This window comes from Gymnogyps californianus, chromosome 13, assembly GCF_018139145.2.
Source record: "Gymnogyps californianus isolate 813 chromosome 13, ASM1813914v2, whole genome shotgun sequence".
Taxonomy (NCBI): domain Eukaryota; kingdom Metazoa; phylum Chordata; class Aves; order Accipitriformes; family Cathartidae; genus Gymnogyps; species Gymnogyps californianus.
The window spans coordinates 11,905,438-12,028,761 of record NC_059483.1 but is presented as its reverse complement, the minus strand read 5'-3'; the positions used below and the strand labels follow the sequence as shown (position 1 = coordinate 12,028,761).

The 123,324-nt window shown below is 40.9% G+C and overlaps 5 protein-coding genes across 6 annotated transcripts; 3 read left to right on the top strand and 2 right to left on the bottom strand.

The window, feature by feature from the left end:
• Nucleotides 1-2,788: 2,788 nt before the first annotated feature.
• On the top strand, nt 2,789-58,196 carry LOC127021509 (netrin-4-like). The gene is made up of 10 exons (XM_050904614.1): nt 2,789-3,043; nt 9,839-10,380; nt 24,308-24,571; nt 40,755-40,881; nt 41,425-41,613; nt 49,389-49,602; nt 50,383-50,519; nt 51,522-51,590; nt 52,741-52,911; nt 55,944-58,196. Exons 1-10 carry the CDS (start codon nt 2,977-2,979, stop codon nt 56,078-56,080), a joined length of 1,917 nt encoding a protein of 638 aa, XP_050760571.1. The 5' UTR covers nt 2,789-2,976; the 3' UTR covers nt 56,081-58,196.
• Nucleotides 58,197-68,237: 10,041 nt separating this feature from the next.
• Nucleotides 68,238-78,698, bottom strand: CHCHD4 (coiled-coil-helix-coiled-coil-helix domain containing 4). The gene is made up of 3 exons (XM_050904663.1): nt 78,477-78,698; nt 76,256-76,354; nt 68,238-69,394 (listed from the first exon to the last, which is right to left on the bottom strand). The coding sequence occupies exons 1-3, from the start codon at nt 78,496-78,498 to the stop codon at nt 69,099-69,101; spliced, it is 417 nt and encodes a 138-aa protein (XP_050760620.1). The 5' UTR covers nt 78,499-78,698; the 3' UTR covers nt 68,238-69,098.
• A 217-nt stretch (nt 78,699-78,915) lies between these two features.
• Nucleotides 78,916-93,813, top strand: TMEM43 (transmembrane protein 43). The gene is made up of 12 exons (XM_050905019.1): nt 78,916-78,992; nt 79,758-79,907; nt 80,976-81,110; nt 81,835-81,929; nt 83,844-83,893; nt 86,191-86,260; nt 88,020-88,090; nt 88,255-88,376; nt 88,997-89,071; nt 89,153-89,254; nt 90,781-90,898; nt 91,879-93,813. The coding sequence occupies exons 1-12, from the start codon at nt 78,981-78,983 to the stop codon at nt 92,079-92,081; spliced, it is 1,203 nt and encodes a 400-aa protein (XP_050760976.1). The 5' UTR covers nt 78,916-78,980; the 3' UTR covers nt 92,082-93,813.
• Nucleotides 93,814-94,905: 1,092 nt separating this feature from the next.
• Nucleotides 94,906-108,910, bottom strand: XPC (XPC complex subunit, DNA damage recognition and repair factor). 2 transcript variants are annotated; one of them, XM_050905017.1, is made up of 16 exons: nt 108,793-108,910; nt 107,853-108,051; nt 106,806-106,936; nt 105,840-105,963; nt 104,801-104,885; nt 104,127-104,284; nt 103,795-103,915; nt 102,307-102,396; nt 100,924-101,859; nt 100,295-100,455; nt 99,954-100,035; nt 99,358-99,492; nt 98,683-98,852; nt 98,377-98,470; nt 97,735-97,824; nt 94,906-97,080 (listed from the first exon to the last, which is right to left on the bottom strand). In XM_050905017.1, exons 1-16 carry the CDS (start codon nt 108,908-108,910, stop codon nt 96,868-96,870), a joined length of 2,907 nt encoding a protein of 968 aa, XP_050760974.1. In that variant the 3' UTR covers nt 94,906-96,867. The 2 variants fall into 2 exon arrangements, with proteins under 2 accessions (XP_050760974.1, XP_050760975.1); XM_050905018.1 differs by lacking the exon at nt 108,793-108,910 and having other exon boundaries at nt 107,853-108,052.
• A 141-nt stretch (nt 108,911-109,051) lies between these two features.
• Nucleotides 109,052-112,217, top strand: LSM3 (LSM3 homolog, U6 small nuclear RNA and mRNA degradation associated). The gene is made up of 4 exons (XM_050904769.1): nt 109,052-109,074; nt 110,069-110,179; nt 111,382-111,477; nt 111,802-112,217. The coding sequence occupies exons 1-4, from the start codon at nt 109,054-109,056 to the stop codon at nt 111,880-111,882; spliced, it is 309 nt and encodes a 102-aa protein (XP_050760726.1). The 5' UTR covers nt 109,052-109,053; the 3' UTR covers nt 111,883-112,217.
• Nucleotides 112,218-123,324: the final 11,107 nt, after the last annotated feature.

The following is a 123,324-nucleotide window of genomic DNA, read 5'->3' as shown; positions in this document are numbered from 1 at the left end:
GTAGTGGTTTTCTCAAGACAGGCAATAATTGGGAGGAAGAATTAAGGCTTTCAGTTCTAAGCCACTTTTATACCCTACAGTCAACAACAACTAGAAGGTCTTATGGTACTGCCATCCAGACATCACAAGTAAATGAATATACTTAACTTTGACTTTCTACTTACAGCGCAACATGAACTTTGGTCTCCATTTTGAGTTGTTGTTTAAATTATACAGGAGCTTCTTGACCTTTATTACATCCATGGAACTACAACTTGTGGCCAGGGAATTTTCTCAAGTGCCACGGTTTAAGCCTAGTGAAATTAACTGGGAGAAAATTTCAGTTAGGAATGAGCCTAAAACCTAGGAATAAAAAAATACTGCATTTTCCCACAAAGGCAGCAATCAACAAGCGATGACAACAAAGCACAATTATTAAATGACAGCATCTCATTAATGTCACATTGGCTTTAGCTCTAGGACATACTGCACATCCCCAGCTCCCACTGAAGATGCTTGAGTTGAAAGAACTCAGAACATCCCAGGGGAGCTGAGCACACAGCATACTCAAACCCTCTGAAGGATACTAACTGTCATTTATGGCAGGAGAATTTTGTTTTATAATTATACAGTATTTTAGCTGTTTTCAAACAAAAGGCAAAGACAAAAAGGAGAGGAAAAACCTTCCTTCCTATTTTAAAAATTTCTATTGGGTTTTCTTATTAAAACATACAAAAAAGGAAGGTAAGGGTAAAGTCAGAAAATTCTACCCCAAAACCTAGCTAAATAACCCTGCCTTACATAAATACCCCAAAGGAAATAAATCTTTCCTTATTCTTCTTTGTACGACCCACATTCTCCAAATCCCTCTAAGGTCTGATCCTGTGCACACATGGGCACAAGAATAACCTTGTCTACATTTGGACTCCCATCAGACCTGCTTCCCTCTGTGACATCAAGCGGAAGTTAATGGCGTTATACTGCTGTGAAAGCTGAAGAAGGAGAGAATGAACCTGGGGGGAACTCACTCCCTGAATTAGAATTATTTCTAGGGCTGAGCACTTTCGCCCCCTGATCGCTACATGCTGGAGCCTCTCTGTGTCCCTGGGAGCTTTGTGTTGGAGTTACCTGAGCAAATCCGACTTCAGGGTCATGCCCAGTGTTGGCTGGGGCAGGCAGGTGTGTCAGTGGTGCCAGAGCAGACACCCCAGCCTCCCCGGGAAGTCACAAGTCCCCTCGCTGCCTGGCTTGTCCCAGCTCACGTCTGTGATTATGGAAAGAAACCCGATGCATGTGCCCGTTTGTACACCGTGTGAGCCATACCTAAAAAAGCCAAAGCCACCCCGCTCTCCCCAGGCCCTGGGGCTGCCTTGTGGGTGCCTGGGCGGGGGCTGTGTCCCCGGGGCGCCAGGCAGTGCCCCGCTGCAGGGCAGCTGTCATGTGCCGGGCGGCCTGGCAGAGGGTGCTGCAGGGACAGCAGGCACCACCCGGGCGGGCTGCGCAGGCTGCCCCCCCCCCCCCCGCGCACACACACACACACACACACACACACACGCACACACACACACACACACACACACACACAAACACACACGCACACGCACGCACTGGCTCCGGGAGGAGAAGATGCGGCTGGAAAACACCACCTGCATCTGAGCGCAACAAGGACCAGCCCAGCCGACGAGGAGGTGCGGAACCGACCCATCCTCCTCCTCCTCCACCCTACAAAAAAAAAAAAAAAAAAAAAAAAAAAAAAAAAAAAGCACACATATAAAGAACAGGAAGAAGATCACATGTTATAATAATCCCCTTTGCAGCCAGACAGGACCAGAGAGGAGAACTGCCCAGTTAGGACTGAGAGATGTGCTAGAGGCTGAAAGGGAGGCAGAGACAAAACTTGAAGATAACTAACCAGCCCTCGGGAGGGAAGGAACCCTCCAGCCCTAAGCCTTGCTGTAGCAGGAGGGAGGAAGGATCCTCCAGCTCCCCCCCGCCCCCGCTTTCTCCCTCTCGCCTGGGCGCTGGGCACTGCACCTCCACCCCAGGAGAGCACCCCCCGCCCGAGCCTGCCCTCCTGCCCCTCCCCGCGGACCGCAGCCCCTAAATCGCGGCCAGAAGCCGCGGTCCAGCAGCAGAGACGGCAAGGGATTTCCCAGGCACCGGCACCGGCGAGCTGGCGTTGGGTTTGTTTTTTACTTTTATCCCCTGGCGCTGGCTGTGTGAAGCAAATCCCTTGGAGGTGGGGGAGAAGTGGCTTTCGTGACAGCGGAGGGAGGAGAGAAATATAAGAAAATAAACCAAACTAAAATAAAAAGAGAAAAAAAGCCAAGAAAGCACTTGCTTCTCATCATCTCTCAGGGAGAAAAGCTAACTCTGGTCTTCTTATGACCCTCTGCTGCAGGGAGCAAAGGGAAAGAAGGTACTGGGGCAGACCTCCTAACAAAGCAGGGTTCACGCTGCTCGGACCCCATCGCTACCCCGGTTAGCAGCAGGCTGCGGGAGGTGCGGGGGGTAGGGAAGGTTGCCAGGGGGAACCCAGGCAAAGCCAAAACGAAGCTCCACCAAAAGCAAGGAGCAGAAATGAAAGTTTCGAAATAGCATCCAAACAGCTGCAAAGGACCGGACCGAACAGAGCTCTCCGCGTCGCATCAGCCCTCGATGGTGCATTCGAGGGGCTGCATCAGGGATGTGAACATCCCCGGCCCGCTGCATGGAGAGGGGTAAAGACTGAGAAAATCCTTGTTATTTATTTATTTATTGGAAGCAATGTATGGGTGACACCCAGAAAGCATCTGAGCCCTGAAAAAAAAAAAAAACCAAACACCTCTGGACCCAAACGAGAACAAGAAGAATGAGACAGCAGCCTTGACCTCTACACTGAGAGGAAGGTGAGCAGAAAGAAAGAAAGAAAATACAGAAAAGCCATGCAAGAACCAAACCTGTAGATTACTGCAGCTCTTTTTTGCTTCACGAAGGACAGATATTTTACTGACAGCCATGCAGCATAAAGGCATCATGCTGATTGTGTTCTTGGAATATTTTATTTCTGGCCATGGGGAAGCAGGTAAGCAAAATAAATCAATATTGCCATTCTGAAACAATTTATCCTAAGTTTAGCAAGGGGAAAGGGAACAGAAATCAGATCTGTTTGTTAAAAAAATTTATGTCAACATCTTTATTTCAGACTGGATTTTTACAAGGAATCTGAGTTAGTCAATATGTACAAATGCTTCTTATTTCCTGCAATAGACAGCTTTATAGCTCAGTCTCCTCCCAAAGACTTATAATAGGATGGACAGTTTCATATAACCTTAAAAGAAAAAAGTGTATTGTTTTTGTGAACCAAAAAAAAGTAAGAGAGAAAGAAAGAGGTAGATGGATCGAGATATGCTGGATATTTGTTTTAAGGATGAAACACTGCCTTCCTAGGCAGGACAAGAGTGAAATGACAACATCCTTAGACAGCATCACTGTAAGAATCTGAATTATTCTCTCTTAACTTAATTTTGCATGATTAAAAGTCAGACACACTGTTTAGGAATTACTATTTATCCAAGACAGCCCATTCATTCAGTGTATTCCCTGACTTAATAGTTAACATGCAGTGGACAAGATTAAATTAGCATCAGAGAAAAAATGGATTAGGACAGAAAGAGAAGTTGATTAGTTGTGTGTGTATATGTGAGTGTACAAATAAGCATATATAGGAATGATACAGCTGTAATGGTATTTACACAGGGTCCTAAAAATACCTGGATTATGACGGAGACAAATTCCTTAAAGGAAAGGAACCAAAGCATTAGATTTTTTTCTTCCTGCTGTGGTTTAATACATCTTTAAGTTTAAAAGGGATGAATTACAAAGATCAGGTCAGAAAAATAAAAATAATTATTGATAAAACAACAATACATCCTTGGTGAATTTTCCTTTGAGATACCGGCTTGGGATCTCTCTTTCTGTACAGGAAAGCATATCAGTGGTTTAAATTTCACCTGTGTGCTCAGAGTATTAGGACAGGAACAACACTCTTCATGCAGTGATTTGAAAGCGACTGAAGTGTTCAGCTACCCTGCAAGCTCCAGTAAAGTCAAAAGCAGATCAGGTGGCTTCAGCTCAGATTATTATTATTATTATTATTATTATATTATTATTAAAGCCAGAACCTTTTTGATAACATAGACATCAGGTTTCCATAACTGCAAGAGACATTTTCTTAAAAACTGAAAACAGCTCATAAATTTACAATCCTGTCATATTATCCAGTGACTCATTTGGGAAAAAGGCTGTCTATCACAATATGACAGGGAATGAGTGGAGGGAGGACATGTACCTTAGTCCTCTTAGTGTCTTATCTTGGGCATTCACTCGTTTCCCAGGCTAGGACTCTCCCTATAGGATACATATGTTGACACACAGCACAGAAAGGTTACAGAGATGTCTTGTAAAGTTGCTGATACTGTTGCGGAAAGCAGCCTGTTACAAACTAGCCTAAATTTGCTCTGCATCCAATTCACAACATGAAAATGAATCTTCAAGGAAATGCAGCCCACAGCTGACTGCTTGGAAAGTGGATTTGAGGGGAGGGAGTGTGTTCTGTATGGAGCTAAACACACTCAGAATAATGGTGTAGGACACAGTGAATAACAGCAAAATAATTGGATATTGAAGGTGATGACGCTAAGGATTCAATGTCACTTTAAATAAATATACGCTGCTTGGTCAAAAGGTTGCACAAACCATCAGCCTGTGAAAGCACAAGGGATACCTGTTCATTTTAAATTTTTTTTTTTTTTTTTTTTTTAAGAAGCAATATAAAAATCTTGAATTAACCTTGAATCTTTACAGGTCCTGTTACAGGCAGGGTCAGTACTGCTCAGACTAAGGTTAGCTGGGACAGTGCTTAGCCCATCTGTGTAAAATGATTTGGAAGTCTCAGCCTTTTCCTGAGCAGAGCGGTGTACAAGGAAGTGTGTTTTTGACATACTTTATTAGCCTATACAGTAAGCTCCCTTTTCAGCCCTATAGTTGATCCCTCCTGGTCAGAAGTGAAACAAATTGATGGTGCAGTTGTGTGGGGAGTACATGAAGTACAATATTTGCAGGGAGTACAACATTTGCCTTCTGCCATCTCTGTGCAGAGAAGACAGTCTGGGTTGTCAAGATTGGCTCCTTAGATCTTTAAATATAATGCCAAGGGAAAAAAAAAAAACTTAGTGGTTACGCTGGAGGAGTCACCTAGGTTTTGTATTGTGAGATGTGACACTAGGGTGATCCTTCCTCTAGTCTTACGCAGGTGGAGGGCATTATTCCCCTCAAATAAACTCTGCAGTGGTCTGCAAACTCTTGCATATTGGGACAGTTAATGGGACTGACAACAGCTTGGGCTCTTGCTTCAGACCCAGCCAGCCCCAGACCTCCCCAGGCGAGCAGCGCCCCGGGGAGCAGCGCCTGGGCCAGCTCTCCTCCCGATGGCAGCCCTCCAAAAGAGGGCGTGATGTGGTCAAAAATGGCCATTTCTAGCACCAAGCTTAAAATCAATTGCAGGACCTGATTATCAGCAGGGTTTGGTTTCCTCTGGTCTGGGGTTATTCACCTCATCTGCAAATGAACCTGTAGGTTTTGGAGCGCACCGTTGCTCCAGGAGGTATGCGCGCAGGCAGACTGCAACTGGCCACAATGGAAGAGAGCCCAGACCTGGGATCTTATTCTTCTGTCCATGCTTCAGGTCATGGAGGCAGCTTGGTTTCGCAGCATATTCAGAGCTTCACCTCTGTGGTATTTATGAAGGCTGGCTCATTAGCTCCAGTTATGAGGGCTATTTTAGTGCAGAAATACATCAGGCTACTCAGAAATGGATGAAGACTTGCCGAACTTATTGCATGTTGGCCCTAGACAAACCAAAGGGTTGTATAGCACTTCTGTTGTAACCAGCATTAAGGGGTAAGGGGTAAAGTTCTAGGTCTGATTAATAAAAACTTGAGCAACTCATGTCCCCAGGGTGGTTAGCTTTAAAAGAACATTTAAAAGTTTTTGGTTATTAAGAAAAAAGTTAAACAGATACAGTACAAGTGAAATCCAGGTTGGACATATATGCTGAAACTGCTCCACCAAAAACATAGCAGAAGATGCCCAAAGGTTTTAGTGTTTACGTGTTGCTCAGAACTGTGAAAATTGCTCTCCTGTCTCACTGTAGGAGACTTGAACACACAAAATCATAAATTTGCATATGGAAAAGAAATAAAAATTCCAATTCAAATCACTCAGAAAATATTAGGCATCTTTCCAGTCACATCAGCAGGCTTCGACTGAGTTGTCATACAACCTTTCTTCTGTCGGGTACCCAACGGACAGTGGAAAAAAAAAACTAAAAAAAATTGAACCTGTTTTTAGTTAATGTCTACAATGTTCTGTTGCATTACAAGGCTCTGAAGTAAGAGATCTCTGTTTGAAATGGTGGCCCAGGAATATCAATAGTATGACCTCCCTTGAACTGTATGATTCCCTAATCATCGGATAACACCATTGTTATAACACAGGCCGGGCATGTGCCATTGACTTGTCACTTTGTGGCACAGCTCTGAGGGACCAGAAAACAAAAAAATAAATTAATCATACCATTTATGGAGTCAAGCCATCCTCCATGGAGTAAAAGCTAATCAACTTCATAATAACATGCAGTGCCCATGCGCAATCAAACTGTTTAGTTCTTTATGAATTATTCAATGAGTCCTCCTGGCAGTTGGGGTAAGTTGTTTGTTCGCCTGGCTGCTGTTTCTGTTCTGCCGCGGTCCCCCCTCGCTGTCCAGATTCAGCATTTCATGTTGTTTCCACAGAATCAGTGAGTGATGGACAGGCTGTGCTATCCTTGTGGCCAAGCAATGTTCTGCCAATTGATTTCTTTAAACACAAAGCTTTTAATCGACTGCAGATTTCGTTTTCCAATCTCTCTCCGTCTCTCAAACTCCCTTCTGCTAATTTGCACTTTGTTCTTCTCCCATTTTCCTAATGACACAGCATTTCAGACAGGAACTGTTTATTGATGTTGCTGCATTAGCAGGCAGAGCAGATAAACCTTCTTGTGACTGTTGTTCAGGAGAACAACCATGTTTTTCTTCCTTTTCCAGGTTCAGATAAAAACAGCTGAAAAACTCAATACAAGACTAATAGCCCATTTATGGGAAATATAAAAAGCAGCCATTCCCTTTAAAAAATGTTTCCTTTTTTACTTTCTCACAATCTTGTCTGCAAAGCTTCCCCTATATAGCTCCTTAAATTTAGAACTCCAGCATCCCATTTCCTCTATGAAAGCTTCAGTGGCGCGATCCATCAATAGAGATGGGCTTTCTTTTAATTACATGGTATATTTATCCATAATCCAATAGCATTTGTTACATGGACCCATTCTTAATCAAAACTAAGTAACCTGACTCTTAGTCAGAGCTAATGCTTGTTCAAAGCTCAGTTGTAAGACCAGTCCCACTTAAATTCTCTGGAGGCAAAGATGACACCTTTCTGCAGCACTGAGCAAAATCAGTTAATATCCAATCTACTTTAAACAAAGAAATTGCTGTGCTTTCCTTATTTCCAGTAATTTTTACAAAACAGCTTGGATATCAACATGAACCTAAATGCCACTTGCAAAGACATTCTTGAGGCATGCAGTTCTAGCTCATTACATTTTTGCTGACCTGCAAGGATAGATTTATCTTTATTTAAAGAATTCTGCATGAGTCAGTGAAATTCACCCTCCAGAGCAGACAAAAATTTGGAATTTCAGATGCTCTGCAAAAAGGAGGAAGCTCTAAACAACTTTTGTGGAAACCTGAGTCCTTTCTCAGGACAAAAAGACTCAGAGAAATTGCAAGGAACCTCCCAGATAAAATCTCTGAAGCTCCTGGTGTTTCCCTGTAACTGTACTAGGCTCAGATGGAATAAGAAGTTCATAATCAGAAAGAAAATACATTGAAATGGTCATCAAGCAGTCAGGATGGTGTGAGCACTTGGTGGAGGATCCCCAGTAGTGCTAGGAATCACCTGCTCAGTTGAAGTTGAGGAGCAAAGAACAGAACTGATAGAGCCAAACATCCCCATCTTATTTCCTTTCCTCTCCAGCTGACTTCTGCAACTCCTCCTCTTTCATGAAAATTCATCTCTGTGCTGGCACAGGGAGTGGGGGTGGGACTGAGGAGCGGCAGTTTTCATTCCTTTGATCCAAGGACTATTAGGTGCACATGTAATTCAGGCACTGCTGCCCTCTAGGCTCTGCCAGTCTCCTAGGGCTTCACTGGGATACTAAAAAAAATCTTGGCCAGCCCATTCCAGCCACTGGTGGAAGACAACCTCCACCAGGAGGAAACCTACTGTGTCTCCAGACACCCCCTCTTTCCTTGAGGCTGCTGCTTACAATGTCTGTAAGGCAAACACACATTAAGTCCAAGTTCCTTTCAAGGTGGCTTCCACCTGTTTCTAAGAGTAGTCAAGAGCATTTTTGGATGATCTGCCTCCTTGCTATCTGAAGTTTAAGACTACCTTATGCTGTATGTAAACTGAAATGGCACTTATCATTGGTCAATGGGATTCAGTGGACATACAACAACTTCGTTTTGTGTCCTAATCCTAGGAAGCAAAATGCATGAGGTGTTTTCCAAAACAATGTCCATCTCTGACCTTTCTCTTCTGGCCGGTGCAGAAATGTCACTAAGGAGCTAAGGACAGAAGCAACTCAGAGGCAAAACCGTGCATGCTGGACACATTTTTTCACCTTAAACATTCCTTTTGGAAAGAGGGACATCAGTTTCATCCAACTACATTTACGATTTGAATATTTTTATAAGGCCGAATTAGAGAGTCTTTTCTTTGACCTAACTTGATTTTAAAACTAATTTTGCCTGAGGAAAGGCTGAATATAAACTGAGTAGGGATTTTAAAATTTGACCTAGAATGTTGAACTAATAGCTGACCTTTGAACTGCTCCTAGATTACCCAGGGTTTACGGTCATCCTATGTTTCATTGGAAGGGTCATTTCCTGTAGGACTTACATCCAGTCATCTGACTTGTGACCTCTTGGATTAGATTTATGACCTTGCAAGGTCAGTCTTTAACTCCTAGACTGTTAAGTTGCAAAGAGGACATTGTATGTCATTAGAAAAGCAGTTTTCTCCAGTATGGTAATAAGGTTTTGGAATGACCTTTAATTCCAGTGTCACAAGACACTACTGATTTCCAAACAATATTAAGACTTTGTAGTTATCCCTACCTTTTCTTAATTTAGAAATAAGTAGATATATACATTGAAGATACCAAAAATTTGCCACTATTTGCAAACTTGGCAAACAGAATATAGTCACCTACCTCCATGTCAAGTTATTTAAACAAAAGGAGACTTGATTTTCAGCTCTGCTAAGTATTAACAACTCCGGCTGATCTCAATAGGAGCAGCAGAAACTCAACACCCCTCAAAATTATGCCAGTAACACATAACTACAGAAATACATGCTTTCTTTATGTGCTTGTATGTGTAATTAGTGTCTGTAATTTGTTGGGCAGGAATCACCTCTTTTCTTAATGTATCTACAGTGTACAGTACAGTTTGACTTTGCTTTCTGATAACAAAGAAAATAAATGCATTGAATAGATTCAGTCCTCAGATACAGAGCTTTACTAGAGTAACAGTAAGAAAACACAAGCTTTCTGTGGTTAAACATAAAATTCAATAGACCCACGCAACGGCATTTTCAACAGAAATCAAAGTGCCATAAGCATGAGTTTTCTAAAGACCTCAGTTTCTGAGTTAGGCACCAAAACCAAGAACTAGATTTAGTGAGAAACTTAGTTGTGTTTCTTTTGCCTGTCTTTCAGATCCCATGAGGCTACGAGCCTTCCGCTGTAATGGCCGTTCTTGCAACCCTCCAGTGGGAAACCTTGCAACAGGGAGGACACCAGTCACTCTCACCACGTGTGGCCAGAACAGTACAGAACTGTACTGCTTCTACCCAGACCAGAATCTCCTCCATCAGGTCTCCCATGGCTGTGGGCAGCCTCGCTGCACCAAATGCAATGCCAACCAGCCTGGTAACTCCCATCTCCCTGCTGACATGACAGACGATTTCTTTGCAAACCCCATCTCCTGGTGGCAGTCTGCCCAAGGGGTACACAGGGAAGAAATCAGACTGGACTTTGAAACAGAATTCTACCTGACCCATGTCATTGCTGTGTTCAAGTCACCTCGCCCAGCTGCGATGGTGTTGGAAAGATCCCAGGACTACGGGCAGACTTGGAGGCCCTACAAGTATTTCTCTGTCAACTGTACAGCGACTTTTGGGCTCCAGGATGATCTCATTGAGGAGGGCTCCATGTGCACTTCCAGGTATTCAGATGCAGTCCCCTGCACCAGAGGAGAGGTAAGCAATAACTGGGGTTTGGACTAAGTTTAATGTCAAACAGCTGAAGACTGGCTGAAAATCAGAGAGTATGTGCTCAAAGAGATACTGTGCATGTAAATTAAGAAAGGTAGCCCATCCCCAAAGGCTTTGTGCTAAGAAAATAAAGGAGAAGAAGAACAGAAATTATATATCAATGAAAATGAATGGAAATGCTTTAACAAATTTCTTTTATGAGAGTTGCACAGGATAGGATTAACATTGCCTAATTTTACATTGCAGATACCAATAACTGAACTAGAATTCCAACAAAATTGATGTAGGGAAATACACATTTGTACAGCCTGATTTATCCAAACTGTTTTCCTACTTTAGGATGACATGAACTGCATGGTCTTTCTTTTTCTTCTCCATATAAAAAGTCCTAGATGACTGGATGACTTTTAAATACATCCTTCCCCTAAGTTTAATGTAACTTTTCTTGCTGGGGGTGACAGCGCTGATTGTATCAAGCCATAGGCTCCAGAATTGAAACCATTTAGAAACAGGAAGTGGAAGTGAGCGGCCAGGTTTCACTATTCAACAGTGGGAAAAGGCCCTCCCTTGGTATGAATGTTCTGATGTGCTATTAAACGTATGCAGAAGGCTTTCTTTTAAAATAAATGTACAAATGCTCTGATAAATTCCTCTGTCAAGAACATTAACGACTGCTTAGTAATCAGATACTTAGTTTAGTTATAACCCTTTTCATTCATCAATCTTGAAACAGTTTAGATGGGAAAGACGGTAAATATCATTGGTATCATTTTATAGAGGAGACATAAAGGCACAAAGGGAGATTGTAAGACATTCTATAGTCACAACAGAGGCTGGAGTCCTTTCACTTCTCTCTTCCTTAGAGAAGTCACAATCCTCTTGGTTCCCTGTCTGGAAGTGATCATGCAGGTTTGGCACTAATACTTTGCTGCAAATTAAGCTCACGTGTGAGGTGAATGGTCCAGATAGGCTTCAAAAAACACAGTGGTTTCAGCAGTGCACTTCAAAATGCACTTGAGAAGAAAGTAGTGTACTATACCTGAGACAGGGAAAGAGCAGTAAAGAGAGACTGAGTTCATCTTTGTGCAACAGGCTGGGAAACATCTCTGCATATTAGAAATCTGGAGCAGATCATCTGACTACTAAACTGTCTTGTCCCTGGAGCAGTAATTCGGCTGGTCAGTTACCATGATACATTTAAGTCAAATACATCCAAATGTCTTCTGTAGAGAGATTACAATTTGCCACGTCAATACAGAATCTAGGCAACTAATATAATTTTCCACTCTTGTGTGCCTTCCAATCACAAATCTGGAAGTACTTTGCAAGATCTATTTAATGATCTTCAGCACACATACAAGGGTCCTGTTGCTGTTTCACAGATGGGAAAAGAGCAGCACAGAAAGGTGAAGTGTTTTGTGGTAAAACAGGACAATTCTGGTTGAGTAAGGAACAGAATACAGGATCCGAGGCAAATGCCTTGGCCTTAAATGCAAAACAACTCTTCCTTCTCTAGTACAGTATCCCCTGTTGCTCTGCACCGTGTTGGCTTTTGTGCTTACTTAACCTTGGGGAATGTCATTAAGACCATGTATTGCTGCTACAACAAATCTGAGAAGTGGAAGGCAGAAAATCAAATAATAAAACATTCATCCAACACAAGCTTTTGTGATTATGTCGTGGTTTAACCCCAGCCGGCAGCTAAGCACCACGCAGCCGCCCGCCCACTGCCCCCCCACCCCTGGGATGGGGGAGAGAATCAGGAAAAAAAACTCGTGAGTTGAGACAAAGACAGTTCAATAGGACAGAAAGGAATGAAAAACAATGATAATGATAATAATAATAATATGACAATAGCAACACTAAAAGAACCAAACCATACAAAGCAAGTGGTGCACAACGCAACTGCTCACCACTCGTTGACCGATGCCCAGTTAGTTCCCGAGCCGCGATCCGCGCCGCCCGGCCAACTCCCCCCTGTTTATATACTGGGCATGACGTTCCATGGTATGGAATACCCCTTTGGCTAGTTCAAGTCAGCTGCCCCGGCTCTGCTGCCTCCCAGCTTCTTGCACACCTGCTTACTGGCAGAGCACGGGAAACTGGAAAGTCCTTGGCTGAAGATAAGTGCTACTTAGCAACAACTAAAACATCAGAGTGTTATCAACATCATTCTCACACTAAATCCAAAACACAGCACTGTAACAGCTACTAAGAAGAAAATTAACTCTGTCCCAGCTGAAACCAGGACAGATTACAAGTGTCAAAATGATTCAACTTGGGCAGCAACTACACTGAAATGAATATGTGTATACTTAATCAATTTACGCTGTGGTAGTAGATGTTAGAAAACAATAGTAATAGTGAGAAGAGTCATATATTTACAGGTCCTTGCAGATATGCTTGCAGATCCCAAATACCTTCATGAACTGTTACATGAATTGAATACATACAGAGTTCCTCCATGGGCCACAGAGTTGAAGTTTTAAAGCAGCACACAGGAATCTGTATGGCAACTTAACAGAGAACAAGACAAATACTGTTTCACAGCACATTAACCCAAAAGGATTCTGAAATTCTAGACAGACTTTACAGAGACCTCTTAATCAATCCATGAAATGCCACTATGGCAAGGATGCAAAAGCATCAGGATTTTCAGGTCAGCAATATGACACAGCAAATTCTTTTGCGAATGAAAATAAAGGAAGGCAGAGTGTAGTTATTTAAAGTGATACCTGATCAGATTTGCTTGAGTGACACTGCTTCTCTTACTACAAGGAGACACTGCTACTCTTACTCACAGGAGCTTTGCCCACGCATTTCAGAACTGCTATTTTACACCTTATTTTAAAGATGTCACAAATGTCGCCAGCACATCTCCTCAAGCACTGACTCACAACTAACTTGGAAGGAAGCTGACTGAATCCCCAGCACTACTTTCTGCAGTGTTCTCTGTTCCTTTTTCACCTCCACTCTGACCTATCCAATTACTGATTCTGGCTAAGCCTTGGATTGCTGAGGATCTCACATCACAAGCTGACAACATTTCTGAAATGATCAAAACCGTTCCAACTTAAATGATAATTAATGCTCTGAGATAAATGCCAGTTTTCTCTGCTGAGGGGATTGAAGTCATTTCCACTGCATGACACTCAGGTTTTTCTTGGACGTTGTCCTATTCACTTGGAGAAGAGACACAAAATCCTTTTTAACAGGGCACAAAAGGAATCAAAAAAAGAGATGGCTTACTAAGAACACTTAGGTTTAAAACCCATGTGGGACACATCATGAAACAAGATTTCAGGTCAACTGGCTTCCAGAACAGAGAATGTAGGTGTGAAAGGAGAAGGTGGTAGAGCTGCAGTAACTTCCATGCATCTATAAACTAAGATGCATCTCCCTGAGTCAGCACACGCTGGTGGTCCTCCAAGACCACTGAAAGAGGCTTTTCCTGGGAGCATGACAGGAAACTTGGCAGAACAGAAACTTTTAGGGGACTATAATGGAGGCAAAAGACATTTGGGTGAGTGATGTGGCAATGTCACAACAGAACATAAGGTATCACTAAATTAAGGTGTGTCCCTTGCCTCTTGTAGATTATCCCTTATCTTTCGCCTCTGACAGGGTCACACATCTCCATTCCATCTCAGATAAGGTACAGCTGAGACAGAAGGTGTCATGCATTGGGGAACAAGTCCTGTAGAAATGCAAGGAGACAACTTCCTAATGTCTCTTTTGCAGTTTTCTTTTACTCCAGCATTTACTAAATCCCTTACTCCTGTTCAGATCCAGAGTACTTCTGCAGCTAGAATCTATCTATCTGAGATTCTAGGTCCCCCCATCTTAATTCTTCTGGTAATAAACTTGCTCTATTGATGATTTCTGGTCTAGGAGGCAGAGCAATTTATTCACTACCAATTGCCTACACATCATTTGCTTCTTATGAAGCACCACAAAATCAACACCTAACTTTCTATGCTTATAAACACTTCTCAGTGAAAATCCTCCTCTAGCATGTCTTAAGTCCTGACTGGCCTGTTAAGTACCCTATGTTTTGGCTGTTGACTTCTATCACTATAAGAAATTATATATTAAATCATAGAATCATAGAATCATAGAGTGGTTTCGGTTGGAAGGGACCTCAAAGATCATCTAGTTCCAACTCCCCCGCCACAGGCAGGGACACCTTCCACTAGACCAGGTTGCTCAAAGCCCCATCCAACCTGGCCTTGAACACTTCCAGGGATGGGGCATCCACAACCTCTCTGGGCAACCTGTTCCAGTGCCTCACCACCCTCACAGTAAACAACTTCTTCCTTACAGCTAATCTAAATCTACCCTCTTTCAGTTTAAAACCATTACCCTTTGTCCTATCATGACATGCCCTTATAAAAAGTCCCTCTCCGGCTTTCCTGTAGGCCCCTTTAGGTGCTGGAAGGCTGCTATAAGGTGTCCCCGGAGCCTTCTCTTCTCCAGGCTGAACAACCCCAACTCTCTCAGCCTGTCTTCATAGGAGAGGTGCTCCAGCCCTCTGATCATCTTCGTGGCCCTCCTCTGGACTCGCTCCAACAGGTCCATGTCCTTCTTATGTTGGGGCTCCAGAGCTGAAGGCAGTACTCCAGGCGGGGTCTCACAAGAGTGGAGCAGAGGGGGAGAATCACCTCCCTTGACCTGCTGGTCACACTTCTTTTGATGGAGCCCAGGATACGGTTGGCTTTCTGGGCTGCAAGCACACATTGCCGGGTCATGTTGAGCTTCTCATCAACCAATACCCCCAAGTCCTTCTCCACAGGGCTGCTCTCAATCCACTCATCACCCAGCCTGTATTTGTGCTTGGGATTGCCCCAACCCATGGGAAACAAGTGCTTTAATCTTTATCCTATTCTTAAGGGAGAACATTCTTAACTATTCTTATTCTTAAGGGAGAATAGTTACTGCTATGCTCATCAGCTTCAGTACGCCAGCCTCCAACATAACATCATGTACTAAAACCAACCCCACCTTTTTAAGGTCTGTTCATCTACTGTAAGTGCATCTACAGGCAATGCTTGCATGGAGTCTTATGCATCAACTGAGACCTTTTTTACCTACTTGTCCATCCATCTGTTTTTCTAATTTAAAAACACTGTACTATATAGTCATGGAGCCTAAAATGAGCCTTCAGGTCAGCTAATGTAAATCAAAACTCTGGCCCAAACAAAAGGAGAAATTACCACAACGTTGCATCAGACATTAGTGTGACTTACAGTTCAAACATCATCTGGGGGAAACAGGGAGCGAAATGTTTCAACCTGCATCCTGACAGCACGTGCACTCAAGGATCTGAGAGATTAAGAGCACGTTTTTAATAAACTGAAATATCATGAAATGAAAACAAATGTTCTCCTCCATCAAAGATGATGTTTGCATGAAAGGAAGACATTAGCATGCAAAGCGGGGTAGAACACTGACCTGCTTATAACGACCAGAGCCAAAAGGAGACCCTTCCCCTCTTGGGTCTAGCTAGTGGAAGGGAGTTTTGAATCAAAGGCTGGTTCATTTATGCAAGTGTCTGTGTGACAGATGACACCAATGAAGTGTGATATAATAAACCCATTACTGGAATTCACTGGGGGCTGGAAGAATTGTGTATGCCTGAATTAAGTAACTGGTTTCTATGGCAACTTGTTAAGTGTGCCTTGCGCAGAAGACCTGTTCATTCTCCTTTTTGTATCCTGTGGTGACCTCTTTAGAGACAGAAGTCTCCAGCAGTGCCTTTTGTCAAAGATGAGTGGACTCGCTTTGTACCTAAAAGACTTTTAATCGCTCTTCTGAACACACTCTGTGAATGCCAGTTCAAGACATGTTGTGATGGGATGCGGTTCTGTCTGCTTCAAAAGCCACCAGGTTGTTCAGGCAGAAGCCACAGTCAACCCTATGGAAGGCCTTTTACTCTGCACTGGCACTGAAGACCTCTGCTGCCTTTCTCCATCTACAGGGACTTCCTGAGCAACAGTTACGGCAGAGAGGGACAACTTGCACACAGACACCAAACCAGGCCAGGGACAGGACTCTGTGTGGAATGTGTGTGATCCTGTTCCAAGGACCTACATTTTTTGCTGTCTTTTCTCAGGCTTTTCTTTTACTGTATTCATGCCAAACCTTTTGATAAACAAAAGAGGATCCCCTGCACACACACACATACCTCATTAAGTGGCAACATCAATAATTCAAGAGGTGACCACTGAAGCTTCAGTGGCTTCTTAAAGGTCTGATCTCATATGGCAGTGGGGTCACTGAAAAGAAATATGCTCAGCACATCACAAGGTTGAATTCATAGTAGTTAAGATGCAAGGCCAGGGTCTTGCACTGCAGTGAATTGTCCAATGGTCATCAGGACTGGCCTCTCTAAAGTTGCATGATGCTTGGATTATTCCGACTTCCAGCTGGAAAGGATTCCAGGAGGAATTAGTCACTAGTGAAGGTAAGTGCCTGAATGTTATGACTAGGGCCGTCTGTTCAGCATTTCGTTTAACTTGAACTGTAAAGGAGATAGAATGCAGAGGCAAGTTGAGAGGAAGCAGTTAACACCAGCAGTGTAAACAAGCAGATAGCACTGCCAGGCCCCGCTTCCCTGGAGAAAGAATTAAGGGGCTCAAGGATTTGTCTCTGAAGGGAATTTGAACTGACGAGACCAGTCCAGCATTCTCATCCCTGGCAAGTGAACTTTAGGAGGGCACCAAGTGTCCTACTCTGACCTGGTTTGTAATGAGCCATTTCAGAGACATTAGAACCTTATAAACCAGCCAGAAAGACACAGTAGGGTTTTTTTGAGCATTGCTTCTGCATTTCCTGAACATACAAGACAACAGATATCGAATGAATTCTTCTTCTCATCCTGTTTTATAAAACCTTAGTGGAGTTGCAGCCATGAGTTTTTTTTCAAGTCTCAACTGTGAAAAAATTCTTGTCTAAAATGCTATGAATCTTAAGACACTCATTGTTGTTATTTTCAAACTCCAGGCAAAAGAACACTTAACTGTTTGCTCTACAGTTGTCCACACATCGCTGTCATGGTGAGACTATACACTTAGCTAAGTCTGTTCATGTGTAAGATTTCAGCCAAGACCTAGAGATACAAGTGGCTCCACTTACAAGAAATGGATGCTCTACCATGAGAATACAGCTTGGTTGACATTGGTTGACACTGACGGTGATGGGTTGTTTTACCTTTCCTTGACAATTCAGCAGATAGAGTGAAATGAGTCTCCTCATTCTCAATCCAGTTCCCAGCTGGGCTGTCTGCATCACAGAACTCCTTGGGCTACCCTTTCCCATTTCAGAGCAAGTATCATTCCTCATAATGAAAAAGGACACTGCACTTTGTGGGAGCATGGAAATGTTCTCACATCCCCACGTAAGGTGGTGCTATGTAGAATGGAAGGAATTTTGTCCATTCCCTGTATACAGACTGCAAGCTGAAGGGTTTTGTGCCCAAAAGTCTAGATTTTGTACTCCAACTATATTACCTGGCTTGATAGAAGATACTGCTTCTCCCTACAAACCTTGCCTTTCTACACAGATGTAGAGATTTACATCTGCAGATAACCTGAACCTACAGAATACATTTTGTTTGAGGAAGAGAAAAAGTCTGCATGGCTCTTCAGATTTTTATGCCTCTGACTTCGACTGTGCAGTCTTTCCCCATCATCATATTGGCAGCAATGCTTAAATATTAATATTAATGCCACACTGACTGGATTACTGGAATAACCTCAAAGCAAATGCAAATTGAAGGGACATTGACCCTTTCTGTTTTGGAAAACACAGAATGAATTCAAGATGCCACTGTCTTGGTAGGAGATGAGTTTACCCAGATCAGAGAAATTTAAAAAATCAAATGCACAATTATTTCTTTAACAAACTATCATATTCTATACTGGCTTCTAAGTTTTATTCTCCGGAAGGACAGAAAAGCAGTGGATCTTGACTAAAAAACACTATTCCATGAATCATCAGAATGGGCCTTCTAATAGCTAAGAGAATAGCTAGACTTCCTTTGTGCTCCGAACAGTATTTGCAAACAGGAAAAAGACTACTTTTTAGTAAAGACTATGGTACCACAAGATGGAAGAATTAATTTTAGTCAAGGGGCTCCATCAAATAAATCAGAGGATATTTGCCACTGGGTAGGAAAAATTCTGAGACAATTGTTTACTATTCCTTTAAGAACAAAATCAACTCACATGAAAATCTCTTAATGAAGAGGATTTAGGACTGATGAGAGTTTTTATTGCAGCTTCCTTCTGATGGGCCTAGTATAAGCACACAGACATTTCTGATCTCATTAACCTGATTGTGTGCAACATGATCAACATAGCTTAAGGATGATTTGTAATATCAAATTCTTGTTCTACACAAGGATCTTCTTTTGTAGGAGGCCATGCATTGGCACTGCCCTCCATTTATGACTCATGTTCCTTGACCTTAGGCTATGAGCTTACAAGGGGAACCTTTGTTGTGTCCATATCTTTTCTGACTAATACTGGCTGGAAGATCAGGTTAAGAAAACAGAATTATCTGCATCAAGAATGGAGAAGCAAAACATATGGCAAGAAATCAAAAATCTGAGACATTGTCTCTGGAATGAAGATGATCTCTCGATTGGCGATAAAACATCACCCCCTGTGAAGCTGTGCCAACTTGTGTATAGCAAAACCAGTCCTCTAACAGTGGCTACCTTTTTTAGCTTTGCACACTTAGAGCATTCTCCAAACTTCCTTGCTCTTAGAGAGGACAGGAGAGGACAGGGTAGTGACGATCTTTTTGAGGCGCAGCTGATTGACTTTTGAAAATGAGAATGACAAATATGTGCTTGATAGCAGATATGCAGATAAGCATGAATGTCCTACTCAGCATTCAGCTCCAGTGTCAGCTCCTGATTATAAGGGAAACTCAGGATCTAGGATGTGTTTCCACAAAGAGTTGAGACTACAGAGGTTCTGAATACCCTCAACTTCCACCCAATTCAATGGAAGCAGAAAGATTTCTAGGGTGTCCCTTAGCAGACTTAATCACCATCAGATTTTCTTCTGCAGCTGTGCATATGCTACTTTTATGAAAGCTGCACACTGATGTTTAGAGAAACAACTGGGAGATTTCAGAGCAGTCTGTTACAGCAAAAAAAGAACAGAGCTTCCACAGAGCTTGATACCAGATAGAGATTTAATTAGATGAGAAATAGCTTTACAGTGAACATCATGGGAAGCTCTTTTCAGAGCTTGCATCTTAATTATAAGAACACACTTCTTTTTCATTACACTCTCTTCATGTCTTTTACATGAATATAATGGAAAACTGCAAATTTGCACGGTATCTCTGGGAAATGAAAAATGAATCATATTTCTGCCTTTCTGCAAAAGGCAGAAGTCAAACGTCTACCTGTATAGAAGAAATCTGCTTCATAGGCTTCAGAAACACAAACCTTGTGAACTGAAAAAAAAGGAACAAATAACACAGTGAAAAGATGGAGTGTCTCTTCCTTCCCACAGCTCAGGACTATAGGAGTTCACTAATATTTAGATCCATTTCTAATCTAACCTTTAAAACATTTATGCAGAAATGGTTGAGACAGCCAAACTCTTATCTTTTACTTATTATTAAAATTGCATGTATTGAACATCCATCTCTAGGGATTCTTAGAGAATTTTACAGATATAAATTTATTAATCTTCCTCCCATTCCAGGAAGTACTTGAATACCTGTATCCTATTTTTTTTTAAAAAGTAAGCAGGACATACAACAGACTTCTACTGAATTCACTGGCAATCCAGAACAGCATAAGGCTTAAGTTACTTGCTGAACGTTATACTGAACAATTGCACCAGGGCTTTGAACAAATAGTCGCATTGCCAACTCTGTATTTTGGTCACAGTGACATCTCTTCCTTTTTTACAAAAATAAAATTCTTCCCTGTACCGCATAAAATTATCAAGCCATATATACAACCACCACCAATCTGTCTCCTAATTTAGGATTCATTTTTCCTTAGGGAACCATAAACCCAAATACATTCATTTAAAATATAATAATGTATTTTTAGTACAGAAAAATGTTTAGTGGTTTGGTTTGGGTTTTTTTTAAGGTAAATTATGCATTTATGGAAAAATAATTCAGGGCATGTAAGGTGAGATACCAGATCTGTTTTAAAAATTAATCGCACTACAATTATTTGAATCAATACACATAGTAGACTAATAAGTATAATTTAGGGATTGTAACATACTGGTCTTGACAGTAGGGCAACACATATGTTAAGGAAGATCTAATGACTGGCACTTTAATGTGAGAAGAAACATCCAATCAAAGATTAAAATGAGCCAAGAGATGGTGATTACATTATACTCTTCCTTGTGCTCAAGGGTTTTAACCACGAATATTTCAAGGAGAATGTGTCCTCCAGAAAGGAAGAGAGAGGAAAATTCCATTTTCCAGTTTTATGCATATATGAAATAATGGTGCTAAACTGATTTAAAAATGAAATAAAACTCTGCTACCTCTATGCAAAATGCAACTCACCTAAACCTACTTATATTGGCCCAACATATCTGATTTGACTCTGCTGATATAAAATGTCTTCGTGTAAGTAAGACCTCAATATCTTTGATTTTTACAAAGTTAAGGAAGGGTAATTCCTTCGTGGTTGTTGAATCTAAGAAGAACATATAAATGCCACTCCCAAAAGACTTCACTAGTGCTATGTCACCCAAATCAGATCTTTAACACTTAACAAGTCTTGCCTTGGGAGAGATAAGGACAAACAAATTCAGTCTCACGACTGAGCTTATTCCAGACAGAAATGTGTCATGAATTAATCATACAAGCAAACTCTCGTACCTCAACTGGAATGGAATACCGTTTTTTCTTAAAAGGATGCCACAGTCCCTGTGGGACATCCAAGCTATTAACATCTCTACTCACAAATAATGTTCAGAGTTCTAAGGGGATATGGAAAATGCCAAAGCAACTCTCCTCAAGAGATGCAAGGCCAGAAATGAAAATATTTGCAAAACAATAAACCCACAGGGAACCCAACCTTTTTCCAAGCTGTCAAGCAAAGAAACAAAAACCAATACAGCTTTGTGAAAGTAAATGGCCCTATGCTGAGAGAAGAGCACCCAACAGCTGTTCTTTTGCCTAAAGAACTGAGTGCTATCTGGATGCCAATTAAGACATGGGGAGGATGGATAATTGACTGGAGATCCCAAAACATGAATCCATCTCTTTAAACTTATCATACTGTATACAAAATAGGCTTCTAGTAGTGCAATACAATACACAAGATTTCCTTCACAGTTAACATAGCACAATGCAAGACTATTGTCATCAGGCAGAAGTATAATGCCAGAGACATAGAGTAAAAAGAAACACTTTGGCCATTATCTAGTCATTTCTTTCAGAGAGGCCCAGTAAAAATTCTTGTTCTTCACCTCATTCACACTTCCTCTCTGTCTCCTGTGAGGAGATCCATAGCTGTTCACAACTGGGATCTCTGGGGCACAGAGACATAAAGCCTCTTGCCCAGCCTTGTATAAGGAGGTCACTGGCAGGACCAGCGCAGATCTTGCAGAAGCTAATGACATATTGATTACCTTTTTTCAGATGTCTTGTGCTGGAGCAAAGTACCTCTAGCATTTATGTTCTCCAGCCAGTGATCTGTTAGGTATGCTCTGGAGAGCTATCCTGAAAGGAGACACCATTTTTACTAAGCATATATATTAGAGAAGCCATAGAGAAGAAAGCTAAGTGTGAGAATAGAGCTTATAAAAACCAGTAACTGAACAGACTGCTTTACCCTTGGTTCCTCTGTTTTACGCCAATTTAAAACAGTTTCACAAGGAGTTTTAACCATTAATATCCCAGTAGTTAGTTTTTAACCCTGCTTTGAGATCTCTGAGCTCAGCAGGTTCTGCAGAACAATTCCATCCAGCTCACTGCCTTGGTCTTAGATTAATTGACCATGTGGGAGGAAGATGTGTGTGTCTGTACACGACCAGATGCCCAGGACTCTGAGAAACCACTCCACCTCTGTGTGGTCCACAGGGGACTGGGAAGAAGGAGAGAGGGTTCATAAAACTGGTTTCCACTAAAAAGATCAGACTATCCTGGATTAGGGAACCGGACAGAGGAGATTTGGTCTTTGTCCTGTGAATCCATCAGTAACAGGAATGCTGGGCACCTGGACAAAACAGAATGGGCCATTTGCTTATGGTTCCATTGACCGGGGGAATGTAGACACTGGGGTGGAAAGGTCTGGGCTATTTTGTCATGGCTTCATTGATCAGGGGAATGTAGGCACCTGCATTGCACAGCCTGGGCAATCTGCCCATAGCTCTATCAAACAAGGAAATACGGGCACCTCTGATCTCACCAAACAGGGCTGTTTGCAGCTTTGTAAGTAGCTGACAGTATAAGAGAAGGGAATTAAAAAAAAAACAAGAACAGAGCTAAGCAAACAGAAAATGCTGTGGACAGGTGGGAAATGTACCAGTGCCTTTGCTGTAGTACTGCCAGGTGTAGCTCTGTGCAAAGCCTGGCAGCTGATTCTGTTAGTTTAAGGGGGTTTATCTCCCCATGGGGCATCAACATGCAACAGAATTATCTTCCAGGCCTGTACCGCAAGCTCTTTTCTGGCTCCTGCAAGCAAAAAGGAGCAAAAGTATTTTACATGCTACAAGTATTTAAATTGGTCGGTTCACTAGAAAGAAAGAAAAAGAAAAACACAGAGAGAGAGAGAAAGAGGGAATCTCTATGGAAACAAAGCTTTCACTCTGCTAACGGAGTTAGTCAGACAGACACTGTCACCACTTACAAAGCAGGGCCAAAGAACCCCGAGGGCAAGTCCCTCTGCTATGATGGAAAAACTCAACCAGAGGATAAAATAGCTCTCAAATTGGAGTTAGCATGTCCATAGAGGACATCTAAGCCTGGGAACAACTGCAACCAGCTCTCTAGTTCACTGGCATGGACTGTAGTGCAGCCCTCCGTTGTCAACCTCTCCCCAAAAGCAACAGAAACAAACACACCCTGAGAGATACAGAAGGGTAGAGCGGTGCATGAGCTAAAATACATGTCCCTTTAGTCACTGTTAAACATCAAATTAGAACTGTGATACTCAAAACCAAACTGTTGCTGCTCTGGAGAACTATCAAACAGCATAAAAGCTGTGACAAAAGAGTAACAACACGCAGACAGCCAGTAGGCACAAAGCGCCTTTGGTCCTGTGAGCTCACTGCAGTGTAGCTACTTCTCTTCTCCTAATGAATAAACTGGTTGGCTTTGTTTGAAGACAGGGTTCTCTCAATGCTTACCCTAAGCCACGCTGTGTTTTCTAGCACATAGTTCAAGTGACCAAGCCAAAAGTCTGATGACAGTTTCCACTTCTTTCACAGATCCCCTTAGTGCCTTAGTTTACCGGACTCTAGAACTCATGCTAAAGCCATGTTCCTAAAATGCTTTGAGAAATTTGGATGGCATTAATACTGCATTTATGCCAATAAACCTTGGATTTTTCTGAGTGACACTGTTGTCACTTGGCTCAGAAGCACAAGGAAGTAACCAGCACTTGACAAGTTACCACATATTGGCTGAACTGCAAGAAGTGACTGGGCTCAGTAACCCCAGGGACAGATGTTTAAACTAAGGCATTTCCTATCTCACATCTAAGACAGGATGAAAGCAGGTACACAGTCACTTGCTGTGGCTTGGCCAGCTGGTGGTAACTCAGCTGTGATGTTCTGGGATCAGGCACAGCTTGCTTATGCAGAGTCTTCTAAATAGGAACTGTTACTTTTTCCTGAGCATCGCCTTGGGATGTTTGCTGTGTATGCAGAGCCCTATATCTATTCTTGGATGTGTATCTTCTGTCTTTCAGGTGATTTATCGTGCCTTAAGTCCAGCTAACAAGATCGAAGACCCCTATAGTCCTGAGGCTCAAGATCTCCTGAAACTCACCAACCTCCGCTTCCTTCTGTTAAAAAGACAGGAATGTCCATGCCATGGTTCGGGATTGGTAGAGAAACCTCAGAGATTTGCCCACTATGCTATTTATGACCTGATCATCCGAGGAAGCTGCTTTTGCAATGGACATGCAGAGGAATGCGAGCTTGCCAACAAGACAGGAGTCATGGAGAACGTGGTGAGTTCTAGACATTCACTAACTTACTAGACTTGTTACCTACCCGTGCTCTCTCAGCCTAACTGTACATTTTGTATATGATCCTGTCCAAGCCTCCTTAAGCCTATCTAAAAAAGGGCAGCACTGTCAATCCACATTAGTGAAACCTAAATCGCTCTGGGAGAAGATTTCCTATAACCCTTGCTGCAGTTCCATGTGTATTAATTGTATTGCTAGAGATGGGTCCTTCTAAAAACTCTGGACCTCAAAATACCTATACATTGTGAAGGGGCTTTGTAATTGGAACAGAGATCCAACCGCAAATATAGTGAATGAAATCACCTACCTATATGCCTACACAGAACTGAACTAATCTCTTCGATGCAAAGACTGCCCTGACCAGAATTCCAGCATCAGATCTCGAATCTCAGATTTTCTGAGTTTGTGAGACATGAGCAGTTCTGTCGTACTTAGGGTTTCAGTCTTTACTTTTAGGTTTTCAGCCTTCTGTGTTTTTGTTACTTTCACTACATAGACAGCAGTGTTCAGGATGTGAAAATAATTTCCACTCCCCCCCTCTTTTACCTATTCAGCTTAAAATAAGTTAGAATTTTTTTTTTTTAAAGCCAACCTTGTAGGATTTTTTATTTTTTTTTTTTTTTTAATTGTTTAGAATTTTTTTTTTTTTTAAAGCCAAACCTTGTAGGAAAATTATTCTATAGTACTATGACTAGCCCCTCCCTGTTCAGTCTTTTATCTGAGATTGACCCTGGATGTGCAGAAGATGTGAGTTTTTTTTTTTTTTTTTTTTTTTTTTTTTTTTTTTTATTGATTGACCTGATGTGCAGAAGATGTGAGTTATGTTTGTATGCATACTCAGAAGTTGCGATTCAGGGGGAATGACTGCTGTCTCCTTTTTGATTTAGCTGCAAGTATTACATAGAAGAACTGTAATAACAGTCACAAGGAAATGATGCTAACCAAATATCCAGATACATCTAAACACATACATCACAGACAGAATTCAGGCCACTTTAAACTAGTCAATGGCTCCACTGGCTCCAGAAGGCTGTCTGTCTCTGTAATGGGTTTTGAAAACCAAAATAACCCTTAGAACTTTAGTCCCTGGTGCACTTTGACATAATAGACTCAAGAAATACATCCTCAGCTAATTTCTGTCCCTTTAGATATATGGTACACTTGACATTCTGGTTTATTTTCTTCTGGAATGTGTATTCATTGTCTTCCTTTCAACTTTTCTAGGTTCAGAGGTAGATATTGTAAGATAATTAGGACTCTATGAGTTTCACAATATTTGCAAAATCATTTCTGAATCAGTTCCATCTGTGGTATAAATCTAAGATTCAGCTACAGTATTCTAGCACTAGGTGATGTTATCAGAGTCAGTTAACTATAAATATAGACTCTCTTAATACATAACTGTGTGGAGAAAATCTGTTTAAAGAGTGCATCCTCCCTATTGCAAACTGTTAAATATACACATAGTGAAACCAAATAGATGAATAACATGCTAAACGAATACAGCTGGTAGAAGAATAAACACTCTGCCCATCAGAAAAGGAAAACACAATATTGTGTAGATTACTGGCATAACCATTGTAAACTATGACAGGATTTTTTTTCCCCACTAGTCACAAAGGAATAGAATCTTTTTGTGCCATCAATGACTTCATGGGGCAGAAGGTGAAATAGTTTCGATGAAAAGCACTTCATGAGTGACTCATGTCCCAGGAGACAAGAGGGTGGGTGCATCACATCATTCGCACAGGCACAGATATTAGCAAGTCTTTGCCTAAGCAGGAGTTCAAATGCAGCAGTGAGAAAAGTGAGAAAAGCCTTCCAGAGCTTTAACTACCTCTAGAATTCAAGATGAGGGCTGGAAAAGACCATAAGTGAGCTGGTCCGAGTCCTTGCATAAAGGTATGATCAAGCATACCTAAGCCATTCACTAGTGAATGCTTGTTGAACTAGTTTTTGAAAATCTCTGAGGAAGGAGATTCAATAGCAACCCTCAGTAGTTGTTCCCATTTTGACATTTTGAAAGGCCTTCTTTAGTGCCTGCTTAAATAATCTCTGCTGCAAATTAAGGTGATTCTTTCTTGTCCCCTCTCCCCCAATGATCATGGAGAGCAGTTGATCCTCATTCTGCAGATATGATTGGAAGGTTCTTACTGTATCCTTCCTTAGTTTTTGGTTTTTTTGTACTAACCAGAGAAGTGAGAAACCTTAGGTGGTCAAAATTTAAAATTCTACTCCCAGGTCATACAAGTCTGGAGTAAAGATGATCATGCTATTTTGCTCCTCTTTTCTGTACTTTAGTTATTACACCCTAGCTCTTTCTCAAATATGCAATGAAAATCCACTCCTGGAAAAGCCAGGTTCCTGGATCCTTTTACATTTTATCTAATACTTACCAATGATGGTATTATAGTGGTGAAGGGAGAGTTCACATAGGCACAGATCTCAGGATTTGGTTTACATAGCATGAGGGAGTTTATACAAGTGTATAACTTTGCATCTTACAATATGGTAATCTCCTTGCCTACATGCAGAAGGAAGGAATAGGCCTTTGTCGTTGAGTGGTGAACACCAATGATACATTTCATATCAGCCAAACTACATTGCAACAAAAATCTTTGTCGTCTTGCAGTTTCTTGGCAGAAACATGGAAGGTGCTCTACCTTCAGCCACATGGTGACTAAAACAGGACGGGGAAAAGAGGCATTAGAAACAAACACTGCATGTCCAGAAATAATCTGATTCATTCCACTGGCCGCATCTAATATTTAATGAACACATGGGCAGAGCAAGTCTCAAGACACACAGTTTTTAATGTGGCTAGTGTGGGTGATATTACAGCATGAAGGCAGAGCAGCTTCATGTTTCCTGGGCTGCTGTCAAGTAATTAAATAAAATGCTGGAAAAATACAGACCTCCACAGAAAGGCTTAAGTAATAGGAGTTTCAGTCTCTTAAGAGTTCAGAGTCCTCCTACAATGTATTTATTTTCTGTAGTTAACAAAAACAAAAGCAAGTCCATGTAGAAAACAACTGTAATTGTTTGCCATGGGATAGGCCCAAAAACTGAGATCATTCTGCACTTAGGTCTTGGAAGAGACATAATTGTGCTAACTTGTAAGTCTGCTCTTATTACTCTTGAAAGAAATCTGTTCCATTTGTAATACTTCTAACACTGCTAGACCGATACTATATGGAGGCTAAATAATGGAGAAAACTAAAGGAAATTTCTTGACACTTTTGAACCAACACTTTTCAACACCATTTTGGAGGGACTAGATGATCTATGACTACTAGATGAGCTGTCAATGATCAATTTATCTGTGGATCGGTCAGTTCAGTCATGACAAATCATTCAGCTTCTGGCTTCTCCATTGAGGCTGCCGATAAGAAATGCAGCTCTATGAGAAGTAATGTCACAGACGCCACAGTGACACAGAAATGAATGGATACAAGAAAACAGCAAATTATAGAACTGACCTCCAAATGGTACATCTTTCCTCATAGCTTGAAATCCTAGATAGCTTCATGAATATTCTCTCTGGTCATAAGTAATTTGTGAAAATACTGAGTACAGCAAGGTTCAAAGTAGACTTCCATAGGATCCAATGAAAATGTCCTTTGACTTCTTATTTTGGCAGCAAACCAGTAATAATTACTCTTTCAATGTGGCTTTTTTTTTGAACAAGCCATGCACCCACCTCAACACCATTTATGTAGATCACATTTCCCTTATTAACTAGAATATCATGTCAGACAGGAGAAAAACTTTGAGAAATTAAGATGGGAGCTGTAAAAAATAGGCAAGAAACTTCTGGACAAACATATCTTGAATTTGGAGTTTGTTGCTATTGACAGTGATGTTTTCTTGTTTTCTATTTCCTTTCCTCAGACCAAAAAAAAGAGACACAGAGATGTCATACCCAACTTAAATAGCTTTTTATGATAGCTAAGGACAAAATTCTCCTTTCTGAATTTCACAGCCTGTATTATTCAAACTCTTACAAGTAGCTCCTTTGTCAGTAAGGGAAATTATTGAGATTGCATTTTGCTGCAGAAACTACAGAGGAGCATTTTCTTTTCAATGGAGGGCATTAATATGCCATTATAAGGGAAACAACTGCCAGGACCTGGCCACCTGAATACATCTAGTCGTCTTCTACCATTGGATGCAATGGAACGTAATCCTCTCCCAGGTATTGCTGTTGCAGGATGTACAAAGTTATGTGTTGCTCTACAGTAAATTATTTCTTTATCAAGCTCCAACAGTTAGTAAGAGCTGTTAGGTTTAGGATCTGCTTTGATGACACATTTTAGCTGAGTCCAGGGGTGCTTCCAGAACAAAGTTTACAAAGCAGAAAGTGCACATGGACAGAACACAGAATCTAGACCAAAGTCCTTTCTGTTTGCCAAACATTTCACAATTCTCTTTCTAGTCCATGAGAAGTAAGTATGGACAGAGGAAAGCAAATGTGGATTAAAATGTTTTTGTATAAGCATTAGGGTTTTTTTACTTGTTAATTATTGGTATCTACACTGCCAGGAAATTCTTACAAGTTGCCTCGGATGTTTCTTTTATCCTGTTTACAGAGACAAACTAGACTCCCTGTGGGTCTGATCCTCCACAATGAAGCAAATGGAAAGTTTTCCACTTACTTCAAAGAGAGCAGGATCTGGTCCTAAGTAAGATTCTTTGTTTGGCATAATGGAGGTTACATAAGGTAAAACTTGTTTTTCTACAGCAGGTTTCCAGGTGACTTGGCTGTCGTATCCCTTGCAAATATTACCTCCTCTTCAAATATCTTGTGCAGTTCTACTGATAATCCCCAACTAAGTTTTCACATTATCTGATCCAAGCTGTGCCAATCTGCATGATGTCCAGCACTCAGAGATGCAGGAGGTGCTCTCTGTTGTAGTTGGCAACTCAAAGAGTAGGTTTTGTTTAAGAAAAAGTTACCCTGTGTACATCAACTATGTGAGTAGCGTCAGGAATGTTAAAAAAAAAAAAAAAAGATTACAAGAGCTCCTAGATCACGTTAGAATAAATTCTAGAAACAGTTCCCTGTGCTGATCTTTTTCCAAAAATTAAAACTGAATATGGACTTCAAGCTCTGCCCATAATGATCTGAAAACATAGAAGATTACATAAATTATGGAGCAAAAAGTAGTCATGAATTACATGAACTACATGAAAGGAAGTGGTGTTGCTGACACCTTTGCTACCCACAGTGGACCAAAGCATTTCACAGGAATCCTTGTGGGAACATGCAGGTGGATGAGAAAGTTTCAGATATTTGTGTTCAGAGGTGACAAAGAAGCTGACAGGAGAGCATCATGGAAAGGTTTGCTTTAATTTTAGTGGATAGTCTTAGTAAGTTCCTAGTTTCCTACGCAAGATGTGCTTCAAAACTGTGACTCTAAATGACAGTTAAGTTCTCAAACAATAACTTAGATAAAAGTTGGAAAAGGATATTCAGACTGGTCTTGCAGGTCACATCCAGAAGATCCTATTTTATCCCATTCTCACAAAAGTCACCAGAAACCTTAACTGAAGAATACCTAAATAAATCTAAAAAAGAGCTTTCCTATACATCCCATGCTTCTCTTGCTGTTTCAGAGTGACTGTGAGGAAGACTGGCACATTAAAGTAATGCCTCCATTACTGCCAGGAGTTGGTTCTTGGCCAGCACAAAAATCAACACCCTTGTCCTTCTGAGTTATTAAAAATCTGAATTCAAGCGAAAATATGGTACATATTCCTCCTTTATTTTAGATATATTGCATCCTCCAAATTCAAGTACCCCTCTGGGTTGGTGTCTGGGGTGTTTCCTTTCAAACAATGTGTTCATTCTAGTTTACATTTCTTACAGTTTCAACTCATATGCTACATCAGGTATCTCCTAGAATTGCACAAAACCTGCAGTGGTAGTCCTGATGAAAAGATCTTAAAGGTTTCAGACTCCTGTTCAGTACAGATTTAGGCTCTGTAATCTGGGTTCCTCTCCATAGTTTTTGTGAAGATTTCTGGTTTTGCTGGCTCTTTGACGCTAGACTTAAACTTTAACAAGATCGTCCTCCCCTCCCAACAGACTCAGCACTACTTTGCATTACAGCCATTTCAGCTGGAATAGCAGGGACACACGTAAGCAGTAGTTCGTCCAGTTCTGAATTGACATTCAGGTAAGGTTCAGGTAATGTTAGGTTTAAAATGGTTCCAGGGACCTTTCCTAGGTGGTTTAGTAGAAGGTTCTGCCCACTCCGTGCCTTTTCACTTAGCACTGCCCACTGAAGTGCAGGCAAGAGCAGGAGAATTTTTGTGTGCAGCCTCATCCACCTGCACTGGCCAACATGCTCCCTTTTAGAGGGAACATACCCTGCCTTCTGTTGAGCTCTGAAATTAAATTAGTCTGTGAGTGCTATTTCATCTTATGAAAGATGGCTAATTTGGCTACTTTGGTGCGCCCTGACAATATACGATGGTATACTGCATCTTTAATTTGCTTGTTGCACATCGGGTGTGTGGGCTGTGCTTCTACCCTCTTCTACCCTAATCAGTGTGTTTAACTTGATATCCATGCAGGTTCTCCATGAGCTCTGCTGAGAACCTGTGGTTTGCAGCCAGAGCATCTGGCATTCATACCATCAACATGATGTTTTGAGTATCTATGGTTTAGAGAATAACCACAATTTTGACGGTATGATCCATATAGTGGTTCAGTCAGCAGGAATTCTGCAATTATAAAGTCAACAAGTTTTTCCTACATTTTATTATTGTTGTGTAAATGTCTTTTACTACTACTGAAGTCCAAATCAGAAAAACATGCGTATTCAGGAATGGTGTTTAAACACATGCCTAAATGCTTTCCTGAATCAGGGCTCAGTGTAGAGACACCCATGCAGACACTCATCTGACTGGTAGGAAACGGTCTCTTATTTTGTGGGATAGGGTAGCAAACAATTTCGTATCATCTGACATCATTAGCCTTCAAACACAGCTTTTCTGAAAAGCAATGGCTATGGGTGAGCTATTTAAACGTATTTAAATTTTATTGCTTAATTGCTGTTATTAATAGTGTTTTTTGTTGTTTTAATCACTTAAGTGATGTTCTCTGCTACTTTCATCTCCATGAAAGAACCATAATAATCCTGCTAGTAGAAACATTTGATTCGAAACACTTGTAAATACATTTTAGGGCTGGTAAAATATGCCTTATAGTTCTTATAAGGATTGCTTTTCACATTAAAGCTACAAGGCTGTCTGTGTGTGTGTGTGTGTTTGAGAGAGAAATAATTGCTTTATCTCACAGCTATCAGCCACCACTTGCTACCAATACCTCTCTGATGTCCCACAGTACAGCATATTTCTGAGGTTCTTTCATTTAAGCTCCACACAATACAAACTGTTCTGTCTCTCTAAGTTGAATTTGACACAGCCACCAACACTAGGAAGTTGCTGTGATGTGACAATCATAGGAGCTGCTGTGTTTAGCCTCATACATTAAGTTCCTGTGTTTTTAAGCTCCCTTGGGACTGAATAGACTGCTAAGTTGTTTCTGTCCTCAGCTCACCTACATGTTACTAGAACAAAAGTTTTCAGTCTTTTACCAAGGCTTTTCAAGGCCTTTCAGCCAGTTCACTCATCCCCAATAAATCTCCCAGTAATTTGAGCAAATCTTTCTGGAGTTGTACCTTGTGGGTGCACGGAGTTTACATTTTAACACTTTGGCAGCAGGTGCACACAAAATACAAAGAAATTTTGCACAGGATTATAAACAAATTCCATATTACTCAGTGCAAAAGTTATAAAATCCTACCTATATTTCCTTGCCTTGGTTCACTCACTGTGCTGGAAGGGTCCTGGGGATTAGCTTTGCACCCTTTAGGCGTTTAGAATCCTTTCCTTGCTGTGCACAAGTTTTCTGCTAAATCATGGACTTTCTTGCCCTTTTTCTCCCCAGATTCCTTATAAATTTGGCTGGTCCTGTGACTTTTTCAGCCCTGCCCTTCCCCCACTCTCCATCTGCAGAGAGGCTGCAGAAAACTATTTTTCTCTTGGCTTCATCTATTCCATTACTCAACATAATTTCACTTGAATGGGAGCTATGTATGCTGCCAAGTTCACTCAATACAAAGGTAAAAATTCAGAGAAGAGCTCATAGGCCCACTTTGGGAGTGGATTTTCAATCACACATCCCTAGAGCCACTGTGGATTAACCAGCAGAAACCCAGCTAAGTCGAGACAGTTGCTGGAGTTAGCCAGACTTACTACAAAGTAAATGACAGAATTATTTTGCCTGTTGAATGAACACATCATGTCCAAACTTCTCTGAACTGTCCACAGTGTGCTAACCCACTATGCCTGACCTGTAAATCCACAAATCCTTGTCCATATATCAGAATCTAGAGCTTCTCCCATTTCCTCCTCCCCTGAAAACTAATTCTGGGTCTGTCTACAGCAAAGGTTGGCAGTCAGGCCAGACTATTCCGTGGCATCAGGAACAAAGCCTTGAACAAGACCAAACTCACTTGTGCCATTCACTTTCAGGACATTTGAACGTTGGTATTTACTCGTTATGCTGTGATTCAGGCATTCACCTACTGAGCCTCGTCCCCCTTTCCACTTCCTCCGTTCTTAAGACACTCACCAAGAGCTGGTGACCTGCTGTAACTCAGGGCTGCATTTCAGCATGACAGCTGTTACTTGTATGCAGTTTGTTACAGATTGATAATGGAGTTGTTGGCACTGTAGGTAAAAATAAGAGGACAGCTTAGCCCAAAAATGAATAAAATCAAGCTAACATTCAGAAAGAAAACAATAAGAAAGCAGAGTGAAATGTGGGCTAAGGCACAGCCAGGTGTGCATGTAAAGACTGATGGAGGTAAATTCAGGCAGAGGATGGAGTTGTGTCTTGAAACTGTCACAGGCTGAGTTATATTCCCTCACATGATGCGTGAATTTTGTACCTCTTCTGGTATATTTATCCTGTTCCTTTGTTACTGTTCAAAAAGGTCTTAGTGATGCCAGTTTGAATATTCAACTAAACAGTGTCACTGATTTTTCTTCACCATTACCTATTCAGTGAATTTGGAACGAGTGGCAGCTCATTCACTCACTGCTGTGGAGACCAAAACCTGTATGGGCTCAGGTGGCCTTGCCACAAGTGTCCCAGCTCTACTTATCCCTGCCAAGTTCCCTCAGACTTAATTTACCAAAGTGACCAAGTATGAGCCAGAAATTCAGTTCCCTCAGAAAACACCCATATGTGTACTAGTTTTTAGACACATACATTTATTAGACCTTTTCTCAGAAACCAGCAAGTGACATAGGAAAATAATGGCTTTTTTCATTCCTGATTAGAGCAGGAATTTGAACTGTCAATCTACCCATAGCAGGCACTGTAATCTGGGACTTACTCCCAAGCCACCTATTCTTTTAGGTCTTTGTGAATTTGAAACAGTTTAATTTTTTAAAATCTTTTTTTCTTTTTTCAAAAAGAAATTTTTAATTTGGCCTCTTAAAAGTCATATGTGCTCTCCTCAGGACCTGATATTGAAGGATTTATTATAAATCTGCATGGATACCTCTCTTCATTTGGAGAGAAAACAGAGCCCCTTTGAACTATAAGAGAAACAAAGCAGAATAGCAGACACTGTTTTGTATTTAACCACGCAAAATGACCCAGAAAGAGTCATTTTACTAAAAGCAGGTAAGGGACTAGCCTCTGATGTCATTGCAAACTGCTGTATCCAAAATTTCTCTGGCGACACTACAAAGTGAATACAGAGCCCAAAGACAAACATTTTCTCCGAATCAGCAACAGTTGCTGTGTTCTGGAAGGCTTCCAAATTTAACCTTCATTCATTAGGAAAAAAGCCCCTAAATAGACTGAGACTAGCCCAGGAGAAAGAGCAACAACCACAACATTTATTGAAAGGATGTAAGGTAAAAGAAACTAAATGGGCAGAGAGAAAGCAAGAGGCTTCAGGTATTATACAAAGCTGAACAGAGTTTAAAAAATCAAATAATTGTGGGATAAACAGATGGAAAATTTCCACTCGCTCTCTCAGCTGTGGATCGGAATTCAGGTGAAGCAACTTTGTGTAGTCAAAGGTGAATAAGTATCATGTAATTTCTTGGAACCGTTGTATGAAAGCAGGATATGGTTCTACACTATTTGCTACAAATCAGCCAGAAGTTACTGAGCTCCATGGAAGAACTACTGGATGAAATTCATGGCTTAGTATAGCAGGTCAAGCTAAATGATTGGAACTGATCATCCTGGCATTAAAATCCATGAAGCTGTAACCTTCTCTATGTCCTGACTCAAAGCTGCTCAGGTGGTAGATGTACAAATCAAAGCCTTTGGCAGCAATACCAGACTTGTAATAGCACGACTCTACTGTGAGGCAGAGGAGGGAATTAATCCAGATTAAAAATACTAGTGCCAAAGAAAAAGAAGTGGGTTTAACTTTTTTTTTAACATGGTTTAGTTTCACAGCCCAATTTACACATGACTCAGGGCATGATGCAGAAGGTGATAGCATAGGAAGGAGTAGTAAGGAAAGCAGAAATGTCTCAAATCGAGATTGCCCCCAAAGACTTTACATCATGAAACCACAGCCTGAGAACATAGCTGCTATACCAAAACACAAAAGCAGAGCTTGCTTTCAAGGGGCCATTAAAGCCAATATGATGGTGATTGAGAGTATAGCATAACATCTTTGTTCCTTTCCTGGACTAATAATATCCTCTAACTGCAAGTATGTCAGCCTATAAACTTCTACCCTTTGCAAAAGCTGATTAGAAAACTGGAAGCTTGATGCAGCCAGAATATCAGTATTTAAAGCAACAGTTTTCATCTTTCAAAGCTCATAGCATGCATTAGTGACATGAGTAACCCTGAGTGAACGCACTTGGAAAGCAGGACTGCAAGAATACAAACTATTACAGGTTATGCACATAGTACTTCAGACTGGTTTTATGAAATGGGGAGGTTTATATGATCACACAGTCTGCCTGCCTGCCAGTGCATCTATTTCTCTGATCCATTCCCCACAATAACTTTGGAAGGCACCATCCAGTTTCAAAAAAATCTGTCAGAGCAACTGAACTCTCAACACAATGATGCTCCAATGAATGGGAAAGATCCTTGGAGACAACTAGAGTTATCACAGTAATGAGGAGAAGCAGATGAAGGGAGGTGTCATAAAAATAAGTTCTGTAATATTTCTGAAGTACTCAGTGATTGCAGCAATGAGCACTGTGGAGAAGCCCATACAGGCCTAAATACTTTTCTGTCTATCTAACGATCAGTATATGTCGAGTGATGCAGCGTCACATATTGAACATTGAGGATAAAGTGAAATATGAGAGATGTGAGACAGAAATCTCCTGGATCCCAATCTTTCTCCTGCTGTACCAATACATTTATATGTATTCATATAAATTTGTGTCATAAACTAACCGGTCTTTAGCTGAAAACTGGCGAGGTTTCCTAATTGATGGCATGAATCTCACGTAAGCCTCTGTTCCTCACACCTTGCTTTCAAGCTCCCTCCACCTGGATTGCCAGCTCCAAATCTACAAAGCTGAAGTATTTTTTTCCTCAGATGCCTCCTAGTAGTCAGATATCCTAAAGCTTCCAATGACATTAATCCAGTGGCAATCAAAGTACTATTATCAGGGCCCTGAAGGCACTAAAAGGACTTTAAGAGCCCTGACCAGCCCCACCTGGGACTCCTACCCACGCTCTCTGTCCATTGGCCTGGGGGCTCCATTTAAGCTCAGCTCTGGGCTATCAGTTCCTGCTTGAGCTATGCTCAAAGATGGATGTGTCTGTCTGCATCTCTACCTCTAGGCCTGCCTTCTGGATGGACCTTAGGCCTATGCTGTAGGTATCTTCCCTCCTGCTGGACCCCCTCATGTGTGTTGTAGCTTGTCTCTCATTCTGCCTCCTGGGTGGACTTTGAACCCATGTTGTGAGCTTGTTTCTGGGCCTGTCTCCTGCTGCTCCTGAATTGCTCCTGGCCCATCCTGTTGCTGTGTCTGGGGCTGTCAATGGACTGTGGTACCAGCTCCCTGCTCTGCCCACTGTGCTCAGGATGGTGCCCCCTCGGTAAGGGCACAGCCTGTGCTGTAGTAACCCTCAGCTTATAGCTCCTCAACCCTTAAAGAGCAACTGGTCCTTGCTGCTCCCTGACAAGCATCTCCTTAATCATCATTATCTCCTTGCAACTCTGACCTTGCTTTCTAGGGCATAGAAAAATATCAGTGTAGTTTCCCTGAATCTGTACTTCTCTATTTTCTCTACCTTGGTATGATCACCTTTGTGTTCCAGTGAGATCCAGTGCATCCTGAGGTCTTGCATTTGGTAGAAAGCACAGTCTTCTAGTTTTTTGGACCCACTTTTGTGAGAGAGATGTGGACTTAATTCAGCAGTGAATAACAAGTCAGGGACATGCCTGCTCTCTTTGTGTTGGTGTTGAGTGCGACTCTCACATTCTCCCTTCCCTAAGCAGATATTTCATTTCCTATTTTATCTGACAGCATCCTGTATTTCATTCTTGTTCCTTCCTGAACTTTGGTCTCTGGCTGCCTCTCCTATCTCTTTCTCTAACAGAACAAATTGTTTGTCTCATTACTTGCAGCCACCTCACCTACCCTTATTTCGCCTCATGCTTAAGTGTAATGGGTCTCTTCCACAGCTCAGTTTCTCCTGTATTAACCAGTCTTTCTGCAATGGCCACTTATATCCATGAATCATCTTTCTTGTGTGTGTTCTACTTGAGCTGTTTGTCTCTGCTCTCTTCTCCTATCCAACTCCTTTCTGTACTTCATTGTCACATCATGTTGCACTTTCCTCCTTAGCTATTTTCACCTATGAATACAGTCTATGAGATTACTCTTCATGGAAAAAATCTTTCATGAGATGATACCCATCCACAGATAACACAGGGCAGACTTGTTTTCTCTTCCATTATCCTTTACCCCAATACCCATCAATTCTCTTTTCCTTGTTCTTAAACTTATACAAAAAGGGTTAGTCCTCAGACCTTACACTCTAAAAAAAGTTCCATGCCAGCTCCACTGTTTACTTCTGCCTGTTCAGTGGCTCTCCTGGCTGCTTGGCTTTTCAACTCCTTTGTCTAAGCCAGTCATCCTTCCACATATATTTGGTAAACTGTTCAATAGCAGGGATCACAGGCAGGAAGCTTCCTCTATGCCTCTGTCCTGCTCACAACATGCCATTCCTAGATAGCCTCCACAAACTACAGTTTGCAACAAACCAGTGGGCAATGAGCAAACTAACACATCTACTTACCTCCAAAGAACAACCAGACTCTTCCCCTTTTCACTGAATTTTCCTGTTTACTTTCTGAATAATTGTTCATCAGTGTTCACACCATCTGTGCTGTGCACTGTAAGCACAGGGTCCTGTGGAATAATGAATATTTGATCATGTCATTCAAGGCTAAAACAAGATTGCATGGCTTAATTCTACCATTTCCCAACTGTACAATCTTAGTGTTTCTTTAATGTAATTTTTTTTACATAGTGAATGCACAGTTTGTGTATATATCTCAAAAACCCAATGGGCCAACTTACAAATTTTGCATTGAAATACACTAGCATTTTCCTAAGAAGCGACTGGATCCAAGATTTTGGTTCTGATCCATTTTGGAATGAGCTGTAAAGTTCAGATACAGTCTGAAGTTTGGGGACATTAAAATCCATGGGTCTGGGTCAGGCTCATTTTATCTTGTCTCACTCCTGGTCCTTTTCTCTGTTCTATGGCTTCTGAAAAGCAGTCCCTGTGTCCACAGTAGGGGACTTAGAAGCCTGAAGAGCTAAACCCAAACAGGGAGAAGCCCAACACTGTTGCTTATTAGTATTTTTGTCTTTTTCTCTGTAATTTGTCATCCTATTTAGTGCTGTGAACATGGATGACTTTCTTGTACAAAGGTCTGGAGAGGCATCACATAATATGCTACGTACTGTATCCTCCTGAGGTTTACTGGTGCTGAGGTCTGACAGAAATGCATACCCTGAAGTCTGTGCTCAGTCTTCCGTGAGGAGGCAGCCAACTGCTCTGTGCAGCAGCAAATCTGCCAGCTGGCCATGGAGGGGCGATGGCATCAGCTGCAGCCTATCCTCTTTGCTAGCTACATGACATATCTGGTCTGGGAGGATTAGAAACCAGGGGAGCGGAGAGCAAATTGCTGCAGGGAGATGAATTTGGGGGCAGGGGAGCGCATTCACGCAACTGCTCTTTTGAACATTTCTCTCTTGATCCCAAGCTACCTGCTATGCAAGATGGGGGAAGGGGGGACTGCAAAGGGAGAGTCTGACTTTCAGGAAAGACTATGGAGAAACGTAACTCACATTAGTGGTGAGATTAAAGGATTAGATTCAATTCACACCCCAGTCAAAATGAAATTTCAGCTTCTGCTTTTTGTGTAACATGCAGTGGGCCAGAGCTGTGACAGTGGTTACAGAGTTTAGCATTCTCAATAGCACACAGAGGGAGAGGGGTTTAGTCCCTGATTTCTGTGCATTTTCTGCTCTAGTACAAGTGTCTCCTTGCATGTGAAATACCACTAATTAGCACCTTCTCTTGTGATGAACGTAGAACATGACCTATAGTACCACCTTTCCCTTTCTCCCACTCCCTATGCTGGATATTTCCTCAAATAATTTCTCCAGGAAATCCTTTCTCTGAGGCATTGCAAACAGATATTGGAATCTTATTTCTTAATTTAAAAAAAAAAAACCAAACCAACCCAAAACCCACAACATAACAACCCTCCTGTAAAGCACTTCTTGGATGTGGCTCGATGTTACGAAATCTTGTGCACCAAATCACAGTCTGTAGTGGAACTGGCTATAATATTCCTGGTGTGTGAAATGACTTGAGAACAGAACCAGTTTCAATAGTAACTCCCTGTTTGAAGGCTGGACTAGCTCAGTTTCCCAGGTCAGGTTTTTGGTGTGAATACCTGATTCCAAAACTGACATATATTAGAATATTTCCATGATTAAAAACCATTATTGTGTTCCAATGAAGGCAGGTAAGTACAGAGGAAGCAAGTTCTTTTTTCAAGTAATTTTTCAAGCAAATAGTCACAAAGAGAACTCTACTATTCAGCCAGTTTTAGTCAAGACTTTTTGCATGTCTGTCTTTGTTTCCCCCCAAATATTTTGTAAACTGTTGTTTCTTAGCTTAGGTGGGTTTATATGCTTAGTGCTTGTAGATCAGCCCCATTCTTCAGCCATGCCAGCTTTTGCTCATTTTTGTTAAACATCTTCCAATTTCTCATTTATCTGGTAATAAGATGTTCAAAACTGAACACAGCATTGCAGGTACAATTTCCTATCCACTTGGAGTTACAGTGCTTAGTTACACTGGGCGTTTTCTGCTAACCTATTATATATATTTATATGTAAGTTGGTAGGTTGGTGCCTACTGTACCTAAGTCTCTTCAAACATCAGTGCTTTCCTCTCACAGAATGTGTGGTTTGGATTGTTTTTCTATGGGTATACTGGTTGGTATTTTTCCAGGTTTAATATTTTTGCCACATTTTTAACTGTGTTAGGAGGTCCAGGATTACTTGCTCATTCTTCTAACAATTTATAATTTAGTAATTCATGGTGATTTCATTGTCCTATATTTAGTCTCTCTTCCAGACCACTGTTAATGTCAAATAAGACAGAGTCCAGCATCCTCTGTTAGACTGTGCTCTCCTGTGACTCAACTCTGCTAGCCAAGAGTGTATTTGACACTGCCTGGAGGTGACTGCCTGCTCAGGCTCTTTGCATGCTCTTACTCTGAACTTGTAAATCAAAATAAGCTGTGTTAGCTTACCCAATTTAAATAGTCTAGAGGCTGTTCATCAATGCAGTAGTAAAATAGCCAACTGGAGAGTTAAAAAGAAATTGTTGCCACATGCATTTAAACTGGAAGATAGAGGAAAAATCTACATCATTAGTGACTGTGTGAAGAGACAAAGCTACACATTTAAGCTCCAGGCTCTGTGGGTTTCCTAAGACAGCCAGGCAGCTGTGTGGGAGTTGTGCAGGAGAAGTCCCACCTCCTTGTGAGGCTGTTGGGCACTCCACCATGCTCTTGCTTGTACCTGTTTGAATGTATTCTCTTTCCCCTGACAGGTCCATGGGAAGTGTGTGTGTAGACACAACACAGCAGGGGACCACTGTGAGAAATGTGCACCGCTATACAATGATCAGCCTTGGAAGCCAGGAGATGGAAAATCAGGGGCGCCAAATGAATGCAGAAGTAAGTGGGAGCGAGTTTACTGATCCAGGCTTTCAGGATGAGCACTCACCATGCCAGCAGGCAAAGTTCCCTAACCAAGACTTCTGTCAACTTACAGTAATGCTGCCATTACAGAAACTGGGGATAAGCTGCTGGTTGCTGATGGAAAACTTTAGTATCCGTGTTGTTTTACTGCAGCTGACCCATTTCAGCTATTGGGGAGTGGAATTTACAAGGCAGAAATCTGTTCTTCATGCAGCTATGTCGCCTCACGTGTTTTAGCGTTCCAGGGTTTTGTGCAGGGCTTACCATACCATCAGATTGGTTTGTCCTACTGTAAGAATACCATGCAGCTCACAACCACCCAAGTTTCTCAGACCCTGCTGGGACTCTCACTATGTGTTGCAATTTCTAGTTTTTATGAAAATCAAGGATTGCAGGCAGATGAAATGTGTTACATTCAGATATTTCCTCCATGATTTACAGTGGGAAAATGATACCACTTGAATAGCATTGCTGTGTCTATTATATAAGCCTGAAATATATTCTCCTGTTTCCCATCAGAGTGTCGCTGTCACAACCATGCTGACAGCTGCCACTTTGATCTGAGTGTTTGGCTGGCATCAGGAAAGCAAAGTGGTGGAGTCTGCGACAACTGCAAGCATAACACAGAGGGACGTCGGTGTCAAAGGTGCAAACTGGGGTATTACCGAGATAGAGGGAAACCCGTGTCTTCTACAGAGGTCTGCAAACGTAAGTGACTATTGTTATGTGTGGTGAAGACAAATGAATAGTGGAAGAATCATTAAAAGAATGATTAAAAGAAATCAATCAATAACTCCTATAGAATCAATAACTCCTATAGAAGCAACTCATGAGTATTACTACCCTTTCTTTGTATTCTTTTCCCAAACTACAGTTTTCTGATCAAAGGTCATCTTCTGGTTTTCTATGTCTATGTCTCCCCCTGGTATCACATGGGGTTTTTTTGGTGATAACTGCCACAGTGCTCCAAATGCATTGCATTCTGGGGAAAGGTACCTTCTTCTTGTGCTTGCATTTAAAATAATAAGTTCCTTTTTTCTTGAGGCACATTTTATGTAGCTGTTTTCTTCTGCATCTCAAGACTGCGTGTGCCTATGTGTAAGCTATTGTTAAATTCCATTTGATTGTGCAACATCTGTGCACATAAATATATATAATAATGGCTGCAGGAGGTGTAGGAAGCATGAGACCATGCATATCCACTTGGCAACAAACAGATCAGAGCTCACTCAGACTTATCTCTGGATTCTACAGCTGTATTATGGGGTGCTCTGCCCAAATTAATTGCCTCATTAACACTTCAGCAGGATGTGTTAGGAAGTAACTCGGGCATAGAGGCACTAATGGTTGTACACAGAGGGTGTACAACCTCTGGATCAAGGTAGTTTGTACCCAGCCAGTCTGGAACATAGCCCAAATCTCCCTTACTTAGTCTAAACATCTCCTGAGTATCCTGCCAGGCTTCACACATCTGATTCCATCTGGCACCTATTTGGGAAGTTGCTATTTCCAACAATATACATAATTTCATTTCTCCCTTTGGATAGTTTTCCTTCCCCACAGCTCAGACATCAGTTGCCAGCACAGAGAACTTCATCCTCTGTCATCTATACTCATGCCCACTGGCATCAGGTACTTTTGAAGCTTTCCTGACCCTTTGATGTTCTTCCTCAAGATTCCTCTTAAACACTCAGGTTACAAACACTCCTCTCCCTAGGACTGTATGGCCTGTGACATTGCTTAAACTTTCTGTGCACAACACATCCTATGTTTCTGCTCTTTTGTATTCCTTCCACTGGATCTTAGTGCCAGCACAGACTGCTTCTACACGACCACTTCTTTTTGATTTCACAATGTTCATCACAGAACGCTGATCAGCAGACAGGGCTGGGGGTGAGTTTATCTAACTAACCCTGTATCCCATAGTGTTCTATGGTGACCCCTTTCTAGTCCTGTTTCTACTCTAAGCAGATTTGCTACAGGGAAATATTGTAATGAGAAAAAATTGTTGTACCAGAAGATTAGTTTTCAATCTCATAGTACCTGAAAGAATCTGTGTATGAACTCTCGTATTTAACAGCAGGGTGATGGTGTAGTAACCAGGGTCATGTGTAAAATTAGATAACCGCTAAAGTCAAGGAGCACTGGAGAGCAGTGAAGAGGAAAAAACATTGTTTGAAAATACAGCCTATCTGTGTGGAAACCCTAGAACAGTCTGCCTGGATGAAATCAGACCTTGACTCTACCTCTGCCTCTTTTGTCTGGTCTGGTTACAGGCCTCTCTGCCTCCTGCCAATACTCTGTATAGCAAAAGAAAAACTGTTCAGAAATTTACCTTGTTGAAAGAGCTTTATTCCTATCGTGCCAGTCAAGCACAATAATGTTCTTTTCACCTGGGAACATGCTGCTGCCAGCAGAAGGCCCCCAAATGCAATTGTTTCCACTCTGACTTGCATGCTCAAGCCTAGATAGCTGCCATTCTGCTTTAGCCACCTGAAAGTTGTATGTCTTTTCTAGGCTCCCTGTACAGTCAGTGGAGAAACAGTGGGACCTCTAGGGAATGATTTACTGCAGTCTAATGTAGATGCCTGAGATAGATGAGCTGAATTGCTCTCTAGAGGATATCTATTTCTCTTCCTTGACTTGAGGTATTCTGGATCACTAGCCTGCACTAGAGTTTGTTGGTTGAGATGAATCTAACGGGTTTGATTCAGCATTATTGCAAATAGGTAAGCATGACCCTATCTGCACAATTCAAGTCAATGGGACTTTTCACAGGTGTGTAAAGGCACGCATGAATGCTTGCCATATCAAGATATAAGCAAAGGGTATTGCAGCTTACTCTAGAGAGCCCCAGCTTTTACGGCAGACTGATGTGTGCATGATCCTTGTACCTGTGTGGAAATAAAGGACACTGCAGATATAACTACAGAGTTAAGAGAAACCTGGGAGGGACGCGGTTAGTCTGTGCCTTTTCTCTTTTATTTAAGGTGAGGAGGAGAATTCCCACAATGGCATTTGACAAATTACCTTAATTAAGGTAGTGTTTTGTATGATGAAAGAACCAATCCCCAAACACTTCCCCAGGTAGTTTGAAGGCAGTGTATAACTGTGCACTTCCTGTTGTGCTGTACCTCTGCAGAGAATTTTCAGGGAACGTTTCACTACTTTGGTTATTATCAGTGACAGCAAAAACAGAAACACCAGTGCGGACAGGCAGAGTTGTTTTGTTTAGAACAGACTCAGTTTGATAGAGGGAAGGTTTCACCTCTAGGACTATCATCAGCTCCTTATGCCTAGAGCTGATATTAAACTGAAAGGCCTCATGCAGGATGTAAGATAGAGACCCTCTTCTCCATCCTTTAGGTTGTAAAACTTGCATTGCTATCAAACTTAATCTGGTGTTGTCTGAGTAAATTGTTCAGGTTGTGTGACCCTAAAAAACCCTCTGGTTACTCAGTATAAAACCGTTACTGTTTTGAGCATTGCTAATATGTAAGAAATTAGACAATTAGACCACCAGGTACATTTCTTTCATACCTCAGCCTGCTGATCATAAATTGAAGAGCTGCCACTTCTGGATTAGCATGGTTGTGAGGATTTAAATGTACCAATTCCAAGGCATCATCTCACTTTGAGAAAACTATGCAAACAGTGCCAGACTAACACCACTAAATGAAAAACCCACCCACTGGGCAAGTGCTGAAAAGCAGTAATAAACTGCAAACAGCAGACTGAATGGATGATTTTGGTGTAAGCAACCTGGTCCTCAGCTTCCCGTTTTGAACTCAGAGGGGAAAAAAAACTCAATGGGAGATCAAAACTTGACCCTTGTGTACAGTAGATACTGAGCTGGGAAAGGAAATCTGATGAAAAAGCTGAATGAAATGCTGTGCTAATCCCTTTGAGAAAGCACGCTTGAAGAGTGCTCTGCCATCCAGAGCAAAGTCTAGGTTCAGCTGTGACATCCCCCTCAGGCTCCCAGAAAGTTAACAGGACACTGCCCAGGCCCAGAAAGTCTTTAAGCATTAGTCATAATAATGAACAGCATTCTCTCTTAATCACTGCTAGGAAAAAAAGTTGTATAACAATTGGATGTCCTGGCACTATCCAAACCACCCTTTGCTGACCCTCCAATGTGAGACTGCAAAGACATTCCCTTGGGGAGAAAAAAAAAAAAAAAATCTGTTGAAATTTAACATGTAAATGTGAATGTGCTATTCCTTTTTGTCTGCTGAGGTAGCCTGCCTCTGATCCCTTTGCTTCTCCTGTTCCTAGCAGCTGGGGATGAATGAGAAGCAGGTTGTGTGCAGAGCCTTGTTTTGACAGTGCTTAGATCTATATTAAAAAAGGAAGGCATGAAAAGAGCCCCAGAGCAAGGCACACACCTGCCTGTTATTGGGGGTGACAACACAGGATTAAGTAGTTTGGATATAGACTTGTATGGGAGCTTTGACTCAGAAGCCTAATCGTTTCCTAACCAACGGTTAGAAAAGCTGCTGTATCCTTGGCTCTTTCCTGTGGCTTATTTAGAGGCTTAAGGGATCCTTCTGAAATGGCACCATCTTTTGTAGTCACCCTTTGCTTAGCTTAAAAAATAATGCAGGCATGTAGACCCATTAAAAAGGGTCTCCAGGAAAACAAGCTTTTTTAGTCTAAGCACAAGAGTTGAAAATTAAAATGTGCCCAGATGTACATGCACACAGACACACTCTGAAAAGCTCTGCTTCTCATCCTTTTACTTCTGAGCAGAGGGAGTGAACTTTTAATTGTAATGTCACAAAGGCCTGATCACATCTTGGTTCAAAGTCTGTCTTAATCAGCCCTGACCACACACACAGCTGTCTATCTTACTTCCTTCATTTAAGAAACATCATTGGCTGAGTCAATCCTCACATCTGACATGCTTTAAAAATTGCTCTGATTTGGTCATATGCTCCAAAGATGCACACATATATATTTCAGATTCAAAAGGCTTTGTTTGATTTTTCATTTTTCCTGTTTTTCATCAAATAGCCAGAGTCTGCTCATAGCTATATCTTATGCAGTATTATTAGACAGAAGTTTAAGGCAAGATACCTCAAAGTCCACTGAATTACTTGCAGCACTTGCTATTTTCCTATAACTTGGAACCATATTGTTGCAACCAATATTATATTTTACATCTGTGTCTAATTACATGGGAAAGACAGCTGTGCTGAGGGCAGACAGATTTATTGAGGACTTGAGTGGAGACTGCTGTATGAATTATTCATTTTTCATTATTCCTTGTCTCCTCCTTTTTACAGTAGTTTCTGACAAAACAAACTTAGTATAGGAGTGAGACTAAAAGGCAAGAGGATGCTTTGTGATACTTTGTGACTGATAGCCAATTCTAAAGCACAATGATGAAATTTTTCATTACACTGCTGGCAAGGGGAGAACCCAAATAAACCAGCCATCTCTGAGCCAGAACTGTCTGCACACCGTCCCTAACATAATTGATGATGCCTTTGACAAACAAGGCCATTGTCATGTTGGCTGGTGTTTTGTTAGACAGGGAGGCGGATGGAGAGAAAACTAGGGTTTGCCAAGAGAAAAGAAGCAAAAATCAGCAGGGAGAGATGCTGTGTTGTCAAATATTGGGAAATGTAAAAGGGTGAGGTTTTGGAAACTTGCTTTTATGTTTCTTTAATTGTGAGGTTTATCTGCAAATCTGTCATACTATTAAACAGATAAAACCCAGTCATCAACAGCTGCCCCTTCAGCATGTGACATGTGGGCTCTTATTTTGGGAGTTACCTTAGATGCACAACGGGGATTTTGGCTGTAATACTCTGGAAGCCAGACAATGTACACACCCAAGCTGAAACGCTAAATAAACACAGACTGAGTAAAGCGTTTGCAAGCCACTTGTATAACTCATCTGAAAGTGTTGTACATTGATTCAGCTTGCTTTCTGTTCCACCAGAAGCCGTCTCAGTTTCTAATTGGGGAATATGCCCCACAGTTCATTTGGGAACATTAGTTTTCCTGAACTGTAGCCCCCAAATGGGGGGGAAGCACTTTTTTCCTACATCCTCATCAGCTTCTGCCAATGCTGTCAGTCACTGTCCTGTAATACTTTCCCTTAGGGACAGTATGGGAGAAGGTCTCATCTTCTTGAATCGGAATCTAGTCTCAGTTGGTGATAGGTAGTCTAATAATGCTGATTTGTCCATCTGTTATGTGACCCTAAGTGATGCAACCTGAAAATTGGAAATAAGATGGGAATAAAGACGGACCCAGAAGTTGCAGAAATATAAGAAATTTAAGGTCAAAACTCCACAGGTAGATCCTACATACAGAGATACTACAGTGAAATCAGAAACCTGGATTCAAGCCAACCCAGATGTTGTCAGCCTCTTACTTCTTGTGGCTCAGACCTGTCTGCAGTAAAGGAAAGGTGTTTCCTCTCCTTACCCCCAAATCTGACATCCATTTTTTTCAGTGATGGACGGAACTAAGTGTCTCCTCTTTTAGGGTGATGTAGTCAGCCCTGCAAAAATCTGGGCAAAAATAATTCAAGTTGAGCAACAAATCAGAACTTGCCTTTGAAACTGTCAGTGCTAATGAGCACTTCATTGTTACACCTGCTCTCCAGAACTGACAGCAAAATCCCTGGGTTTGCTCCCAAAGTCAAGACTGCTTTGTGGCAAACAGGCGAGCCTGCTGCCATCCGCCAACCAGCTCATTGTGTTGAGTACATTGCCCATGACAGCACGCTTATTTTCTGTCCTTAGGCTATTGTGCTAGTGTCCCTTGAAAACAAACGGATGGAGATCTGTCTACAGCAGAGTGTAATAATATTATTAAAAATATTGGCATAAAGAACACAGGGCATGGTGAAAAAAATAACTATGTAGTAAGCAGATCATAAGAGAAATGCCCTTTAAACAAAATTGCTCACCCTTTTTCTCATACTATTTCCAAAAGATATTTTCTTTTCTTGAGCATCAAATATGAGATTGCAGATGACAGTGAATCTGTTCCTGCTACATTTAACACTCTTCACAGTCATATACTTTCCCCTTCCCCTTGGAAAATGATGTGTGGAACCAGAGTGTTCATTTGGTCTCTTATCTGTGAGCTCATGAAGAAAAGTAGTTTGATTAGAAGCAGTGATGGGCAAACTTCAAAAGCTTTGGAGATCATGTTTGGTTCAGATAAGCATCCAAAAGGTTGGCCTCTGATCCAAGCTATCTAAACGCCTTGGGTGTCCAACATTTAACTGAAAATCTCTGTTAAAGTGGGTCTTAGCCACAAGATTTTTATTTCTGCCCTCTTCCAGATGGATGAAGTAGTGATGCATTTCCTTTTCAGTCTCTGCTACAAGCAAAAGCCAGGGCACACTGCTTTGTTAATACAAAAAAGAGCTGAAATATGAAGGCCTGGAGTTCAGCTCAGTTCTCATTTTAATCAAACTTGTTTGAATATCAGAAATGAGTGGGTATGTTTATTGCTTGTATTTTACCTCTGCAGAGTTGTTGGCACAAGGCTTGACCATCTCAGCTAGCCTCTGCCCTGATAGAGAGGAGTCAACTGTGTTGGCTTTGCACCACTATCTGTATATTACTTTCCACCTTACTCCCTGATGCTGTCACATTGGGAATGTACTGGTGGCATGGGATTATGACAATTTATTGTCTGTGAAGGCAGAGTTGCCCACAGGAGCTGTAACTATCTCTTTTACTGCCAAGTTGCCTTGAGTTGCCAGGCCGGTGTCAAACTGGCAATAGCATTAGAAAGATCTGGGTTTTTTTCCCTCCTATTTGCTCATCTCCAGCTACATGTAAAATAACGTCTAGTGAGTTTAGAGATCTTCTCTCATTCTGTTTGCCTGCCTTATAACAAATCTGCTCATGTATTTGTACAAAAAATTTCATCAGCTTCCTTACAGTACTGCATGGTGAGATGTGTCCCTTAGAACTTGCACTGAAGGAAATCTGTGGACTCTTTGGAGGCAGAAATTGAAAAAACGTTTCAGGTCATCTGAACCACCTGCATAAGCCGCATCTAGCCCCAGAGGAAACAGTAGTTTTGTGATCTCTGTGTTCATAGGAAAGACAACGTAGGCAATAGCTATCATTTTGTACCTCATCCATGCTAGTGAATCTTTTTGCAAAACACTTTAAAAGTGAATCACCTGCAAGCCCCTTTAAAAATAAACACACGGTGGAGACTTCCTGCCACTGCTTCAAAACCCTGTATGGTCAAGATTTGTGTAGAAGGGAAGAACTGATTTTCACACATAAATGGGTCCGAGTTGTACTTGTTTTGCTGTGCTTAATGAGTTAAAAAGAAACAAAAATAATATTGCAAATGTAGGCTGACAATGCAATGGTTACCAGTTCTGACCTGAGCGTAAGGAAGAGGGCATGAGTTTATCAGCCTTGCAAAAATGTCACTTAACCAGATGACCCCTGGGCACATAATCTCAGTCACCTCTTACCATATCTCCATAGCTTGCGCCTGCCAGCCAATGGGTTCAGCCAACGCAACTTTCAGCAGAAGCTGGCGATGCCACCCCAAGACGGGATTCTGCTACTGCAAGCCAGGTGTGGCGGGCCCCAACTGCGATAGATGTCTCATGGGCTACTGGGGCTTTGGAGAAAATGGCTGTCGCCCTTGTGACTGTGCCAGAGACTGCGACCAGCATACTGGAAACTGTTTCAATGGGTAAAGAAGCCCTCCTTTGGGTTTACTTTGAGATGGGATTCTGTGAAATGAAACAAAGATTAACTGAAATGCTGCAGCAATGACAGTAATTGGAGGATGCTGGAGGGTGCACGATCATTTGAAAAGGTGGCTGTAAATCATAAAAGGTTTCTGAGATTCCATTTGGTGGCTGGCACACTTTTAAGTCCATTGTATTATCCAAGGCAATCTTGAAATGATGACTTCTTGCAGTAATAATAGGCAACTCCACAACCCCATGGAAATATGTAAGCATCTTTAAATACACCTGTTTGCCTTGGAAATAGATGGAAGAGCCTGGAGAGCTTGCCTCTCATCTGTGCCCAGGGTAAAATGAATTACAAGGTCTCCCTCTTGTTTCTAGAGGGCAGGCATCTGTACCCGAAACATGCATTAATCAGTACAGAAATCCTATGATTTGCTGAGTGACTGCAGTTTTATGGGTCCTGCAGGTGTCCTCAGTTCCTAGTGACATCAACAAGTGGTCACTAACTTTGAGTTACTTAATTCAGTAAAAACAAACAAAAGCAAAAAAGGCCCAGTACATAGTTACTTTAAAAAATGCTAAGTCAGCAGTGGTAAGGCCTAAATAAAAGCCTAGATCTTGTGATCTCTCTATATAGCATGAAGTCTTGCTCTTATTTGCACTCCCAACCTGAAGAAAGCAAGCTCATCTGTCTGGATACGGCCACATCCTACAAACACCTGCTTCCCACCCATCTTGTGTCCTAACAAAGTCTGCTGTTTTATGTGTCCCCCCAGCTACGACAATGAGCCATTCTTTGACATCCCCATTGGGGGACGAATCCCTGACCTTGTGCAAACGCCAACAAACGAGAGCGAAGAGGAGTGGAAATGGAATGACCATGAGCAGGGATTTTCTGCATTGAGGCACCCAGGTACAGCCCAGAGTCTGGGAACATTTAGTAACTTCACTCAGTGCCAGTTCTTTCTTCTCTCCACCCTGACTTAAATTCCCCCACTCATCTCTAGCTTGTCTGTCCCCCATCTGCTGGCAACATCTGCTAATCTGAACTATATAGGTTATCATCACACTTACATTGTTATTTTCCAAACCAACTCTACTATTCAACTTTGGTTTTGGAAATTGGTAAGTCATGAATAAGATTGTGTGGAAAAAATACTCTCCTTTTGTTGTCATAATTATAGTCATAATGCTTATGATTTTACACAGCTCCTTCTCAAGCTTTCAGTTGCTGTTCAGAACTTCAAATGCTATTTGAAGATCATGTCAGCCATCACTGAAATGCACCACCTCTGGGGTGGAATGCAAGTGATTTTAAGAGTGAGATATTCCTCATGGCACGACAGCTCAGGAGAGAAAGTACTCTGTATCCAGCTAGTTACAAAGTAGGCAGGTTTATAGAATGAGGTGGAACCTTTAATACTTAAATAGTTCTGTTTTGCTTGCCATGTATAAAGTCAGCACTTACCAGCATCAATAGCTTTGTAAGACCCAAAAGTAATAGTGCCACCTATTGCATATCTTGACTTTTCTGAGAGGGATAGTACCTTAATACCAGCAAGGATCAGCATTTCTTAGCTTATGGGATCGAGCAAGGGTATTATTACTTACATGATTTACACCTGGATCTCATTCTTACAAATATCTTTATTAGTATCAGTTTATTAACTGTACAATAGACCCTGTGAGGGCTGCATTTTACTTGACAGTACTGATCAGATTTCAGAACAATTATTGTATCATCTAACAAGAAACAGATTTGCAAATAACTGAGCTCACTCTCAAACTTACTCTTCAGGTCTATCCAGATTATGGGAGCTATATACATATAACTTTATAACTAAGTATCATTTACTTTTCTCTCTCATGTCCTGGCTCTTCTCCAACCCTTTGTGTTCTGCGGTTCCCCTGCTAGAAAAGTGCGTGTGCAAAGAAAAGGTGCTTGGAAGCGTCACTGACTTCTGTCAAATGAAATATGCTTATGGTAAGTGGGTAACATGCCCTCAAGGTATGATAATTTCACAGTGTTCTCTCTATGCATGTTATTAGCTGATAGCTATGAAAAATGACAGGACTGGCTAAGTCATGAAATAAGAGATAGGATTTCTTCTGCCTTTTTTGTCTAGTGACATGTCCAACTTCTGATCAGAACTGAATAGCATTTTTCATGCAAGGCTCCACCGTGTCTCCTTTCCACCCAGTTAGCTCCTCTCTTTACAGCAGAAGGAGTGTGAGAATTGTAACTCAGTGGAATGGTTGGCCTCTGCATCAAGAATAAATGACAAAAACCTTGCATCTAAACCACCATTGGTTTTTGCACTCGTTATGCAGGTTCAAATGGCCATGCTTGTTTACCAAGAATGTATTTAATGCTGTTGTTTATGAACACCTGGTTCATGCCATCACATAAAGCAAGAAAGGAAAGCTCTGGGATCCAAAGGTTTCACGTGCTTGTGTCATGACACAACAAAGCCTGCTTGTGGGGCCCATCTAGATGAGACTACCCTGCCAAAAAGTTATGGGATCCTATTAAATTAAAGGAACAGAAATTTATCATGGCAACCAGATGTTGGGCCACAAAACAAAAACGCTTTTTCTGGTTTGTTGTGCAGTCATGGAATTTTAGCCATGTGACGTGCCTGCAGTCTGATGGGAAACTTCCTGACTTCCTTCCTGTAGAGCAGACAGTCCCTTCCCACAGGACAAAATTTTTGAGAGGCCAGTGTTAAAGCTCAACCAAGTTTTCAAACTGCAAAATATAAAGCCTGGAATCAGTGCACTTAAAATCAGACTGTTAGCTGCTGATCTGTTTTTTCCATCCTTCCTATGTATACATACAAGTGCTTTCCTATGATTTCCAAGCATTTGACATCAGCCCATTAAAAAATAGTTGCTAAATAACATGGTGAAAGGATCAGTTAACCACTTCAATAGAAAAATCTAGTTTTTCTTCTCCAAATTTATTTAGAAGAACCATGACTGAAGTGGACAAGCATTGGAATACACTTTCTGTACAACTGCAGTGTTTTTTCATGTCTTCTTTCAAGGTGTTAAAATTCTACCTTTTAGCAGCATAAACCAAAATTCATTTAGAAATTCATTGTTGGTCTCTATCTTGATATGTTTTCTGGCAGTGATAAAGGCAAGAATCCTATCAGCTCATGACAAGGGGACCCATGCAGAAGTTGTTGTGAAAGTAAAGAAGGTCCTGAAATCAGGCAAAGTGAAAATTGCTCGGAGCAACAGAAGCATTTACCCAGAATCCTGGACGAACAGGGGATGTACATGTCCCATTCTCAATCCTGGTAAGGACAAAATGCTTACCAGCTGTTTTCCTTCCCCTGTAAACCGTGGTGACAATTCATTATGAACATTAGCTATGGCTACTCAACACTTCCCATTAGTCTTTCCGGGGCAGAGTCCTTTGATTCATCCACACCAAAGAGGGAGTCAATAGTCAGCTGCAGTAAAAGCACTTTCTTATCAGAGAACAAAGTTTTACCAAAGAGCCCAAACCTCCTGGAAATGTTTTACTTTCAGTGACTTTATTTGATCTTCCAGAATATTTGTGACTAAGAAGAATGTTTGTGAGAAAAAAAAATCTCTGTATTTTTATGTCCAAAGAGTTTTCTTCCTCACTCTCTATTCTCACATCATGCTTTACTTCTTTTTCGAAAAACTAGAAATCATTATGAAAATTTTGGAAACTGGAGGGAATCTAACTTCTATGCTTTTGTAATGGTTTCAAATAATGAAAAGTAAGTCTTCCTTCTTTCTTCTACTGTAAATTATAGTGCATTCAATGGTTTATTCCATCAAAGCCTAAAGCTGACAACCTGCAGCATATTGGAAACCTATCATGAGTGGAGAGCATAAAACCAAATTAATTTAATTTCAAACTAAGTAAGACAGAGGAAAATCTTTAATAATTAGAAAAATCATCTTTTAACTAAATAAAGCCCCTCTTTTTATAACCAGTTTAGGATAGGTCTCTAGGTTTGCTCTGTAAGCATATTCTATTAGAATGATCCATGTTTGTTCACTTTTAATTATGGGAATCTCCCTGCAGCAGTGGAGTGGAGAAGTAGGGTAGTGGAAAGCAGTAACTTTCTCCCCAGCTCTGCTGCAGGCAGAAACATCACACTATAGACTGCAAAGCTCCATACTAGTGCTGAGTAATGTTATCAGTGGCTGAGCAGATACATTCCTCAATTCAGCCTTCCCTATTGCTGCCTTTCCTGCAATACAACTTAGTGGACCACAGAGAGAAATACGTTTACTTGAACAACAGCTAAAATCTCTGGGTAAATCTTGGAATCCTGCAAATTTGAGCCAGGACTCTATTTTTTCAAGTAGAATCATAGAATCATTTAGGTCAGAAAAGACCTTTACGATCACTGAGTCCAACCGTAAATGTAACACTGTCAAGTCCACCACTAAACCATGTCCCTAAGTGCCTAAGTAGATGCTAGGTGCCTAATTCTGGCAGATTTTGATTACTCACAGATTTCTTCACATCACTGGAAGTTCCAAGTCTTTGGGACCATGTCCTGGGATCAAATCCCAGTAAGACAAAGACTTTGGGTATCATTAGGGTGACTGGTAGTGTATGCTGGGGATCATGTTTCATTATTCAACCATACACCACAGAAAATGGTGACTTGTCATCATTCTAAAAGCAGCACCTGATAGAAAAATTACCCCATGTTTTTTCCTCTGAACAGATTAAAGACATATCCACGGAGTGAAAGGAATTCCTTGTGCTTCACTTAAAATGTTAGGTTTAATCTAACCTTTAAGACAAGTTCTCAGCTGAAATTAGCCACATACAAGAGACAGCTGTTTTAGGAAAGGCCATGTCAAATCAAACTTGGTATGAATTTTTCCTGTTATGGCAAAATGACCTGTACTGTCTCAGAAACAAATTTTGTCTTCCATTGTCTGTATCAAGGGAAAGACTGCATCTGAATTAGCATTGAAGTGTAATACGGACCCTGAGCTCTCTTTTTGGGGGTAGTTCTTGAATTCGCACTTAAAATTTTTGGCTTAATGTAGTCCAAATAAGTAAGGTGTTTTCCTGTACTTACACTCCAGTGGCACAGTTGTGCATAATTAAGTATTTACCAGTGCTCCCTGTGAAACTGTGGGAGCCCTGAATCAGACATGAATAAAACATATTGCTTAATATGATGAGAGTACATCTGATCCTACACAGATTTGAAGAGGGAAAATATCACAGGACATTTTTCTCCTTTGTACCTCTCTAGCTCTACTTTGCACCTCTTTAGAAACATAGGGCTGAAGACATATGACTCAGAAATTTAGGTGCTCGAGATACAGATGTTATGCCATTGCCTCTTGATATAAATTAAAGCTATGGACAGGTCCCAATCACTGACTGCAGTTCTGCAGATTTCAACATATTGCTTGACTGAACCCCTGCCCCAAGATCACGGTATGCCCTGACTCATGGTAGAAACTTTACTTTTTCTCTCTTCTTGGGGCTTTTACACCCACCTTTACCCTCCTTTCTATCCAAGAATTAGCAGTTGCTTCCCAGCACACGACTTTCAAGAATGAGGGCAGTAGTGGCAGGAGGGGACAAAGGTGTAAGTAGCAGCCACCAGATCCCTGCAGACCTGTGTGCAGAACCTCACACATAACTTGCCATGGGTGCCTCACTTTCTCTAAATTCTGATCAATGAGGCAATTTTACTTCCTACAGTTAATGCAACACAAAGAGTGCTTATACATCTACGAAGGCAATGGCGTGATTTTTTTAGTAGTACTTGTTTCTTGTCTCCATGTGTAGTTACCCACTTTTTTGTTCACAGACCTCTTTTTTGAGGCCCTGCTACCTACATCTTAATGTTATAATCTAGGAAGTCTGGCTTACTATTTTCATATATAATACCAGCTTCCACATCTGTTCAGATCAAATTCTGCTACTCATCATACCTATACAGGCCAGGAGTAATGCTACTGAAGTACATGGAGTTACAATGGCTTAAAACAAAAGTCAGACAGATCAGACTCAAACCTGGTCATCTGCACATGGAGGTGTTGAATTTGTAAGTGGTAAGGCCACTGGAACTAAATCAATTTGTAGTTGTAATTTCTGAGCATAATCATATGACAACACTGAACCTGTGTGCCCAGGAGTCAGCACTGACAATATGCATGTGAAAGTATGTATACACACAAGACAGCACACGGATAAACTGGATGAAGCTAGCTAAGATGCTAAGATCCACATGAAATAGAGAAATTCTGCATTTAGTTCTGTTTTCTTCTATTTATTGACTGAAGTTTTTCCCTTTTTTTTTTTTTTAACTAGGTACTGACTATCTTATAGCAGGCCAGGAGGACTCTAGGACCAACAAACTCCTTGTGAACATGAACAGCCTGGTGAAACCCTGGAAAGCATATTTGGGAAAACAAGTATCAGATATTCTTCGAACTGGGTGCAAATAATTTCTGCTTCAGAAGTTGCAGTGCTGAACTTTGACTTTTAGTAACACTGCAGTGAAAGGTGTAGTTAGTTCATGCGTTTCCATTCAACATGCTCCTAGCTGAAGTGATGAAAGCAGACTTACCATCCTTTCTCCTTTCACGTGCTTAGACAGGAAACTGACTGCTTTTTTCAAAAAATGCACAGCCTTATCATACAAAATTAACTAGTGCATCATACATAGGTTACAAGTCAGTTCTTAACTTGAGCCTGATTCCACACACCCAGAGAATCATTTTACAAGGCAAAACTAAATATATGGATTAGTGTTTCCATACTTCAGGTCAGAGCCTGATATTAATATGTATAAGCTGCTTATATAATGCATTCATTACTTGGGTGTAGTTTTCTTTATAAGTGACCACTAACAGGCAGCAATTTCTTTCAGCTTTACAAGTGGCATAATACTAAACAAGCATGTCAAATAATACTTATTTAAAAGAGCTCAGATTGATTTAACATCAGACTGCAATTATGCCAATATAATGGGTTGCTTTCTAGAAGACAATATTATCCCATTGCTGAACAGAAACAAACTAACATGTCACTTATCTTGGGACAAGTTCCTTCGTAGATGTACATTGCTATCATCAATGCTTAGCGCTGAGGTCTGCTGCAGAAACCGCCTTGGCTCAAACTTGATTCCAAATCTAACCCTTGCTCTCTAAGGTCATTTTGCTCTTTGCTGTAGTACTTTAGTCTGTAACACCACAAAGGTTTCACAGTGATTACCACTAAAAAGCCTTAATGCTAGTAAAGAGCCAAAACACGTGAGGAACTAGCAGCTGCTCTAACATTGAGACTGTAACACTACAAAAGCTACAAGGCAGAAGCAGGAGGTAAACGGATTGGCTGGACTGTGTATTAAATGAGGTAGCTATAGCTCCTGTGAGAGCAGCCTGGCTATTCAAACTGTGCTCAAGACCACTGGCATTTGATTGCACTTAGCGCTTTCATTCTGCTTTATTTCTCTTGGTCACACTTCAGGTTAAGATACTGAAGCTAGGCTTCCTTCCCATTGTGCCTGAGGATTATTTTTCCCTCCACAGAAGTATAGGAGTGGTAATATCTGCACTCTAGGTAAAAGTAGTTCTGTTCTGCAAAAGCATTCTTTCTAAATCAATTTTACCCTACCCTATAGTAATGAAAAGGTAGATGCTTAAATCATTCCTTAACACAGTATTTTGAGGAAATTGTAGTTTAAGACCTGCATCCCCTGTTTAAGGACTCACAATCAAATGAAGCTGGTTGGACCACATTCCATCTTCAAGTAAAGTAGAAATTATGAGGAGTCAGTCTATTCTTTCAGGGGGTTACAGAGAAAAAGCATGCACACACGCTACTTCTGTGTATTTCTATTCCATGTCTATAATTTTTTAATGCTCTCAGGAAAGAGGAGATATCTTCATCTAGCACTGTCTGACTGGCACATGGAGTATCTAGAAAAACCTAATACTAAAGCAGAATGATGGAAGTCCCACTCTACAACTGAGGCCATCAGTTTCTCCTCTTTATCACTGGGAACCTGAAAAACCAGCTTCTTTCATTCCATTTGTTGCTGTTTTCCTTTTAACTTCATATTAGTTCAACAGCAGAAAAATCCTCAGCTCACTTGGAAACGGATGACAGGCAGATATTTACAAAATAAAAGCCCTACTTTTTTCCCAACAGTGTTTCTTCCTCCCTCCTTTTCAGGAAGTCTCCCCTCCTCCATTGCCACTGCTTTCCCTCTTTCACTTCATTATTTATTTGTTGTTACCTAAAGTGGTCTCCAACAATGTGGCATCTCCAACAAGCTATTTAATTAATGCAATAAAACACTTTTTAACCAAGGAATTTGGCTTAATTTGAAATGTCAGCTTACAGAAATTAAGAGCATAGCAACTACTTTCTTTACTGTCTCCAGAAATCGCCTCACAACAAAAAGATTGACTAGTTCTCCTTCAAAATATCAATAAAAATAAAGATGTGTAGATGAATTTACAGTCTGTTCTCAAAGGGCCTTTCAGAATAAATTAAAATCAAGTGTAGGTTTAGAACTAAGCTCAGGAACATGCTTTTCAACAGAGGCCATTTTACCTGCAGGGGATCTTATTTAATGATTATCATATTCCATTTTGGTTCGTAGTCAGTACCATATTAAAGCAAATGCCCATATTCCACTTTTTGTGCCAGATTGGTGATTTTGTGAGGAGGGTAAACATCTGCATAGTTCCTTTCTGTGGATGAAAGTTATTTTTTAACATGGTCATTTACAAGCATTTCTAGCTACTGCTATTAGAAATACTAGTTGGAACAAGAATATTGATACCCTGGTGTGTTCTCTTGGGGTCTACTAATGACTACCAAATGCAAACACTGTTGTATGCAAACAAGATAGTCATCAATATATCACACATTTCAAATATCTCAAAAATAGGTGATACACACACACACACTTTAAAGAAAAGTGTAAAGCCAAGTGGAGTGGGGGAACCCAAAAATATTCAGCTAATTTCTTCTCTTCCTTCTAATTTCCCATTCTTTTTGAATCTCTAATTTACTTGCTGGTACCTGTATAGCTAAGTCTACTTCATTCCTTCCATTAGTTAGAAACATTGCACAATTTGTTCCAACTACTAGCTTGCGTTTAATGGTTTTGCTCTACAGAGTAGCAGGTATCCCATAAGCATGGAATTTAATTTGAAACTGAAAAATGAAAGCACATTAGGGTGAGTCAACACTGCAGGTTGACTTTTTATTGGTATCACTACTTCTGCTATCAGGTATCTGAGTTCACAGAGAAGAAAAATGAAAGAATAAAGTTGCAACTCATATAGAGCTACCACATGCAATCTCTTTGTTCTGCAGTGCTACAACCCGGGTAGCCTGTCTGAACATAAGTATCTAAACAGAAATGAACTGCATAGATCAAGTTAGAACAGCTATTGATTAAAGAAGAGATGAGAAAGTTTAAATTGATCACCGTGAGACTTTGGAAAGGAAAAAAAGTTATTTTCTTGTGTACTGGTACCTGAAATGAAGATGAGCATGAGACAGTGCAAGATGCCAACTGTCTTCCTAGACGAAGCTGTTACATACTCCTCAGAATAAGCAAACAAGGTCATACACAGTAAATTAAAAGAACTACCACAGAAGGTATGGTATTCCTGTACCAAAAAAGAATTTTGTAGGGCTGTGTACAGTATCACATACCTTGTGATCCTCTGCGACTGGGTGTCTTAGGTGTCACAGTAATACAAAGAATACTAACATGGGAAAAAGGATGCATTTGCCCAATACAGAAGTGGCTGGACAGCTTCTTTTAGTACGTCTAAAATGGGACCTGTCTTTAAAATGGCCACATGAACAACCCTACAGAATGCAAACAGACAAGGTGTCTCACAAGCAGTAGCAACCACATACCAAACAGTAGCAATGATGTATCTCTTGGAAATCCTGCATAAGGATGAAATAAAAGCATTTACCCACAAGAAAAGAAGTCTGGAAAGCTGTAGAAAATTTATAATAGGGCAGGTGATAGTTTGAAGCAGAAGCACATGTAACTTTTCAAAGATCGCAGCAAACTCAGGATTGCCGGAGGTCCCAGTAGCTCTCTGTAACAGCTGTGCAGCACGTGTATCCATGAATATATGATCATTCTGGCAATGTGGACCCTTAAAGCTTCAAAGTAGTTCATTAAATGGCCATTGTGAGTGCTGAGCTCTAACTCCAGTGTACCTACATATTGCTGCTAATGCTTCTCCAGCTTCTGCTCTTGGCAAGCAGCTAAGAAGGAAAATGTACCTAGGTACAACCTTTGTGCACTGCTCTTCTGAGAGTGGCTCACTGCTATAAAGAATAAGTTTTCTCTGTAGCATTTACCATGTCTCATAATTTTTCCATGCTGCTTGATGTAAGCTTTCTCTGAATTGATATAATTCACATGATGTGCTCCCTCAAGTCCTCCAGACCTGGAAAAGTTAGTGTGTTATTTGTTATGTGTTGTAGCACCTTTTTTTTTGTACTTAAAACTTCAATTAAAAATACTCAGACACTTATATTGCTGTGAGGTTTGGGATCTATTTTTAAAATTTTAAACCATGCAATCCTCAAACCACATGCACATTAATTCTTTTTAAGTTAATAAACCACAAACATTCCAAACATCAGGTTCTTGCTTCGATAGTGTTAGCACAGAGCCAGGCAAATGGAGAAAAGCATTTAGCTAATAAGGCAACCAAGATACTTGTTATTTTCCGACTGAGCAACTTCCAAAAAAAGTACATTTGGTATGAGAACATGTACAGATTAGAAACACAAAACAGGTACAGTAAATCTATGTAAATGGCATGTTAATTCAATAACTGATCAAAACCCAATCCTGCAAAATCTTACATATAGGTACTTGCAGGTGCTTAATTCCCATAAAAAATATACACATGAAGTTTTACTGGTTGGAGATCTAATGCGGTCTAAAAAAAATACTTAACAGGTCCTAAAACTGCTCCTTTACACAGAGTTGATTTGTGGGATGCAAGGCATGATAATAGGAATGCATGACAGGTAGGTAGAAGATGCCCTACCTATAAGTGCTCAGAACTTAGGTAGATAGAAGTCTGCTCGTGTCAGTCTCCATACTTAAAATCAAGCCAGCGTATTACAGAGACTTACCCTTGCAACTCTACATTATAGTTGCACTTACTCTTCGGGGTCCTGTACAAGTTCTTACCTTACCTGTATATTTCTGTTGAGAAAACTGTACCTCTAAGACCCAGTCTTCATTCTTCACACATTAATGACACGATAAAGATTGCCATCATTCTTTTGTCTTGCAGCTTAGTGATGAGAAACATTATGATGTACCACTTTCAAATGCACAGGTCTGAGTCTCAAAAGTGAATTTTGATCCAGGAGACTGTCCTTGTATATTGGTACTAGATAGTAGCTTTATGTCAGGTGTAGTGCTTGCATGACAAGTAACACAGGCCAACATGGGACAATGGGACAGTACAAGTTCTCAGGCCCTTGGCTCTTCTCCATTTGAAAAATAGTGAGTCTAGCTCTGAAAATATTAACTCCGATTCATTTGTAACATGCCCTTCATGAGAAAAATCACACGCATTGAGAATATTTCAATCGTTAACTGTGCAGGTAACACCCATTAATAACATCTGTACACACTCTCAATATAAAAACATAATGGTTATCAACTGGACTAATTCTAAATTAGCAGCTTCACACACAGCATGGGAAACGCTAACAAGCATGGCATCCAACTATCAAATTCTGCCAACCTTTGCTCGTTCCATGCAGGGCCAGATTGGAAGAAAATCAGCTGGATCCAACCTAGTTCATTAGTTTAGGTTCTTTATGTTGCAAGGAGAAAGAAGAGATGGCCCCTTCGGCCAGGTAAGGGAACAGAGCCAATACCTGTAAGGAGAAATGTGACTGGCTGTAGAGGAAAAGGAAGCAATACTAGTATTTGGGGGCATACAAGAAGGGGACAAAATAGAAAGCAAACGGAATAGGGTGGAGGCAGCAACACTCTCGTAACAGTAAGAAAAAGGTCAGAAACCACAGATGTAGACATCAAACTCCCCTCTTTCATACAGCACCCTATGAAGGGAATGAGTGCATTATGAGGGGATGCTTTCACCTTCTTAGGAGGCATAAGGAACTTGTCACATTCAGAAACAAATAAATCAACTGGACCTGTCATCAGATCCGGTACAACAAATCCTATGTCCACTTACCCTTCACATCATTGTTGCGGCATGTGGGTTAATCTGCAATGTGCAATCACTACAAATCTTCCTGTGCTCTTTGTTTTGGCTATAACAGGGCCTTCATCAGCTGTCTGCTCACAGATATATCAATACCAATTTGTAATAAGCTATTTGTAAAAAACCAAACCAAAACAAAAAACCCAACCAGAAAAACAACAGCCAATCCCCAAACAGTGATCCGCCCCTTCTGGCCAACTCCCCCCAGTTTATATACTGGACATGACATCATATGGTATGGAATATTCCTTTGGCCAAAACCAGGACAGTATATCAAGCAGCAAACACTGCACTCTCCACAAGCAGGACAAAATATTTAATAATTTCAATTAAATTTGCAAATGGCAGATAATTAAGGAACATTCCAAGGATTTGGAGTGACTTCAATTAAATTAGCAAATGGCAGAAAATTAAGCAATATTCCAAGCATTTCAGTGTGTTGTACAGGGCTACTTTCAGTGGATCTAAATGCATGAAAAGGCTGTTCCAGCTTGAACCACTGGATGAGTGCACAGGGTACTCTAATCATAAACCCTTGTGCTTCTGACAGTGATGGGTGCAAAACCGATTGCAAGCTTTTACTAATGCTATCAACATGTTAATAGCAGCAGTCTGAACTACTCAGGATGTCTTAGTAGAAAGAGTTATGTATTACATTTACTAATATTTCAGTATTTTAGCAGTCTTTGACCTATTTCTTGGCCTTCATAGTATCAAGATACATCAATATTTGAGAGAGAGAGATAAGCTGCTGCTGCTTCCATGCTCAGCTACAGATCTGTAAGTGTTGAACTAGAATTCTAGTCATCTTACTCTATGCAGTCAGAACTAGCCTACAGTGAAGAACATTAAAACAAAAAGGCCTAACATCTTACTGTTTCAGGCCTTGAGAACCTCATGCTCTAGCTATGAATTCACCACCAAATTACCTCGTTTGACATTTTAAATAACTTCACACTGATCCATGAACCATATTAGGTACTAACTTGCATTAGTGGGAAAGAATTACAACATTGGTGTTATAATCATTGCTGCACTTTCCACTCTTCCTCTATTGGGTGGGTCTTCTCTCAAGTTGTCAGTATCACTAAGAAAACATCAGCTCCAGAGGGGTTAAAAGCAGTTGAAAAACAACTGCAGACAGGCTGGTGCTGTTCAACAAAATGAAGTCATGTCCAATGAATAGAGCTGATTAAGAATAAATGACAAACTGCTGGTAGCTTCTCTACACTGTCCCACACTAACACTGCTAGAATTTTCATTAGAAGTAAAACAAGAGTCTAAGAAGCATATAATATCTTTTTTTTCTTCTCTAGGAATAAGAAAGTAGGTTCTACCTATTTAGGTAACAACTTTCCTCAAAGAGATTCATTGACGTGTGATCAGATAAGTGCCTTAGATGAACAGGAGACATCGCTGTAAGGTTTAACAAGGACATTCTCAGTAAGAACTGCATAGGATATAGATCTTGTTTCCAACACAGCCCTGCCAAATCCCCAGATCTAATGATCCTTAGAATAAACTGCAAGATAAACATCTCCCTCTAGACACCATTGCATACATCATTCCTGTTGCAGGGAAGAAGGGAAAAAAAAAAGGTCATTTTCGCACCTGAAGCAAGGTCATACCTCTAGGAAAGTTACTAAACACAAGTTAAAGTTAGGTCTTTGAAATGCAGGTAGGCTGTAATGCAGAGAAAAGCAGAAAAAAATTAATGAATAACTTTTAAACACATTCTAAAAATGCAATTTTATCTAATCTTAACCACTTTTCAGTAGTTAACTATATTTTAGAATATGTTTTATGTTAAAACAATCACCTATAAGAGACAAGTTTTATAGGCAATCTTTAGCCGCATCAGGAGATGTGACACATGCTCTACTGATTCAAGTTTAAGTTGACTGCAGGAACAACCCCATCCTAACAAGCACATTATCACAAGTTATGCATGAATTTGTGGCCTACAACATGCAGGGGTTCCAGCCAGTTGATAACAGTCTGTCTTAGTTTTGGCTGGGATAGAATTAATTTTCTTCTTAGTAGCTGGTACAGTGCTGTGTTTTGGATTTAGTGTGAGAATAATGTTGATAACACACTGTTTTAGTTGTTGCTAAAGTAGTGCTTAAGTTAAGGCTTTTCAGTTTCCCATGCTCTGCCAGCAAGCAGGTATACAAGAACCTGGGAGAGAGCACAGCCAGGACAGCTGACCTGAACTAGCCAAAGGGATATTCCATACCACGGAACGTCATGCCCAGTATATAAACAGGGGGGAGTTGGCCCAGAGGGGCGGATCGCTGCTCAGGCATCAGTCAGCAGGTGGTGAGCAATTGCATTGTGCATCACCTGTCTTGTCTTGGGTTTTATTTCTTTTTTTTTGTTATTCCTTTTCATTACAATGATTATTATATTATTATTATTATTCTTAGTTAGTATTATATTTTATTTTACTTTAGTTATTAAACTGTTCTTATCTCAGCCCACAAGTTTTACCTTTTTCCCCGATCCTCCTCCCCATCCCACTGGGAGAGGGGAGGAGTGAGCAGCTGCACGGTGCTTAGCTGCTGGCTGGGGCTAAACCACGACACAGTCCTACCCAGCCTTCAAAACTATGGCTTGTTTCACCACTGCATTAACTCCAGATTACAAGGGTGTGCAACAACTGAAGAAGAATGATTAAAACTGGAAAATTGAAGTATTACATAGTAATATTGTACAAGGCAGTATTTTAGGAGCAATGATAAAAGTCTGTAGGACGAATACAATTAAAACCACCACTTTTTATTCTAAAAACTAAATGGATACCAACCAACTGGTATTACATCTGCCCGTAACTGTTCAGGCTAAGTAATTTGTATTAAAAACATATTCTATTACATGTAGAAGTGCTTCATGCCTTGTTAACAGTTCCTTTTAGCTAAACTCTAATAAATATTTAATCACACTCAGCACGTCAGTTTTTATGGGACAGAGATCAACTAAAAGGCATAGAATTAAATAAAGAGCAATTATTTCATAATTAAAGCTTTCCTTGTCCTCACCAATGACTACTTTTGACTTGCCATACAAAAGCACCAGATACACCATGCATAAAATCATTACAAAATGACTCCAAGCAAGATTCAAATGGCTTTGAGCCATTACTACTAATCCCTCCCCCAAGAATCAGTAGCTCACTGATGGCAGATAGAGACCCAAGACATTATTTATGCAGAAAATAAGAAACACATTAGAACAAGACAGCAATATGCAGCTGTCCTGGTTTCGGCTAGGACAGAGTTAATTTTTTTCCTAGTAGCTGGTATAGTGCTGTGTTTTGGATTTAGTAGGAAAAGAATGTTGATAACACACCGATGTTTTTAGTTGTTGCTAAGTAGTGTTTATACTAAGTCAAGGATTTTTCAGCTTCTCGTGCCCAGGCAGCAAGAAGGCTGGAGGGCACAAGAAGCTGGGAGGGGACACCATCAGGACAGCTGACCCAAATTGGCCAAAGAGCTATTCCATACCATATGACATCATGCCCAGTATATAAACTGGGGGGAGTTAACTGGGAGGGGGGATCGCGGCTCGGGAACTAACTGGGCATCGGTCAACGAGTGGTGAGCAATTGCATTGTGCACCACTTACTTTGTATAGTTTAATTCTTTTAGTATTGCTATTGTCATATTATTATTATTATCATTATCATTGTTTTTCATTCCTTTCTGTCCTATTAAGCTGTCTTTATCTCAACTCACGAGTTTTTTTCCTGATTCTCTCCCCATCCAGGGGTGGGGGGCAGTGAGCAAGCGGCTGCGTGGTGCTTAGCTGCCGGCTGGGTTAAACCACGACAGCAGCTCTAAGTTTTGTATCCAGACAATAAAAATGCAACTTCTTATCATCTGCTTATTTCACAAGCTTGCCACATATCACCAGGGATCATTTTACCATCTTTATTACACACTAAAATAAGTACTGATTGATTTTAGATTTAAAATGGGAGCATGCAACTGTAAGAAGAAAATAATGTAAACAAAGCAATGCTGGGAAACATAATAGAAACAAGGAGTTACATTATCTATACACAGACAACTGCATTAGTTTACATAGCAAAAAAAGAAATTCCAGACAATTTATTTTTTCCCCGTTCATCTGGAGCTAAAAATAAGTCTACTACTAGAGTTGGAAAAGAAATTTCTATGTAAATTCTGTAATACTTTCAAGGGATATATAATGGTCAAGAAAGACAACTTGACCCTAAAATTGCATCATCAAAATCAGCTGCAGCGTCCACACTGAATAGCCCCTCCTTCTTTACTTTCATGGGTCCAAGGAAGTGGCAATATGTATTTACTGTTGATCTACCTTCTAATTCCTAATCTTTCACTGAAGTGCAAGCTATACTACTACATGGTTGTCACGAACTTAAAATCCAGAAGGAAGTCTGACTGCATTTTACTTCTCTTAACACAGCAAAACACAAATTCCATGGCAGAAAATGTACTCTTAAGAACTAAATCAGAAAACAGGAGGGTCTGGACCCTGTGTCTCAACATATAGCCCTAATTCCTTGTCAAGCAAAACTTTATTACTCTTTTAAGTTTTTAATGGTAAAAAAAAAGAAAAAAAAGTCAAAAATAGATCAGGCTGGCACTCACAGCAGGAGCAGAAGCAAGGGGCAGGGAGAGGAGAGAGAAAAAAAAAAAAAAGAGGTGAGGAGAATGAACAACTTTTTTTTTTTTTTTAGCCCAAGTTACATCACTTCCACTTTTAAGGGATTATCCAGAATGCAAATGCAGTGAAGTGATGACAGTTACGCTAGTTTCTAATTTGACAAGGATAGGAGGAAAAGAAAGTGATAATTTCTACAAAGACCTCTTTAGGATTAGAGCTATGACTTCCTTTCTCAAAACACCTCAAACACATTACACAGCATTTTTCACAGTTTCTGACGTAAGGCCCTTACACATATTCCATACTTGTACTGGATCTAGTACAACAGGTTACCAAGCCACAGCAGAATCAGAAAGAAGCAACTCCATCCTAAACACGCCTTCAAATATGTTAGATTATATGCTGCAAGTTCCCTCTGTCAGTATTAGGTTCAGGTCCCTAGCTACTGTGAGACCAGGATTCTTGCATTTTGTTTTGTGCACAGATGCTATAAATACTGTTACAGAGGATAAATCCAAAACCTGTAGAGCATTGAGGCAACGTGGGAAAGAAAAGCACAGCAGAAAAAATAGGAGGCAAGCCATTCTTAGAACAGAGCACCCCTTCACAAACAGCTCTTGCTTCTTCACAAGTAACGCATTGGATTTCCATTTGAACAACCAAAAGCTTGGGTGCATGTGATTTTTTTTTTTTTTTATTTGGTGCCCAGTGTTTATCTGATTGCCTAAGATTTCATTTTCATGGTCCAATTGCCTATGTGCCAAGGTTTATCACTGCTGCTTTTGTGCCCATTTACTCAAGTTAACTTGGCATTTGTCTTCCTACGCCTGAAAGAGTCACACTGAGAAGCTCTGTCACACTTTGCTTCTTTTAAAAGAGATGCTGAGAGTACCTGCTATCCATGCCCTCAGAACTGAGCAGTTGTCTGCCACTTTATTGCCTACAATTTTTTTGAGGATCCAACAGTTGTACTGAAATATAAACAGCTCAAACACACTGTAAAATTTAACAGAAATTCCCCTCAAACATTCAGAAGCATCATCACTAACACTGAAATAACTTATGCAAACAACAAGATACCAAGACATTACATGGAAACAATGTTGCTGAGGGCTCAAGACTGCTGCCCACAGAGACAGGCAAGTGTTTAAACATCACTAGACTTACTGGGCTGCATTATTGCCACTACAACTTTTTATGCTTTGGTTAAGTTAACCAACACATAAGGAGAGAAAAAAAAAAAAAAAGAAAAACAAAAACCAACAACCAACCCTGCAAGGAACAGTTACTAAAGCCACAGGTACTATTTGTTTTCTAATACAATTCTCACAGCCTACATTTTGCTAGGAAAAAAAACAATGTAGCATTCCCTTATCCACAGGTATTAAACTATAGTGAATTTATTAAATTATTTGCACCTCTAAAGTAATTTTCAAATATTTTAATAGGTGTTCAGGTCCTCTGTTGTGCTGGTTCATGATCCAGTCTACTATAGCTACTGAAAATGCTTTACATTTTTTATGCCTTCCTGCCTGGGCTGGGGAGGAATGAATGGGACAAGAATAAAAATCTGACAAGCTGTAGCAACTGATCTTCACAACCAACAAATTGATTCAAAGTCTGCTTACAACGCAGAAGAGTTCTCAGATTCAAGCAGTGTTAACGAAAAACCATACCACAGAGACACAGGAGCTTTCAACGAAGGTAAAAAGTATTTGCTTTTTAATATGCACTTACGTCACAGTATCTGTTTTGCCATCATTATACCAGGTAACATTTTCCTTGTATTCTCAAAGTATTTTACAAGAGCCTGTCTATACACTGAAGGAGCAGGTACTAACTAAAGGAACCCAAAAAATGTGGTTTCAGAGCAAAAATAAAGCCAGTGACCAACATTCTTTCCATTCATCTTTATCAGTGGTTGCACAACACACCATTTTTAAATATGCAAAAGCCATCACAATAAGTAAATGAAATCAAAGATATGCATTTCAACATTTTTCTGGCAGTTCTTACCTGATGCCGGTAGTAAAATGCAACCATAATTTAAAAAGATCATTTGAAATTATTTTACAAACTCTAGATTTAGGCCATTTTCAATGTCCTGTATCACTCTGGCAAAAAAAAAATCTTTAAGGAAAAACAATCATTTAATGCAATTTCTATTAATAGAACAGAATACATTAAAAAAGAGCAGCTGTTGATCAGAACATACTGAAATGAAGACAGACCTGGTGTAGTAGTGGAATTTTAGTTGAAAGCTATATGTTTAAAGACATTATTCAAGTCAAAATTCAAGGAGAACTTGAGGGTAAAAACCAGTTGTTAAAGTATTAACTGTGTCTGATAGCAGGTTACACAGTACATACACATACTTGTTCTTTTTGCAGTATTTATTTGCAAGCCTGTAGCACTGAGATTTCTCCTTCAGCAATAAATTATTTACTATGATACAGTGTATAGAACAATGGTGAAACATTTCTTGACAACTCAGAAGACAGACATACTGTAAAAGTCCATGTCTCTGAAAATGAGAAATGGAGACAAGAGCCTCCTTGCATCTTCATTAGCTAGATCCCTTCTCCTCTTTGGCAGCAGAAGCCACCATAGGAGCAGCTTCCAAATCTTTGCTTGACTTCTCTTTTTCTTCATTTTCATCCTCTTGAGGGTAAAGATCTGGGTATTTTTGCATGCATTCCTGCATGGCACGGAATTGGTCCACACAGTCTGATCCCTTTATTTCTTCTGTGCTATAGTGGAAACAAGAAAAGGCTGACTTGAACTGTTCCCCACAGGGACCACTAGCCATTCCACCCAGACATGGGCAATTCCAATTGATATCTCCGTTGGGCAATATCAATCCTGAACAAACAAGAGAGAAGAAAAGTTAAGCGCTCCTTTCAAAAATGGATTTCATTCAGTTAAAGCTGCTAGGTTGCAGGTATAAGTTGAAGTACTAACAATGCCATATTAGTTCTGTAGCTTCAACTGTGCTAAACACCTTTCACTTCCTGGCCAGTCTGTTTCTATCTCTGATCTGTATGATTCTCTACTGGGCAGAAGTGAAATTAGTTCTATATCCATGCCTGAATTAAGTCTTTGCCCTGGACTACAGACCACTGAGAATATTCTAAGGAAACTGCAAAACAGATTGAAGTCAAGTCAATCCACTTGCCAGACTGTCAGGGGAACAAGCAAGCCTTAAAATTGTGTCACACAAGTCATAAGAATTTAATTCCAGTATTAAGACTAAATTCTTTTAAATCAAGTTGGATGGATGCCTTTTTCTTCTTGTTTTAAATGAACTCTGGAATACTAACGCACAACTTTCCCCCTTAAAATTGCAACTGGAAAAGCAGAATTACAAAAACAAAAATCAGTTTATTTGCAAGACACAGATTAAGTCACATGCCACAGAACACAAGGAACAGCGAGAGCATGCCAGCCTGTCTGGTTCCCAGAAACCAAATTGCGCTTTAGATCACAACTGGAAGTGAGTTAGGTCTCATTTTAGACTCTAAACTGGAACAGCTGTAAATTTCTGCTCTAGAACAGTTAAAGTCATCACTGAAATACTTCAGTGATGGAATAGCAAGGTGAAGATTTAAATGGGCATATGTTCTTTGAGATATCAAATGATTTGCACAATGAAGTTCAAGCAGCAAGCCAGAGAACTCATTTCCTCTGTAAGTTTTAGAAAACCTTTCAAACTGTCAGGTATAGAAATGTAATATAACAGACTTGGTTGTGTGGGCTTCTAGAGTCTCTAATATATTGCTCTAAAGCAATACATCTCCATTCCCTTTCTCTGCTTTGCATGAACACACATGTAGATATGTTCATCCATGAAGAACGAGAAATACTGTGCTGTGATCCAAGCTGGTTTTCTTCTCCACTTTAACAGTTTGCTCTCCTCCTCTCCAGTAAACTTCCCTAACTTCATCTCCAGGTTGAGTTTCTGCAGAAGCTAACAGCATGTGCATAAACCTGAAGTTTAAGTACTTTCCCTTTAGAAGCAGGTATGAAAATACCATTGTCAGGTAATAAAAGTTGCACTAATTCTGATCCGAACATGAAATTATATTTCGGGCCTGATGTAACTGAAATACTCCCACAGAATTCAATAAGCCTACTTATTGTCTTTGTCCTGTGGGATTGTGAAGTCCCAGACGTAAGTTTCACTCCCACTAGCAACTCCTTGGACACTAGGCCACAATATGATGAATCTTATGTACCAGTAGAGTAAAAGCAACTCAATCATATTTATTGCTACATCAAAAGGAATGAAAGGAAAATTTTACTCTGATTTGCAATTCATCAACTATGTGCTCTAACTCAGTCAATGCAGTTCAGCAGAAAATTACACTGAGTCAGTCAATCTCTGTGTTGATCAGTCTCCTTTTCATTACAGAAAGTAACAGCCTCCTTAGCATGATTTAGCCAACTACAGTAATACTGTCATTTTTCATAGATCATGCTTTATTTGGCAAGATAGTTTTGTAAAGTATCTGTAATAATCACTGTACTGAGAAGATATACCTAGTACAGTGCATCATGGCATCTCTAGCTGCCTGGAAGAAAAGCAGAACTTCTGAGACAAGGAAATGGATGGCTGGTGCCAGATTCCTTATTGCCAAGGATGACAAAGCGGAAGATGTTGATCATACAGCGTAGAAGAAACACAGCTTGTTTTGTAAACTAGATTTTGAAGTCCTGTATTCCTCCTCACTAACACCAACCTGTCATTTTAAACAGTCATTTTTCCTAATACTTCAAAAAGAAAAAATACATGAAGAGTTTTGAAATGTTCCTGAAGACATCACAGCAATAAAATTACTTGTAAAATAATTCTCTTAAAATAAATTGTTCCTTTTAGAATCAGATCTGCCTTGTAAGCATGCAAATTTTAACAACAATGTAACAGTCATCCCATAAACAATACATTCTTATATATTACATGAGCATTGGTTTGCACTTATTTGATCACTGAAATAGCATCAGTTTCGGATGTTATATACACAGAAGTCATGCTTTAAAAAAACAAAACAAAAATACAGATGAATAAGGCAAGCATTTCTTCACTGATAATTACAGAAGAATGCACACTTCAATGAGTAAGTGTATCAGCTAGCTTACAACACAATTAAAACAGAAACAAATTTCATCCATCACTCTCCCTGAATTGCAAGTCTGCAATAGATGGGATTACTATTTTTAATTAAAATTGATTTAAGATTTCTTTCAAATGCAGCCTGAACCTCATTGATCCAGTAGGTCATAATCTACTTGAGCCTGCGCTTGCAGAAAAAACAACCCTGTTTACATCATAGCAGATCAAGGCTTGCGTTAGCAATTAACTGCTGATGTCACACAACCTAATCTCTCTTAGCTCATGGGATCTGTTAATATCATGGATGAAGGCAGGCCCATCTGCATTTATGTCAACACTTGTCTTTGTACTTGCTGTAATGAAGTCCCACTGTTCTGAGAAAAGTTTCTTCCCTGTTATATGACAAACATTCCAATAACAAGTTTATCTGCCAATGATTCACAATGTAAGATGACAGACACATAGGAAGCAGGATTGAAAGGGACATCATAAAAACAGTCCTGTACATCTGATCATTCATAAAGTTCTTTCTTAAAAGAATTAGGGTTTTTGCTTCATCAGTCCTCTGTGGAAACCATTTCAAAACTGCCTCTCAAATAAGATGACAGGAACAAGTCTGGAAAAACAGAGAAGGGAGAGGACAGCAACAACCTGTGTTTGAGGTGCAATTTCATAAGCACTTTTAGCCAACTCTCCTATCACAGCTGTAATGCTAATAAAAATTACTTTTCAAGCATAAAACTCACCAGTGCCTTCTTCATATAAGCCTAATAAAATAAGAAATTATTCTAACTGATGGGAGCAAAGCTCTCGATGAAAACTAGAGATCTTTCACATTTAAATTCTTCCATCTGCAACACATAAGACCAGAAACAAGCTTTACAGTGAGAATACTATTTCAAAACTGCTGCAAATGAGTTCTTAATTTGTTTCCATCAGCCAGAGCTGTTAAAATGCACTTACAGTGAACTTTGAGATATGCTGCAATATGAAACGCTAACTTGGAACCTACCCTGGTTTGTCTGCCTTCCCGTTTCACATGGCTTCATTTCTTTCAATGTTTTTGGCTTAAAGTGAGGCATTAACATTTTGCCTATCAAAATCTCATAACTGATAGAACAAAATAAATAAATAAATCTCACAACTGATAGAAATAAAAAAGAATACTATACAACTTTATTTTCTTCCAAGGGAAACAGAGCACAAGTTTTCCTGAGTGATCTACTGACTAAAGTAGACTGCTCAAAGACTAATATCTGTTAATGCCTGAAGCAACACAACAACTATCCAAAAATACCAAACTACATGTTTATCTTAAGTATGAAAAAGGCCCCTACAAAAAAACAAAACCTCAAACAACAGTTTCAGCTGTATTAGAAAACAATGCAGATTATGGTATAATAAATCTATTCTTTCCCAGATATGACTGTTCTGTGTATAGCACAGCAGAAAAGATGAAAAGAGTCATTACAGTTAATTATGCCACAGAAGTTGAACATTGGAAACCTAGTCTTCTATTCAAAGTAGAAGCTAAATTAGAAAAGCCTGCATGTTGCTTTATATACAGCAAAGTCCTCTCCAATTTTCTTTTAAATAAAAACCACACGAGACAGAGCTTCTACACTTCAACATATTCCAAAACATTTTGCCCATATGTCTTTCCTGCCCACAAATCTCACTCCCATTAGATGCAGCTACATTCTGTGATATGTCAATTGTTTCACTGTTTTGGTCTGAGGCACTGTAGCCCGAGATTGTTCAAGTGAGAAGTTTTCAGAGAACCCTTAAAACATGGCAGTAACTTACCACATGCTAAGAAGGGGGGGGGGACCCAAACAAAAAAACACCACCAAAAAACCCCAACCAAAACTTATTAACAGTATTTAAACAGAGTTTACAGAGTTTCTCATTTTGAATCACACAGACACACATTTTCACTGTAAGGTGTCCCTGACATAACTAGCTTCTGGCTTTCTCTGTTTTCTTCCCTGCTCTATAGTTCAGGAAGCAAGTGACCTAACATGCTGTAAATACAGGATTGCTAAGAAAAAACCCTACTACCTCCCCTCCTCACCATGGCCTTTCCATATCCAGCAAAATACACATAAGAGGAATCAATGAATATGGCATTTACACAAGGAAGAAGTGGCTCTTTTAATTTTGGCTAGTTTATTACCCAAATATATGGCACAAGACTATATACTTGTGGTATATGTACAACCAGAAAAAGAATAATTTGGGGCGGAGGTGCAGGGCATGAGACAGAAGGAAGAGAATCCCTCTTTAGAGGTACCAAGAGAATTGTTTTCTATGTTCACATTGCAAGCCTTTGTAGTATCTCTCTCTATTATGCTAGATCTGAGACAGGCACCCTTCCCCTTCTTTTTAAAAGCCGGTGTCAAAAATACATGCTTAGTTATAGGACCAATATGCATCCACATGTTGTTGCTACATAGACACCTTTTACTAACAGAATATTTAATTATCACCAAAGACCATGAATGATTATAAGGGGGAAGATAGTGAACTTTAAACAACCACAGGTAACATCAATACAGATTGCATACACAAATTTACTTAGCTAAACAGCAAGCCACTTTGTTTAGCTGTACACCACACAAGGTGACTTAACAGTTCAGTGAATGATATAATCTCTAAGGGTTTTTATGTTCTCCAGATGTGATATCTAGAAAAACTATCTTTCTTTGCTTTATTTTGCAAACAGTTTCCAGTTTTTCAGAGGAAACAGAAAGCCACAGGCCACAGAAAAGGAATAGGGAACTTAATTCCGCCGTCTGATCATCAGAGGCTGTTAACTCTTCACTTAACAGACCAATAATGGATTTTAAATTTGCCTGAGACAGGAGTTAAAAACTCTGATTTTGTTTCACTTCCACATAGCATACTGACAGGAGCAAATACTCTTAAAAATGAGCTCTCCTCAGACACTGTTTTCCACCTAAGGATGAACTACTTTACGTGAATCATTTGTAGGTTCCATCTTCCATCCTGGTCAAGGCAGTAACAAATATAAGTGCCATGTAGATTTTATTGCCTGTAGGGGTCTCTATTTGAAATCTTTAGGGGCTGAAGCACCATTCCCATGGTGAAGATGATGATAAATCTGCAAGCATAGATTGTTTCCACCAAATAGGCAGTTTGGGTATTGGGTCTTAGCCAGTGAAACAATCTACCTGAAAATATGAGGTAGAAGAATTCCCGACAGATACTAAACTGCAGTTTTTAAATATCTTTCTGAAACTGAAATTCTCTCATTGTTCTCATTTGGGTCATTATAAAACTGAAGGGACTCACCACTGCTGACGAGCAAAACTTTTAGATATATCTACTGACTACATACAGTCGTAATGAAGCCAAGATAGGCAGCTAAATGCAAAATCATTTCAACACAAATCTATGTACGAAAAAAATTATTTTAATGACATAGGAAGATAGGGTTCAAACTAAACTACATACCATAGCAGCTAACAAAGCGACCCTGTGTGCTCCAGCTGCTAAACTGTGCTTAAACAGTGCCCTCTGAAGGTCACAAAGCCACTTGCATAACTTTTACTTTCTAACAAAATTTCAAAAAGGGGAAAGCATTTACTTCCATCTCAGCTGAGTTGAAAGCAATGAGATCACTTCACACAAAGTGAAGAGGCTAAAAGACCTGTAAGCATAAAGGCAATTACAAAAAAGTTTAACCCAAATTCACAGATGTTCATGACAATGTATTAACCTAGGGCAAAATTTATTTAATCGTCATTATAGGAAGATTATTTCATTTACCCATTAGAAGCAACCTAAAACATGCTCTGTGCAATCAGAATATTACAAGTCTTGATCTCAGAAATATTCTGCTCTCTTAAATCTCCATTTGCAGGTTAGATCTACTTCATATAAGAACTGTAATCTTCACTGAAAACTTTAACTTACATCTTTTCAAGGCAAGATGGTTACAGTTGAAAACCGAGTAATTTGAACTTACCTGTCACATGCCATTGAAAGATATTACTACTAGTTATTGATTATATTGCTACTAGTATAGTACAGGATTAGTCAGACACAATTTATATTAAATCAGATATTCAGAGATCACGAAATGAGGCCATTTCAGCTGCACACAGGCAGGTGAGCAACTCACATCAATGACAGTGGTATGTAACTCACTTCAACTTCTCTAAAAATTGCACTTTGTCATTTAAAACAGTGAAAAAACCACCATAGTTTTCACTGGCTAAGCTCTAACTTTGTTAATAAAAGAAAGGAAAAGTGTTTTCTGAATATCTCTGGCTACTAACCAAAACTATAAGCCATCAACTGATGTATTTGAACAGGCCATTTTGAAAGATCATTAAAAGTGCAGAAAAACACCCCACTGTAAGGAAAGCATGTAATTTGTGATGTCCTAATTTGGAAGTTAAAACTGCTAAGAGTTTGGGTGTTTATCTACTGAATAACCAGCTGCCCTCAGACTTTAAAAATGAATGAATAATTTGTTCCTACTTCATACAAGATTTGTTTTCTGTTGTTCTTGTTTTTTAAGATTGTTAGACTATGATATATGTGATGTATCACTCCTTACTTCCATTATTCTGCTTACTACTAACCTTGTTCTTCATAAGGGTCATCTGGGTCATCTGCAACCAGCTCAGCAGTGCTTGGTGTCTCATGGTCCTCCTTGGTCGCAAATATAATTCTGTCCTTTCCTACCATATAGGAGACAACAAGCAAAAGTTCAGAGAAAGCTGAGACAGAAGGAGTCATTTACAAAGCTGCTGAACACCACAAGGTAATGAGATATTCAACGTCATGCATTAATGCTAATAGTGAATGGATTCTGTTGTTCTTATCAATCACCTTCAATTAGAACAGTTGTTGGTTCAGAGGAACACATACACAACTGAAATTCTATTCTTCTAAAGTTTCAATTTTCACAGCAACATACTGTAGTGGCTGCAGATCACAGCACAGTTCATTGAATTGTGAAGTTAAAAAGCTGTTTCAAAACAAGCTCAAACTACTCATTACCAGGACTAACCCAGATGAAGGGGTTAGACAAAAAAAGGAAGAGTGAAAGAAAAACTATACTAAATTACAGTAACATGTTCAATAGGATACTTATTAATAACAGTACTCTTCATTAAAGAAAGGTGTAATATTTTACAGTAATTATCTGAATTAAATACTGAAGACCACCTTAACAGTGTAGAACCAACTATATTGAAAGGTGCTGTGAACATTACCAAGGGCAGAAAAACAACACAGCGTACTTCCTCCTCTTGTGCCACTCTTGATTTAACAAAGAAGTTCTGTAGTGGGGTGGGGGGAGGCTTGGCTGGAAACCTGAGCAGAGTTTTCTAACAACTCTGTAAAACTATAAAAAAACACGCTGAGGCAGACACAAGCAGAAAAGAACAGATAGCTGAAACTCTTCCGAACGCATAACTGAGTATTCATTGAGTGGAAAAAAAATGGTAAGTTCCCCAAGAACTTCCTTTCATTCTCCAAATTCATAAAGGCCACTACAGTGACTCGACATATTAGAAATTAGTATCTTCTTGCCCCTCAATGTGACCTCAAGCAGCAGATGTTCAGTAACTTCCTTTACTTTGCTCAGTAACCAACATGCATTTAAACATGTCTGAGAAATAGATAAATCTAAACCCTTTTTAAAAGGAAAACAGTTTTCTGTCAACTCTGTATTGTACTCCAGCAAACCTGACAACGTAGAATGTCCAGTCGTTTCTTATATAAAAGGAACTAGAAACATATGAACTCTAACCCCGTCACTGTAATTTTGTAGGATGCCATTACACAACTTACAGATCTTACAATGATCCAAAATGTTGTTAAAATAAATAAATTAAAAACATAAAGCAAAGAGGTCCATAGGTTACGACTACCTCACCACAGTTTATAATCAGCATTCAGTGTGCCAAAGTTTATAACTTCAAAATGGCATTTAGAACTACAGAATGGCTTTCGAAACTTCACGTTTAGTCACTTCACATTACTTAAGGGGGGGGGGGGGGGGAGGGGGGAGAAATATATCCCCCACGATATGAAGTGGTCAGGCCTCATATACCACAACCTGTACAACATAATACCTTGTACAGATGCAGAAACATAAAGCTCGCACTCTATCCACTCTGGCCATCTACGCGTTTTCCTTAAAACGGTAAAAAAAACCCCACCTCTAGCCACTTAAGTTAAGCTGGTAGAAATTTAACCCCTACGGGAGGGTTCCATTCTGCGCCGCGACAGGGAGCATGCCCGCATGCCTCAGCCACTCAAAGCTGGCGAGCTAAAGCAAGAGCCCCGAGGTGCACCCACGCTCAGCTCCGGCCATTTCGCGGGGATGTTTCAACAACCAGCAGCAGGGCGGCACTTTCTCACGACGCCCACAACTACCTGCTGCCGGGACGCGCGTCCCGCACACCGCCTCGCCCCGGGGCGCCGCCGCAAGCCAGGCGGGTGTGGCGACCCGCCAGCCCGCAGCCGGGCACGGCCCCCACAGCGCAGGCCGGCCCGTAGGGCGGCGGAGGCCCTCCGCGCCCTCTCCCGCCTCACGGCCGAGCGCCCTGCCGCGGCTTCCCGCCTTCCGTGAGGAAAAGGTCGGAGGAAGGAGGCGAGGCAGCCCTCCCCCCGCCGCCACGCACAGCCTGCGGGCGACTTTCGCGCCTCTTCTCCTCTCAGGCTGCACCTTCCCTTCGCGGGCTGAGGTGAGCGGGCAGCTGCTCCGCGTCGCCCCCACCCTCTCGGCCGCCTCAGGGCGAGCTCGCCCGGCCTGTCCCGGCGGCGCGACATTGGGAGGACACCCGGGCGCACCTTCTTGCCTGCAGTAGGACATGGCGGAGCCGTCCGGTGCTTTCTCCCGCAGCGCGCGCGCAGACTGGCCCCTCCGGAGCCCCGGCGCCCCCTCCGCTCCTCCTCTACCACCGCCACGGCAACGGGCAGCGGCACGCTGCTCCGCACTATGACCTCCCGCCTCCGGAAGCACCTTCCCTGCCCGCCGGCAGCCGCTGACGCACCTCCTGCCGACCGCGGCCCGAGAGCCAGCGCGGGAGAGGGAGCAGCCGGCTCGGTCAGGCCCAGCCTCGCCGCTAGACTACATCTCCCAGCCTGCCCCGCGCCTGGGCATTTTTCAGGCGGGAACTACGTGTCCCGGTATGCATTGCGGCGGCGCCCCGGGCGGGGAGCTGCTCGGAGGCGGGAGGGCAGGGTGAGCCCTGAGGAGGAGGGCGCGGCTGCGGGCGACTGTCGGTGCGCGGTTCTTGCGGCGGTTCCTGTTGTCTGTCCGGGGTGGTACCCGGCGAGGGCAAGAGGCTCAAGATGTCGAGGAATGTAAGTGCTGCTCGGGCCGGTCCTGCCGTTGCTCCGCGCTGCGTGTGACGGTCCCCCGGGTCGGCCTGTTCACTCTCCGGCCGCTCCCCCGGGGTGGCCTGTCTGAGGTGAGGGGCCCTGTGCAGCGGAGGGGCCGCTGTCACATCCCCCCTGGCATCTCGAGATGAGCAAAAGAGAAGCCTCACCTCCTCTCTTGGCTACGTGTGCTAATCTGAAGTTACTCCTTGGTTATTCCCCACAGCTAGTGTATGTACAGATAAACCCCTGGGCTTTCATGCTTTAATGTGGTCCTGGCTAGGACAGCAATAGCAATTTTGTTTTAAGCTATCTCTTTTTGTTGCCCAAGGTGGAATTATTATAAAGTATGCAGGCACTTTTCCACTGGTGAGGTAAAATGTAACTTGTTATTTATAGCCATGTTTTAGCTGGTCTGGAATTCAGGAGTATTACTCAATTTGTCATGGCCCGAATGCGGGATGTGGACACCAAATAGGGAACCTAGAGACAGACTGAAGAAAGCTTGAAGGAATGTGCTGAACCACTATCATATAAATTGTTTTTTCCATCAGGCTTGAGTTTTCTTTATTGACTGTATTTCTGGTATCAAGTGTGATGAGGCATTTAATAAGTGTGGGAAAATTTTGGTCCTAGGCAAGAGGTGCTACTCTGTAGAGCAGCAGTATTAACAAAGCTGAAAGACTTATTTTGAAACAGAATGCCTTCCCTTTTCACACCAATATTGCATTTTTGGTTTATCTCCACCAGTTCTCTGACACAGGCAGCAGAAAAGAACATGTTAAAATCACAAGTGAGTCCAAACCAGGGTTCCTGGAGAGACTCAGCGAGACTTCTGGAGGCATGTTGATGGGACTTGTGACATTTCTTCTGTCTTTCTACCTTCTTTTTACCAATGAAGTAAGTGAAATACTGACAGTGTTTGTACACAGCTTTAAAATGTCACAGCTGAGGTGACATTCAACTAATTTTGCATTTATAGGCGTAGTAAAATGGTCATGTTAAAGCTTTATTACTTCATCCATGAGAAGAGGACATTATGTCTGGAGAGCCTGGTGCTTATGCTTGGGATATAACAGAAGAGAGAAATCACAGGGCCACAGATAGTACTTCTGTAGAACTGAGTGTAGTAGAGACAGTGGCAGTGTGTGATGAGAGATAAGATCCAAAACTTGTGAGCTGACGCAGAAACAGGCTGTAGTATTATTGAAAGAGGGTTGTATGAGCCAGCCACGTTCCAGTCTTCTCTCTTTTCTTGGGATAACATAGGGTCCTCATTTCTATTGTTGTTATAATTGCGTTAAAGGAATTCATACTCCATGTTGCAAAATTGAGGGTGCTAATTATTCTCAGTGTTATTTTATGTCTTGGGTTTAGATTGAAAAAATAATTAAAGTAAGCAGGGAATCCTAACACCCTACTGTTGCAAACATACATGCTTTTGGCAGTTTTGGAGTGGGGGAGCAGAATTCTGTGAATTTTCACCTAAGACTTCCTTTTATACCTCTACAAGAGGAAAGAGAACTACTCCCAATTTTGGTGACTTTGCAGGAAAAAGCACATTGTAACATGACGGTAAGGTAAGGAAAACTTCTGCCAAGTAGTTATATGAGTCTATGGAAAAAGGACCATAATTGGCATAATTTTTGCAGTTATTCATGAACAACGAACAAGGTAAGAGGTGAGGAGCAATAATTTTAGACCCTTGTGGGAATAATCTATGTATGTTTGAGGAGCTTAGTCAATGTTAATGGTCATGCTGCATGGGTAAGAAGTACTGCCCCAAACTCGGTCACACAGAGAAAGAGAGCGTAGAAGTACAAGCGTGTTTCGAGAATATGACTTCTGTGAGGCTAAATATACAAGCATTCCTTGCAGTCTTCAGGTCACTTGTCTGCTAACCTTTTTCACAAAACACTGCGGTACCGTTGATTCCCCACAACTTGATTTTGCTTTTCTTGATTGCAGGGACGAGCTTTAAGGACAGCCAAATCTCTTGATGAGGGACTTTCTCTTGTGATCCCTCTTGACAGCATCCACAGCATGTCTCAGCAGAATGAAGGGAGATTGGTGCACTTAGCTGGCGCTCTGAGTACATCTAAGGTAAATAAAATAGTATCTTGAAGATATGTGTATTTCAGGCTTGGAGGGTAGGAAAGTCTTTGCCAATTAAAATTATGTTTGATATCCAGGGAGGAGACATGTAGCTTCTCTCCTCCTCTGTAAGCATTGCCGGCTACCACCCAAGCTTTGGTTCTTGGCCCGGAATCAGGGAGATGCTGTACAGCCTTGGTCTCCCTACTCCCAAGCAACATGCTACCTCTAGCTGTGTTTACCCTCCTACTGCCTTTGGTGGATAATTTCAATTCCCCTTTGTATAGGGAACTTGTTGTTTATTCATGATATTGTAAAGTCTTCAGGCTTTTGCAGTACAGAGGCTCTGCAAGTTCTCACTTTCCAGCAGCGATGTCATTTTCCGTGGTCAGCCTACATTGCAGAAGGTAACACAGCATGGTAGCTTCCAGCAAAATAAAACCTCTCCCTGGCTTAAACACTTAAGCCTGCATACCATTAGCCAGTATTCCTGGTTTTATTCTTCACTATTGCAGTAATTTTTGATGATGATTCTTTAGGTGAAATTTATCAGTGATATAAAGAGATGCTCCTTTTTGTCTTCATAACATTTATTCTATATTCAGCTGTGTGTAAGATAGTACTAACTATGTACAGTAAGGTATGTAAATGGGTTTGATAATAAAAGTACAGTGTTTGAGTTTGTGAGGTACAGCATTTATACTGACTTATATTTTCTTTAATTTTTAAATAGCCTTTGTTTGACCCTAGCTATGGGCTCTCCATCCAGGCCGTCAAACTTAAGCGTAATGTGGAAATGTACCAATGGGTAGAATATGAAGAGTCCAGGTAAGTGAAAGAAATCTTTAAATGTTGTTTATAAAGCTGCTGTATTAATAGGATCCCATCACATTTTTTTTTTTTGTCCCCATCCCCAAACAAAAAAAAACCCAACAAGTCTTTATGGTAGGAGAATTCTAGAGCTCCTGGGTTTTTTAGAGAGTCACTTTAATTTCCTTGGAGATGTCAGGTCTTGTAGATGGTCTATGCTGCAGAATTTGCATCTGATAAAATTTGGGTAACATCCAAGGCCTTTTATCAAATGTTTCCACTTCCTGATTTTGTGTAACTTCATATGGGGTTTCTTGGCCTCCATGCTGCAGCTGTGGTTTTTTGTTTTCCTTATTCTTGTCTGATGCTGAGCCACCTCAGAGCCCATTGATCTATTTTCTCTCATATGTGTTGTCAACAGAATTCAAAGATCTTTACCAATTTATGAAAAAGAAAAAAAAAAACACTCATGTTTTTCCCACAGACTCACTTGATTTCTATCCTTTCTGATGTTCCTAAAGCTTCTTTTATTTATTGATGTACTTTCTGCCCATCAGGATTTCTGTAACTCCACCCCCATAATACTCCCTGCCTGCTAGTTGATTAGCAGAATCAAAACCATTATCCCAAAATACCTGGTCCTGAATTTTTTCAAATAAAATTTCATAATCCTCTTTTTCCCTGCATCTGCTAAGCCTTTCCTGCTGCCGTTCTCTAAAACTTGATCATGGACCCTCAAGCCCATTTTTTTCCCTGTCCTCAAAAAGGAAATACAAAAAGATTCCAGAAGCTTCATCATATTTTCCCTTGGCTATCTTCCTTTCTTCCACAATGACAATGATTTACTTGCTGGGTTTTTTTGGTTGATCAGTTGTGGTGGTTGTTTTTTAAATCTCCCAAAGGGGTCTTAACTTCTGTTAGAAAAGTAAGCAAACCCAGCAATTTCAGTTATGAATTCCAGAATAAAATCTGATAAACCCATTGACCCAAAAACTGCCTGGTTGATACCTACAGCCTAACATACACTAGAATATTTCAAAGCAATTAAAAAACCCTATTGTATCCAATTGAATCTAGAAGTCAGATTCTTTTCTCAGACTTGTGGACAATTGAGACTTTTTGGCACGTGACTATGAGGGAAATCTCTTAATTTCTTTGGTACTTCATACGTGTGCAAATTGAAGTACTTAATTAAACCAAGACATGATTTTTCGATTTTTAGAAGACTCTGCTACCCCTTGTCCTTAATAATCAAAAGCCAACATTAATTTCTAGCTGTGAAAGTAAACTGCAGATTTTAGTTGCTTGAGAGACACTCAGATTAGTTTGTAACTGGCAATATTGCAGTCTAGGTACCTTTTCAAGGGGATTTACAAAACTGTAATGAGATGTTAGCTACTCTGCTAATAGTTGCAAGTAGCAGGGGAAAAATATTTCTGTTATTAATAATAATTCCACTGACAGTAGTATAAAAGTTATTAGTTATTATGCAGGTCTGACTCCACAGAACTCACGTTCCAAATGTCTTTTGTGTCATACAAAAAAAAAATCAGAGGTTGTGAAGGTGTGAAAAATAACTTCTCAGTTTTAACATGCTTATGGTGCAGCATCTGTAAAAGACTTGTTGATTTAGGGCAGCTTGTCTCACTGTCTTTAATACTGGTTGTTCCACATCGATCTAGTCAACACCTCCCTGTTGGCAATATGGGAATAAAAGGGTTGTGGCTGTTTAGCATTTGTGTGTAGTTTTCTCCTTGTACAGAGAATCTGTGTCTTCAGAATAGGTAGTTCAGAGAAGAGTTAGTTTACTCGTAAAGATAAGTTTGTGTTGCCAGTGAGCTGTCTGTGCATTTCATTTGTAAAGTGTATTCTGCCCTGAGCAGGGGTGTGTGTACACTGTTTTGGTTCTCATCCCACTCCTTTTCTCTGCAGGGAATATGAAGAGAATGGTGAGATTAAGAAAGAGACAAAGTATTCATACAGTAAGTTGAGCAACAGAAAGTTCCTTTTCTTTTATGCATGTAACTTTGGACTTCTATGTGTGTGTATTTTGATTTTTGTTGTAAACCCTATATTTTCTTGTTGGGAAAGAAAGGAAAGGAATGTGAAGAAATAAGCAAAAATTCTGTTTCCTAAACAAATGGCAGGACCTCCCTTTCTTGAGGTAACTGAGGTGAAAGGAGGTGTGCTGTTAGCAAGCAACTACTACAGAAAGCCTTGTCTTGGAACTCCTAGAGGTTCAAGCAGCATCCAGGGATAGGATGCTCTGGAGACAGGACCCATAAGGTCCTCAGTGACAGGAGATGGGCAGAGATGGGAGTGTGTTCAAAGCTACACCTGAGATTACTCTTCAAAAGTGGAGTAATTGGGCATATGTCAGGCATGAGCAGAAGAGAATAGACAGGGAAGAACAGTGTAGCTCCAGCCTGTAAGACAGCCTGTTGAGGATCTGTTTAGGTGTTGACACCAGCTAGTGAAAACCACCAGCACCTTCTGATGTGCGCTGTGGCTTTTGCCAAATGCTTTTTTGGCAGGAGCAGAACTGAGAGCATTATTCCGATCTACCCAGTGGCAGAAAAATACTCTGAGTCATCGTATGTCTGGAGATTGGTCTCTGTGCTTCATTTATCTCTGATTAAAGCACATGGACCTGTAACGTGGGTGTGCAGGAGTTTCTGGGTGTGATCATAAAAATACCCCAGCTCAGCATGGGACCCCGCAGCATGGAGATACATAAGGAGCAAAGCTAGTGGTTGTGAGCTGTGAAAAACAGCCTTACAGTGGCAGGGAACAAAAAGAAATGCCATTTAAAAAAACAGCTGCCCTCTCAAGATTGATGGATTCTGTCCAGTAAAAGTCTGTATATTATTAGATGTGGTGGGTTAGCCTTGGCTGGCAGCCAAGGGCCCACACAGCTGCTTGCTTACTCTCCCCCTCAGCGGGACTGGGGAAGAGATTGGGAAGAACAGGAATGAGAGAGCTTGTGGGTAGAAATAAAGATAGGCAGACTGCTTACCAATTACCATTGTGGGCAAAACAGACTCGACTTGGGGAAAATTAACTTAATTTATTGTTAATTAAAATAAATATTTAATTACTGATTGGCAAATTACTAATTGGTGTTGGCAAAACACATTTGCTCTTACCTTTTCCCAGGCTCAACTTCACTCCAGACTCCTCTCCCCTTGCTCCTCCGCCCTTGTTATCACCACAGGTTACACTCACTCCCTTTAGTGGGGCAGCGAGCAGTGGAGGGGATGGGGGTAGGTTTACAGCCAGTACATAGTGGTTTCTCTCTGACACTCTTTCCTTCTCACACTTTTCCCCTGCTCCAGCATGGACTTTCTCCATGCTGCAGTGAATATCTGCTCTGCTGTGGAGCACCTCCTCCTCAGACTTTGGTGTTCCCTCTGTTTTTTCTTACTCCTTTTTGTTCCCTCCCTTCTGCATTTGGTGTTTTCTGCCCTTTCTTAAAAATGTTTTCACAGAAGTGCCCCAGACTTCACTGATGGGCTCAGCGGTGGCCTGCAGTGGGTTTGATGTGGAGCCAGTTGTGTCCAATGCAGAGACCCCTCTTCCCACAGAGACCACCCCTGCAGCACCCCCGCACTACCAAAATCTTTCCACATACCCAATACACCAGAATATCGCTTACAATGATACCTACTCCACTGTTTAACTAAACTCCCTTTCCTTCCTCTCCTTCATGGAAGTAGAGAAAGCTATATTTAATATGGAAGCTGCTCAAAAAAGGGACTCTAGTTTTGTAGGAGTTATAAGGAACCTACTGGAGACTGTTCTGGGGATGTGGGAAGGCTGCTGTGGCCCGAGCAAAGGCAGCATTATGCATTTTTGAGAGTGGCACATACAGGTACCATCTCTTCTGTTGCTTGACTGCACTGAAATCTGCTAGTTCCAGCAGAGCTCACAGCCTTTCCTCACAAAACCAGATTATTCCCCAAGAGTGGAGCCAGGAATCAAAGCCTGATCATGGAAGATGCCAACAGCAAAGCTCCCACTGTGCGAAGTTGAGCTACAATACTTGTACAATACAAAACTTGAAATACTTTTTTTCCTAAATCCTGCCATTCCTTGTTAATATGCTAGGAGGATGGATTTAAGTATCAGTACAGACTATCACATACATACCTGGATGTAAACAGTATTACTAGAAGTGTAACTTAGAACTGATTAATTGATTGAGAGGTGTCTTCAGTAACTAAGATCCGAGTGGCAATTCTTCCTGTCTTTGCCTCAACCTTCATATAATTTTCTTTAGATACTGAGTGGAAATCAGAAGTTGTGAACAGCAGAAACTTTGATCGAGAAATTGGACACAAAAACCCTAGGTAATGTACCACCTGGCACAGTCCCTCTAGATTCTGTCACTGTATCTGATCAAAGATGAGAGCTAAATGACTAATCTTCATGACACAGGGAAGTAGATGGAAACTGTTGGTCTTTTGGTAGTTGGGAGAACTAAGGCATAGAGAAATTAGAGAGCAGTTCAAAGCTGCCTGGTGGAACCAGAATTAAGCTATCCATTACTAATGGCTGGATGTCAGGCTATTATTATATTACCTCTGGCCCATGTGGTCTCCATGTAGGAGAACTTGAATGGGTTCCTTTCTGACTTCTGTTGTCTGTTAGTGCAGTCTATTACTAATTCTTTCTCCTATTACAAGTACAGGGTTAGAATAGCAGGCATCCCATGAGCTTGTCACACCACTTGCATGCTGCTTTTTCTAAGCTAGCATGCATGAGCTCACAGGCTTATTTGCGGCAATTGCCCATATATAATTTGTTTCATATATCTCTCATCTGCAGCATTTTAGTTACACTACAATGTGCCATTTTTAATGCTAAGTTTTAGCTTGCTTGTCATTCTCACAGCACCTGCTTGGTTCCTTAGGATGCAGGATGGCATCTGGCAAAAAACATTATGTGTGAGTGAAAAATACAGCCGGAGAGATAGTAGGACCAGGATTTTAATAAAAGTTTGAACTTTGCAAAATCTCCAGAACTTTGTTTTGTCTGTGGGCTCACCCAAATACACTGCCCTTTATTTGGAAGTACTACTTAAGGAAGGAAAGCAAAGATCTATGTGTTTCTGATTATAGGTCCCAACTAGCAGACTTGTTTAGACGAGAGACAATGGAAAAAAGGATGCACAGATAACATACTTGCTTTGTCTCTCCTCCCCATGCACACTTTTTTGTTAATGAAAATTCTCCAAGCCTTCTCCAATAAATGCAGATCTCCAATTGAGAGTAAGAAACATTTTTGATTTGGTGCTATTGCAGTACATAACTTAAAAAGTGCTGCAGCTAAGAACATTTCATCTGAGTGTATTGGTACAAACCAAGGAGACTGAGCATAACTGGTGGATCCTTGCATGAGACAGCACGGTGCATGCAGACATGCTGAACTTTAGAATTCATCCATCTTATCTTTTTATGTGATTTAGACATTTGTGAAAATCTGTTGTTTACTGCCAAGGAAATTTTAGTAGTACTACTTACGAGAATGAAGTGAAGCCTGTAATGGATTCCTGAGTTTGCAATTTAATTAACTTGGCCATGATGTAGAAGTATCTTTATATGGAGAAGGTTTATGATCTAGTTTTCTTAATTTAGCAGGTAAGATCTAACAGTTGACAGTGGAAGCTAAATAAAATTCAGGGTAGAAATAAAGTGCATTTATGAGTGTAGTTAAATGTTGCAGGAATTCATCTAGGAACGTGATTAATTCATTGTCACTCAAAACCTCTATATCACCACTGAACAGCTTCCTAGGAGCTGAATTCCATTTCAGCCCATTACAGGTTCAGTACAGAAAAAACTAGGGAAATCCTATGGTGTGAATGGAAGGTCAGGCCAGGGGATGAGACAGTCGTATCTTGTCTTAACTTATTTTAGTGGCTCCAACACTATGAAGTCTGGACACAGTTTCTTGATGGATTTGTTTTCACATCATGACAGCCATTTAGCTCTTTGAACATCTCCTGATGTTTGACATAGTACCTTTTATGTGCTGTATATTACATACTGCAAATCAAGAGTTTGATCGTAATTCTGGGACTAATCAGGGACTCTCTCTGTTCCTCAGTGCCATGGCTGTGGAGTCTTTCACTGCTGTTTCTCCTAACGTCCAGGTTGGCAGCTTTGTTCTTTCCAAGGGTAAGGATTGCTTGTACTGGCTTTGTGTCTGCCGTTGCATCAGCAGTGGACTTTTGTTCTTTCCACAATGATGGTCATTTCAAGTGATAATCAGGAAGCCAGCCAGCAAATTGGCTGTTCCAAGTTAGACACTGGACCTGAGCTTGCGTCTTTATTCTGCTTAGGTCTTGTGGATAAAATTGATGACTTCAAGCAGTTGAGCTTGTCAAACCTTGAGGATCCACATGCTGATGTTACCCGAGGAGGAGATTACTTTTACCACAGCGAGAACCCCAGGCGTCCAGAAGTAAGACGAGAAAGATAAACCAAAGCAGTGATTACTGTTATGTGAAAAAGAAAGTTGGGGCGTGTCCCATTTCTATTTAAATATGTAGAAATTGGAGTGCAGACCATCATATAGGATGACACCATTAGTACAGTCTTTCAGCATGAGTGCTTCTCTTGCAGGAAGCTTCTGATCCTGCTTCTTTGTCTTCTGTTTTCTTGGGTCTGCCATGCTTTTAAATGGAAAGACACGGGATGGTGCTGGGAGGTGGGTTCTACCTCTGCCTTGCTGTACTGAATGGAGTAGAGTGAAATAGCTTGTTGTCAGCTTGTGCTGCCTGCCCTCCTCTGCCAAAAGATGAAATGACAAGGGATGAACATAGAATCTCATTGGTGTTAATGTGCTCCTGCAGCTAAATCAGAGGGGGTATTGCAAAACAGCATTTGAGCTATCCTGTTTCGGCTATCAAGTAGGCCTGAAAAAAGTACAGCTTGGAAGTCATTCTGGGTATCCTCTGGCTTGACATAAACATTCAGAAAAAGTGTTGATACCTAAAGGGTGTTCCCATGCAGAGTTGTATTTCCTGTGATTCTCCTTTGTAAAGAAATCTTTCTTGACTTCTAATATTCTCTTGTTTGTAGGTAGGAGACCTTCGTGTCTCGTTCTTCTATGCAGGTCTGAGCGGAGATGACCCCCATTTGGGCTCTGCTGATAAGGTGAATCTTCAGCTCTTTCTGTATTTTGCAAACTCTGTTCCCAACTTAGTAACCAGTAAATATTTTTCCATTTCTTCCAAGGTGACTGTGATTGCTCGCCAGCAAGGCGATCAACTGGTTCCATATCATACCAAGTCTGGAGATGTCCTGCAGATTCTGTACCCTGGAGATCTCTCTGTGGAGGTGAGATACCACACTGTACAAGTGAAGGGTTAAAATTGGAGATGGTAGTGCAGAAGCAGCAGGGGAGTAAGCTCTCATTCTCCTTCAGACCTGCTCTAGAGGAGGAGATACTCAATGTAAACATTGGCTTTTCTCTCTCCTTTTTCTAGGACAACGCGTTATAGCCTGTGTTTGCCTTCCAGGTTTCTGCATGTTCTTTGTGCTGCAGCAAAATGCTGTGCTTCACCCACTAGCAGTACATAATTTGGCTATAGTTATTCCTGGTGGTTTTTTTAATTTTAAAAAGGAACTGTGGCTAAAGTAGCTATATATTTATTTTTCTAAGATCCCCTTGTGTTGCTGCTGAACATCCTTTGCTTTAAAGGCTGTTTCTGTGCCTTCTTATTTTGCTTTTATTTGCTCTTTGGTAGTTTCCCACTTACACATGCAAGCACATGCTTTTGAAAAGGTCGTATGTAAAAATAGTAAAAATCAGGCTTTAATTAAACAAACCGTAGGAGCTATCCTCTCTTCAGCTTCTAATAACAGCAGTTTAGGCTTGTTTGAAATGTTTATTGCTGTTCTGGCTGAGAAAGAACCTTCAGGCAGAGCATTATGCTCCAATAAATCCTGCATGCTCCAGCAATTTGGTGATTCATTTACTCCTTTTAGTAGGTTTGTTTCCGTTAATGATTATTTCATGCCCTGCTGCAAAAATCCCAGATGTCAAGAATTTACAGGAGCTCCCAAAAGCAGTTAAAAAGGCTTTTGTTTTGAGTTGAAAGAGAGTAGCAGTAGAATCAGCTCTCTGCTGTGAGCTCTGAATCTTCCTTAGATAGAATTTTAGTTCATTGGAAATTAACTCACTACAAATGAATAATTCATGGAGTACTTGTATGTACAAGTAATCAATCAGTCATATGTGTCTTTTCCCATTAAGTGCTTTATTATGTCTTAGCCATCTTCATGTGTACGTTTTATAGAGCCAGAGGGGCACACAACCCATTTTGAAAAAATCTTACTGAAAATTCTTGCAAATAGATGCTTTGCTTTGCATGATGAAATATACACATACCTTTTATCTTTTCTTCCCTGCATACTGCTTGCTTGCTTTCATACACCTTTCCTTCAGCCATCAGTGGATATTGTTGGCTTTTCTCTCTTCCTCCAAACATACTGAAGTCAGATTGTTCCCCCTTTATCACATTTACTTATTAGTGTCTTATTTTCCACCGTAATGTTGAATGTATCCATTTGCAGCAAAAACTGTGTGCTTTCTGCCTGTGGTTATAGTGTTGAACAGTGCTTGTTTAGCTGTCTTAATTTAGAAAAATGCTGGTTTCCCTTGTGCTGCACTTCGAAATCTATCGTCGTGTGCTGCAATACTGCACAAAAAGACCCTGCAGAATGAGTTGCAATAGATCTTCTACGAGAGAATCTGTACTCCTAAAATGCTGTTGGCTCTGATTTGCTCATAATACCCTGGAATCAAGAGGATCTCAAAAGAAATTAAGAAACAGGCTGCATGTAATGGTGTTTGCTTTCAGGAAGTGTTTCAGAAAGAGCATGAGAGTAACACCATGAAGACCTGGGCCCTCCGTGCAGCGGGCTGGCTGGCAATGTTTGTAGGCATCAGCCTAATGACCCGAATCTTTTACACTTTGGGTAAGTTTTTTACAGAAAGGTAAAATGATTTAGAAATAGGATCATAATCCCTAGAGAGTCCTCTCTTGCTCACATATGCAATTAACTAATTTGGAGGTCAGGAGGAATCTGGTTTGAACTCAGATTGGATTGGATCTGAAAGTCACTGTAGGCAATTGCAGGTAAACAGGATCCCAGAACTGGATGGTTGCTTTGTGAGCATTAAAAAAAACCATGCAAATATCTATTGCCAGTCTCAGAAGATCCCAGCCCAGTGCTTACCAAAATCAGAAGTTGAAGCACACCAGCTGGTTCTTTCAAGTCTAACTCAGGGTGCTGCAATCCAATTACTTTCTACACCCATACACAAGTGGTCCCCCCAACAGGTCTTTACTAGTAGTTGTATAGTAACATGTCTTTGTTGTCTGGTTATTCTACACTACTGTGAACAGACAGCAAAGAAAGTTTTCATTTATCCTTTTAACGTAGAAAAATGTTGGAATAAAAACTTAGAGAAAAGCAGGACAGTGCCTCAAACTTATATAAACTTCAGACATCAAAGCTATCATTTGCTTTGTGGCTGTGAACTCTTTTTTTTTCGTATTTATTTATCCATATACATGCTACTGCAAGATTTATTGTTGCCAGAAATTAATTTTTGTGCTAGCATATTGTATCAGTTGCCCTAGACTTGTTCCATAGCTGCAAGGCTATCAGTTTTCTCTGCCTCTCAAGCCTTGGACAAGACTTCAGACTTAATTTTGGATTGCTTCCTGTCTGAAGAGTTGAGGATACCATTGTCTTAGATGTTTAGCTGTTGCTTAATTATCAAATGCCTTGAGGATACTCTGCTGAAATGCCTTATCCAGTGCTCTTGATAAGTAATTTGAGTCTGTCTTTTGATTGCAATAATTAGCGTGCAAATCCTAGGCATGAATAAGACTTCCTTTTAAACTATCATCTTCTCAACTACTCTTTCCCTTGTTTAATTCTTTCTGCAGTGGACTGGTTTCCTGTTGTGAGAGATCTGGTTAACATCGGATTAAAAGCATTTGCCTTCTGCCTAGCCAGTTCGCTGTCGCTCCTGACCATCTCCATCGGCTGGCTCTTCTACCGCCCTCTCTGGGCTTTTCTGATCGGGTTGCTCTCTGTAGTTCCAATTGTGGTTGCGAAATCGCGTGTTCCACCAAAGAAGCAGCAGTGAGAAGGAGGCGGTCGGGTTTTGTGCTGTATCCTGGCTAGAAGCTTTTCAAGTGCATTTCTGTCCCGGTTACTGCAGAAAGCTTACAGCATATCACAGTTCAGCAACGTGCACCAAGAATTGGGGAGGGGGCTTGAATGTGGTGGCTGATACACGTTATCCATGAAAAAAATGACTACAGGATGCTGTTTGTAGGAAGTCAATGACATCGACTTTGGGGAAAAAAAGCATTTTGGAGTGTCTGTATTGATTGTAAGTTAGTGAACAAGCAGATTTGTACCGCTTACTAATTCCCCCTGATTTGAGAACTGGCAAGTCCTCGCTGACAGGTGGGGCACCGTGTGCATTAGGGAGAAAGTGCCAGCTTCATCACATGGACCGTGATCAGATAACCTTAGGAAATACGTGCGTGTACCCGTCTCTGACAAACCCTCCCTCTCCTGCCTTTTCTTCTGTGCACAGTCATGTACACTTCTGTGGCTGATGCATTTGGAAGTGTACATGTTCAAAGGAAAACCACAACTTAGTCGAATTTCACACAGTACTTACATAAAATGTATGCTTTTGGACTGAGGATTTTCAAAGTAACTTGAAATAACGAGCGGCCAAGTTAGCAGTGCTCTGAGGTAGGGCAGATTTGTCAGAAAGCATTGATTTCCCCCAACTTTTTAAAAGTCTCTGAAGTTGTTCTTGGTTAAGCATCCAAAATGGTAGTGTGGACTATACCATTGCATAACTATTTCAAAAATTTAACTTCGAATTGCACTTATTTAAGGGGATACTCAGAGGTCACCAACCTTTAAAAATAAAACCTGCTGCCTTGAAACAAAATTAACTTTTATAATTGAATGTATATTCTTTAAAATATTTGGAGTTTTTTTGCTATGTATACTGTTTCTTTCTTGAATTTCACTTAGCAAGGACAATGAACATACTCCATGAAATTAAATAATGAAAATATTTTTGCCTGATTAGATTTCATAGACTTTAGTAGCCTAAATTTGGAGCTTTATATCATGTTAGAGGAATGCCGCCTTGTAGTGTTGTGATGGCTTATGTTTACGTATTTCTGCTGTAACCAGTACTTGAGATTAGAGACTATCTTGTACTGTTCTTAAGTCTCCACCTAGCTAGTGTCTGGCTTCCAGATGTGCCCTTCCTACACCACAGCGGGTTTTTTTTCTGTAAGTATACACAATTCAGTACAAAAAGAATGTCTTCATTTATGAAATCCAGTTATGACCGTCAGGAGAGATGTGTTCCCCATACCAAAGGAACTTAATTTGAACATACATAGAAGCAAATGTTTGCTACAAATGGTACTGAAATAGAGAGCTGAGTTATAAATCATAAATATTTTGATAAGTAGTAATTACTTTATTAGCCTTAATTCTTTTCATTCTGGTATTTGAATGCTGTCAATTCAGTGTCATGGCTCGGTTCTGCTGGTAAAAGCAGCAGTAGTGAGTGAAAGGTTATAGAAGTGCAAGGGGTGTCACGCATGCAGCTGAGAGGCGTTAGCGATACTGCGCACTCTTCCTGCTGCTCGCTAACACCAACTTCTGCTCCATCGATTAAGAACTGCGCTCCGCTGGGGAGAACAGCAGGTGCTGCACTGCTGCTTTACCAATGATGCAGGAAGCTAACCAGCATTACCCTATTAGAGATGAAGATGATACAATTTTTTACAGAAGTGCTGAGCTTTTGTATATTTAATAAAATACAATTTTCAAAAGGTTGGTCTGTAGGCTTCTTTTTTATTACATTTAAGTATTGCACGTTTCATGTCCAGGAATAGTATCCAGGTACATGGAGGATTAGCTCGTAGCTTCCACATGAACTAGTTTTCTATTGTTGGTTGAGATAAATGCACGGTTGGGTTTTGTTTATCCTGCAAATATTTCCCCACTTTGGGAAGCAAGTTCCTAATAACAGCACAGCTGCTGTCTGCTCTGTGTCCTTCTATGTGGTGAAAGGCTGATCCCAGCCTACCGTGGTTTTACTCCCCATTACTGACTACTTCAGTAACAGTAACTTCCTTGCCTCCATAAGATTATTTGAAAAATATGATGGTTCAACCTGACTGGATACAGCCTCTTGTATTTTTACAGAGACTGGGGGTTTACCTATGCATTCAACAGCTTAAAATACTTTTGTCTTGCATACTAGTGTGTGCGCAGGAATGACGCAAAATAAAGTAAGGTTCCCTTTGCAGACAAGAACTTGTTTCGCAGGCCAGGCGTGCTGGCGGAGCCAAGGCTCGCATTCCTTGCACGTACACAAACAACATTTCTATAGAAACAACTGAAGCAGTATTTCCCTTGCTTCCTTACCAAAATCTGACACAACATGTACCTGATCTGTCAATCATCTTCCCTTTCCGCTTTGGTCTCCCTTAAAGCGTATTTACTCTTTCATCTTTTGCATGCTTAGGTGAGGAGAGCTGGCTGCCTACGGAGCTGCGGAGTAGGATCCTGCCCTCTGAAGATGTTATTGTCTCTTTCCCCGCTGACTATAAATACTCACTAGACTCATAACTTCGTGTATCTGTGCTGCGTGTCCCAAGTTAGGAAGCAGGGAGTCGCTTTGGTACAGCTGGTACCAGCTCCCACTTGAAGCTGATGAAAAATTACCGATACCAGCAGGAGCTGGACGTGGGCCCTCACATTCAAAGTGCTCATCTCGGGGTGTACCCTGCGTACCGGCACAACGACTAACACAGAAGGAACTATGATGTCCTCTGTGCCCTCTGCAGTTTTACCAGTTCATGCAAGATTGAGAATTTTTCTTGAGGCCCTAAATACAGGTCATAGCTACTCCCCAAGCCTCCAACTTAGGTTGGTCTTTATTCATATAGAATTTGGTAGCAAAAACTAAAAACTCAGAATGAAGACCCTTAACATTAAAACAATTCACAAGCAGCCAGCTCTAGGATATCCTGGGACCCGATCTGTGACTTCTGGAAATACTACGGTGTGCTTTTATCCTTGTGTGAGAGTCCCTCCAGGGAAACGGAGCTGCTTACAGAAGAATGAGCTGGCCGGAGGGGAGGTGTAATGGACAACATTACTCTCTTCCCATACTGTCCTGGTTTCAGCTGGGACAGAGTTATTTTTCTTCTTACTAGCTGGTACAGTGCTGTGTTTTGGATTTAGTGTGAGAATGATGTTGATAACACTCTGATGTTTTAGTTGTTGCTAAGTAGCCCTTATCCTAAGTTAAGGACTTTTCAGTTTCCCATGCTCTGCCAGCAAGCAGGTGTGCAAGGAGCTGGGAGGGAGCATGGCCAGGGCAGCTGACCCGAACTAGCCAAAGGGATATTCCATACCATAGAACGTCATGCCCAGTATAGAAACTGGGGGGAGTTGGCCGGGAGGGGCAGATCACTCCTTGGGCATCGGTCAGCGGGTGGCGAGCAATTGCATTGTGCGTCGCTTGTCTTTTCTTGGGGTTTTTTTTTGTTATATTCCTTTTCATCACTATTATTGTTATTCTTATAATTTTTTATTCTTAGTTAGTAGTGTATTTTATTTTACTTTAGTTATTAAACTGTTCTTATCTCAACCCACAAGTTTTACTTTTTTAACCTGATCCTCCTCCCCATCCCACTGGAAGGGGGGAGCGGCTGCGTGGTGCTTAGTTGCTGGCTGGGGTTAAAGCACGACACATACTTTATTTTGTTCTACAAATACAGTACAAAAATAGAATTTTTTCTGAACATAATTAAATGTAAGCCATTTTCTTGCATTTCAATCTTTCCTCTGTGACAATGTCCAGCCATGACTAGACTGTATTCCCCTCTACTTTTGAAGAGACAGTGTCAGCGTAATTTAGTTATAAAAATACTGCAAAAGACAGATCAGCATTTCTATTACAAAACTGCAGGAAAAGTTTGTGTAGATTTAACATTCCTCTCTCAACAGTTTTTAAATGCTTAGGTGTTGGGTAACATTTACAAGAGTTCTCTGGTTTCAGTGAATTTCGTTTCTGACAATGATGCCTAGCCAGTTTTACATGTTTTGCTCCAGAACATATCCGCATGGTCTTGATAAAACAAAACTGAAACAAATATGTATATATTCAAATTACTTCAGAAGACATAGTTCACCTTAAGTTTGAAATGAGGACAGGGCTTCTCCCTTCTACTGCACAAGATTTCTGAAAGTAAAGGAAGATTGTAGGCTGAAAAACCAAAACTGAGTTTTCACAAAAGTCAGGTATTCTTTAGAAAGTAAATTTTCAGATTCCTCCAAATCTTGATTGCATGTTTACACCTTAGAGGAAGTATTTCCCCTTCTGTGATGATGAGACAATAAGACCAGAACTCTACCTCGCCACTGATTTGGATAAGGTATGAATCAAAGAGGGCATCAGCAGTCCTTTGGCCAGCTCACCACAGACTTAAATAGCAGCTGCGTGCTTTCGTTCTGAGCAAGCAGAAAAAAATGGAACGGAGAAAACTGGGAAAAGACAGTGGTCACGGAAGGAATGCCTCAGAAAACAGAATTCTTAGTGCTGAGTGATACAAGAGAGAGCAAAACACCCCAACAGCACAAAGTGATCTTCTCAGGAGGTACAACTGCACACCTGCTTCTCCTAAGTCCAGGGATAAAAGGATGAATCTAATTACCTGTGATAGCAAAAGAAACTCTTGATACTGAATTAGGTTGGTCCCTGATAGCTCAGAAACACAAGTGCACAGGAAGACTAAGTCTTTAACTGGCAAAGGATACTTTTGTTGTGACTATTGTTCTTGCATCTGGAAACAGCAAAGAAAAGCTTGTTCCGATCACAGTTTCTCAAAAGGGAACAACTGTGCTGCTTCTCCTTTCTTTTCTCGCTTGCTCTTTCTGGTTGTCTTCTCTTCTCTTTTTTTCTCTAACTGGCGATTCTGGGGCCAAGAAATGGCCACATTCCCTACTGCCGTCTCTGAACTCGGACCTCCTTCTTCATCAGAAGAGAATCCCGCTCCTTTCTCTGTCTCAGGTGCCGACGGCTCAGTCTGGAAAAAACAGGTGTGAAAATCGAAAAGTTGCTCCAGAAATCACTCGTAACTACCCCTTTCTAAAAGGGCTTGTCTTCTGTCACAGTGACGCTTCATGACATTACAAAAGTTGGTTGCTCAGGTTTGGGCTTCTCACCCAAAGCAGTGTGTTTGTATTCCTGGATGTCAAGTGTTCTTTCAACACAAGCAAAATATTTTTGATGATGGAAGAATAAAAATAAACCTGCTTTAAAACAATCATGCTTTTCACCTTTCTCAATGGGGAAAAGATTAAGAACTAAAACATCTGACTTCGTAACAAAAAGCAGCCCACCTGCATCCTGTTAGCTACATGCTTGGCTTGTACCCTAGGAAGGGGGTATGTCAAAACAGAAAATACCAAAAAAATGATGCTTTAGGAAACACTGATCTCTTGTTAAACAATAATGAGTCTTTCATGGACATGACCACATCGAATTTCTGGTGTAGTTTTTTTTACTAGTTGCTAGTCACATGCTAACAACAGGAAAGAAGAAGATTTTTGAGCAACTACACTCTGGAAGTTCTACACTCTACAGCTGGAAACATAACACATTGGAAAGGCTGGAAAAAAATCTCTTGGTAGAGAAATATCATCCTGAGAAAGAAATCACTAGCAGAAATGCAGAGTACCTTGATGGAGTAGCGTTGCTTCAGTCTCTCTCTGATGAGAAGTCCTTTTGTCAGCAGCTTCCAATTCCCCAGGGCTCTTTTCTCACGCTTCTGTATGGGATTGTTATTGAAAAGAGAAAAATATACTATTCTAAGTTTCAATGTATTTACACCCACAGAAAATGGAAGTTCAAAGATTTTAAACTGCCATTAAAAAAAAACATGCCAACTTAAATGTGTCACATTAAAAGATTATAGGCCAGTAGGATCCTTAAGAGTAAAATGTATTGGTGTCCAATTATCTGCTAAATACATGAATTACTCTCACTTTCTAATATGCACCCTGACTACGTAAATTACACCAGAACCACCTCCAAAACTTTAACCTGATATGTGTATTCCTCATTTTTGTTTCCCAGCAGCCATGGAAAACTGTTCCAGAGTATGCACTGTTTCAGATATTGCTACACACTTGTATTGCATCCCACTGCAGTCCAGGCAGCAAGCCCAAAACGGGGCATGTGGGGGAAGCAACTAGCCCCTCGTGGTCACAGAGCTCTGTGTCTGTTGCTTACACAGCCCACCCTTGTTCGACTGTCCGCACCTTCAATGAAATTTACTTAATAAATGTAACAATAAGGAAGCTGCAAAAATAATTCTCACCTCCTTCTCCTTCTTTTCTATTTCTGCTTGTTCATTCTCCCAGGCAGCAATGAGGACCTCTTTATACTCCTCACAGACAACGTAGCCATCGGTACTAGGAAGGAGAACACAATCCTGTCAGCTACTAGAAGAAAAAAGAAAGGGAGCAAATGCCTGCTGACCCAGCCAACCAAAAGCTACTGAATATTGACAGAACTGTCTGTCTCATAGGATCTAAGTGTGTAACTCATCACATGTACTCCTTAACACAGGGTATACAACTCCTGCAGGACATCAAAATCTGTCAGCTACAACAGCTTTACGTACACTGGGTGCGAGTAGCCACCATGAAAATCAAATCCAGTGATGGCTTGAGCACAGTCAATGTCCAACTTGCGCGCCAATCTGTTCAGATTTGGGAGTCTCAGCTGCACACAGCCAATGGGTAACATGGATGACAGGAAGAGATAGACGTTTCCATATTCATTCCGAGGAACCTGTTATTGCAAAATTAAAGAGAAATGGTGACATTCCTGCTCTCTGGAGAGAGGTGAAAATCCCTGCTGCAACTCAGGGACTCTCCCTTCCTTCTGAGCTCCTACATTCCACTCCAGTATTCAATTAATATTCACATGACAAGGCACAAGCCTAGATTTTAAGCTGCATGGTTATCTCCTAGCTATGTTCTCTGCCCAGGCCTTGTTACTCAGGCTGTAATGCAGAGAATTAGCAAAACAAACATGGGCTAGGAAAATTAGATCAACGAAATTATAAAGTTAGCAGTCTGCACTGCTAGCACTCATTACTTGTACTCAGGAAAGAAAGGCCTCAGTGAAGTTTTGACCATTTCCTCCTGGGTACAGTTACCTCTGAACTCTTAATCCTGAATCCAGACGTTATTGACTGATCTCACCTCTGAAACATACAACTTCTAGAAAAATAAAGCCCACAGCTCCATACAAAACACTTCCTTTAACACCATCCCTCTGCCTTCCTAGCTACCTTTCCATCCACTGCTATAGGCGGCTGATACTCCTCTGTCTGCCAGCGACCAAACAGTGCCAGGTCCTCTTTGTCCCGGTTTGCAGGCTCTGCAAGGCGTGCCTTCCTCGCCTGGTTGGAAAATCCTTTCACCATCTGTGCAAATACAATAACCAAACCTGTAACACCACAACAACAAGCTGCCAGTGATTTCAGACTTTCCTAGGACATCAAAGGAGAAGGCTCTGGGAGAGAAGAAATGCCTATTTCCTAGCTTCAGTATCCATTGCTTATAAATGATAACCCACAGCACCAGTATGCAACAGGGAGCCAGATCCTGCAGTTCATATAAAATGCCAGGATGCCTTTGGAGGAGATAAAAAGGGTGCAGTTCTGCTAGATACCCTTGGGGTGGGAAGAAGAGATAGCTGGGCTTTGGGTAGTATATAGGAACTATAGGCACAGTAGGTGGACAGATTCACAATGCAGCTACCACAAGCCATGCAAGCAAGTGAGAAATCTACATCTGCTGACAGAGAAGGCAAAAACCAAAACAGAATTGAGCTGGAACTTTAGAGGGCAGACGTGTTGCACAGAAGGAAGTAAAACCCTCTTACCTTGTAAGGCACTTCTCCAATCCTCACCACTCGAGCCTGCTTCAGCCAAGTGTCCTTGGAGTGCAGTGTGTGTACGCAGTCTCTAAAAAGGCCAGAAGGAAGCAACCGTAAGAGTTTTGAAGTCTCTCCAGAACAGACTTCCAAGCTGTTATTCATGTTAGGAATGGTAAAAAAGCTGTATCTAAGTGATACGCAAATGCTGTCTGAGCAGCTAAATGCCTCACCCTGTCTATCCATGGGGCCTGAGACTACTGCTGACACCATCATGGTCTTCACAGGAATTAGCTCTTAAATTTGCTACAAAGATCACAGCTGCACATGACAACATGTGCATGACTCACCTGGAGTAGACAGCCTCTCCCCTGCAGTACCCTAGGATAGCAGCTGACTCAGGATAGATCGCCTGGTATTTCAAGAGGTGCCTCTTCAGTGCATAAAGAGGGTGGTTTTTGTACTCTCCAATTGCTGTTGGTAGAGGTTGATCTTGAAGCTTAACTTGAAACTGCAGGAATTACACAAAGAGTGATTTCACAACTCTCTTGCACTACCCTTTGTAAGAAAATGATTATAGTATGGATCAAAGGAAAAAACCACCAGAAACTTGATCAGATGAGCCAACAGACCAAAGCATTCTTGTTCCAAATAGGTACTTAGATGTGTACCCAGACCTACGTATTTTAAAGACTCTCTCCAAGAAGTGTAATGCTAAACTGTACAGAAACCACATTAGTAAGCTTCCAGCATGGGCTGTCCAGTACTTTTGCTATGCAAATTTCTCTGAACAGCTTCCATTTGATATTATTTTAATCTATCATTGTATATTCCCTTTAAAACATGCTCAATCTGAACATTTCAAGCTCAAATACAAACTTCCTTCCTCCTGGAAGATTCCTAATGATTTTTGCCTGAATGAGAATACAAGGACTGGACTCCAGGCACTAAATGTCCTGAATAACCTATTGCCATTTACCTCATTTTCCTCCTTCTTGTCTCTTTCCACATAGGGACTTTTATATGGCTGCAGCGTGTCTTCCCACCACTCAGGGTCCACACGACTCTTCCTTGTTGCGGTCATCCACACTGGGTCATATCTTTGTGTCACATCCCTGACACTCCCATCATTGTCAAATCCCACAATGTAGGAAAGTGGCTTTGTGGCATATGTGAAGCACAGCTGGGGCTGGCCAACGTTGCCATGAACACAGTCTACACACACCCACTTGTCCTGACGTTCAAGGAAAACCTCCAGCCACTGGTCTGTGCCCATTGCTTTCCTTATCTCCTGCTGTCCGTCATCATCATCACTAGAAATTATTTTGTTTCTCTTTCTCTGTGTATGAGGCAAGGCTGGAGCTGTACTTTTTGCTGGCCTAGGCTCAGCTCCACATGAATTTTTGGATAGCCTCGATTCTGAAGTCTCAGGTTTTGGGCTTTTTATAGCCGTTACCTTTGACTTCTGGGAGCCCAGTGAGCTTCCCCGCCTTTTAGAGACAGTTTCAAAATCCTCATCAGACAGATCACTCTCCTCCTCTGAAACCTCAAAGTCCGAAACACTGCCCTCGTCACTTCCACTGTCTTCTTTGTAACACACTTTGGAGGCCACTCGTCTCCGGCGATTGTTCTTGGGCCTGACTGGCACATCTTTTTCCGCTAAACTGCTCTCCTCATTACTGGATTCCTTCTGTTCCTGGCTCCCTGTAGTCAACTTTGACTTGCGTATCCTTTTGGTCTGAGCAGTTTTGGGTTTCTTTGGCTTCTTGTTGTCTTCTTCGCTTTCTGAGGATTTCTCATCCTGCTTGGCTTTTTTGCAGGGGCATTTTTTTGCCACAGCTTTGGGTGTTGTGGCAGAGCTCTCCTGCCCCTCAGAGGTACTGCTGAGAGACTGCCTCTTGGTTGAACTTTTTCCCTGCAAAAAAATAGGCTAGGTCACTTTTATCACCATGGCCAACAATATGTTAAAAAATAACAAGACTGAAATGAGCACGAGGTGCATGCAGACCAAAGGTTGGCAGGCATGGTCAATCTGCATGTCTTAGGGACTTGAAAACTTCAGGCAAATGGCTGAAGAAAGGTGCACTCAAGCAGAAAGCGTTTGCTGTCTAAGTTTTAAAGAAATTTAAAACCACTGAAGCATAAGAACTTTTTGCTGAAACACACAAAATGGGTGTTCTTTTTAAAGGAGAAACCTAAAAATTAAGGGTTTGCATCTTCTGCACTATAGACAGAACATTGTCATCACCCTGGTTCATGCAGTAAGCGATTCACTTGAAGCTGCAACAGCCAGAAAGTTTTTTCAATCCTACTCTATAAACCAGCAACCTATTCCATATTCCACACACCCAGCAAAAACTACCTTTGCTCTTGTCTCCTTGAGAGGAATAGGCTGAAAAGACAGCACGAGGCGACACAGCAGCTGTAATGCTCGCAGAATAATTAAAAATATCTGCAAAAGAAAAAATAAAGCATGTTTAACCTTTTTTCAAGGTATATAAAAAAAAACCTCTTGAAACTCTTTTACAATCTGGGTTGTGTCACAAATCATTTTCATTCCTACCTTTTACCCACTGCTGTATACACTGACACAGATGTGTCGGTAGCCCAGTTGCTATAGTCTTAAAGCACCGCACAGTCTTCTCTGGCTCTTATTTGTGTTCCTACTGTGACAGGGGTACTGCTGTTAACTCACAGATGAGGAACCAATTCCTAAAGAGGCTAAATGACCCATTCTGCTGGAGCAGACGCAGTAAGTTACCCAAATCCCATCTACCCTATCAGTCTCTCATTCTTGAGGAAAACTGAGTAAGATGACTCTAAATCCTGCCTCCCAAAGGTGGCCAAAGCCAACCACATACCATCAGCTGAACTCAGCAGAAACACGAGCCATTCAGAGACTGTCATTACAGTCACAACTGAGCGGCTAACAGCTGTGACCTGGCAACTGCCTTTCTGCATGGGACTCAATTGAAGCTGCCTAAGCAAGGCTTGCTTTGTCTTTTCCTCCTGTCCCAGGAAGTGACATCCCTGCATTTCCACAGCAAGGCTGCAAAGCCACCACAACAACTGCTTCCCGCTTTGCAGCAGAGAAGCTGCAACATCCTACTTTATCAGCAACAGGGCAGAGCTGCAAGCCATGCACCTGCAAAGCAGCAGCTGGTTTCTGCTCTTTCAAATGTTCCCTGTCAATTTGATCTGTGTTTCCCCCTCCCTTGGTTGTTTTACCAAAATCTCTGTGTGACTTGAAGCAACTGACTCCACTTCTTCCCTTAATCCAATTCCACCACAAAATGACTGTAGAGTTGAAGTCCTTTTGAAGCCTTGGCCTCGGGCTGCTCAAAATCAAAGCTCAATTCCTTTGCCCTTCAGTGGTGACTCATAGTAACAAACTACCAACCTTCAACTAAAGGATCGGTAAAGGGTTTCTCTGGCTGCAAGTTAGTCCAAGAATTTCCTCACTCAAATTAGTAGTTCAGAAGAAACCTATTAAGCTGGTTTTCTTTGATCTACACTGCTAAAGCAATATAAAGAAGCCAAAGCAATATAAAGAAGCCAAAGCATACTTAGGAACAAGTAGCTCTATACACAAGCCATCCACAGCAGAATACGGAGTACACAGTGACACCAACCAGAGCTAGAGGCTCCAGTCAGGCAGTTCAAATTGAGTAATTTAATCACAGAAGGACTCCAGATAAAAATGCAACAAAAAGAAAAAGCCATGGAATCACCTAAGTCACCAATTTGTTTTCTCCAAATCCATCCCTCAAACACCACTTTGTGTATGACCTGACAGCACTGATCTAGCATCCAAACTCAGCAACCATCCCTGCGCTTCCCACTCACTCACATGAACCAACTCTTCATCATCTCGTGCAGCATAGATGGCAAAGCGCCTCTCCAAGGTCGACTGAAGGGGCTCTCCGTTTTCAGTGGAAAGCTCATCATTGACAGTGAAGGTTCCAACAAACCTGAAATATGAGACACCTACTTATTGTCTAGTGTTTGTGACTGTATTCTTAAACTTCATGGTTCATCCTTTCCTTCTGTAAAAAGGACAGACTCTCACCCTTGTATTTAAAATCAGAAAAATCACTGAAAATTGGTAATTACATTTACCCCTCTCCCTGAACCCTTGCTCTACATTCTATGTGACAGCATGATTAGGAGAGAGAGTTTTACCATTTCACCAAGTTGGAAAGGTAGAGAAGGTCCACTTGGCCTGCAGGCACTTTTGTGAAGTGGGTGGGGATGATGGATAGACCAATGGCATGAAGATCTGGCTGGCTGCAGATCCTGTTCCTATAGAAACCATTTGCTAATAAACACAAGAGGTGAACCTGAGAGAAAAAAGTTTCTATAGTGAGTTCACAAGAGATTTTCTTTGCTGGAACTATTGTCCATGGTATAGAGGAGGAAGGCTTTACTGCTCCTTTTAACAAAGACAGGCAACAATGAAGCCTCCCAAGCATACACAGGGTGGACTGGACACAGGGCTGTCTTCAGATCACCATCAGAAGACAGTAAAGCCTTGAAGTCCCTGTCAGTGTCTCCTGCTCTCCATGACTGACACTTTAACCCCGATAGAATGAGCAGATACACACTCAATGGAGAAATATACACCCTACTCACATCTGTTTTGATTTAGAATTTTACTAGTGCAGTCATTGATGTTTCTAACTTACAGTTTAGGAGAAGTCTAATGAGCATTTGTCAGGGCTACAGCCTTTTTATTTTTTCATGTCTAGCCATGGCCTCAAATTATTTGATCAAAATTAGGTTCTTCCTCATTACGAATCAGTTCATACATCTTTACGCTCAATTTTTTCTCTGCCAGGTTTCTCTGTGACCAATACCTTATGTGTGTCCTCACGAACCTCCTTGCTGAAACGTTTCACCATTCTCCGAAGATACATCTCAAACTCGGCTTTCCTTTTTTCTCTGCATAAGATTACAAAAGAAATGGATGTTGTGGGTTTTCTATGGACCTGCCTTTCTAGATTCCTGAACTGGATCAGTTCACAAAAAGAATCCATCCCAGAGAATCTTCTGTGCACACTTAACAAAAGTTTAGTTACTGGCTATGTGAATAGGCATGCAGGATGCATATGACTCATAAACTGTAAACTCCATGTACCTGACTACTGAGAGCTTGGGTATATTCAGATGGCCTAAACTCTACCTAATTTTATGTGCCTACAGTTTCCTACCAGACAGCTTTGGACAGCTCCATACTAAACTTACAATTCACTGTCTGAATTGTTTGACTTTTAGACTACTGCTAGCATTCCATTCAGATTCCTGGAAAAATTATTTTCTCTTCATTGATGAAGTCTTTTAACTTAGAGGCAACAGATATTCTGGTTGCTTTGTTATGAAGGGCTGGCCTGGGACAGTGCCCACCCTGTAACAGCATGAGATATCTTAAGGCCTCCAGCCGCCACACAAAGAAAGCCTTCCGGTATAATGCTCCCAGATGCTGAGGGCATTCATTTGACCCACCTATTCACACCTCAGGTATGGGCACACAGAGGCTTCCACCTGAGCTGTTAAGATACTTACAGTACAACAATGCCATTCATCCACAGCTCTCCTTGAAGAGAGCTACTACTGTCCCTGGTTTGGAAATGCAAATATTAAAGCACAAGGAAGTTACACACTTGATTTCCAAGGAAGTTGAAAAACCTCCATTCCCATCAACTTCCACTGAAGATTTTTGCTAAAATTGTCAGAGCGTAAACTGTTCTCCATCCCATGACCTCACATCATTCCAACTCAACAGTCTGCACAAAGTGGAGATTTCCACCCAGAACAGAGCAAGTCAGTGACAGTCAAGACTTAGCATATTTTTAACTTCATCCTTTAACGGCCCTCCACTGCCTTCCCTGTTCTTACCTCCTCTCTCTTTTCTTCACCTGCTCTGGGGTTTCAATCTCTATCTCGACAGGATTGCTGGGCAGCACTGCTGCCGGAAGAACAGCAGCTTCTTCTAACTTATCTGTGGCAGGTTCCTGGAGTTCTGGAAAAATAAAATATTACTAAATGATAAGTAAACATGGAATAGATGCCCCAGGGAGGTCTGACAATGGGATAAGAACCTACCTATTCCTTCTCAAGCGTTCAAACAACCTAGAAACAGAATATCCCCAGTAATCACCAGCTCCTGGATCTTCCATAACACTGTGTGTGCTCAGTTATTTCAAGTAACTGTGGGATGCCAGGCACCTGCTGTTGAGGAATCAGCTCAGCAGTCTAATGGCACGTGACTGCCACAGGCAAACTCAATCAGGAGAAAGGTGAATGAAGTAGATGTGACTTGAAGGGTACTTGTAGAGTAGCAAAGAAAAAAAACTGACAACTGTTCACTTTAGAAGGCATAAATCTGTAGCAGCAAAATACGAAGATTATGATCATCATGATTCTTATCACAGTTTATTGATGGCCACCTAATCGAACAGCTCAGTTGGTTTCATCTCCACTCTCCTTTACTAGGAAGTCGCAGTTTTGAATCTTCAAACTGACTCATTCTTAGCTGCTCAATGTTAGACAACACAAACAGCTGAGAAAGTGCTTTGTGCATGGTAGCATAATTTTAACGTAAGCCAACAAATAGTCAAATTCAAGGCACTACCATCAGGTCAGGAGTCGTCTGTTTTTTTCCTACTTTGGAACCATTCTAAAAGCATTGTGAGATATGAGCTTTTAAAGATACGGATATGCACATGGAGCTTATTTTAGGTATACAGAGTATATATACTTACCTGAATCCAAATGAGAAATGGTTCAAAAGTCAAATTACAAAAAAACAAATTGTGTGTAAGAATATTTACTCCTTAGAATGAATAAACATGCAATTGTTACCTTCCACGTCCTCCCACTCATCTTCACTTTCATCATCATCATCATCATCAGTATTGCCTTCATCCATCTCTTTTTTAACAGGAGATTCTCTCTTCAACTTTGTTGCCTTCTGAGGGGGCTTCAGCGAGTCACTGTTAAAATTATCAAAATGGCTTTGGCATCAGGAAGTGTAGGTGCTTGTTTGTTTAAGAAAAATAGAGAAAGAACACACTAGAAATAGGGAAATAAATGAAGCATGACCTCTGCATCAGTAACAACAGACTGAGTATTTGACAATTAAACCACGGATAGCTCCTCTGTAAAGCAAACCATCTTTGCCATAAATAACCATGGGCTCAATGGAGCAACACTTTTTCAGTGCAAACTTAGGTCCTGGTTCTGCAAGGATATTTAGGAAGGAAGATGCCTGAACCTACAAAAGGCCCCATCCTGTAGAAGAGCTTGTACAAATGAGTCCTTGGGGAAATGGTTCACTGAATCATTTGTTCTTACTGAACCTTCAAAGTGTACTGAAATTGGAACTGTTTCTGTTTCACTACGCTAATACCCAAGGCTCTGGCTGGCCAGAGAAATGAGACCAATCAGTTTAATTTCTTTTTATTAATTCATTTGCTATAGCAATCTCCATGGGCAGACCGTGCTGATATATTTGGATTCCAAAAAACACCATAGAATAATATATTTAAAGATTTCTGCTCATCATTTTAAACCCAAATCTCAGGCCAACATTTCTATTCATGCTGGATTCCATAAAGCCTCCCTAGTCCCATGTAAAAACTATAACTAATGAAACAAAATTTTATATTTAAACTACTGAATTTGAAAAGGCTCGCACATTTGCTTCCCATACAGACTACCTTCCTCAGGACTGACTCTGCAATGAATAAGATGGTACTTCTGTTCAGCTGTGTGACACAAATGTACTAAATTGGACTGATAGCCTAAAACAAACTGCTCACGTGCACGTAGGCAGCACTAGGCCCTAAACAAATAACATGGAACCATGAAGAGAGCGCTCCTATAGACTTGAATGATAAGTAAACTTACCCACATGTTTCCTCTTTGTTATGATTCCCTTTATTTCTCATAATTTTTTTGTTTTCTTTTATTAGTGATTTTGCCCCTTTTTGTTTTGAAGGCTTATTTGCCGAGTTGGAAACTCCAGTATCACAATCTTCTTCCTTCTTCCTAGCCGGAGCTTTTGAGTTGTTCTTCTTTATACTGGGCTTTTTCTCTTCAAAGTCATCTGCATGGGACAGAAGAAAGGAAGATATGTTAAAGGATGCTATGGCAATCAGAAATAATACCTCCACAGCCTTCATTAGGCCAGCTACAGAAGAAAGCGAGCACTCACAATGATGAGCATGTATTGTTTCTGAATAAACAGGTAAGAATTGAACAACAAGACCTGTTTAAGTAAAATACTCATAATAATGTAATGCATAAGAAGTACATAGATTCCTATAGTCCTATCAATGGGGTCAGTTGAAAAACAAGCATCGTACTTGCCACTCACAAGAAATTATTATTTTGTGAAGCATCTCCGGAGAACTTTTTTCAGGGCCTCTCCTGGGACAAGGACCCACATGTCACGGCCGTCCCCGGCCGCTGCCGCCGCGGGGGCTGCCTGCAGCCGCGCCACGGCTGAGGTGAGACAAACCCTCAGCGGGTCGCTCAGGGCCTGACTTTCAGCCTTTGTCAGTGCTTCCAGACAGCGTGTGGGGCCCATTTCATACGTGGATTTAAACCCCCAATTTCTGTGTGCCAATCCTCCCGCCCTCTGGCCCTGTGGAAAACAGTTATCCACGCCTCCAGCCTGAGGTAACGGCCCTTTCTCTCACGGCGGCTGCCGCGGTCCAGCGCTGCGCTAAGAGCGAGCTGACACTCGATGCTCCCCGACCCCCCCGAAACACCAGAGGCCTGGAGCGGCCCCAAGCCCCGGCGATGGCGCAGCGCCCGGCCCGGCCCGCCATGGCCTCCCTCCCACACTCACCCTCCTCCTCCTCCTCCTCCTCCTCCGGCTCGCCCCGCGACGCCCCCAGCCCCCCGGAGTGCCTCTTGCTGGCAGCCGCTGGCCGGGGCGATGCTTTGCGCTTCCTTGCCATGGCGCTCCGCCGGCACCGGGCAAGTTGCGCCCTCCGCGGCCGTCCCCGCCGTGCCACCGCGACCGCCCCCCGGCCCGCCCCCGTCGGAGGGAAGGGGAAGGGCCATAAAGTCTCGCGGGAGAGCGCGGGAGGCGGTTTGAAAGATGGCGGATGAGGTGGATCAGGTGAGCAGCTCCTTGCTTCCCCCAGGGCGGGAGGCAGCGGCCGGGCCCGCGCTCCCGCCGCCTTCTGCCTTCCCTCCGCGGGCCTGGGGAAACCTCCGCGGCTGGAGGGGCATAAGAGGGAGGCAGGCTTTCGGCTGCCTAGCTGGGGCTGGGCGTCCCTCCCGGCAAAGCCCCCGGCTTGGGCAGCCTTCCTGAGGCGCAGCCCGCCGCGGGGAGCGCTTTCTGTGTGAAGTGAAATTACTACATGGCCTCGGCCCTTGTGCTGCCGCCGGGGTTGTCAGGAGCGCGGGCAAGGCTCGCTTCAGGCCCGCTTCCCCCAGGAACTGCCGGAGGAGGGAAATGGAGGAAAGCTACTGAGGAAAATACCCTTGGCTCTGCCTCACTGAGAAGGAAATAGGTAGCCTGCTGCGGGATATGCACAAAGATGTTCACACATTTTAGCTGTGATTCTGAAAGTACACCTTTATCACAAAAAAAGAGACCTCAGCCTGGAGTGTGTTCAGGTTTCTAACCTGCTTTGAGGCCTGGCATGACTGCTGTGTTGTTGAGCTAGGCTTCAAGGAGAGGTGTGTGTTTGGGGCAGTGTGTTACCCAGCTAACTGATATGTGCTGGCAAAAATGTCAGTGTGTGTTTGTTTTTTGTAGCCTGTGCCATGTGATGGCACAGGTGTGGTGCTGGTTCATGCAGAGTAGGCTTTCTGCTGCAGTATGGACAATGGTTGCTGGTAAGGAATATAGTTTATACAACAGTATGTGTGAGGTGTGATTTTGTGCAAACTAAGCTGAAGTCTTTTAACTCATTTTGCTTGGGCTAGTGAACATCCGTAGAGTGCCAGTATCAGCTGCACTCGGGTCAACAGGATGTGAAGGAATGATTTGGAATATTTTCATTTATGCTCTTACCTGTTTGTTTTCTGTGTCTCGCAAACACTGAGGAATGGAGAAGTTCACAGGCTTCTTCTGTACAAATAACTTTTTAATTTTATTTTTTTAGCAACAAACAACAAATACTGTAGAGGAGCCACTTGATCTCATCAGACTCAGTCTAGATGAGCGAATCTATGTCAAAATGAGGAATGACAGAGAGCTTAGAGGCAGACTACATGTAAGTAAAACTTTCAGAAGACTACCATGCTTATTCAGCTAAGCACTGTGCAGCCTTTTTTTCATGTACAACAGTCTATTACACAAGCTTACCTGTAATATTCCATTGATTGTTTAAAAAATTAGGTTAAAAACACAAGTAATTGTATCTCATGGTTAAAAGTGCAGAAGTGGTTGGAGAAGGTAGGTTAAAGATCATCTTAGTAACAAGGGCTGAACTCTTTCTCTTATCAAAAGTGTAATGTGATCGGTGGAAAAATCTAATTTGTTCAGTACTCTGTCTGCTATTAACTGCTTCTCTAGAGAGTCAGGAGATGTATTTTGTTTTTCTTGTCTCCTGAATGATGCCAAGCAATTCATTCCACTGCTTTTGGCTTCTGTTTCTGTGTCTGTGAAATAAGCAATAATGCTGCAGGCCTCCTCTTGTGAAGTACCCTGAGGGTCTCTTTAAGACTGAATTAAGAATGAGATTATCATTATCAAACAAGTATCTCTTAAGGCACACCCCATGAGGGTATGATGGGATATGTACTCAGCTGGACTCTCTGCAAATCTCATTTGTCTAAGTGCTTTCTTCTGAGAGTGATGTCTCTTGATGAGACAGGTTTTGGCTTTCTATTAAGTCAGTCATCCTTCCTCAGTACTGTGCTGTGTTGGGGAAGAGAACCAGTTGCCCCATGTGTTAACTGGGCCTCAGCTCCTTTGGGAACACAAAGATGAGGAGAGATCCATGAGGCACACATGTAGTTTGCAATGTGCTTTTATAAGGTTTTTGGAACATGGGTGTATTCTAAATTTTTGTAGCATTGTATGAATTGCAGCTTTCATATCCTTTAAGTTGGCCCCAGGCAATCAATTCCACGAGGCTGGACTGGCAGCACAGAATGTGTAGCTGGTTTAATGTTAATTAAGTGTGTCTGTCTCCAAGTTCTTCTATGTGTTCTCACTGAATGCTTCAGAGCTATTTCTGGGAAGAGCATTTCAGTAAATGTCTTCCTTTTTTTTTATGCTGCAGAGTACAGATTTGTTGACATTTGTTTGGAATTATAACTATACCTGATACTACTTTGTTTTGACATAGTGGCGTATTTTGGTCAAAATCAAGGTAAACTAATTATGTCTGAAAGTCTTGCTAAAATTCTCATTTTAATAAGCTCATGTTTGAATTTTGGAAGACATAATAAACGAACTTCATTCCTACAGGCATATGATCAGCACTTAAATATGATTTTGGGTGATGTGGAAGAAACTGTAACTACAATAGAGATTGATGAAGAAACCTATGAAGAGATTTATAAAGTAAGGACTTAGTGTATTTATTCCCACAGAAAACTTTTTTAAAACTAAACTGTTATATTGTTAAGTAGTTTATTGCTGACTACTTTTTGAACCAACATCTGACAGAAGTTTTGGGCAAATTTTTATGAAAGTAAAAAGGATATCCAAAGACTTGGTGTTAGTTGTATTGATCTCTTCAGCATGCCAGAATGTTGTATGTTTGAGCTTATATTTGCTGGAGTTGTTTCTGGTGTTTTGTTATGACTGAATTTGGTCATATGCTTAGCAGATAGTTTTGTAAACTATGCTTTTGTAAATGTAAACTTTTTCTTTCCTTCTTCATAGTCTACCAAAAGGAATATTCCGATGCTCTTTGTCAGAGGTGACGGCGTTGTGCTTGTAGCTCCCCCGCTGAGGGTTGGTTGAAGCAACAAAGGATTTAACCTTGTTGGAAAGTTTCAGACTTTTGGACAATGGTTTGTGTCTCGATCATGTGTCTCAAAATTCTGTACATGTTTTTTATAGGATGTTTTTGTCTGTTATTTTGGGAAGGGGAGGGAAGGGGAAACCAGTTTGTCTTGCAGAAAGTACTTGTAGTCAATTGAAGCAGTGTAAACCCAACCTGATTTTTCTCAGAATTAATGTAACTCTTGTAAATTGGCTGTCTTGTCACATCAGTAGAAGAATCCTTCATTTTTTCAATCGTGACAACAGCACTGTCTTAATTTTTTGTTTTAAATAAATTTGGTTTATCTTTCAGATTTGACTTGTCATGTTTTTGTGTTGAAGACATTATTCTTATGTTCTTCTATACAGCTAGTGCTATATTATGTTGTAGTATGTAGCCTCACTTTCTAAGAAAACAGTAACTTTTGTGTGTCTTGTGTTAATTTCTGTCCTTACTAATACCTGAGTCTTGCAGATTGATGTTAGGGGGGGCAATACCACATCAATCTACGGTGCTATAATTTATGGGTTTTCTGTGTTCAAATTCTTGATGCATACCAGGGAAATAGTGTGTGTATATATATATGCATCTTCCACTTAAGATATCTGAAGAAGGTAGGCTGCTTTACAATGTTTTCAGATGTTTTTATTGTGGCTTTGTTAACAGAGCTATGGTTTGCAAGGCCCTAAGTAGAAACTGAGGTTGTTGCCTCGCATGCTGTTGAGTTGCCTGCTGCATGCATTCATTTCCCACTGTCTGTAGCCTATTTCAGTTCTTGAATATATTAAGTTCTGCTGAATGCTTAAGATGCTCATTAGTTATCTGCAGTGAAGGTGTGTTAGAACCCTGAACAAAGCTCTTTAATATATACTTTCTCAGGCCCACCCTGTTTGCAATTTATTCTCCTTGTATGAAAAAAAAAAAGGCACTTATGCTATGAAATGTTTTAGTAAGTATGCTTGAAAGGCATATGAGAGATGTAGGTCTACTCTAGGATATTTCCTACAGAGCTTGACTTGTGACTTAAACTTAATTTATGTAGCTTCTTAGGCATGCTCTGTAGGGTTAGCAAAAGCAGCTTGCTCTGGCACTTTCTCCTACAGTTAAAATCTTCATAACTTGTGTCCATAGCTTGTGACAGTGGTGAGGAATGCAAGGTCTGCCTTGGTAAGCTCCAAGCCAGATTCTTCTTAAAGGAATACTAACTTTTTTGGCAGTAAAATATATACACTCAGAAGATGAATGTGTACTTCATGCTCTTTGAAATAAGGAAAGTAGGGACTGATACAAAATCTGCTCTGGCTTCTAGGTGGCATCTATACTTTGTTGTTCCCATGCAGTGTCCTCTAGCATGAGGACAATAGGAGTGATAGCTGAAGCTGAAATAGTGAAGCTATTGCTGAGAATTAGTGTGTTAGTAGCAATTATAGTCTTAAATATTTAATCACATGGAGACATGTATTCCTTGCACTTCATTCTAGAAAGGACAGATCGCTCCACTTGTACACACACACAAGAACTTGTTATCTTAAACCTGTGCACGATGCTGTTTTCCTATCTAGGTCCCTAGTATGCAAATGAAAGAAGAAAGCATCTGTACAACTTACTACTATAACATCATTTGAATGAAGAACAGGTATGCAGTGGCTTTGTAGCAGACTTCCCTCACTATACCATCCTTGCTTGAAGTTGGTCTGGGCTAGGATGAAAACAATTTTCCATGATTCGTATCTCATCCATTCCTAGCATGCTGTCTCTGCAAGAGTTAGCTCAGCAAGCATCAACTCCTGTTCCATGCGTACACAACCCTTGATGTTGGAAGAAAGCTAGTGATGCTACAACTTCCCCTTCTGGAAGGGGTACAAGGATGACTGCACTGAGATCCTTTTTAGTCTATTATCTTATCTCCTACCACTGTAGGAGACCAAAATAAATGTTTAGGGGGAGAGAGTAAGAATAGGTGAACACAATGATAATCCTCCAGTTCCCAGGGATCTGCACATCTGGGAAAGGAGGGAGTATGTTTCACAGAACCTGAGGGATTTCTCTTCCATTGATTAGTCTACATCCTTTCAGGAGTCTGGTAAGCCCCTTGCTATGTATTGTTATGGTATGTTACAGGCTGAGCATGTGTCCTCTGAAGAAATACTTCTGGTTTTGGCTTTGTCTGGTTTGGGCTTGCTTTTGAACTTGCTGCCTGTCATCATGGGTGTGACAGACAATGTTGGTTTGGTGGTATTCAGAGATAGCAGAGTGTATGTTTACCTTTCGTCTTTTCTACTCCTAATTGTCCTTCAGTTTTCTCTTTTCCAGGTTGCAAAGAGATTTTCTATTTAATAATTTTTGATGAAAGCTGCTCCATTCCTTTTTGTACTGTATGATTTTTGTATTGGAGGACTGACACAATTCACAAAGCGTTGGTACATCAGGAACTTCTGCCTTGATAAATTTTAGAATGAGTATCTGTTAATAACACTTGTTGGGTTCTCTGAGAATGATAATAGATGTGAGGTCTACATTTCCTTTACTTGAGCCATATTTGCCGGCGTAACACATTTATCTATATGTCCAGTATTTCTATATTACAGAGCATCAGCACAGTTGAAAGAGGTCAGCTCACCTGACATAGCTCACCTGAATCCCTGTAGAACTCTTTTAAAAATTGTCTCGTCACCTTCTGCTGCTTTTGAAGTTTTAAGTGAGAGATTATGCATGGTGGTTGCTAGCTCAATTATTGTCTAATTGATTTCTTGGGTATTTACTGTCTGATTATAAAGATCTATTATGTCACTGAAATGTCCAGTAGCATCTTTTACTGACCCTCCAATTTGAAATGAGCTCTCCAGAGTGGGAGCCAGTCTAAGCTCCTCTGTGATGAATGTGGATTAAAAAAAAATACATTTAAAAAGATTTTCTGCAGTCTTGTCTCTTTCTTACTGTTCTTTCTATTCTTTGATCATCTGTTGGCTGTACTAACCCTTTGTCAAGATTCCTGCTCCTGATGTGTTTGAAAAAGAATTTATCATTAATTTTCCTCAAATAATTTCTCAAGACTTCTCAAATGCCTTTTCATATTGTCTTATGTTTTTAGCCTGCCAGAATTTTTAATATTACTCAGCTTCTTGAAGCTTGCCTTTTTATTTCTAGTAGCTTTTTATAGACAGTAGCAGCCTTTCTGCTAGCTTTCTGGTAGTTTTTAGCCTTTGGACTGCATCTTTTTGATAGGTGGCAGAGCAATTTCTCAATTTATTGTCTTTAAAGAATTTCTGTTCAGTCTGCAAACATTTGACTCACAGCAGCTCTTTTTTAACAGCATTTTTATTATGTAATTCCCTTTTTCAGAAGTGCTGGTATAGTTGGACCTCTGGTGTCTTACTGCTTTTGTGAGAGTGTTAGCTACCTGTGAATTTCTGTGTGGACTCATTGTAAAATTAGTTTTTGAATCTCTAACTCATGTAAGACACTAGATGGTGCTGCATTTCCTCAAATTCAAGCTTGGTTGGCTTTGCCTGACTGATGTATGTAGCCTGTGTCAACAGGCCCTGTAGTTGTACAATTAGTCATTTGTTTTTAATTAGGATGGCACTTGCTGACAGTTTTAAATTAACTCTGCTGCTCACCCATAAGTAAAGATCAAAATATGTTTTGATGTTTATGTAGGCACAGACCAAGCCCTGAAAAGAGTTAAAGTAAAACAGTATGTGTGCCTTGCATTGTCAGATTTTAAAATGCGTGAACTCCAGACTAGCAGCTTTGCTAGTAGCATTAGCTGAAGAATTATGCTGTATAGAATAAACTGTGGTTAACCACTTTGCTGCTAAACACTGCTTGGAGAAGAACAGCACATTGTTATGTGTGGTATACAAGGCTGCTTCTGCACCCACTGATTGAAGTGCTAGTTGTATGGCTGTCCAATAACTTCGCTGGAGAACTTCATTGCAGTTAAAATGCAGCAGGGGGAACAGCCTGCACTTAAGAATGTATGTACATTAAACTCCCGAAGTGACAAATATTTCAGTTTATTTCCAGTCACCAATGCTGCTGCCTTTTTTGAACCCACAGAAATAGATTTTGATCCAGTCTACGTATTTGAACAAGATAGAATTTTGTTCTAGGTCATGTAGGGTTTGGGGGATGTTTTCTGAAAGTTGAACAGAGATTACATTATGTGTTTCATTCCTATTCCCCAGCACAGGACAAGCCCAGGATTTGGATAATAGGTTATAGTAAGACTTGAGCAGTGTGAGCAATGGCAGACTGCTGGAGGGACTCGGGGTTGGAAAAGCAGAACAGTATTTATCATGTTGGGAGTTCTGCAACAGCACTGTCTCTTGGTGCTTCTGTTCTTGTTCTATAGGCATTGGAAATCTCTGATTTGAAATAATTAAGAGAAGGAAGCTTGTAAGCCCTTAGAATTCTTATTGGAACTGTAGCACTGGGAAGGGAGCTGATTCAGTCCAAGATGACAAATGTTGTGCATTGTTTTTTGGACTGATGATGACATGTACAGAAAATCCCATCAGGCTTATTAAGGCTTAGGGCATTCATGCCAAGATCATTGATGGGCTGAATACATCATTACTGAGGGTGTAGGACTCCCATGTTTCTAAACAGGAAGCTGCTTTCATATACTAAACAAAAAGAATGGGAAAGAAAAATAAAAGTTCTACAGAAAATTGAAGCACAGTGTCCAAGCCAGCCTTTTTGGGAGGTGAAAGAATGGGTGGAAGGAAGAGAATAGATGATGTGGGTTGGAGCGGAAAACAAGAACCACTGACGGAAAAAGATGTAGTCAGAAACCCTGTTTATGAGTGAATTTTTTCATTGTTACCCAAATTAGTTTGAATGGGAGAGGCCCACTCCCAAATTTTGGAAACTTAGGCCAAAAAGCCTATTTAGTTTTACAATGGCATTTGATCAGTTTATGATGTGACTGCCTGCAACAGCAAGGGACTAGGCGTGCTGACTGTCTGCGTGAGTGGACAAACTATTGCAGAAAACACTGCATAAACCTTTGGAAGAGTTCATGACTGATCATGAAGGGAGGGTTTAGCAATGTTTTCCTCTGTATGGTACATGGTAAACATGGAGATTTACTTAAGGTGCATATGGAAATCTTTGGAAGAGATCAGAATATTCCAGTGTAAGCAAGTTTTGTGAATTAGAAGGATGTTATTTGATCCAGGGTATGTACGGTGTTCCTTAGTCTTATACATTTTTGTATTCTGAAAGTATGGGATAGCATAAACCTTAAATGGAAAAGATAAATTTTCTCATTTGTGAAGATAATAAAGTATTCATGTGGCAACATAAAATAGTTCTTGAAAACTGGTATAGTTCCAGGAATTTCAGTAAACCTAATCTGTGTTATATATTTAGATCATAAAATATCTTTAATACCTCCAGTGATTGATGCATTTCTGGTTTCTCTTTGGTTGTAATGATGAAAATTGCTCTAGGTTTTTAGAACCAGTTTTTTATTAATTGTCTGATAAAGACCTATGCTTTATGCATTTGTGCTGGCTAAACATGATGATCTTTGATCACAGTTTGTTGGTTCATGTCACCCAAAGCCCATGTCAGTACGTAGTTGCTCTCTGCAGTAGATGATCTAGTGTTCTAGCCTGTTTCTGGATAATTTGAGCAAGGAACTTTCACCAGTGTCTTTAAACTGACAAGTGGAAGCCTCAATTCCATAAACTCTATTGCGATAGTGGATCCATTTTAGCCTCTAAAGGAGACCTTAGTGCTGCAGGCGCCTTAGTCCTGTTCCTTTCTCACAGCACTCAGCTGTTGCACAGAAAGGTTATCACCTTTGTTAGTAAGGAGGCTGCAAAAACCTTTGCTAGCAATGGCACAGTTTATTAAATGATTCATAGTCTGATCACTACCTAATAGAACTCACAGTTGTGGCACTTCTGCTACAGTAAATTTTCATTTACTCTTCTCAAATCCACTACTGTTGGGTAGTAAAACCTCTAGTTCTATGTAAACCATTGCATCAAATGTGTATGTCACTGGAGCCTGTCACTTAATGCTAATCAGGGTGAAATGCTGTGTAAAATTTTGACCAAGGAAGTCACATAATCCCTTCCCCAGTCTGTTCTATGAAAATCATAAAGAACTTTCATGAAAGCAAACGTTTTCCTTTTTAAAAGAAGAAAGTATGCTGCTCTAAATTTAAGTCAAAGTGTGTAGAATATTAATTATAAAGCCTACGGTTGTCATAATTGAACGCATTACTGAATTCTTCCAGAGCCTTCAAATTTCAGTGGCAGGGAAAAAATTTGAAACAAGTAAATGGTGCTCCAAATCTTGATTTCTTTAAATAACCTCTGCAACAGATGACTGTAACTTTGTTACTCATCCTTAGCATATAATTGCTCTGATTAAGTTGGCTTTTTATGCTGTAAAGGTGACACAGGCTAGGTAGATCTAATTACCTTTTTTGCAGCAGGTAACTGTTACTAGTTCATCCTGTGCTGTAGGTGGTGTGGTAAAGCAGTGTGTTGTAATTTGTTCTGTAGCACCTATATTTAGTACTTTTTAGTAAAACAGTTGCCTCCCCCAACTGCCCAGATGTTGCATTCCAGTGGTTAGCAGAAGTCTGAGGAAGAAATGAGATATCAACAGATAACATCTGAGAGCTAATTTGATTCGTTCTACATTTGTAATGCATTCCTCCAAGCTAAATTCTTGTTGACTGAGGTGCTGCTTATAAAAGGCAAGAGATCCAAAGCTCTACTGCCAGCCAGGAGAATACACTATAGTTAAATTGAACACAACTCTTAACTATTTTTTTATACCAAACCTTCCGATCATTATTGCTGCCTGTTGGTGTAATTCAAATATTCAGAGTTGTTTCCGTATTAATGTGGTCCTATCCATAAAGCACAGGCTCTAATCTCAGTACCAGCTAATGGAGATTTTCCTCGTGATTAAATGTTAAGCCTTTAGAACTTTTGTCCTGCATTCATTCCCTGAAAACCAACCTAAAGCCAGCAATGCTATATGCATGCAGCTTTCAGATTCACAACATCCTGTGGGTAACCCAAGAGATCTCTGTCCGCTGTACTCAATCCTAAAGCCAGCTGTCATAGCTATTTTTTCTTTCTTGAGGCAGTGTGATGTCTATACAATGATTTTTTTTCCCCTCTCTCATGTGCAGTCTCATGAGTTAAGGAGAAATGCTTTATATGTGGTGATTCAAGTGTTGAATATGAAGTTTACCGTGTAATTTTCCATTACTTCGGTTTTCCTCTGGATTTTCTTTTAGTACTGTTGTCCCACAGAAAGGTTACAAGGTTTCATTCTTGTGAAGGGCTCTGACGTCTCTGGGGTGAAACTTCCTGGACAGGCATTTCTCCATCTTACTCTTATCTTTCTGGTACCAGTCTTGATACACAGCTCTGAAAAGAGGGTGAGCACTGTTCTTTGACTGGCATAGCTGCGCAGAGAAGACAGTCAGTCACGCTGAGAAATAGTAGTATCACACAACAGAGATCTCCTGGTTCTTGATCCAGTGTCTCTTCTACTGTCTGGATTCTTTCAGTACAGTTCTGTCTCTTATAATCTCGATTTCTTTTTTGAAAAGGATGCAAGCTATACATCTGATTCAATAGAAGTGACTCATTTGATCACAAAAAAGTAAATTTTAAGGATATAAACAAAAAAGTTGACCAACTCTCCCTTCTTTGTAGCCTATAGCTAGTTAAGTTGTCAGCTTCAAGAATATACTCTAGCATGTTCTTTATTGAGACTGATAGTTTTTTCATTTCTCTTCTGTTCTCCTCTAACTAGTATTTAGTTTTTTAAAAGAAAAAAAGCAATCTTAAACATCAGTGAACACTTAAACATCTACACGTTGGTGGAGCTTCTGTAGACACTGTGTTGATCTCATAGAAGACGTGTCAGTAAAGTTGGCATTAGTGGACATCTGCCACATCAAGCAAATCTCTGAAACTCTTTAAACTACAGTCACAAACTGCAGTTGCATTTTTGAGCTGATGATAATCTCAACATACTAGTAGGAGAAATGTCAGGTACATGACTTCCTTTTCAAAACCACCTATTCTCATCAGCTGTTTCATAAAGTGCAGCCATGTAAGGAAGGATTTAACTTTTGGCCTGTTCAAAACACGCAGGTACATCTCAGAAGCATTTGTTTTCTGTTCAAGGTGTTTCTACCCTAGGAAGTCTTCTCCTTGTGCTGAAGGGAAGGTGTTAGACTGTGAGTTGCAGAGCATCCGTTGAACTAATTGTCCACTTGTTTTTTTGTTTAATGTAAGCCTTGCCTGTGGTATTAGCAGTTGCATTGTGCTAATGTTAGTCATTAATCCCTAGGATTTTTATTTCTGATGAGAGTTAAATGATGGCTGAATATCTAAAGCCATGGAGTTCTGCGTGCCAGAAGTACATCAAAATGTTTGAAAACTTTTTGAATCTGGCTCCAAAATTTTCAATGTACAGAGATGTAACATCTATGTGGTCTTTGTAGTATTATCTTCTAGCTGGAGATGAACCCCCTTCTTCCTGCATTGCTCTGCTCAAGGGTATTCTAGTCTTGGAGGACATTTGATTTTGTGTTTCCACTCCTGAAACCCGCTGTTACATCATTGCTTGAGTTCTCATCTCCCGCATGCCTAGCTGATAGGTGCAAGTCTGTGTGATGGATGAGGGCAAATTTCCAGCAATTTTTAAGTTTTTCAGTGCTTGCTGATAAAAGTGCTTACAGGGCCTAAGTAGGAATTGTTTGCAGTGTCTGAGCAGCTTGGGAAACTGACACAGGTAGAAGATGATGTGTAGGTTTAACCTGAATCAATTCTCTGGTCAGTTCAGGGAACAGGAGCTGCTTAAGCCAGCACTGCAGTTGAGGAAAAATGTTCATTAAGCTACTGCTTAAAGTAACATCAGAGTCCCATTAGTGAAGAGTGGAGGTTTCAGAGTCCCCTCTTTAGCTTGTTAGTACTGATATGAATCAGGAATATATACAAGAGAGTTCAGAAGAACTGAATGTGGTGGGAATTGTGGTCTCAAAAAAGAATTCCCAGGGGGTATATGGAAGGTATCCCCACTCATCATACTAAGCCTATTAAAGGTTAAGAAATTTCAAAAAACAAACAGACAAAAAACCCCTCAGCTAAACATGTGACATTTAAAAGATTATGTTCAATTGAAATTTGAGATGAATGTTCAATAAATTGTTTGGTTTTTTCTTACTTCATCAGAAGATATTGACCTATGTCTTATACAGCAGAATTGTGAGATTCCTATGCAGAGAGGTTGTAAACAGAGCATGAAAATATATGATGCAAGCAGCCAATTTGCCTTGAGCAGTTTTTTCTCTTCCACAGGGCCCTGTTGCATAACTGTTCCCTTCAGTCTGGCTCTGGCATTTATGGGCTGGATGGTTACGTGAGAAACTAATCAGAACATTTTCTACTTCTAAGGACTAGGAATTTCTGGAGAAATCTGGAAGTTCTGCGTGTAGTAATAGCATCCAGAGAAGCAAGGGTTAATTTCCATAGGATTCCTTCCCAGAGTTTTCTCCAAAAAAATGTTCTTTATAAGTTAGGAATGAACTTACTATTTTGTGTCCTTTGAGCAGTAAGCTTGGGACAAGAGGCTTTGTCTTATCTCTTTCCCCCCCCCCCCGCACTGTTCTGCTGTTCTAGGGAGCTGTGTAGGGTGACTGCTAATCCTTGGTGTGTGTCTAAGAGCAGCAGAAGCAATTACTGCGGGTCGTGCTGACCTCGGGCGAGATTCCTTTTGTTTTTAGGTTGCTTATTAGTTACCCTTCTAACCCAACATCCTTTGTTTCAGACAGAAAGCCATTGCAGGAATGCAGTAGCAAGGGAAGGAGGAATTCTTCATTCATAAATCTGAGAACGTTTACAAAGGAGGCTATAAATTATTACCTAGTTTCTTTCATCTGAAGAAAAGAAAGCAGGATATTGCAATTAAACATTTTGTTCAAGATTGCATACTGAGACTGTGGCAGAACTGCAAATAGGGTACACTGCTGTCCTCTGTAAAGGGTCTTTTAAATCCTAGAGCCCAGTAAGGCAGACTGGACCATGAGTACATGGATCATTGTTTCCACTATTGTACTGGTAACATGGAGGAAGTTGGTACCTCCAATACTGAAGGTATTGGAGGAGGAATTAAACTGAACCTACGGGATAAAATTTAGTTTCCTTCAATACATAATGCAAATAAAAGTGAGTAAAGTTAGTAGAAAATAGGTTTCAGTTTTAAGATTTCTATGTGGGTTTAATATTAAAAAGATGAAAATATATTTTAAGTGTGAGTCTTAAAAAAAAAAAAATCTATCCTGAATAACTCAGTCTCTTTCTCTACAGAGAGCTGATAGTGGTTGATCATACTGCTGTAAAGTTCAAGTCAACAAAAGGTAACTGAAAAGACAGAATAGAATGCTAAGCTAAGAAAGAAGATGTGATCCTCAGATGTGGTCCAGGATTTGGGAATGAGAAATTACAAATTTATTCTAGTCCTTTCTTCTGTTGCCACAGCTAAATAACTTGGGTGTCATTAGCACAACTGATACTTCTATAAGGACTTTTGTACTGGTAGCTCTGGATCTACACTAGGCAGTAAACTGACTTGATTGAAACTCTTGGCATGCAAACTCTGTCTCTGTATTTCAGTCTGTTCTTAGCTATTTCACAGGTGTATTGAGAACTTCTCTGTAACATTTTTTTGATAGTAAGATACCATATCTGTATTAATTATAATAATAACTTTCCACTGGCAATCTGGGAAGGTAGATTATGCTACCAGGTCTCTTCATTAGGATTATACCGTGAAGTCCTGTAAAGGTGCAGAGATACAGCTGCAACTGCATTTATTCAAGCTTCATTTTCCTAACACTCCTTGTTATTTAACACTGGGTCATATGATATAAATTATCTACTGTGAAAATTCCCTTGTTTATGTGAAACTCTGCATGACCTTACTCCTTGCTGTCTTTTCAGACATCTTTACAACCAAGCATATACTCAATTTCTATATGATTTTTGTTGTGCATCATTGGATTTTGGTGAGGTAGGAGGGAAACACACTTGGTCTGTATGTTTTAGTGACTTGTAGATACTAGCATAGGACACACATTACATGAGAATGCAGTTCATCAAGAAATCGGCAAACTGATGGGTGACTATGTACACTGTCAATTACTAACTTCTGAAGAAGCAGCAGCCCTGTGGGAACCGTGCTGGTTACATAAGTTGCACCTAGGTCTCATCCTATTGAAATCCAAACTAAGCCCCCCACCCCCTGAGTACTTAAAGATACAGCAAGCTGGGAATCTCCTTGATTGTGGTGTGACGGTATGGCTCACGGAAGGTACAGGCCCTAGCATGTGATATGTATTAGGTTGGAGCAAGATGGAGCACTGCATG

Coding starts and splice junctions, on each gene's coding strand:
- LOC127021509 (XM_050904614.1), top strand. CDS start 2,977: ATGCAGCATAAAGGCATCATGCTGATTGTGTTCTTGGAATATTTTATT. Junction 41,614..49,388: donor TTCTACAGAGGTCTGCAAAC/GTAAGTGACTAT, acceptor ATATCTCCATAG/CTTGCGCCTGCCAGCCAATG. Junction 50,520..51,521: donor TTCTGCATTGAGGCACCCAG/GTACAGCCCAGA, acceptor TTCCCCTGCTAG/AAAAGTGCGTGTGCAAAGAA.
- CHCHD4 (XM_050904663.1), bottom strand. CDS start 78,498: ATGTCCTACTGCAGGCAAGAAG. Junction 76,355..78,476: donor GTCCTACTGCAGGCAAGAAG/GTGCGCCCGGGT, acceptor CCTATATGGTAG/GAAAGGACAGAATTATATTT. Junction 69,395..76,255: donor TGACCCTTATGAAGAACAAG/GTTAGTAGTAAG, acceptor TTGTTTGTTCAG/GATTGATATTGCCCAACGGA.
- TMEM43 (XM_050905019.1), top strand. Junction 81,111..81,834: donor GCGCTCTGAGTACATCTAAG/GTAAATAAAATA, acceptor ATTTTTAAATAG/CCTTTGTTTGACCCTAGCTA. Junction 88,377..88,996: donor AGAACCCCAGGCGTCCAGAA/GTAAGACGAGAA, acceptor TCTTGTTTGTAG/GTAGGAGACCTTCGTGTCTC.
- XPC (XM_050905017.1), bottom strand. CDS start 108,910: ATGGCAAGGAAGCGCAAAGCATCGCCCCGGCCAGCGGCTGCCAGCAAG. Junction 105,964..106,805: donor TGAGTGGGAGGACGTGGAAG/GTAACAATTGCA, acceptor TTATTTTTCCAG/AACTCCAGGAACCTGCCACA. Junction 104,886..105,839: donor GTGAAGAAAAGAGAGAGGAG/GTAAGAACAGGG, acceptor AATCTTATGCAG/AGAAAAAAGGAAAGCCGAGT.
- LSM3 (XM_050904769.1), top strand. CDS start 109,054: ATGGCGGATGAGGTGGATCAG. Junction 109,075..110,068: donor TGGCGGATGAGGTGGATCAG/GTGAGCAGCTCC, acceptor TTATTTTTTTAG/CAACAAACAACAAATACTGT. Junction 111,478..111,801: donor CCTATGAAGAGATTTATAAA/GTAAGGACTTAG, acceptor CCTTCTTCATAG/TCTACCAAAAGGAATATTCC.